Source organism: Salvia hispanica, chromosome 3 (assembly GCF_023119035.1).
Source record: "Salvia hispanica cultivar TCC Black 2014 chromosome 3, UniMelb_Shisp_WGS_1.0, whole genome shotgun sequence".
NCBI classification, from domain to species: Eukaryota; Viridiplantae; Streptophyta; class Magnoliopsida; order Lamiales; family Lamiaceae; genus Salvia; species Salvia hispanica.
The window spans coordinates 9474995-9613934 of NC_062967.1; the positions used below are offsets into that span (position 1 = coordinate 9474995).

Below are 138940 nucleotides of genomic sequence, written 5' to 3' on the forward strand. Positions count from 1 at the left end.
TGAATTTATTTCCATTTTAAAAATTATAAGATCAGTTTTTTTTTTATAAAATATTAGTTTAAATCACTTACAATATTAATTCTCAATTATAATATACTAATACCACACTTAAATATAGTTTAAAGAATAATACAAAGGGAGTTTTAATTACGTTTTGAAATTAATTTTTAGTGTAAAATTAATATATTATAATTGATATTACTATATTTAAATATAAAATGACTTTCAAAATTTGATAAACTTTTACTTGAAATGTAGTATTATACAGTATAATTTATACTCCTGATAACTCCAAAGGCAGCCGGTAAGCTCTAATTATTGTTTACTACAATGATTTTAAACAGTTATTTATTTATATTATATTAATTTATCGTAATGTTAATAGTTAAATAAAATCTAATGACCATGCAATTCAATACAAAATTCTGAAATTTTAAATAGTAAAATAAATAATCCATAAATTAAATGAGTAATACTCTTAATTTGTCGTTATGTAAATAAAATTTATTAATTGTTCAACTTAAATTTACTCCTTAGAATGTGGATTAGTTAGTGCGCTGTATGTTGAATCCATTTGAAAATAGCAAGGCTTGTCAAAGTTGAGGCTGGAAACGACAGCGTATGACTCCACAACAGCCCCTGCTGTGTTTACCACCATAGCAAGGGATCCAAATATTAATTAAATCATTGATCAAATATATCATGAATACTATCCCATCAAGGGTTAGACTTATTGCCAAGAAATAGATGAAGTAATTGAACCAATACGACAGCGTATAACTCCACAGCAGCCCACTTCCTGATATATGATATATCTCCATCCATTTTTAGAGGACTGCTTCGTTACAATGACATTTTCTAGGTTGGATTAGTGGTCCTAGTTTCCGACATTTGTGCTAATCTCATAGTTAATTGTGTTTAATCATTTGAAGGCTGATTAGTATTTACAGCAGCCATCAGAAAGTTGCGTAGAACTTGAATCTGTATCCTCACTTATTTTTAATTTGGATGAAGAAGGTGATTATTTAGTGATATTAGAGTGTATAGAGATTAACCAAGCAAGGCTTCAATGCAAGTCAAGTATCATACGTATGATCAATTATATTTGAACCTTTCAAACCAATGTTTGAAAACTTTTTATGCAACTAATTGATATAACATTTTTTTATCACCATTTATACAATGATCTTCAATGCAACGAAACAAAATCTTGATGATTTTGAGAATTTGTAATCTGCATAAGAATTATGAACTACGATATTGAACATGCGAGGGCATTTGGTCTAGTGGTATGTTTTTCGCTTTGGGTGCGAGAGGCCCTGAGTTTGATTATTGGAATGCCCCTTTTATTTTTCATTTTCTGCTGTAATTCAATTCTCATGTATAGAGGCGTTTTATTTAGGAAAAAGTTTTTAGCTGTTTGTTTTTTAGGAAAAAAATCAATGGACATAATAAAAACATGGATTGTTTGTTTGTTGTTCAAATCTTATCTAGTATAGTACTCCCTCCGTTCCATAGTAATGGAGGCAAAATTTTTAGCACGGAGATTAAGAAAAATTATGTTAGGTGAGTTAAGTAAAGAGAGAATAAAGTGAAAAATGTAAAAAAGTAGAGAGATGAAGATAGAAAAAAGTAAGAAAGAGTAAAGTAGGTATGGAAAAATGTGTTGACTTTTACTGAAAAAGGGAAATGACTCTATTATGGAACGGGCGGAAATGGAAAAACGCTCCTATTACTATGGAACGGAGGGAGTGCTATTAAATATTTTTAGGACTGTTCTGATTAGTAACAAGGTGTTTTAAAAAAACTTAATCAGAAAAAAGAAACTAAACCATCAAAGCAGTTTTTACACAATACTTCCCCTAACCAGTAGTATTATGTGTTATGTACTTTAGATAAACACATCAGACACTAATGTTAAACCGAAAAACTTGTGACGCTTTCTCCGGCACCAAATTGATCGCTTCAACACTAGAAAATCCCTCTCCATTAGGGTGAGTAACCTTAGCCTCATACTCCCCCTGAAACACCGACGCCTCAAAGAATCCCTCCGCATCCGTCATCCCACTCGCCTCCTCCTTGAACTGGCTCATGAACCTATCCACCACCTCACCGGTCGCCAAATTCCTAAAATCATTATCCGTCAAGCACATCCGGTAGCACCCCTGCGGGCCCCACGCCGACCACAGCACGATCCCCTTCACCGCCCAATGCGAGTGCAGCTCCCTCATGACCCATTCCAAATCCCTCGCCTGATCCGGCCCGGGCCCCACGTCCAGCTCCGTCACCCAAATCGGAACCTTGGCAGTCGCCAGGATGTCGAGGGCCGACCTCATGTAGGGCAAATTCGCAGATGTGAAATGCCCCTGCACGCCAATGCCTATGCTCCCCTTGAACCCTCCCTTCCAGATCCCGTGAAGCTTATCCAAATACCTCCGGGGCGAGGAGGCCGCGTCGCTGCACTCCTCGATGGTGTTGTAGTCGTTTAAAAACGGCACCGTTTTACGGTCATGCCTCTGCGCTCGGAGATAGTAACTGAGGGAGGCGCCCTGGCCGAGCCTGCTCTCGAAGAAGTCGAAGTGGAGATTCTCATTCATGACGTCCCAGTGGATCAGCTGCCCTCTGTAGCGCCGCGTCACGGAGTCGACGCGGCGGTCGGCGGCGGCGCGGAGGTCGGCGGGGGAGAGGGTGGGGAGCCAGGAGGGCTGGCGGGAGGGGTCGTCCCAGAGGATGTTGTGGCCCCGGACGGAGATGCCGTGGGACTTGGCAAAACGCATGAGGGCGTCGGAGACGGAGTAGTCCTCGGCGCCCCGGGTGCGCTCGGTGGAGTACCACTTGAGCTCGTTCTCGAAGACGGTGTAGCGGAACCGGGACGTGAACCACTTCTGGTACGCCGCATTTTGGAGGATGTTTTGGTTGATGGCGCAGCCCAGCGGGAAGTGGGATCGGCGGAGGCTCATTGAGACGGTGGCGTTTCGGATGGGGCGGTTGCGTTGGTCCACCGCTTGGAAGTTCACCTTTGTCTTTCGCGCCTACAAAAGTTACAAATGACTCTAATTAACAGACATGGAGTATCAAAATAGGAGTATAAAAAACGGACAATATTGTGGATTTATTTTTCTATTTCGGTTTGAAAAATATATGTAATGAAAAGTGAGTTTGGTTTTGTATATACTTTCTTCGTCAACGATTAAAAGTCCTTTTATAAGTACATTTTTTTAAGAAATGCAAATTGAAAAAATTACTCAAATGTGAGTTGCATTTGAATGTGATTGGCAGATAAAAATAATAAAAAGGAAATCATATAGTCAAACAAACATAATAAACATAATAGTAGAATTTAATGTGCTTTTATGTGTAATGCATGTCTCCACACTCAAAAGCATCATTTTCTTCTTCTTATTTTTTTTTTATATTTTAGGTAAATTGAACAACATTCACTAAATTATTAGATTCATACAAAAATTATAAAAATAATATTCATATTACACTAATTTTTTCAAACACTTTTAAAGTGAAAACAAATTACTATTATATTGCAAAGATATGGAGCAATATTTGCTTTTGGGGATAGAATTTAGACAGTTGAATTAGATGAATATTGCGAAGGTATGGAGTAGTATTTGCTTTTGGCGATAGAATTTAGACAATTGAATTAGATGAATATGCAATAGAAACCTAATTCTAAATTTCAAACATTCTTGTGGTACTATAGTAGATATGAATTGCTAGCTCAATTTTCAAATCCAAACCCTCAATTTCATGATACGAAACCCTAAATCACCTTGATTCTTTTAAAATTTCTTTATATATACCTTCTGTATGTTCAGATCTTGGTGCAATTTCCATTCTTCTTGAGTAAATGGTTGTAGTGACACGCTGTCTGCTCTAATATCTATTGTTGGATTTTCGCTCTGTCATTAAATAAGAAAAATTTGACCATCAACAACTACTCTAGTATATGTAATCCAACCAAATTTTAATTAATTTCATATGTTTAAATTTATATTATTTCCTAAAAAAAAATAACTATCAAGTAAAAAAGAAAATGAATGAACCTGAAAATAGAGTTGGGCAGGGCCAGAAGTATCAACAACCAAGCCACCCTTGAGCATGGACCAGCAGCCCTCTTTCGCAGACACCCAGCCCGCGATTATCGAGCCCTTGGCTGTCTTGAAAACCGCTGCTACATCAGAGCTGCCTTTGCTTACTTGCAGCCAAGCTTCATAAAATATCAACCATTTTAATCACTTTCCATCACAACTTTACAATTATAACATTTTATTTAGAAATCAATTAATCAAAATTACCAGAAAATGTGTAAAGCTTATCCTTGTCAAAATCAAATTGTTGGGAAACACTATGGTGGGCTTGGTTTCTAGCAGTGGCAGCAATATACTTGTTGCCATCGTTGGCTTCTTCATGCCTTATTTTTGCATCACCAAACGACGTCCATCCTTTCAATCCCTCGTTGAATTCCGGATTCACCACTATACCTCCTTTGTAATGAGGGCTCAGAGGCTTCTCCAAACACTGAAAATATAAAGAATCATATTTTTTTAACCATTTATTGTTTTCTATTGTCACACACACACATGTACTATATAATTTATAAAAAAGACTTGCCTCATGTGTGTAACTGTGGTCATAAGGCACAACAGCGTAGACTTGAAGACTTCCCACATGGACTTAGATAGCTTAATTTTGTGTTTTTCAATCATATGAAATTCCACTGCAAAAGGAGAAGATAGAGTTAGATGAGTTTTACCAATGGCCTGAATCAGGATGAACATGGTGGAGAAACAAAAGTGTAAATGATTTGCCATTGTTGAAGTTGATCGAATGTTTATTGGTAAAGCCATGTACATACTGTTTATATAGGGATAATTAATGTTCCAATAAGATTTTCAATAATTGTAGATTACACAATCTAGATCATTTGGTTAATTAGTTTAATATTTTCCATACGCAAAGAATCAAATTCTTGGTGAAAAGAATATAAATTTGGACAAGATTTTTATCAATGGTCTAATTTTGTCACGTTGAGATATTAGCCATTGATGATCTTTTTACTTTTACTAATATTTTCTAATAAATGTATGTTACATTTCACTAAATTATTCTATTCACAGATCTAATATTATCATGTTAAGATATTAACTTTTACTAATTTTAATAAATGAATGTTACATTTTACTTACATATTCTATTCACATTATTATGGGGCTAAAAGCTAATTTGTCACTACTGCGTAAAGTTTTGAATCTGAAATACGATGATAGATGAAAATCATACGCATAGTTTTGAACCTCAGTATTTTGTGACTACTTCAAATAAATCAATTCACGATTTTTAGCGAGAGTTGTTACAACGTCAATCTGATTTTTGATCGCTTTAACTTTTTAAAACTTGAAAATTTTGATTTATAATTCAAAAAGCCATTATCTATTCTATTAATATTTTTATCCATTTTTTAAGCACCAAACATGAAAACACTCTGTATTCTGTCCCAGTTTATCTCGAGGAGGAGTTAACGATTGAACTAAAAAGAATGGACGAGTAATTGGCTCTCATTCCTCTCGAGACACCACATATCTCCCTCAATCACCATGGACTTAGATTCGAGTTGTAATAAAGCATCAATCTTTCACTTCAATTTGATTAACCGATGCCAATCAATTCATTATAGCTCCTCTTCAGATTGGATGACAATGAAGCATATACGAATGAGTAGATTCAATTCTTCCTCAACAAATTGGCTATCCCATTAGCTCACATCAATTCAATAAAAAGTAGTGTCGAAACATTAATAGATCAAAACAAAACAAAAAGTTTCAAAAGAGGGGGGAAATCTAGCATCAAAATTACACATTTTTCCTTCTGATTTTGCCCTTGCCGTGGGACTTCTTCTTGGCAATCTTAATCTTCTTCTTGAGCTTCTTTCCAATAGGCTTGAGGAATTTGGAACTCTGATTATCATCCGCAGCAGTCTCAACTTCCATGGCGGCGAAAGAGACGGAGGCATCGTCGTCGGCGCGAGTGGGCTTAACTGGGAGCTTGGGAGCGGCGAGGGCGGCCTCCTGGATGGCGAGCTTGGCGGCGTCCTTCTTGTCGTAAATCGGCTCAACCATCTCCCTCCTAATCGACCTCAGCCGCTTCTCCCTCTTCGATCTGATCGATTTCCCCATTGCTTCGGCGGCGCCCAAATTTGCTGCTCAATAAAATTAGGGTTCTGGGCTGATTCTTCTGCGTATCAATGTTTATGTCTATATATATACATGGTTTAGTTTTTTTAGACCGGTTGCAGTTGGAGTCGTGGACCGGGTTATCTGACGAACCGCTGTATTCTCTTTTGTTTTTTTTTTGTTTTCTCAATTCCATTGATTAAAATACACCATAAATAATATTTAACCTCTAAGAAAATATGTTTATTACTTACTATATGTATATAATCAATTTGCACTTTTTTTTAGATATTTGAATAAAGAAAAATTAGATTATTTTATAAATGAATTACTTTCATACGAGCAAAGAGAAAGACGCACTATATATGTAGGACGTAATAAAATGACTTATATATCCTTCACGAGTTTATGGACATAATTGTAAGCTCAGATACGTCTGACGTTATTTATTACGCCCTTCGTGCGACTCAAATTTTTTATTTTAGGCCGTAAATTAAGGATCGAGTAATTAGTATAATTAGATTATTGTTTCAAATATAATAAAGGAAACATCTAATTAACTCAAATATTTTACTAATAAATACTCTAATACTTATTATAATGGAAATAATGCAATAGAGTTCGGGACGGATCGAAATAGAAAAGTACAAATAGCATAAGACGGAGGATATCTATTTAGATTCCAAAAATGTGACTTTTTATTTCGCATTTAGAAACCTAAATAGTACTAATCTCATTTTATATTAACTAATATAGTTTCACTCAAATATATTTTATTGAAAATATTCTTGCCAAAGTTGATTAATGTTTCAACATACGTTCACCGATAAAAATGTCACTTTGTCATATTCGTTCTTCTATTAATAAAAATTTTATTTACTTTTTATTATTTTTTATAAGAATTTCAGCTATTCTCTACTCACATTTTACTATAAAACTATTACTAATATTTTAAGACCCACATTCCATTCATCTTTTATATTTAAATTATTTATAATATATAGAGAGAGTATTGATCAATAACTTCAATTTAATTTCATAATTATTTTGCATAGAGATAGAGTTACTCCTACCCCTAAATAAAATGTACTACTATGTACCAATAACACAAAGCAAATTCATAATAACCGGAAAAAAAGTAAATAAACAACAGTTATCTCCTCATTAGCATTAATTTGAACGAATATCACAAGAAAAGAGAACGCTGATATTAATTAGTTACTGGTTAGTAAAAATTGGTGAAACAGATGAATTGGTAAATCAAGATGGCGGCAACGGCAGTTTTAAAACCAAACCGCGCACAATCGGAGCCATTTCTACGGTTCCACCGTCGGAAGAATTCACGCGCCTCTTAAGGCCTCTGTTTCTTCTGACAACGCCGCCGTAATGTTTCCGCTTGTGGCCGCCCAACGCTTGACCGGTGGCGATGATCTCACCGCAGATGGAGCACTGGTGACCCGACGTGCAATTAGAGGTATCGGTGGACGCCGAATTTGACAATTCTTCGCTTCGGCCGAGTGCGATGAGACAATCAGCAAAGTAATCGTCGTCGGATACTCGTTTTCAGGGCTTCGAAATTCATGGTTTCACTCTCACTACGTGTGTCTGTGTGTGAAAGAATCAGAGTTTCTGTGTTTCGCTATTTATAATGAAACAATTTATTTTGATTTTTTTTTAACCTTGAATCTTGATGGCCAAGTATCTTCTGTTGAATGCCAGTAGTAGGAGACTAGGGGAGTACATAATTTCATTTTGTTTGCAAATTTACATGTGCTGAAATTACCAAAAAAAAATCAAATTGTGTATATAAACTTCTAAAACTTCTCTAATTTAATGCGTATGGATATGAATAAGATCAATGTAGGAGTATTAAACAAATCAGACCCAACACGAAACAAACAACAACATTTATAGACTGTAGAATTTCATTAGACGTCACGCGGTATATCAATTCTATGAGCTAATATAATTAATCTTATCTTATTAGTGGTAATATATTTTCAATTCTTGCACTCATAAAACCTACAAGTAAAAGAAAGGGGTTTATAATTGAGGCCAATAGTAGATCCATGAAACAGAACTTGTATAGTCGTATATAAAATAAGACAGTGTTAGAAGTTTATAGATAGTGCAGTAGTCGTCGCTGACAATGAATGATAGATGGAAACTATTAATGAACTCATACCCAATGACGGAGGTATCACTCCACAGAATTCGTGACAACTCCAAATATTGAATTTAATGAAAATTTTAAACTTAGATCTGCCAATAAAGAACATAATAGTTTCAAAGATGATGAATTCGGGCAACATTTATCTTCCATAGTTAAAAGAATCATTCAAAGTATTTAAAAATTAATAATCATTCTCGTATACTAGTGAATTTGAAGGAATGGCTCCCCCCACAAAAGAAAAAGAAAAAGAAAAATGTGTAGTATAAATATATACTATTCCAAACATATTATCAATAAATAAATTAGAAATGCATGAACGAACTTAATACTCCAGCATTCCAGTTTTGGATAGCATGATCATAATTGGGCTGGACTTTACCATTTGAATCGTAGATGTACAATAGCCCGTCACCTAACAATGATGTTTAACAATTTAGGCCTTTTATTCGACATCTTAGGTGGGCTCGAGTAAATTCAATACTTGCATGGCACCTCATATCAATGTACTAAACGATCTTATGACTCATTATCATATTATAATTTATTTGAATTAAGTTGTGAAATTATTTTAATTAAATGGAGTGACTATGACTTATTATCCTCTAGGATGAATATATTTAATTACCAAGATGCCCTGCATGTTTTATTAGTATTCAATTCTATTTTGATTAATATGCCTATAATTGCATGGTCTTACAAATTTTGACATGTGAAACGATCCTTTGGTTTTGAGCAAGTTTCTCGATAACGTGCAATAAGATTGTTCAACTCTGAAATCAACTGCTTCAAATCAATCATCAAATCCCATCCGTCAAAATTTTACACACTAACCTCATATTAACAAACACAAAAATCAGAGACAAATTAAGCAAAATTATTTATGGACAAAAATTCACATTCTAAAAAAAAGCAGAAGTAAATCAAGAAATACTACTTAAACCCGCAATGCACAATCTCATCATTTAATAGTAAAAGTCAACAAAATCATCAGTCAAGAATAAATATTTATTACACATACACGCATTGATACGTAATCAAAAATGCGATTAATGCGTATATATTTATTGGTGAAAAGTGAAAACGCGTTCAGCAGTTAATACCACAATAAAGTACACTAATTTGCCTATTTATCACCAAACAAACATAATTATTCTATAGAATTGGAAGAGCAAAATAGGGTACTTAGTTAAGCATGTTAAAAAAGGATCTCTAGTACTAATAAATAAATTAATAAAATACAATTTTGACAAAAAAAAAAAAAAAAAAAAAAAAAAAAAAAAAAAAAAAAAAAAGAACACCCACACAGTCAATTTCAAGTCAATTATATTTTTTTCAATTATCCCATAATTACATATTTTTGAGGAAATTATATATGAATCGACAAATTGAGTTATACTATCGGACAAAAGCGTTAAGCTATTCAAACAACGTCAATTAATACACCTAGCAAGCCGAAATTTTTTGTCATAGGAGAATTGAGAAAAATATTAAAATTGTGAACTTAACCGTAGTTTTTAAAAGTTAGGAGATTAACTAGAAATGGTCGATATCAATAATATGGACATTAATAAATTAGCATTGCTCCCTCCCTCTGTCTACACTACACTCTCACTTCCGTTTCTGTTTTGCAGCTACTGTCAACGATTCCTTCACTCCCTTCATTTCTCTAACTACCAATTTTTCTCTCATGCGCTCTGTTTGAGCATCGACAAATGGCGGCACATGCGTTTAATCCTCGCTTTTCTATCTAGATACAAAGAGATAAAGCAGGATGGAGAAGAGGCAAGGCTTCTTTTCGGCTCTGAAAGAGGAGGTGGCGCGCGGATTATCTCCGGCGAGGTCTCTGGCCCGGGTCGCTTCGCCAATGTCGGGCATTTTCCGCCGGAAGAAGGTCGGCGCGAGTAATCCTGAGGCGCCGCTGATTGCGAGATCGAGCAGCCTGAGGCCGGCGGGGGAGGCTCTGGCGCCGCTGATGGAGGGTCCGGATCCGAATGGAGCGGACATTGTCGGGTCGAAGCGTGCGGGATCGGGGCTGGGGCAGTGGGTCCGGGGCCAGCTCAGCCGCAATCCTTCGCTTCCCGCCGTTAGTGAGAATAAGGCGTCTGATTTGAGGCTTCTGCTTGGGGTTATGGGTGCGCCGCTCGCGCCGGTGCACGTTAGCGCCATTGATCCTTTGCCTCACCTCAGTGTTAAAGACACTCCAATTGTATGATCTCTCTCTCTCTCTCTCGATAACCATTATTAGCTACTTTTCCTGCTTTCTCTGTGGCCAATTTTGCTTGAGTTGTTGATTCCTTTTTAGTTTCAATAGGGTTTTAGTTTCAATTTGATTTTTAGAATGCGTTTATTATCTCTCTCTCTATTGACTAAATTTATCATATGTGCTAAGAGAATGTACCTTGCAAAACACAGATTTGAGTTGATTTTTTTGATTGAAGAGATGGTGAATGGATTTGTGTAACCAGTTAATTGTAATTTTGCAGGAGACTTGTTCAGCACAGTACATTTTGCAGCAATACACAGCAGCTTCAGGAGGGCACAAGACTCATAGCTTGATCAAGAATGCTTACACGCTAGGGAAGGTAAAGATGATTGCCTCGGAGTTCGAGAGCGCGACGAAGGTGGTGAAGAACAGGAATGCCGGGAGAGCCCCTGAGTCGGGCAGCTTCGTCCTCTGGCAGATGAATCCGGATATGTGGTACGTGGAGCTGGCAGTCGGGGGGAGCAAAGTTCACGCTGGAAGCAACGGGAAGCTCGTGTGGAGGCGCACTCCCTGGCTCGGTGCACACACTGCAAAAGGCCCTGTTAGGCCCCTGCGCCGTGCCCTTCAAGTCTGTGCATTTCACACTTTCGCAATTGATCCTTTGAACTTCACTGTGGTTGGTTGTAGTGATGGTTTTGTTTTTATCTGTGCAGGGCCTTGATCCGTGGACCACGGCTGTTATGTTTGCGAATGCAGTGTGCATTGGGGAGAAGAGTGTGAACGGGGAGGAGTGCTTCATCCTCAAGGTCTCTGCTGATCAGCGCACGCTCAAGGGGATGAGCGAAGGGCCAGCTGAGATCATCAGGCACGTGCTGTTCGGGTACTTCAGCCAGAGGACGGGGCTGCTCGTTCAGATGGAGGACTCCCATCTCACGCGCATCCAGTCCAATGGTGGGGAGGCTGTGTACTGGGAGACCACCACCAACTCGTACATGGATGACTACCGGTCCGTTGAAGGAGTCATGGTTGCTCACTCAGGCCACTCTGTGGTCACCCTTTATAGGTTTGGGGAGAGGGCGATGAGTCACACTAAGACCAGGATGGAGGAGGCGTGGACAATTGAGGAGGTGGCTTTCAATGTTCCGGGGCTCTCGGTGGACTGCTTCATCCCACCGGCTGAGCTCAGGTCGGCCGAGGAAGACATGGGAAGTGTAGTGTGGAAGGTAGAATATTGATGAAGAGTGGAAGCAGCTTGCATCAAATGTCTATATATATATGAGTAGGCTGTTTTTGCTATACTAACACGGCCTAAGTAGTAAACAAGGTTGAGTTTGATAATGGTGAACTGATGTTGTAAGATGGAGGAAAGGAATTAAGGTGTTGTAATTTTATTATATATCAATATTGCAGAATGAATGAAACCCATCTTGAATATTATTGGAGTTTTCTTGGTTTATAAGTTGGTTTGTTTTATTGGATTCTCTTTCAAGCTTCACAAGAACTAATTGGATGTGATGTGAGAGATGAATAGAATGCGAAGAAGATAACTTAATGGACAACACAAAATAAAAATGTGGTAGTTGAGCAAGGTGACAGTAAGTATTATAATTTCTCAAGTGTTTGCTAACATTTCAAAATATTTGAAAAATGAGTAGACTTTTTGAAGATTTGATTTGTTGACCGTTTGGGGTAGGATTGATCCAACATCATTCGATTCAATCTTGAATCAAAATAATGTGGGGCTGTGTTGGATTTAGTAATCACATGGTTTGAGGCAAATAAATAATCTTATTTAAACTATGATATTTTGTATGAATGTTCAATTGATTATATAAGCTCTGCATGTGAGATATTTATTCTTTTTTTGATTTGTAACGTCGCACCCTTCACAGACACAATAAGTACTATACTATGTTATGACTTTTTTAATTATTTTCTAGCTGGGATAATTTTTTAATTATTTTTTGGCTGGGATGATTTTTTAATTATAAGTTTGAAATGATAGTAATTGACAAAATAGATAAAGAATTGGGATAGATTTCATAGGCTCACATGCATAGTAGTTAAATTAAATTTGAATACACTACTATAAACTAATGAGCCATGAAAAGGGATTCAATTAAATATCACCAAAAAAAAAACCTTCATGTGAATGCTCAATCATTCTTCTAATTAGAATTTTCTTGTAATTAGGTGGTTTTGTTAGTTTGTTTCCTTAAAAGATCAATGTCTGCTTTTCTTAATCGAGCGCCCGGAGGGAGTGAAGAAGGCGAAGGGGAGGCGGAAGGGGAAGGGCGCAACGTCGGAAGTCGCGTCGGAATCCGTCATCGACTTAGAAAAAGCCACTTATTCGAGCAATGTCGCCAATCTGACCCAGATGTACACGCTGTACTTCACCGGCGGCGGGACCCCAAGAAAAGGCGGCCCTCTGGAAATGCATCCAACACCCGCAGAGTACGCTGGGGCTCGATCCCGACGCCCCTCCGGCCCCTCCGTCTTAGATTTTTTTTTTTAAATCTTTGTTTATTTGCGTTTTTTATTTGTAGTTTTTTTTTTCTCGTTGTATTATATTTTCCAATGATTAATACAACGATGAATTGTTCATTATTAGTCTATTTATTAAATACATTTGTAGGGAAAATTAAATAATATAAAAAATAATGATGTAAAAATGAAATGTTGAGTTAGGGAGAAATAAGGGAGAAATAAGGGAGAAACCAATGTAGCACTTGGCTAAAAACTGGGGATCAATCATTCTTCTAATTAGAATTTTCTTGTAATTAGGTGGTTTTGTTAGTTTGTTTCCTTAAAAGATCAATGTCTGCTTTTCTTAATCTTCTAAGTTCTAACCCATTGGTCCCATTCTGAACGTGAGGAAGCTTCGTCTTTATTATGGAGTCCCAAAAGGTCAGATTTCCCAATAATTGAGGAAGAATATATTGTACTAAGATTCCACCAGCTAATTTAACTACTTTAATAATTACTAGCTCTATGTTTTATAGGGGCGATTTCCCCATGTTCAAGTAGAGATAGAAGACGGATGGGTCCCATAATATCTTAGAGCAATTAACGGGTGTTCAATCTTTGACAAAAGTATTGTGTTGTCGATTGAGATTACTATATGTTTGTTGAATCTTTTCTACTCCTCGGTTTTGGTGGTGTCGATGGATTGGAGATTATATTGCGGCTCGAGCATTGTTAGTATTTATCAAAAAGATACTATTATAGGCTAGGCAACAAGTACATTTGAGTTTTTAGTAATTTCTCATGGTACGGTGTACTGATAATAATTGTTGATAACTCGATGCCATGTATATATATAAGAAATTCGAGGCAATTTTTGTCTATACAAGTACTTCAATTGATTTTGGTGCTGAGTTCGATTCTTAGGCATGCACTAAAAAAAAGGGATTTCAATTAATTTTCAAGAAGGTCCTTACATACTTCTTATGTCTCAACTAAGTTGAGTCGTGTTCTTTATTTGTGAGGTTTAAATTAAATTGAGTTTTTTTATAATTAAAAAATTAAAAAAATTCTTGATTTATGTGTCCAAAAAAATATTTTAACTTAGTTGGAACGGAGTAAGAGAATCTTTTCATTTTTTTGTCAACAGTTATTCAGCTATCGCAAATTTGCCATCAAAGGATATACTAGCGTGACATGATTATGGTGGTGAGGTTACGTTCGCTTGATGATGATGAGTGACCTCAAAATTGTTTTGTTTTTACACTTCCTTTTATCTCGCGTAGTCGTATTAGAGTCCATTTTTCTCTATAATAATACTTAATCATATTGAAGAGCTTTGTAAATATATTAATTTTATTTATAATATTATTATCATAGTGTCCTCCGTTCTCTAAAACTCGAAACTTTCTATTTTACGAAATTTCTCTATTTAATGAGGTGGGATCCATTTTTCACTAACACACTTTTTTTTCTATCTCTCTTATAATATTAATTTTATATTAGTATTCGTGTCATTTTAAAACTTTCTAAAGAGAATACTCTATTTTACTAGAGATGATCTCCTATACTTAGACAAAAATATTTGACAAACAAATGAATATCCTATCTCCTTTACTTTTTTGTCCTATGTGTGAAAATTGTCGGTAGAGGCAATTAAGTTGGTTAATTGTATCACAATTCAACTTTACTATTTACCCGTTATATTTTGATAGTATGAGCCCATAAGCAAATCTCGATGTGTACAATCGTGAAAACCTTCAACCATGTAAATTATTATTGCGTTACATCACTTAGATGGGTAAATAATATTACATGCTTTAAACTATCTCTAAAATTTAAACCGAGATGTGAACAGTTAAAATACGGAAGAAGACACATGATATTGTCATATTGATGTCAATTGTGAGAATTAAGATACAAAATTCTAGCAATAAATATTTTATCATAAAATAATTGTAAAGTCATGAATTAATATTAGGCCCAATAATAAATTAGAAGTAAATAGACGACAAGCTATTGGACCAGGGCCCACCTATCAACGTAACTGCTAACTACTCATGTACAGATTTATTACTTAGTCCCTCCCCGTCCGAATAATTTGTCTCAATTTTCCATTTCGATTCATCTCACATAATTTATCTCATTTCACAGTGGACCATTTTTGTTAGTAGACCTCATATTTTACTAACTCATTCCTACTCACACTTTGTTAGTAAGACCTGCATTCCACTAACTTTTTCAACTCACTTTTCATTACATTTCTTAAAACTCATACCCAATCAAAGTGAGACGAATTATCCGGGACGGAGGGAGTATTTATTATACTCCTATTTATTTTGCCAAATGCATTCTTTTTTGTAGTTAAGAGAAGTGAAATATGCACATTGGACATTTTTTGATTTTATAAAACAAATAATTAGTCTATAGATCTACTACATCCATGTGAATTTACGTTTAAATATGAATTGAGAAAATTCATTAAAAACAATATAAGCAATAATAAAATCAATGTAAATAATACTGGATGCAATTTTGTTATCGTCATTAATTTGAATTAAATTATACGGATTTTGCTTAAAAAATGATTAAAACAAAACGATTTGAAAAATGGAACCGGATAAGGAAGCTGGACGGGTCGTCCGGGTTCGGGTTCGGGTTCGGGTTCGGGTTCGGGTCCCAAATCAATTTACATCTGTGATAAGCTCCAACCGAAACCCTTTTGCCACACTTTTTTGAAGTCTTATCTTCTTCAGTCGCAGTCGTTTCAAAACTTGCAATTTCGGTAGCTGAATATCGAAATCTACAAAATGGCGGTGTCTTCGGGCGTCTTCTCGAGTTTCTTCGCGGCGCAACCGGCGTCGTTCGTCAAGGCGTCTCCCGGCGCCGTCGTCATGCGCGCGCCGGCTAAGCTTCCTCTGCGCGCGCTTTCTATCACCGCGGCGTCGAAACAGGCGACGGAGACGGAGGCTGAGACGAAGAAGCGGGAGCCGAGGGGAATTATGAAGCCGCGGAGAGTGTCGCCGGAAATGCAGGCGTTCCTCGGCGGCGTGGCTGAGATTCCCCGCACTCAAGCACTTAAAGAGATTTGGGCTTACATCAAGGCGCAAAACCTTCAGGTATATCTATTTGGATTAAGCCGCTACTATTTCTCAATTTTCTCTAATTCTGTTAATCAAACTTTATCTTATCTCTTAGTATTTGGTATTGATGTTGATGTTGATGTTGATGTTGATAGAGTGGAATGTTCTAGAATCGTTAGTACTCTGTTTCTCTGTGTGTGTTTTATAGTGATTTTAAGATATGTATTTGTTGCTAATCTTCATATAATATGCATTTTAGAGTGAAGTATATGTATATGCTAATGTGCTTGTTGAATTAAATTTGGCATGAAGCTTAATGTCTGATTCTAATATATATTTGACATACTTAAGCTTGAAATTTTATGTTGTTGGTTATCTGTTTGAAGGGGCTTCTGTTTTGTTTTGCCTAGTTTGTGCTTAACTATTGATATTATGCACATGATTTGATTCTCTTATCTTGTTCACATATTGTGTGTGGTGTTGCAACTAGTAGTTGTTGTGGTGGTTCTTGGAGAAGTTTCACACACGACTTGCCATTGTAAGGCGTGTTTACCTTTGAAAGTGTGGGCTGAAGCTGGCAGAGAAACTTCTTATGTCGACCTTTGCTTTATTACCAACTTTTGTTGTTCTGTGTTTGTCTGCTAATATAGATGTCAAACTACATCCATTAAAAAAATACTTGATCAGTAGCCGCAGTTAGTGGCTATGCTACTATTTGGCTTTGAGTTTCTGGGGGTGGCTTGGTTATTTTATGCACTTAGTGAGGGGGAGTCTTGTATGAGGCCGTCTTACTTCAAAATCCATCACACAGGTCACAAGTTTTTGCTACTTGGTTGTGTTAGCTATAGGATGTATCTGATGTACAAGGGCAATAGTTAACTCTAGTCAATTTATATGGTAAAAGAACTCAAAAAGTTTGTTGAGCTTAAATTATACTCCTAGCTGTCAAAATTACATTTTTATTGATTATTTTGTGTGACAGCCATAAATTGTGTATTTTGTGGAGTACTAAAGGAGGGGAGACTTGTGTTTGAACTTCTCAAGTCTGATGTGCTTGGTTTGATTTTATATGTAAGTGTGTCTTTGCACCGCATTGGTAGATGTTTAATTGAGGGTTTCCAGAATATGAATTAGATTGTTGAAAATGGAGTGCTAACTGATTGTGAACACCCCTATATTTTTGCTTCCCCATCAAGTGTTTCTTACATATACTAGTCAATAACTGACTTTGTGTTTCTCATGATTTCAGGACCCAGCCAACAAGAAGGTTATCATCTGTGACGAGAACCTGAAAACGATTTTTGCTGGGAAGGATCGCGTCGGGTTCCTTGAGATTGCTGGGTTGATCAGCCCTCACTTTCTCAAGTGAGGAGGCACTCATGCACATCTTAAAAGTAGAGAATCCCTAATGTAAATCAAGTGTTATGTTGGTTGATGTTATCGTACTAGGAAACACTAGCAAACACAAGCTCTTATTTTTCTGTTTATTTACACTAGATCCTTACGCCTAGTGGTGTAATTTTGCCTTTTGGATCATTCAAACGTCTGAATTCTTGATATTTCAAGCTTTTGCCGTTCATCTTTCATTGAATGATTTGTGTTGTTTATGTTTGCTATGGAAAGAAATGGTGAATGGTGAAACTAGCTTGTATAAATAGACATTTTGTTGCAGATTGGAACAAGAAAACATAAACTGAATGCAGCATTTCATATTACATAGGATTTTGATTTCTACTAGAGTGTTAGATCTTGGAGAGCAGCAGTGCCAATTCCTCGTCGGAAACCTTAACGTCAACGCATGTCCGAGTCGAGGCAGCAAGCCTTGCAGCTAGTTGATGCTTACACTAAAAGTAGTAACAATTTGTAAGCTTCTCTGAACTAGTAGTAGAAGTAGTAGAGAAACAACGTAGATACTCACACAGAGCTCTTCCCCTCTGTTGATAACATCATAGAAGAATGAATAGCAACTGCAATAGTGTTCCGGGAAGCAAAGATATTCCTCTTTCTTCCTCGATTCTCCTACAACCTGAAAATAAAACAAATTACCAAAAATTCAAGTGAACTTATACTCCTTGCCATCCGGTAATAAGTGTCTCATTTTCCTTTACAATTTGTCTGCCATTACATGTCCCATTTACTTTTTACTATGTCTCGCATTCTACTAAGTCATGTCGACTAACCTTCAGCTAACTTCGTACATATACAATGTTTTACATTATTTAACCCTGGTGCCGATCCAAAGAGGGACACATATTGTCAGCAGGGGGAAGTATTCAAATATGGGTATTAGTGACAAATAGTATACACTATAAACAAAACAATGCCTAAAATCAGATAGATATAGTTGGACTAATCATCCCCAACTTATTCACACAAGAGAGATAACCTGAAAGATGGATCGGCCACTGGGCTGACCAGAAATCCTCTTAACTCCGGCTTGATCAAAAATCCTGGTAGCTCTCTCAAAATTCTTACCGAATATAAAATGCAATCTGTAGGGGAATCAAATCGAATACCCAAATAAATGAGCCACAAAGAATTAATTGATGAAAGTGAAGCAGCAATACCAATACCCACGTTGATAGCTGATCATCGCTCACTGTTCAACAATTATAACCAAAAATGTCATAAAAACTAGTACTTACGAAGGGACTGACAAATTTGATCGATTCAACTAGTTCTTGAACCTGAGTGAGTTGCTTCAATCTCTTGCCAAATAGATTCCGCTACCAAATTAGAAATGCTCATCTCCTATTTTCGCCAAGAAAACAGTTTTTGAATTGAGATTGCAATGAAAAACAACTGTGGGACGTTTTTTTTATGTTTAAAAAAAAAAAAGTGTTTGGGGCCTTAACTTAATCATATAGGTGCATTGGGCCATTTGGGCCGTAAGAAACAAGTGGTGGTACATATCGATGATATTTTCCACACTCGTTCCAATTTCAAACATTTTATTTGAATTTATATGCGATATTTATCCTTGAAATTATCGACGAGTTTACATTCCTTCAATACCGATTTCTTAATTACTAATGTAGGGATGTGATCAAATCAATAACTTCTTATCTCAGTCATCGGATTTCGTGATGTAACCGTTAGATTAATATCACGTGTCATCTAATAATGTAAATTGTGTAGTCTAATAATGTAGATCGGCTAACAATGTAACGCTTTTAGTGTAATAATATAGCGGATCCAAGGAATTGGATTAATCCTGCTCGATCGGGCTTGCGGATTAAGGCCGAAAGTCTCCGCGCCGCCAACTGTTGATAAAATTCATGATCTTTTAATCAGTGCGATATTTCATATTTTACCCTTCTCTTTATCTCTTTTTTCGTGAAGGAAACGAAGGTTCTTTGCAACTTGTAATTAAAAAAAAAAAAACAAAAAAGTAAATCTGATGTATATAGTAGGAGTATATACTTATTTTAACATGAGTACATGAGATGTACATCAAGTACCAGTTCGTACTCTCAACTTAATAGAAAGAGCATGTCTATTTAGAACTGTGGGGACATCCATTAATTCAAGGAAACAAGATTTATTAGTTGGATGATAACTAGATTAATTGAGTTTGGAGTGAACCGTGGGATCATCCATTAATTAAGTAAACAAGAGTTATTGGTTGGATGATAATTGAGATATTAATTATACGATGATGGATCTTGTTTATGATGATGATCAACATCAACTCCATCAATGGCCCTTAACCAGAAGGTACAATCAAACGAAGCAGCGCCGCTTGGGATACCATCCATCACCCGCTCTTGTCCCCTCGGAAAATATATTCCGGTACGTGGGTCCGGCATCCACCACCCCGTCCTCTGCCCCTCCTCCGCTTGTTTCTCCGCGGTTTTTTCCTTACACGGCCTTGCCAAGCTGCTCATGCACCGCACTCCCGGTCTAGGTTAATAAACACCAAATAAAGGAATTAAAACGCTAATGTATTATTTAAGATTATTAATCCGTTGATAATATTATTTATTGAACTCAAAATAAAGGAAATTCTGCCTAAGCTCAAATGATCTTGTGAATATCTATTTATCTTTGTTTATGAAATGAAATGTGTATAAAATGAAAAATGAAGTTTATGAAATAGTAGTAAAATACTTACAGTGGGAATGGCTTGATTATGAGCATCATGTTGGTGATTCCTGTGGTCACGCCCATGCCTTAATTTATATAAATATAAATTTAGCTCACTCTAATTTGATTATATTATAATGTAAAACAACCTAGCTATGTGAGCTTATATATAAGAGTGTGAGCGTGTGTGGAGGCATTAATCATGCATAAATGCCTTCATACAAATTAAACAGAATAAGTTCTGTTGTCATATTTCTGGTGAAGGTTTCCAAGATGCAAAACCACTTTTTAGTTTTTACATTGTCACTTTCAGTAAGACATGATTCGATATTGATCGACCAATCTATGGTCCTAAACTCACATTTCATTTATCTTCACTCTTTATTTTATTCTTCTTATTTGCATCGTCTGAATCATTTTTTTAAGTTATGAATTTTTTTTAAAAAAATCTATTTTAATTCTAAATTTGTTTTTGTGGTCGAATGATTAATAGTACTATTCATTAAGAAATAAAAAGAACAAATTAGAATTAAGAGATTAATTAAGAAGTAGTACTAGTATTCTAGTCTAAAATTATACTCCGTGTTAGACTGTTAGCTAATTAAGCAACAAACAAGAAAAAAAAAATGCTTTTAACCACCTTTGTATAAAAGGAGAACTTGGTTGATGCTAAAGAAAAATAAGGTTATTTTTAGTACAGTGCCTATATACATATGAATTGTCATATTCCTTTCTTGTACGGTGCATACACAATACAAAGCACATTACTTATACACTTCTACACTTCTACTCATGGTAATATTCTGGTGAATTATTTTGAAGTTGCTTTGGAATAATCTGAAAAGCAAAAGGGAATCCCAAGAGAACTATGTTAATTATGTTAAATTTACTAGTTTTGTAAAAAATTCAAGTTGCATTGATAGTTTTTATTGAAAATATAGCATACTTTCTTCTTCATAAGATTTGTACAACTTCTTATTAATATTACACCAATAGGGTACTTTCTTCATAAACAATGCACCCATGCACTTTGAGCAACACCAAGAGAAGGGTAAATGAGAAGGTAAAGCATGATGACGGCCAAATTTACCTCTCTTTTTTATGGCAAAACATTCTCCAAGGGAGAAGGTAAATGGGAAGGCATTATACCTTTTCCCATTTTGAGGAGGTATCTTTACCTTTCCATGGAAGAGAAGGTAAAATAGAAATAACTGATTTTGAGATTGGCGGGAGAGAGAAGCGGCACAATCTATTTTCATTTGCAGGCATTAGGCATAAATTACTTCATGATTACTTCATTCTTTTAGTTTTCATATAATTGGTAATCTTATTAGTTAAAAATTTAAAAGATTGACTTGCTTTTGTATTTACATAATCTCTTTGTGATGCAATCTGTAAGTCCAACCCGTGTTCTATATTCTTTTTGTAAGCATTTCATCACAAAAGAAAGAACTTACTCTAAATGTTGATTTGCTGTTTGTTTAACACAGATGTTGACTGAAATATTATCGTTGCATTCTTGTAGAATGCAATCTAGCAACTAAAGGTCAAAATTGGTCCTGAACAGATGCCCATTTTATTATTTTGGTCCTAAACTTTATCTTTTGGATTTTTTGGTCTTGAACATATGGAAATTTAATCATTTTGGTCCTCCGTCAACATTTCTGTAAATATTTAACAGTCAACCATTTTAATCACAATTTTGACCAACTTAAGCAATTTTTAATTATTCAATAACTTAATCAAAACTTTAATTATTTTAAGAATATACTATCATTTAAAATAAAAAATAAGACTTTTAAAATAAAGAGGAAGTGTCGCCCTCTCTCACTTCGACAGCGCCGGCGACCGGCGAGCGACGAGCGACGAGGAGCGACCGGAGATGCCACCCTAGTTCACGACTCCCTCTCCTCCTTGAGAACCCACAAATCCATCTGTTTCATCTCATAAACGTAGAGAATGCTAAGACAACCTCCAAGCAACTCCAGAGAGAAATGGTAGTATTTTCTTAAAATAATTAAAGTTTTGATTAAGAGTTATTGAATAATTAAAAATTGCTTAAGTTGGTTAAAATTGTGATTAAAATGGTTGACAGTTAAATATTAACGAAAATATTGACGGATGACCAAAATGATTAAATTTTCATATGTTCAGGAACAAAAAATTCAAAAGATAAAGTTTAGGACCAAAATGATAAAATGAGTATATGTTCACGACCAATTTTGACCTTTACTCTTTTAAAATATAAGCATTTATCTTTTCAATATACCTTCACCTCTTGGAATTGTTTGCTTTTTGAAAAGATCTTTTACACTTTTTAAGAAGATATAAACATGATATACTCTTTCATTTACTTTCTCCCCTTAAATTGCTCTCAGTATTAATTTAAAGTAAATTAATTGAGAGAGAAGTCGGCAAAATAGAAAACAAAAACAAGAAGTTGGCAAATTAGAAAGTAGAGATGAATACATCCACGCCACGTGTTGCATGAGAGTTGGTTGTGGCCAAACTACCAAACTCTCTGTGGCATGCTTCTAGATGTTCAACGTTCACAATGCTTACTTGCCCACTCGCGGCATCCATCTCATATTCACACACCTAAATGGAGTATATTTTTTGTGTAAAAATATTTTTCTAATCATACTGAAAATTTAAATTTATTTTGTATATTTTTACTAATAACATTAAATATGGGTATATAGTGTTGCTATTGCCAAAATATTATGAGATATATACTCAAAATTAGTGTAAAATTTGAATTTAATGTAAATAGTTGAAGTATACTCTCTCGTCCTATAAAAATACTAGAACTTTTGAGATAGTATAGTTTTAATACACAATTGATATAGTATGAGAGAGATAGAATAAAAAAAATTACCAAGAATAAAAGCATGTAATTTTCATAGAACATATTTTATGGGCACAGTTAGTATAATAATAGTAAAATAATATCCTATGCACATGAACGCACTAGTAGTGCATGTCTTTCCTCGTTGCAAACCACCTCTCACACCGCATCCTTTACCCCAGGCTAGCTTCACCCACACTTCATCCCCCTCTCCCCTAGAGGTGACAAAAGCGGTTACTCGCACCCAACACTCGACTGATGACTTTACTGATACACGACTTCTTAGGTGTGGGCATCCCGACCCATTCCACATTTTTTATATCGACTCAATTAACCCTCCTTACACACACATACACATACACATACACCATTTTGTTCTATGCACGCTTGCGAAATTTCCTTTGTAAAATGTCCAATGTGATTATGAAGCATTTAATTTGGCCTTGCAAAACCAACAACCAATTATGGAATTCACTAAAGATTTTCATTTTACTGGGAATGACTGAGAAATTAAAAAAGGACGAACCGATAGTCTTATGTTTATTATACCCAGCTCCGACCTTATTCTCCATATCTTCAGATCAAGTCAGAAAACATCTAATACCCACTACCCGTTTGAACACTCTCCTACCATTTCCCGTTGTCATCAACAATGTATCAGTGTTAGATGTGTTTATCGTATCTCAACAGAAATACGTAATTTTTCAATTTTTTACTAAGATCGGGTGATGTTAAAGAAATAAAATAAGTGAAGGTGAAATCACGCGTCGAGTTAGAGCGTCAAGCCTCACAAAACTTCCCATTTTCTGGGCATTTTAAAACTGCAAAACCTCTCTCAAAAAGTGCAAAACCCCAAACAGACCTCCATTCATATCAATGGCCGCCGCCGCGACTTTCCTCCTCCGCCACCGCCAATCCCTCCTCCGTTCTCCCAAACTCGCTCGCTCGAGCCACTCCCTACCCGATCCCCCGGAGAAAATCAGCAGCCCTCTCTCCCACCAACTCCAGCAATCAAAATGGCTCGCCCGTTTCCCCCATTCCATCTCTCGCAAATGCAAGGACTTCGAATTCTCCTCTCCCACCGCCATATCCTCCAATCGGTCTTCCTCTCCGCCGAGATTCGGGTTTGTCAGCTGGTATTTGGGCATGGTCAAAACCCGACCCGTCGCGACCAAAACCGTCACGGCTGCCCTCATCTACACCGCCGCCGATTTGTCGTCTCAGGTAAATCTGTATGAAATCAAATGAATTTGAGGATTTAGTGATGTTTTTTCCCTTGTTTGTTGCTGATAATTTTGTTGCATTCAGACGATTGTGTCGATTGTGGGGGGAAGTGGAGAGGGTTATGATTTGGCGAGGACTTTGAGAATGGCTGGGTATGGAATGCTGATAGTGGGGCCTTCTTTGCATTTTTGGTTCAATTTCGTGTCCCGAGTGTTTCCAAAGCGTGATCTTTTGTCGACGTTTGCGAAAATGGCGTTGGGGCAGACGGTGTATGGCCCCACTGTCACTGCTTTGTTCTTCTCTGTTAATGCTGCTTTGCAAGGTGCCACCATTTCTCAATCAATCCTCTACTTTTTATACAAATGTCAGTTTAATAATCAATTTTAGGCGTTTTATTTTGGAGTAGGAATTGCTTGTTCCTCAATAGTTGAATTTGATGATAAGTCAATTGAAAATGATAATTATTCATTGCTCAAAAGTTATTAAATGTTAATTGTAAGTGTGATCATGTGCTATCTTGACATTTGATCCTATTTTGCTGAAATTTTGCTTTAGTAAAACTTGTATCCTGGATATGCTTTGGATTCGAAAGTACAGTTATATGATTCCGTCTGCATCATATGTCGATTTGATTCCCATCTGCATCATATGATTACATGATGGGATGAACATACCTGCCTTGCAAGTGATGGCTTACTTGAGCTGATATATAAGGACAGCTTGTAATGAGTTCTTCCACTTTGGTGTTGTGATTCGCAGGTGAGAGTGGATCCGAGATAGTTGCTAGGTTGAAACGCGATATGGCCCCCACGTTACTTAGAGGTGTGATGTACTGGCCGATATGTGATTTTATCACATTCAAATTTGTGCCTGTTCATTTACAGGTGAGCTGTTGCTTTCTCTTTGCTTGAATTCCATCTTTCAAAGTTTGTTAATGCTATGTATCTCCCCTCTCTCTGGCAGCCTCTGGTGACCAACTCATTCTCGTATCTGTGGACAATCTACCTGACCTATAGGGCAGGTTTAGAAAAAGTCGACAAGGTGGGAGTTTGACTACTAGATCCATTTCGATGCCTCATCTCGAATGATTCCCAGACGGCAGCTTGGTTACCTCGGCTCATACATTGCTAGGTATGACCAAAGAAGAAGCGAAAGGGTTTCGTCGTTCAAGCAGTGGAGACTGGAGAATCTGGTGAAGTGATAGTTTTTGCCTTTTTTGGCAGGGACTATTGATGAAGATTTAGTTTCTTCTGTTTGGAAATGGCACTATTTCCTTGCCTCAGTTATTTTTGTTGTCTCAATCATATTATATCATTTTCTTTCACTTAATAGTATATAAAATTTTCAGCAACTGAATTTATTTTAAACAATGTAATTAGTTTGTTAGTACTACTATTATTTCAATTCTAAAAGTTGTAAGATGATTATTCTTTATGTCGAAACACTTCAGTTAAGCCCTTATGATTCTCCAAACACTGTTAAGACTTAAGTCTACCCAAAATAGAATATATTTTCATTAATAAGCATCGAGATCAAGATTCTTTACCCTTATAATTTTCCAAATGTACCCAATATAGAATGAATTTTAAGTAAACATCAAGGTCAAGATTCTGGTTATTGGGAATGTATTTTCAATAAAGAGTAGTATGTCATCAGATATGATGTTAACTGAAACTGAATTTCAGCACAGCATGTATCCAAAAGCAACTTGTGACAGCAAATGACAGTGAGAAGAGAAGATGAGACAAAATAGACATTTATATATACAATAAATGACATGAACAAAGTCAATACATGTCTGCTAGCAACTTTAAACATTTCCAAATTAGGATGAAAAAAATGACGATCTCTCAACTCTTAGAGACTCTATCAGATGTGTAAAATCACTGTATAAACACTCTCCTCTTCCTACAACTAAAGCTGAAAACACCACTAACTTCATTCACAGATCCACAGCTTGTTTTCGTCTCGAGTTATCGTCAAATTTGAGTCAAATAGTATAGAAACTCACTTGATTTGATTTGTCGAATGAGTTGCTCCCGAATCGCAGAGCTTATTGTAAGGCATGGTTGCATAACTTCTCAAGCTGCGTGGACCAATTTTCCCCGAATACGGATGGATTCGACTGCATGGCTACCCGAAAATCCAACACACTTGCAGTATACGGTTGCATTCTCCTCTTTCCATTTGAATGTCTCGCGAGAGTATGAGGATGCACGCCTCGTGATCCAGCAACACCTATACATTGCGAAATCATTTTCTTCAGATACACATCTAGACCCTTATTCAACAGGTTGGCGCCATCTAGTGTAATTCCAACTCCCTCCGATGCCAGCTTCTTCTGCAAACAACGCCCCAAGGATCTTGTATCGGGCAATTCACCATTGGTTTGACAAGACGGGCCAGAATGAGATGCTTTGCGGACACCACCCAAGTCGAGAGAAACACCAAGAGGAGCAGTGATAGAACTCCATCTGTGAGGAACGGGGATCATGGCACGCTGTTCGACCTCCTCCCCATCTTCAACTGATGCAGCGGCTGTCGGAGGCCTGCCAGAGAGAGTCTGCAACTCTGCTGCACTTTGCTGCTCTTGTATCCTCGAAACAGTTTCTTCATATGTGAGACTAGGACTCTTGCCCAACGGGCCAAGAGGGCTAGGGCGATCACGAAACTTGCGATTGATCGGAGACCTGCATTTGCGAGGAGAGTGAGGGAATGCGTCTCCACAAATAGATTGAAGATGATTCTTCGGGTGGCCATTGGCAACTTTGACACCAAGGGCCTCAACTTTTCGAGCTTTTTGAGGCGGGGTTTTAGCCTGACAAGCATTCTGGATGATGGATCGGATGAGGCGATTATGAATCGAGAGATTCTCCCTCCCAATTGTCTCTATGCAGCTCTTATCAAAGTCAGCCTTGCTCAGCTTCGAACACAGAAATCTCTGCAGCTGATCGAAGTAGGTCCGGCCTCTTTGGTGCCCGATCTTTTCAAAAAGAAGCTCTTTCAGCTCTATTGTGTCAATTCGAGAAAAATTACTGTTGGCCACCATTTTCATAACTCTGCTCAACATCCAAGATCCCAGTAAGTACTCTAGTAAATATGTACTAACACTACCAATACTCACCAAATAAGACATTAATCAATCAATAATCACTAATTAAAGCTCTTCTTCTGCTCTACAATCTAAATACTCGGCAAAAAAGACACATGTATACAGATCAGCATAATTGAAGTTCATCAACACTAATTTTTCTATTTGAAACACCATCTCTACCACCCCATAAAAAAGATTCAATTTTTATTAATACCACCACCAAATTGCACTCAATTTTCATAATTATTAGACGATGAACTCAGCAGACTATCAACTTCAGAAATTCAATTACAAAATAAGGGGAAAATAAGTATATGTCCCAAATTGCATAATTAGATCAAACCCATTCGACATAATTGCGAAAAAAACAAAACCCAGAAATTGAATGCGTCAATCAAAGCGAAAAAGGCTACTGAAACCCAAATTGCGAGCGATTCCAATCAAAATCGGAAAGCCCACTTCGCGATTCTCCCAAGAAATAAAATCGCAGTAGCTGAAAATCAAATTCGAGTGAAAACAGAAGTAGAAAGCGAGAAATTACCTGGTTTCGGAATTAGGAGTGTAGAAGTCGACGAGAGTATGAGTTCGCGAGCAGCGTGGAGTTTTTCTTTTCCTTTTTTTGTTAATTTATTTACTTTTCGAAGGGGTTTATTCTTGTCTCCCCCAAATTGATCTGATGGCTTTGAGAGTGTAATTCCTAAAATAAAATAAAATAAAAATTAGTTGCAAAATACAACCGATATTCTTGGAAATTAGTTGGCACGTGCGTCTATGTAGCACTTAGATGTAATATCAGTTAGAGTCAACTTTGTCAACGCACTTAGTTTCATGTAATATGGCTTTTGGAACTAGTACATATACAATAGAAGACTTTCATTCACTTACCTAGTCAAAATATTACTCTCTGCTCAATCTACATTCTACATTCTATAATTGTAAAGTTATTTCTCTTTTAATAAAAATTAATAAATTCTTTTTCACTTACTTTACTCTTTCTTAATGTATTATCTCTTTTATCTTTCTATCTTTTTCATTTCCTTTTGTATTCTTCATTTACTTAACTCACTTAACAAAATTTTTCTTAAATCACGTGCTGAAAAGAAACGCCTCCATTACTATGGAACGAAGGGAGTACTTAGTATCATTTCCAATCATTTACACTAAACTCTAACATTATTTCCAACCATTTACGCTAAACTCAAACTCATTTTAGTATAAATATCACATCAAAGACAAAGTACTATGATTTTACTTTAACCATTTACATTAAACTCAAACTTAAATGAATATTTTCTATATTATAGGTACCTCTTTTAACACAAGCTTCAAAAAAGTTTTTAGTTTTGATTTAGTGTAAACCTAAAAATAAATTCTTTACTCAAAAATATAAAAAAAAATGAGATTGGTTTTGGAGTACCATTGGAGCTAATTACCTATCACGCTATCACGCATTCTTAGTTGTTTGAATTGCCTTAGCTTTGCCCTCACTTAATTTTCTAAACTTCTGGTGTTAAAATTTGGCAACCGTGTATGCAGAAATCTTCATGGTGTAATTAGAAAGTATGGGCTAATGTGCTGCAGACAGTGCTTCCGCAGCAATGCAAAGGAAATCGGGTTCATTAAGGTATTTTAGTTTGTTCTAGTTCACAACATTTTGTTTTTAATTTTCGCTCGTGTGTGTCATCCTGATACTATTCCTTTTGTCTTGTAGTACCGCTAAATCTCGACATGATGCCCCAATCTGGGAATCAACCTAGTCTATTTTAGGTTGTTTTTTGAAATGTTAATAGACAATCATCTTAGAAATGTGTCATGAGACTCATGACAGTGATTATCCAATGTGTAGTCGAATTTGAATTTATTTCTGAACCAACTTGTATTTTGGTTTCATATATAGTATCGACGTTTCTTACTTTTATTTTCTCATTTGTTGTTTTGGTTTTTCTTTGTTACCTCTTCATCAAAATTTGGATGCTCTCATCTCTCTCAGAATTAAACAAAATTGCTCATAAGCCAATCGTTTAATTTCTTTCTTAAACAAAATAATAGAAAAACTATTTAGGTATTGTTTTTTTATTGTTCTTTATCCCAACCTTTTTTTTTTCCGGTGAAGGTGTATGGCCTTTGTATAATCTAAGTCATTAGTTAGACAGCTTACCTTTAATATTTATGGTGTATTATGGTGCAATTGCACAAAAAGATTTAGAGTTCAATATTCACTTGTACATTTTAGCTTTCAAATCCAGCTTGCACCAACACGTATGTTGCCATTGTGTGTGGCCCAGTCGAGTTATACTATGCAGTCTGCAGATGTAGTGATGCGTGTGGTATAACTCTAATACTAACTTGCATTCCTCCTTAATCACACGTTTCCATAGAATTTTCAAGAGGAGCCATTCTTCCCATGCATGAGATGAATGTTATATTACATCTCATATTTAACATTAATGGAGTTCCATACGTGAGATGGAACGTTTATCACTGGCATAGACAACATTTATCGTATCTCTTGAACTTTCCTCGAACATGCAATCTCATACATGAATATTTTCGGAATTCCATTTTTATGGCTTGTTTTGGTTCATCAACATTCTCTTCCACTTTTAAATGTTGGTTGACGAATTGACTATTTTGCCCCCAAAAAAATTCGATGTGTGAAGGTTTTTTGATCAACACACTCAAACAAATAAGAAGTCGTATTTCTAAAATATATGGTCAAAACATGTTCACTGAACACTGAACACACAAAATGAATTCCCTATTGGTGGATCCTACTCTTTTTGTCCACCATTAGAAGTCTCATTTCTTGGTGGCACGAATTTTAAGTGGGTGGAAAAAAGTTAATGGAACGTAAATCTCATTTATATATTAGTTTTGAATGAAATATGAGTTAAATGAGTTAGTGGAATGTGGGACCCTATTACCAATTATGACATAAGTGAATCAGAACTCCTATTCGCTGCCGGACTAAAATAAACTAACGGAACTCCTATTCGCGGACGTAGGGAGTACCTCCTAATTCTGCCCCAGAATTATTTCTTGACCTTAACATAAAGGAGAAGGCAAACAACTTTTAAATAAAAATCTATTTATTATATAATTGAACGAGTCAACTGAACGAGTGACTGTGCATACCTGTTATTGATTTAGATTATAGTATAATTATAAATATATGAGATTAGGGGCGTGTTATAATGCTAATTTTTTTAAAATTGCTAACTCACCAACGCAATGTATTAAAATGGTCAATACAAATTTGTGTTGACATTTTAAATATGAATATCAACACAATGTATTAGGGTTTCTTAAAAAAGTTACCAATAGATTACACCTTTGTGAAATTAAATAATCCTAAATTTCTATACTCAAAATATATTCTAAAAGGGTTAAGCTGTGAGATGACTTATTTAGATAAACTATTTTATTTTTTCTCTTTTGAAAAATAAGATGTACAATACATGAGAATGTTTAGTGTTTTATTTTAATCTTTATTTTATAAATAACTATTAAAAAATATTTAATTAAATTGATAAAATTTGAAAAGATGAAATTGATAATTCAAAAAAATTACGTTAGACTATTAGTATATTGAAAAATTATGAAATTTGAGATATGTTCGATAATTACTATTTACCTTGGATATAATTTTTATTTGAATTAATAAAGTATATCTATAATAAATATATAAAAGGGGAGTTTTGGGAATAATTACCTGAATGCCACTAATAATATAATTTTTTTTAAGTATATTTACTATATTATTAAATTTAAATATTGTGTAACCTAAATGAAATATTAATACTATGACTCTATTTTTTTCATGATTAACTACCCACTAATGACATTCATTGCCACTTACCCACTAACCTATTAGTTTTGAGATTTATGTAGTCGTCAAATTATGAAAAGATCAATTTAAATATGCATGTGGATGTACAAGTCAACAATCTTGAAGATTATGGCCGGGCTTCTTGCTCCAGACAAGGTAATCTTTATTCATCCAAGTTCGTTCCTTTCATTTGGTATTATGTTGTACTTTGTACTGATATTATTATTATTAATAGAAGCTAATTTAGATTGGGATTGAATGTCTTCTTGTGGTCTCTCATTAATTATGAACAACTAGGGTGAGGTATTGATTTGCGGGAGAAGACGACACGGGTTGATCAGTGATGAAGAACTATCTGGCCTAAGAATTGGCTTGGTGAGACAACATTGTTTGCACCTCCTCAATTATTTCAGTGATTCTAATCTAGACAGTTCTTGAATCTACTGTCTAATGTAACATGTTTTTCAGAGTGCAACACTTTTTGATTCTCTCACTGTTTGTGAAAATGTTGGGTTTCTGTTGTAAGATGTTTGTCTTTATAATTAGTTTTTGCTTCATTGTTATCAACTGTATTTCATGTTTAAATTATTGGTACAATAAATTGCTATCGTATAAATTTGTGATTTTAGAACTTGAAATAATATTGTTTCTCATTCAGTATATGTGTTATTTTTTTTCTTTGTCTGATTTTATATTTTTTAATAATTGTTTTTTATTCTATATATTTATGATTTCAGATTTCATACAATGATATTTTTATGAATTTGTAAAATTATTTTACAGTATAAAATAAGTTTAAATAAAAAAAATAGATCGTGCATGGCACCATGAGTGATACTAGTAACTAATACAAACAGTCTTTTCTAACAAAAAAAAAAAAAATAGTTTTTAATTACCACTTAGTATAAAATTATTATTAGTACACTTATTTTATCTTTAAGTAATTCTCTTTTTTTCGGAGTATATATAAGACTTTAGGGTTTAAGAGACTGCTCATTGGCAATCAGCAGCTTTCTCCAAAGCCTCAAGCTTGATCAGCATCTAGGGTTTCCGATCGCCGGCGAAAAGAGAAGACAATGGGGCACTCCAACATCTGGAACTCTCACCCTAAGAACTACGGTCCTGGATCCCGCACTTGGTATCTCCTAATTTTTCTTAATCTCCAATTGATTTTCGCACCACTGTCGTTATTTTTGTTTCTTTTTCTGCTGAGTTATGATTGTGGTGATAAATTGGTTCTGTAATTATGTCAAAGCCAGCTCAGTAAGATATGTAGACCGATTTTTTTATCGTTATTTTGTTATACGCACCTTGTTTCCGTGTTGAAAATTATGCGATTGTTGCTAATGGCTTGATTTCAGGAATTTTATTTGGAATCGTAGCCGGTGATTATCGTTTATTTGTTTAGTCTTATGATGTATTTGTAAACTGAGGAGTGCTTGTATAATTTTTCATCAAAATTTGAGGTTACTAAGAATTTTTTATGGGGCTTTTTTTTCTGTTTGTTTTCATTTACTGTTGTGGCTGGTGGTATCATAGTCTGGTTTTCAACTCTATAGATTTTCATCATGGTAGCTGACATTAGAGTTTTCTACAACGCATTTGATAGTTCTGTTTAACCTGCTCCATTACGATTGCTTTTTTTCAAAATCATTTTCATTGATGATAATGGCCATGTTTATTAGTGATTTTTGCTACCCTGCAACTAATATTATCTTTCGACACATTAGTGCATTATTTTCATGATATCTGCCTACATTTTTTGTAAGATGATTTTCATTTGGTTCTGGAATGAATAAAGTACTAATCCATTAACTTTCCTTCAACTTTTAGTGCTCAATAAAACTCTTGTGTTGTGCACTTGTTTCTGCTTGCATGACAATTTTCCTCATGTTGAGAAGATATGTTGTCATTCAATTTTCTAATTGGTTGTTTGCTTTTAGTTAAAAAATCAAATACATATGTTTTTTCATCTACAAATTAGTGCTCAGTTCTTAACTATGTTATTTCCACCCTGACACTTTGCGCCTGCTGTTTTAGATGCTTTTGATGTTATGTTCTTTCTCAGTCCTTAGTTGTGGAATTGCATCATCTTTGCTTTCTAAGCTTTTTGGTGTTAAATTTTGGCAGCCGTGTGTGCGGAAATCCTCATGGTATAATCAGAAAGTATGGGCTAATGTGCTGCAGACAGTGCTTCCGCAGCAATGCAAAGGAAATTGGCTTCATCAAGGTATCTTATTTTGTTCTAAATCACAACCTTTTTGTTTATAATTTTCACTTGTGTGGTCATCTTGATACTATTGCTTTTGTCTTGCAGTACCGTTAAATCTCGACAAAGGGTGTGCCACAATTTCGGAATTAACCTAGTCTCTGCTAGGTTGTTTTTTGAAATGTTAGCCATAGCCAATCATCTGAGAAATGTGTCAATACAGTGATTTTCCAATCTGTGATCGAATTTGGATTTATATCTGAACGATCAGATTAATTTGGTTTCATAGTATTGACATTTCTTACTTTTATTTTCTCATTTTCTGTTTTGGTTTTCTTCGTTACCTTTCCATCTAAATTTTGGATAATATCATTTGTCTGTGCTGTCATAATAATACTACAAAATTACTCATTAGCTAATTATGTAATATCTTTATGAAATCATCGTTTTCTTTTTGTAGTAGTGCAATTTATTGACTCCCTTTTGATAGTTGAACAAAACTAGCATTTTTTTGATCTATTAAAAACAGATCATACTTTTGATAGTTGAACAAAACTAGCATTTTTTTGATCTATTAAAAACAGATCATATTTTCTGGATGATATTTAACACATTGATTTATTGACTTCTTTTTGCTTGTATTACAAGATAAGTAAATTAAATTATGGCAAAGTATCCAAGATCTTGAATTTGTTTGTTGATATTAGTGCAAAATCAATCTTTCAATTCTCTTTTTAAATCAATTTCGTTGTTGGGGCTATCATTTTGAGTTATATAAGGGGATTGTTTTGTTGGATTTATCTCCCTCCACACCCGAATTTGTTAATTGAAACGCAATAGTGTGCCAAATATTGTATTTTCTCTCTTGTGGAGTACTAAAAAAAGCAAATATTGATAATCACCTCAATTTAGTTAGTTGGGATTATATCATTTTGAGTTATATAAGTGGATCAATTTTGTTGGATTTAATCTCTCTCCATACATAAATTTATTAATTATAACGCAATAATGTGCCATAATTGTATTCTCTCTCTTTTAAGGTACTATCACTATAAGTTATAAGATGACTAATTTTGTTGGGTTTAATCTCTCATCACACCGGAATTTATTGTAACACAATAATGTGCCAAGTATATATTTTTTCTCTCTCTTGTACTACTAAAGAAACAAATACTCCTATTAATATTCACATGAGAGATGGAAACTGCACTTTACCCGTGAACTTGTCCAAATTTTAATTAATTCCATATGTGTGAATATGTGATTTGCTTTTTTCTTAAGAAAAAGGAGACAAGACCTGAAATAGGAGTATAGGACAGTTAACCTACCAACTTTCAATTCAGAACTTGAATCAAATAGTAACATTACTAATATAGCTTCAATTCTGCTTAACAAACATAATAGACAACTGAAATATATAGTGCTATTTTTAATTGCATATAAATAAAATAGAACACTGACTGCTATATGTTAACAAAATAAATTTCACTAGCTTGTTACTTGCACAATCACAAAATTTCAGCCAAACCTCTAATACATCACTGTTTCGAACCTATTTAAATCTTACTATAAACATCAACAATGTGGTCGAACCACAAAATATTGATGCATTGCAAATGCCCTAATCATATATAGCCGTGACTTTCAAGTTTGGATTAGTGAGAGTCACTCTTAAGATGGACATTTAAATGTTAGATATGCAGGTAAGAAGTAACAATAATTGGTAGTTATTAGTCAACAATTGTATGTTTATTTACTTATACATTTGTTTGTTATACTATAAGAGTTCAACTATAGTGTGTGTCCATAGGAAAGTGCTCGACTGAGTTCGTGATGCTTACCTTTCTTAGTGAGCCTGAGCCAACAAGGAATTTGTTTATAATGTTATTTTAAAGTGAATGTGAGCAATATATTGACAAGGAGACCATATATATACAAGGAGTTCGCAATCCAACCAAATGAAAACCAGATCACATACTCTATTTATTCATCAACTAAAGGGGAAAAAGTAGAAGGGTTCAACAAAAACTAATAGGAAAATAGAGAACCATGCCTCAATTGCCAGTTGAGGCGTTTGCTTCCGTACCTTCTGTCTGCACAGGCTCAATTGCTCGGAATGGTGGAGCGCTACCAAACTTCAAAATGTATGCAGTTTCATAAGCAGCGCGCAGTGGCTGCATTACTTGAGCATCGAGATAAGCATCACAGGAGAAACACCAGACCGATAGATCACTGAGTCAACAAAGGCAATCAGTACAGGAAACAAGCAGACCAATAGACGAAAAACAGTTCCCACGTAGACGTAGGGAAGAGAATCTCAGAATAAGTGAAAAACCTGTAGCTCAAAGCCAAGTTATGATTTGTGTGTTGATAGTGCTCTAGCATGTGCTTGTTCACAAATCGGCTACAGAGAACATCCTTGCAACATAAGCATAGCCAGTTCTCATTTGGATGCTGACACCTTTGTATCATTCAATCGAGTCAATTTTTACAGAAGTAGATATTGGCCAAATACTAACACTAAGGAAGAAAATTTGCATCATGGTTAACTCTTAGATCAAAGTAATTACACTGAAACGATCAACGCATATCCAAAAGTAATTACACCGAGAATCCAACAAACTCGGTTCTCTCAACGCCTTGTTTACTTTGGTTGACAAGGATAGAGACACACACACTATGATTAATGAACAAGTACAACTATGGAATATCCAAAAGCAATGTAGTGTCAAAAATTGTTTGATTACTTGCATTCTTAATATTTTTGCCTTTATGGAGTACGAATTTGCAACACCAAATGAAACAATAATATCAGCAACTTGGTAAAATTGGGGGTTTAGGGCTCATAGTTTAGATACATTTAAAAGGAGGCATGATTCAATTCACAATTTAACAAAAAAATTGATTAGGGTTTAAGAGAGTAGACCTGTGGCATGGAGTGTCGGGGGTGGGAATGTGTAGGAGATCGGACGACAAGGAAGCGAGATGGTCACAGTGAATTCGTGCCTCCACCCACCCAGATTCCGAGCCGTCCAATAAGAACCCATCGTCTAATTCAACCATCATCACAGAGGAAGACGATGAAGATGAACTCTGCTGCGCCATCGATTCACTTCACCTTCTGTTTTCCAATACCAATCCTACGGATTAAATCAAACTTATATTCATATATATTTGATGCATTTTTGATTTAAAGGTTGTTTATTTAATTTTTAATATATTAAAAATTAATATTTATATTTTTTTATAAAATTCTTAAAATTTAAATTTCAATTCGTTCATTTTCTTTATAAACTTAGGTAAAAAGCAAATAAGAAATCAACTTGACTTTTATAAATTTTTCTTAATATTTTATTTAAGAAATGTTAAAAAAAGTTAGTGGAACATGATTCTCATTTTACTTCTAGTTTTGAGTGAAATGAACTAGTGAAATGTGAGAACCTATAATAAAAATGAATCGAGATTCACATTCGAGAACGAACTAAATGGAAAAATGAGACTTCTATTCATGAATGGGAGAATACCTTCTAATTCTGCCCGAGAATTTTATCTTGACCTTAGCATAAAGTTAAATAAGAAGGCGAACAACTTTTAAAAAAAAGTTATCGTATTTATTATATAATGACCGAGTGACTGTGCATATTTGTTTCTAGTTTAGATTATAAATATTTTTAAATATAATATGAGATTAGAGATATATTGTAATGTTAATCTTTTTTAAATTGCTAACTTGTTAATTTATTATATTGAAAAATTATTAAATGTGAGATATGTTTGATAATTACTATTTACCCTGCATATAATTCTTATTTGAATCAATAATAGTAGTAATTAATAGAAACCCAGTCTTTTTTTAAAAATATTGTTTTTAATTACCACTTAATATAAATTTATTAGTACTGCTAAGTAAATCCTTTTTTTTTAGTATATATAAGACATTAGGGTTTAACAGACCGCTCATCGGCAATCAGCAGCTTTCTCCAAAGCCTCAAGCTTGATCAGCATCTAGGGTTTCCGATCGCCGGCGAAAAGAGAAGACAATGGGGCACTCCAACATCTGGAACTCTCACCCTAAGAACTACGGTCCTGGATCCCGCACTTGGTATCTCCTAATTTTTCTTAATCTCCAATTGATTTTCGCACCACTGTCGTTATTTTTGTTTCTTTTTCTGCTGAGTTATGATTGTGGTGATAAATTGGTTCTGTAATTATGTCAAAGCCAGCTCAGTAAGATATGTAGACCGATTTTTTTATCGTTATTTTGTTATACGCACCTTGTTTCCGTGTTGAAAATTATGCGATTGTTGCTAATGGCTTGATTTCAGGAATTTTATTTGGAATCGTAGCCGGTGATTATCGTTTATTTGTTTAGTCTTATGATGTATTTGTAAACTGAGGAGTGCTTGTATAATTTTTCATCAAAATTTGAGGTTACTAAGAATTTTTTATGGGGCTTTTTTTTCTGTTTGTTTTCATTTACTGTTGTGGCTGGTGGTATCATAGTCTGGTTTTCAACTCTATAGATTTTTCATCATGGTATGCTGACATTAGATTTTTCTACAATGCATTTGATATACTATATGATTATAGTTCTGTTTAGCCTGCCCCAATACTTTGGCATCCAAGTCCAACGATTTATGATGTGATGATTGCTTGTGTTTTTTTTTATGGAGTAATTTTCCTAGATGATAATGAGCTTGTTTATTAGCTGCAACTAATATTATATGTCAACACATTAATGCATTATTTTCATGATATCTGCCTACATCTTTTGTAATATGATTTTCATTTTGGTTCTGGAACATTTAAAGTACTAATCCATTAACTTTCCTTCAACTTTTAGTGCTCAATAAAACTCTTGTGTTGTGCACTTGTTTCAGCTTACATGACAATTTTCCTCATGTTGAGAAGATATGTTGTCATTCAATTTTCTAACATGTTTGCTTTTAGTTGAAAAATCAAATACGTATATTTTTTTCATATACAAATTAGTACTCAGTTATCTAAACCCTAAAGCCCGTTCCCTTGGCTGTGGTTTCGCTGGATAGTAGACATGGACAGTGGGAATCTCGTTAATCCATTCATGCGCGTCACTAATTAGATGACGAGGCATCTGGCTACCTTAAGAGAGTCATAGTTACTCCCGCCGTTTACCCACTGTTTTAGATACTTTTGATGTTATGTTCTTTCTCAGTCCTTAGTTGTGGAATTGCATTGTCTTTACCCTCCACTTTATTCTCCCATTGCTTTCTTAACTTTTGGTGTTAAATATTGGCAGCCGTGTGTGCGGAAATCCTCACGGTATAATCAGAAAGTATGGGCTAATGTGCTGTAGACAGTGCTTCCGCAGCAATGCCAAGGAAATTGGCTTCATCAAGGTATCTTATAATGTTCTACTAATTCATAACCTTTTGTTTATAATTTTCACTTGCGTGTCATCTTGAAACTATTGCTTTTTTCTTGCAGTATCGTTAAATCTCGACAGAGGGTGTGCCACAATTTCGGAAATGTGTCATGACAGTGATTACACAATCTGTGATCGAATTTGGATTTATTTCTGAACAATCAGATTGTAATTTGGTTTCATAGTATTGACCTTACTTTTATTTACTCATTTTCTGTTTTGTTTTTTCCTTGTTACGTTTCCATCTAAATTTTGGATATTCTCATTTCTCTGTTCTGTCAGTATTAGACAAAATTACTCATTACCTAATCATTTCATTTCTTTATTAAATCGTTTTCTTTTGTTTTGTAGTGCAATTTTTTTGACTCTCTTTTGATAGTTGAACTATCTAGGAGTAGCATTTTTGTGATCTATTCAAAGCACATGTCGTATTTTCTGGAGAATATTATCACATTGATAATATATGCTTCCTTTTTGCTTGTTTAGACAAATTTCTCATCAGATTTTGTAATATTTGAATATTGATTTTGTTATGGCAAAAGATATCCAAGATCTTGAATTTAGTTGTTGATTTTAGTTCAAAATCAATTACTCAATTCTCTTTCTAAACATTCCGAATCATCAACTTTCTCAAAATATTCTTTATTTTCGACTCAATGTTTATGTCGAGTTGATTGCTGTAAAGATACTGCATTCATTAGTAGTAAGTTGATAACAAACTCAATTTAGTAGTTGGGGCTATCATTTTGAGTTATGTAAGAGGATTGTTTTGTTGGATTTAATCTCTCTCCACACCGGAATTTGTTAATTGAAACGCAACAGTGTGCCAAATATTGTATTTTCTCTCTTGTACTAAAGAAACAAATATTGATAGTCACAACAAACTCAATTTAGTAGTTGGGATTATATCATTTTGAGTTATGTAAGAAGATCAATTTTGTTGGATTTAATCTCTCTCCATACATAAATTTATTAATTGTAACGCAATAATGTGCCATAATTGTATTTTCTCTCTTGTACTGTACAATCATTATGAGTTATAAGATGACTAATTTTGTTGGGTTTAATCTCTCATCACACCGGAATTTATTAGTTGTAACACAATAATGTGCCAAGTATATATTTTTTTCTCTCTCTCTCTTGTACTACTAAAATACTCCTATTAATATTCACATGAGAGATGGCAAACTGCACTTTACCCGTGAACTGGTCCAAATTTTAATTAATTCCATTTCCATATATATGATTTTCTTTTTTCTTAAGAAAAAGGAGACAAGACCTGAAATAGGACATTTAACCTAACAACTTTCAATTCACAACTTGAATCAAATAGTAATATTACTAATATAGCGTCAATTCTGCTCAACGAACATAATAGACAACTAAAATATAGTAGTAGTACTATTTTTTTTATTACATATAATAAAATAGAACAATTTGATTGCTATATGTTAACAACACAAATTTCACTAGCTTGTTACTGCACAATCACAAAATTTCAGCCAAATCTCTAATATATCACCGTTTCGAACCTATCTTAAATCTTACCATAAACATCAACAATGCGGTCGAACCACAAAATATTGATGCATTGCAAATGCACTAATCATATATAGCCGTGACTTTCAAGTTTAGATTAGTGAGAGTCACTCTTAAGATGGAAATATAAATGTTAGATATGAAGGTAAGAAGCAACAATAATTGTAGTTATTAGTAAGTGATGACTTTAGATATTGTCTAACTAATTAAATAATTACTTGTATATCAAACATGACCAAATGATGGATGTAGTATTACTTTAGATCTGAATTGCACTTCAAAAAGAGTGTACTTTAAGTCACATGGCTTGATGCATATTCAACTTTTTTCCAACCACCATTATTTTCTTAATCACTCCTAAACTACTTACTAACCAACTAAGCCCTACCTCTTTATTTTCCCTTTAACAACTTCCACTCTTAACTTTTATATACATATATTCCGCTTTCAATGAAAAGGTGACAGGATATTGTAATTAATCACCACATAAGTTGGCTTAAAACTAATTTTAAATAATTAGTTGTGGTTTAGTGTTTTTTTTTGAATTTACATAAAAGATGCCTGCGGTGATACACGTTATGAAAAAATGACCAATTTATTTAGTGCTCCTATGGAATAGCACATGCATGTAGGAGAAAGTTAATTGTTGGCAGCATAATTAGTATGAGTAATTAAATTATTAATCTACAATTAGTACAAAGTGTACAAACTATAAATTTTATGGACCACCTAATCACTAGCTCTCCTTAATTACACACAAAACATAGGCAGTTTTGTTGCAGACACTGATTTATTTTTTAATGCTATTATATTTGTAAATTAATCTGTTTGATTTAATCTCAGGGTATCCAAAGCTGGTCGTCTTCTAGTATAAATTTATTTTATCCACCGTTGAGATTAAAAAAAAAAAACCAGTGTAGCAAAGTTTTTATGAAATGGGAAAAAGAATTTATCAGGTTATCAATGAGTGCTTTTGTTTCTATAATTAATTATAAACATGCAAAAAAAAATTAGCATGAAAATAAAAAATTAAGTTTTGTTGATCGCAAACAAAGAATCAAATTAATATCCATATTTTTGTCAACATTTTTACTGCGGCCTGAATGAACTCTAACTAATTAAAATGACTGATCCTCATGGATAATATTTTCTCTTTAATAAGATTAAAATAAATGTATTAATTGAATTAAGACAAAATGGTGCAAGTTTACAAGCACACGTGCATGGCCATTCTTGGCTGCAGCGATTTGGCGAAACATGTTTGCTAACAGTATGTTTCTGCTCACATAGTAGAGAGACAATATCTTGTGTTATCAATATCATCCTTTGCGACAAAATAATACACATACTTATGCTATAAAAATATAAACTACAGTACTAATATATTTTTACACTATTTTACCACATGCTAAGTTTTCATGTAGTAGTAATTGTTTATTTTGTTTGCATAATATTTGATGATCTCTTTTTGGCACTTTCACAGTTAAAATATTTTCGATAGGTAGATTATGATCATCTAATTCTGGATTTAATACAATTAGTTTATAAATAAGTGCGAAACTAATTTGTAGAATTAGAAAAACTTATTTGTACTATAACCCAACTCTAATAATACCTATATAGTACAACTATGAACTAAGAGGTCATATCTATCTCCATTAAAAAAATTCAATTATTTTGCTTGTTCATTTTAATATAGTAGTACTAAATAATTTTACCTAAATTCCATATCATTTAAGTATGTTGCTATCTTGTGGAGTATGAGAAGAGGGTAGTAAATAGTAGTAATACGCTAGAAAGACAATGCTTTAATAAATCAAATAATCAAATCAAAACTATATGCTTTTAAGTATAATAGCGTTAAGTGGAAAAGGGAATGTATAAAAAGGGGATGACAAAGACTTCCAATACAGTAAAATGCACTCCACATTAAATATGAATCTTGTGAGTTGTCACTATATATACCATTGTACCGCTATATATATTGCCATTTTAGAATAAACTCCAAAATCTATTTTATTAATCCGTGATATAATCATTTGCTACTTCGCTCATTAACCCGTAAATCCGTAATCCTATTTATTTTTCTATTCTAAATAAATGAACCACTCATTGTCTCATTCTACTATATTATTACTAACAATAATCATTTTCATTATAAAAATTTCTTTAAATCAAAATGAGACTACATATTGCAAAAAAAATAATAAAATAAACACCATATATATATATTCATCTGATTGGGTTAGAAGTCCATAATCCATATGGTATGGGGCCGGTGTATTAATTATTATGGGAGAGTTAGGAAAGCTCCATCAATATGTGCGATCACTTAATTCCTACCATAATTCCCCAATTAAGCAAAAAACTTGTTCATCAACACATAAACACAAATCTACTAAACATCATTATTATATCTCTCATTGTGCAATAAATAACTAAATCTTGATTAAGGTTAGTTGCGTAACGTCTCTCCAAAGCTTCACTAAACCCCAAACCCACCCACCCCCCCGTGAATGTACCGAAAAAAACTCTGTGCCCCAAATCACACCTCCCACACCAACTTACTCACTCTCTCACCTCCAATCCAAAATCACATACACTCTCTCTCTCTCTCTCTAACTTCCTTTTGCCGGAGAATCAGAGCTTTTTGTTTCTCAGATTTATATATCTAGCCCAATTTGGTTTCAATTCAGCAATTTTAACTTCCTACATAGTGATCTTGCATCTCATTATGTTTTCTTGAGCTGCATTGGGCAGCCTTTGTGATCTTGCTTGATATCAAAAATGGCTTATGAAAGCTTGGATTTTTCAGCGAAATTCACAATGTGATAGGTGAATTGAGTGCATGCGGTCTTGATTGTGATGATGGTGGCCGCCGTTCACGGAGACCGACAAAGCCCCAAAACACACGAGGAACATTCTAGAAGGCCCCCATTGCTGCCGTCGGAGAAAGATTACAGTAATGGAGTTGCAAATAATCAGAGAAAGCCCAAATCGAGAATTGTTTCTTCTAGGTACATGTCCCCTTCTTCTTCGACTTCTACATCAAATTCGTCCTCGTCTTCTTCCTCTTCGAGGAGGTGCCCTTCCCCTTTAATTTCGAGAAATTCGACGCCGGTTTCGAACGGGCCTTCTGCGAGCCCTAAGAGGTCTGTTTCCGTCGACCGCCGACGGCCGGCGGCGGCCAGACCTGTAGTATCCGATCTCGAATCGAAGAATGGAAATGCTGCTCAGGTGTCAGCTACCGCGAAGCTTCTCGTGACTTCTACCCGGAGTTTGTCGGTTTCGTTTCAGGGAGAAGCCTTTTCTCTGCCTATTAGTAAGACTAAGGCGGCGCCGCCGTCGCCTAATGTGAGAAAAGGGACGCCGGAGAGGAGAAGGGGTGGAACCCCGTTGAAAGGGGGAGGAGATCAGGTGGAGAATTCTAAGCCCTCTGATCACAACCGTTGGCCTGCCAGGAATCGGGTGGTTAATCCGTTGTCCCGGAGTTTGGATTGTCGTGGCAACGGAGGTGATCGGAGTAAGGTGGTGGGATCTGCGAATGGAATCCGTACTCTGCAGCAGTTGATGAATGATGAGAGGAGGCCTTCTCTTGATGGAAGGTTGAGTCTCGATTTGGGGGATTCTGACCTAATTAAGGCAGCTCCTGATGGGAATTCAGTTAACAATGGACTCTCATTTCCTTGTGATCTCACTGCATCTGATTCAGACAGTGTGTCTTCAGATAGTACTTCTGGAGTTCAAGAATTTGGTGGGGCTGTGAATGGCCGAAATGGGCCTCGCGGGATTGCTGTTTCGGCTAGATTTTGGCAAGAAACGAATAGCCGCTTGAGAAGGCTTCAGGATCCAGGCTCACCTCTATCAATGAGTCCTACCTCTAAAGTGATGATGCCACCAAATTTGAAAAGGAGTTCGAGTGATGGTCATGGTCTGTTGATGTCTCCCCCTGCTCGTGGTGGTATTAGACCTGCCTCACCTAGCAAGCTTATGACGCCTCTTGGATCATCTCCATCACGGGGCCATAGTCCATCTCGGATAAGAAATGCTGTTAGCACCATTAATAACAATTTCAACGAGACACCTTCAGTCCTTAGTTTTGCTGTTGATGTTCGGAGGGCTAAAGTTGGGGAGAGCCGGATTTTTGATGCGCACTTAGTGAGACTGTTGTACAACCGGAACCTGCAGTGGCGCTTTGTGAATGCAAGAACTGAGGCAGTTATGTTGGTGCAGAAACAGAGTGCAGAGGTGAGTGAGCATGTTTTGCTGTTACTTATTGTTTGAGTATACAAATTTGATATCTCGGTGTTATGGTGGATGCCAGCCTTTTTTCTGTTTCATTCTGAGTTTTATTTCATATTCACCTTGAGAATATTACCAAGAAAATGAACATGAATCCCCCTACGATATGAGTATTGGAATATGTCAATTTGACATGTTAGGTTGACTTGTCGAAACAAGAGGACATGGTTTACGTTTTCTCATCTATCTTCCCGAGACAATGTCCTGATTAGGTTTTCTGATACTTATTCGGATGCTTTCTAAAAAAGAGAAACTTTATGGAAAGGGAGTCATAGTTTTGGAATGTCGGAAGGAATTCTTCAGGTTTTTATGTACTAGCATTTAATGCAAAATCTAATGCTTTTGCTTTAAATTTTCAACTCATTTTTTATATAAAAATTAAGGGTTATTCGTAGTTTGTGGAGTTCCCCATCTTATCCTTCTGTTGCTGGATTCTGTAATGCAGGATATGAATCAAACCTTTTTCAAAGGTGGGGTTTTGAGCTGGGGAACAAACTATTATTCACCCAAAATATAATGTGCTTGTGAGTCGAATCTATGAAATTTCTTACATCTGACTTGATAAGGCTGAGTTAAAAAGAACATCTCTAGTTATCATTGCTCATTTGCTCTTAAGCATGGCAAGTTCTGTCCATTTCTCTTAAAATTATGTAATCTTCTTTATTTTGATATCAGATTCAAAGGGACATAAATACACTTGTTGTGAGTCTGATCATGATTCATTACTTGTATGGTAGCTTTAGTTATTTACTTTCTTCAGACGTTCTATGTGCTAGACTATTGTTTTCTCTTTTCCTCATATCTTTCGTATATACTTCTACCTTTACTTTTACATACCTCTTCCTTTAAGCAATGCTGCCATAGATTTCGCGTGTTACACACCAAGACGGTTATCATCATTGATGCAGTTTCCGCTATTTTAAAAAGTATTGCTTGTTCATCTCAGACATTTGTAGTGTTTTGATCGAAGGTTTCAGTTCTTTTGCTATTAAGTGAAGTAACATATTGTTCTCAGAAGCCAACTTCTAAAGTATAAAAAAACAAGCTTTTTTGCCACACTATCATCCAGTCAATTCTGCTCCACTCCATCCCTCTTTCGTAGCTGTGTATCTTTCCAGTTAGGTAACGGGAAGCCTTCCTCCACTACATGAATCCAAATTTGAGTTTATCCAAGAAAAAACATCTTAACTTATCAGTGTCTTGGTCTTCTTCCTTTCATAGAATTTTCTGATGCAAACATGGATGATCAGTCCATTTATTTTCAGTTGTGTTCTTCCGCGTCTCAATCTGGTCCTCCATAGTTATTTGTATGGAAACAGCTTGCTTTTTTTTGGCCTAATGTAAGGCCTTGGTTTCTATTTATCTTCATGCATTATTTGTCTGTGTGCGCCTAGCCCAATGCGTTGCTATCTTCTTATGGTATCTATTCCCGTACCATCCTGAATCTTATGGGCGTACCAGTAAGATCACTATAAAATCTTGTCTTGTGAAATTTTGCGATCTTATTCCTCTATTTGTATTTTGTACCAGAAAAATCTGTGGAATGCCTGGATAGCAATCTCCGATCTGCGTGATACTGTCACCAAAAAAAGCCATAGATTGCAGTTGCTGAGGCAAAAGTTGAGACTAGCTTCTATTCTTAAAGGACAAGTAAGCTTTTTTTCCCCTCTCATTTCTTAATTGATAATAGCAGACATTAGTGCTAATTTTCGTATTGGCTTATTTATTTAATTTCTATCTTTAAGCCTGAAATTGTTGGAACAAGCTATAGCATTTATCATATGGTTTCACACAAATCCTAGAAACGGTATCTGTTTGGGACTCTTAGAGATGAGGCATAACACTGGTGAAGCTGAACTATTTTACAGCAAGAAGTCTACGAACTTTGTCTAAACTTTACACCTACCTATCTGTCATGAATATGCCATGCAACAATTTTCTTCGTCTCCCTCTGCTTGATACGATATTTACCTGAAATTCCATTTTATGTGGCTCCTGTGCGTTAGAATCTCATCTGTATTTGCATGAATCCACCTCAATATCATTCTGTTACCAATGCTGAAGTTTGCTTTGGAATTACTTTGGAATTCCCAATAGTGATGAAGTTAGTTTGTAAAATTGGGATTGAATCTAGGCAATAATTTCTTCTATTTGCTTTTGAGAAAAAGCCACACCAATTTTTTTTGGTTTATCATAATTCTTAGTTGTATAAGTTGGCTAATTATAAATGTGTAATTAGATAGTAGTATTACTCTGTTTTTGCACGAACATATGTGCAAGGCAAACATCCTAGTTTCGGTGTCTCTAATGTCCATTGATATCTTATCATTGTAGATGACCTTGTTAGAAAATTGGGCTTCATTGGAAAATGACCACTCAGTTTCTCTGCTTGGAGCTATTGAAGCCTTAAAGGCTAGCACTCTCCGTCTTCCAGTCGTTGGAGGAGCTACTGTACGTGCCTCTATTTTCAATTCAGAAACAATTTCTTTCCATAGTTGAAAAAAAGTTAACCATGTCTTCATCTGTGGCAGGCTAACGTTCTAGGCTTGAAGGATGCTATAGGCTCGGCTGTTGATGTTATGCACGGAATGGCATCATCAATATGTTCGCTTCTGCCAGTGGTAATCTCAGCTGCCCTTTCCCTCTTTACACCATTGACTCGATTTAGCTGTTCATAAGCAAGAAACAGAGAAAAAGAGTAAAGCATCCATGGCTGAAATAGTTGATTGGTTTTCAGGTGGAAGAAGTGAACCTTTTAGTGACCGAACTGGCACAAGTGAGTGCCAAAGAGCGAGCTCTACTCGAACAATGCACCGATTTCATTTCCTTGTTAGCAGCCATGCAGGTACTTTCTACTGCTTCCCAATCCCTCCTTACCTACCCTAAAATTTATCTTCTACAATTGTCTACAATGAACGACCACTCCTATGAATCTGACAGGATCGAGCCACTAGTTTGAGAACGCATGTAATACAACATAACTGTGTACGATCAGCTTAACAAGAGAGTAGGACTGATTGCAGCCACTCGACAATATATGCTAACACCCATACTGAACCTTCAGACCTCGTGGAGGCGGCAGCGATTATGTGATAAGAAACGCAGCGAATCTCAGCCATTTTTTTTTTCAGTGCATCCTGACCTCCAGGTATCCAATTTTATAGGAAAGGGTCTTTTACCCTCTAATTTGCCGTACACATGCCTTTCATTCCCGGTTATTTTTTTCTGGTCTCGACGCTCTACCACATTTTCGGGAAGGAAAGTATGTACATATGTAATATTCTTGCTCTGTTTATTGTTAATCTTAGATCTATCTGAATGTGGTATTATACATGAAGGGAATTGCAGCATCTGAATCTATGAGCTGTTTGTTGAGCATTATTAAACTTCAGTTGCTTGGAATTGGATTCCAGATTCTCATATCTTTGAGGAAAACTAGGAAATGAGAATCTTGGACATCTGGTTACGTAGTTTCGTCAATCCATGTGTTTTGTGAGGGAAAAAAATATATATAGGAGAAAAAAAGCAAAAATCCTCCAAATGAAAAATTCGCGTGCTCCGATCTTATATTTTGAAAGAGGTGCGAATTTAATCCAAAAAATGAAAAGTCAGTCCAATTTACTCCCAAAATTCTGAAATCTCTCGATTCTAACACATTTTTCTAATTTTTTTGCTATTACAACACCTTTTCGTAAAAATATGCGATCTTTAAAATTTCAGAAATCGCAAATTTTCAACTTGACAAATCTAAAACATAAGTATTCAAAAGTATGGAAGTTGTTTTAAAATATGTACTACTATACATTTCACAAGAAGGTAATTTTCTATAAATGCACAAACTATTATCAGATTTTGATTTTTAATTAAGTAAAGAAAATTGATGAGACTTGTATGCATTAAAATGAAATGTAATGTCAATTGAAATTGTGATCGATTGGCCTCCCACGATATCAAACCTCCAAATTAATGTGAAAAGCAGACGTCATATCAAATAAATTGTAATAATGAAATTCCATATGTATGATCTAATCAAATAAAAGTGATGGTTGTAAACATAGACGTAAAAAGAAATTGAAAATTTAATTTCTTGCAGTTCCATAGATAATCATCTTGTCCAATGAAATAAACTGCTATTGAACATATGAATATGCAGCCAAATATTGGAAAGCTATATTCATATCATAAATATCAAAGGATGTTTCAGTTTAATTTTGATTATGCTCCAAAAAAAAATTAAATCTTTATATAAGTCTTGAATTTATTTTCTTCTCCATTTAATTCTCTTATTAAAAACTAAAGGACCCTTCTCAATCTCTCTCTCTCTTCCCATTGTCGTTTCTACATTATGTTCTGCTGAGCTACGGTGGGGAGAAATGGTTCTGCAAAATTCGATTTTTCAATTCACAATGTGATAGGGGAATCCACTCGTTAATGCAGTCTCGATTATGATGATGGTGGCCGCTGTTCTCGAACCAGTTTCAACAGCCAAACCGCAAACCCCCAAAACACAGCAAGAACATTCTAGAAGACCGCCATTGGTGGAGCCGGAGAAAGGTTACGCCAATGGAGTTGCAATTAATCAAAGGAAACCAAAATCAAGAGTCGTTTCATCTAGATACATGTCCCCTTCACCTTCGACTTCCACTTCCGCATCAAATTCATCCTCTTCTTCTTCTTCTTCTTCCAATGCGAGAAGGTACCCTTCCCCTTTAATTTCACGAAGCTCGACGCCGGCGCCGAATGCCCCCAAGAGGTCCGTTTCCGTCGACCGGCGGAGGTCGGCAGCGGCCAGACCCCTAATGTCCGATCTCGATTCAAGGAGTGGAAATGCTGCTGAATTGTCAGCTGCTCGCCTGACTTCTACCCGGAGTTTGTCGGTATCGTTTCAAGGAGAGGCCTTTTCGCTTCCCATTAGTAAAACTAAGGCGGCGCCGCCGTCGCCTAATGTGAGGAAAGTGACGCCGGAGAGGAGAAGGGGTGGCACTCCGTTGAGAGGGGGAGGAGATCAGGTGGAGAATTCTAAGCTTTCTGATCACAATCGTTGGCCTGCCAGGAATCGGGGAGGTAATCTGTTGTCACAGAGTTTGGATTGCCGTGGCGGTGGTGATCGGAGTAAGGTGGTGGGATCTGTGAATGGAATTCGAACTCTGCAGCAATTGATTAATGATGGGACGAGGGCTTCTCTTGATAGAAGGTTGAGTCTTGATTTGGGGAATTCTGACCTAATAAAGGCAGCTCCTGATGGGAATTCAGTTAGTAATGGAGTCTCATTGCCTTGTGATCTCACTGCATCGGATTCAGATAGTGTTTCCTCAGACAGTACTTCAGGAGTTCAAGAATTCGGTGGGGGTGTCAATGGTCGGAATGGGCCGCGCGGGATAGCACGTTCGGCTAGGTTTTGGCAGGAAACGAATAGCCGGTTGAGGAGGCTGCAGGATCCAGGTTCACCTCTGTCAATGAGTCCTACCTCTAAACTGATGGTGCCACCAAATTTGAGGAGTTCTAGTGATGGTCATGGTCTTTCGATGTCATCCCCTGCTCGTGGCGCGTCCCCTGCTCGCGGTGGTATAAGACCTGCCTCTCCGAGCAAGCTCATGACGCCTGTTAGGTCATCTCCATCTCCATCTCGGGGCCACAGTCCGTCTCGGATAAAAAATGCTGTTAGCACCATTAATAACAATTTCACTGAGTCACCTTCAGTCCTTAGTTTTGCTGTAGATGTCCGGAGGGGCAAAGTTGGGGAAAATCGGATTTTTGATGCACACTTGTTGAGACTCTTGTACAACCGGAACCTGCAGTGGCGCTTTGTAAATGCAACAACTGAGGCGGTTATGTCGGCGCAGAAACACAGTGCAGAGGTGAGGATTTTTGGTGTTACTTAATGTTTGAGCATACAAATATGGTTTTTTGTTGTTGCCTTGAATCATGTTTGAAATTGTTGTAAGATATATGTGATGGGTGCTACGCCTCATTCGTATTTCATTTTGATTTATTTCATGTTTATAGTGTACCTTGAGAAATTGACTATTAAGAAATGAACACAGATCTGTTGATGAGTATAAGTACATGACTATTTTGCGATTTGTCAAGCTGACATGCATGTTAGTTGTGTCGAAACTAGAGCATGTTTTCCGTTAATATGGCCATGTCGTCATCTTGGATTTAGCATATTTTCTTCTGATGAAGGTGTAGTGTACAAGTGTAAGATGCTACAAGCTTGGGTATCATGGTCATAAATAACAAACCAATTACTATCCATCTCTGTTGATGCCTTTTACCAAATATGGCATTGCAATGCTAGTTTAGATGTACAGCATATATGGCATAATTTTATGTATCTTAGTATGGTCAGAGACTCAGATAGAATTTATCGACACTTCGATTCATTCAGTTATTCCAATTATCCATATTGAGTTTTGCGAAAATGGGTAGATGATAATTCACTGTACATTTTGGGGAGGCCTTATATGGAATGAGAATCCTTGTTTCAGAATATTGGTTGATCTATATAGTACTCCTAGTATTTATTTCAGTCAGATGTTGTACTTGCTAGATCATCGTTTTTTCTCTTTTATCATATCCTTTGTATACTTTTACCTTCAAGCAATGGCTTCAACAGATTTGTGTATAGATATGAAGATGCTTATCATCTTTGATGCAGACAGTTCAGGAGTTCTCTCCCTTCTCTCTTTTTAAACCTAGTTCTTGCCTAATATTCACACCCTCCATTGTTACATTAGCAAAAGAAATTCGCTTTTTTTGCCAATTGTTAAGCCTTAGTTTGTATTGATGTTCATGCATGAGTTGCTACCCAACCCTTTGTTATCTTCTTATGGTATGATAATCTACTAACATCCAGAACACTTTTGGCATGGCTGTTACACTGCTTTATAATCTTGCCTCGTAAAGTTTCATGATTTTATTCCTTCATTTGTACCAGAAAAATTTGTGGAACGCCTGGATAGCAATCTCTGACCTACGTGATACTGTCACCATAAAAAGTCATAAACTTCAGTTGCTGAGGCAAAAGTTGAGATTAGCTTCTATTCTCAAAGGACAAGTAAGCTTTAATTTCATCATAGTATCTCAATTGATAATAGCTGACTAGATCACTAAGAAATAAATTTCTCAATTAATAAGTTCATTGGTAGCCTGACTACAAATATCTTCTGCAATTATATATCTCGACCTCGATATCATTCTGTCACCAATTCCAAGTTTTACTTTGAACTAACTTCTGAATTCCAAATGTTGATGAAGTTAGTTGTAAATGCTGGGCTTTGAAACTAGGCAATTTTTAGTGTATAGTACTTGTAACCTTTGATTAGCTTATCATTTTTTAATCTCATTTGGATGATGTATTCTCCTGCTTGTGCAAGTAAAACGCCTTAGTTTCGGTGGCTCTAATGTCTCCTGAACGTATTTTCTTTTAGATGACCTTATTAGAGGAATGGGCTTCTATGGAAGGAGACCACTCAGATTCTCTGCTTGGAGCTATCGAATCCTTAAAGGCTAGCACACTTCGTCTTCCAGTCGTTGGAGGAGCTACTGTATGTATCTTGCAATGCTTTCAGTTCAGTAACAATTCTTTCGATAATTTTGAATAAAGTTAACCACGTTTTCGATCATGACAGGCCAATGTTCTAGGCTTGAAGGATGCAATAGGTTCGGCTTTTGATGTTATGCACGGAATGGCATCATCAATATGTTTACTTCTGACAGTGGTAATCTCATTGCTGCTCTCTCCCTCTTCACATCATTGACTAAAAATGCTCAATTTTATGCTCATGAGCAAGAAGCAGACGAAGGAGTCGCCTAATCCATGTGAATTTCGATGAATAATTACACGTTTCATGGCTGAAAGTTAGCTGTTAATTGTTTTCAGGTTGAGGAAGTAAACACTCTAGTAACAGAACTTGCACAAGTGACTGCCAAAGAGCAAGCTTTACTCGAACAATGCACAGATCTGATTTCCTCGTTAGCAGCCATGCAGGTAGTTCCCCTCCTCTCTTGCCTACCCGATAATTTCTTGTCAACGACTATAACAACTCCTCTTCCTACGAATGAATCAGGTACGAGACACTAGTTTGAGAACACATGTAATACAGCATAACTTTGTACGATCAGCTTAACAAAGAGAAGTAGAACTGATTGCACTCGACAATATTCAACTCTAGATGCTAACACCATACACTACCTTCAGACCTCGTGGAGGCAGCCGTGATTATGTGATAAGAAACGGAGAAAATTCCCCTCCAGGTTTCCGATATTACAGGAAACGGGGTCTTTTATCCTCTAATTAGCCTATCTTTTTAGTTTTCATTTACGTACTTTATTCTCTAGAGGAAACTATGTATATATGTAATATTCTTACTGTTTTTTGTTAATCTTAGATTTTGTCTGAGTGCTATTTTACACGAAGGGCATTGCAGAATCTGAACCTAGGAGCTTGTTGTTCAAGTTTATGGCTGTCTTAGTGATTTTCGTGTTATATATGGGAAAATTGTGTAAAAGGGGTGAACCTTTATAATTCATTATATTGCTCTTTTAAAAATTAAATGACACCACAAGAAAGAAATGAAAAATAAATGAACACTTTAATGCGCTACATAAATGTTTGTGTGAGGTCTACTGTTTCAGTCAATCCACTAATATTGGGCCGGGCCCCTGCTGCAGAAAAAAATGTATAGAAAAAGAAAGAATCTTCATGCATATTTTTTCCACTAAAAATGAAATAAAATAGAAATGAATTTTTAAAATAAAATAGAAAAGAATTAGAGATAAAGATTTGAGAAATGGAGGATTTGCAGTGTTAACTTTTGTTTGTTTTTGTAAAGCCTGAATGGATTTCACTAGTTGACAACCACTTCATTGATTATTTTTGCACCACTTTCTTTGGCACAGAAAATTCCACAGTAACTTATTAGGAGTACTTTATTTTGGATCACCATTTTTTATTAATTAATTTCACTTGCTCTATTATCCACGTTCTAGTAGTGATGCTACTTTAGTTTTCTTTTTGGAGTAGAAGATGACGCATAATGTGACTGATGATTGATGAAGATATATATATGCAATATTGGTTCTAGAATTTAATCATTATTCTTACTGAATTTTGTGATTATGTAAATTTATGGATCAAAGTTTGAAAAGAAATTGGATTAATCAAGCCCATATTAAATTATTAATATATGCAGCGACCGAAAGCAGTTGATTTTCATCACAGTGGAGGGCCACCCACTGCCTCAACTTTTGCTCACCAAAACGACGTCATTTGCCACCGAATTCAATGGCAAACAACTTCTATTTCTATTATATAGTACTACTAGTACAACAATTAATTTATTAATATATACATATTCCTTCTGTTCTCATGTGTAAAGCTAAAAAGTTAGAACATAGTGATCATTGTAACAGATTGTGATCATCAAAGGGAAAATACATTGAATTACTGCATTTATTTGGTGTTATATTCATTCGGATTCGTACCGTACATATCATGCTGAAATTAATCTAGCTAATATACATTGGATTATGTTACGGCAATTATTTGGTGTTATATTATGAAAATTGGAACAGATTGTGATTATTAAAGGGAAAAAAAATAAATGCAAGTAGTGACTTCCCAGATAGTTGGCTCTTTGACAATTGAGAAGTCAAGTAAAAACCCTAACCCTAGGGAATTTTGTCTATTGGCTTCCTCTGTTCAAGGGCCACACTTAATTTAGTGCTTCTCAATAAACAACTCCAAGTCCAACTGACATATATGCAATACTATTATTTTGTGGGACACTCAATATATTCATATATTTGACTGGAATATGAATATGAAGCATCTATGTATAAATGAATCATATAGTAAAAAGACGAAAGTTAAAGAAGACCTAGGTAATTTGAATATTTTTTAATTAGTTAATATTGAGTTTTATAGTTAGTGGAAGAAGTCGAAAAAGATTACTTTTAAGGCTTTGATTCCACTATTGAATGTCACAACAATGGAGGTTATTCCCATATTTTTTCTGTCGATTAAAGGGGGCTAAGTGTTTGTTTTGTATGTAATTCATAAATTAATGATGTCAATTACAAATTTTAAGATATTAGAATAAATTAAAGTAATTGTTAAATAATACTAATGTGAATTGAATGAGAATGATGCTTACATATACAATGTACTATAACATAATATTTTGGTCCATTATACATATTATGCAAATTACATATTCTCTAAAAAAGATGTTTGGCAATTATATTAATAATTTTTGGAACACAAGAGATAAGAGTCTCTAGTTATAACTATATTTTGCAGCAACTCATCCTACTTATATTATAACTATACCCTCTCTCTCTCACACACACACACACAAACGAACAAACAACATTATCTAGTTGGAGTGAAGATTCGTTTTTAGTTTGAAGTTGTAGTGGTTGGTGACGGAGGTTGATCACGAAAGTAGAGGTGTAGAGGAAAAGATAGCTACAACTACTATACAAAAATGTTGCACATGAAACAGGTTAATTTCAAAGTGGCATTGCATGTGCCAAATAATTGCCAACCATTTTCAAGTAATATATCAATAATTGTACTATCAATAACTATTGGTAGCATGTAGCTAGGAAGATTCAATTATTTCATTTCAATGAGAAAGTGAAAGGGATTATAATTGGAATGAACAAAAAGATAAGAGCTATCAAGTATCTCTCCCTCAATTTACAATATATATTGCAATAAGATAAGATCTAGGCATCTAGCTAATCAGCTAGTATACATGAATATCAAATATGTAATTCATACTGCTATCTAGCCTTATTGCAATAATTATACGAGCTTAATTTGATGCAATTTAGCATAATTGTTTTTTGACAATTCGTGCAATTTATTAGCATGAAATAGTTAATTGAGGCCAAATTAATATCATGACTTTCAAGGTTACATAATCAAAATAGAAAGCACCACACACTAAATAATGACCCTTATAATAAAGCATGATTATCTTCTAGAAGCAATGTCAATATTATTGTTCTAATAATATTGACACCAAATGCCATATAAATAGTTAATTAACAAGTGGAGTAATTAATTACAATTATGTAATATATGGAATATCACAAATTATTAAACTAAATAAAAAGAAGAAAAGATACTCCAACTCAAGATTTCGTTAAAAAACCGAATGTTAATTAAAAAAAAAACAACTAAGAAAAGAGCCTTAGAAGCTTGGCTTCATCACGTTGTTCATGGCGATTCAGCTGCAAATCATAGCCGCTCTCCAACGTCGTCGTTTCGGACTCATCCGAAGGCGTAGCCGGTCTCTTCCTCCCCCTGCTTCTCGCTTCACCTTCCGATGCTTTGAGCCTCTTGTTCAAATCTCGCGATGCGTAGAGAGAATTATTCTCGTTAGTCTCCGGCGACGATCCCTCCTCGAACTCCGGCAAGGGGCGGATGACTCCGCCGCGGAGGACCGTCTCCACCGCGGACTGGCACACGTGCCAATTGCCCGTCCAGAGCAAGCCCACCGCTCCGTTGACCGGGTTGACCGTCCTCCCGCACGCTTCAAAGAGGAGAGATTGGAAAAGAGCTGCCAAATTAAATCCATAAATATTTGTTAGTGAAAAACAAAAAGAAATTAAAGATTTAAAAAAAGTTGTTGAGAGGAGAGGAAGCGAACCGGGTCGTTGGGAGTGGGGGACGGAGGAGAGGAAGGAGATGAGGCCGGCGCGGCCGAAGAATTTGGCGACGAAGAGGGTGGCGTTGGCTTGAGATTGGGGGCTCTCCATGCATTGTATGCTTTCTCTCAATATGCACTTTTCATTGCATCCTTTTCGAAGTATTCTACATCCGTTGCAACTCATCATGTATGATGATTTTTAAGAGAGAGATGGAGAGATTTAGGGTAGGAATAATAAGGGAGAGGTGAGGGGATATATATGGGGGAGACAAGGTTGGAAAGTTTCAAGAATGTGATGTGGAGAAAATGAGAAATTTACCTAGGGCTATCAATCTACAATATTTTATAACAACCAATATCCATTCAAATGTTTCATAAATTCTAGGTATATAAAATAAACTACTATATTCGTTTTAGCAAGCCTAGGTACTTAAACTAATTACTTAATCAAAAGTCAAGAATCGATGCATAGTATTGACTATTGAAACTCGATATTGTATTTTTACCTTAGTGATGTACTACTAATTGAGAATGAGGACCATGTTCTATTGGTCACTGAAAATACCACTCCCTCCGTCTCATTATAAGTGAGACATATTCCTTTTTAGTTCGTCCTGCTACAAATGGACATTTTCTTTTATGGCAAAAAGCAACACTCTATATTTTTCTTACTTTATCATCTCACCTCCCTTTTCTCTCTATTGGGACGGTATGTTTTATTTTGTTCTATTTGAAGTCATATTTATTTTTGATAGGTAGAATACTTTTCACTAAATCATCACTCGCATTTGTTACAAAACTAAGGAGTGTATAAAAATGAGATTCGCGTTCTGTTAACGCTTTTCAATAATTTTTTTCATATTTTTAAAACATGCACCAAATCATAACGAGACTTTAAATAGTGGACTTAAGGAGTAGTATAATAGTAGAATCTTTGAACCCTAGCCAGGTAATCATCAACCCTTCCTAGTGATTGTTGTAATTATCTACAAATTGTATTAAAGATATAGATCAAGATAAGATGAATTATTCAAGGCTAATTTTTAATCTACAAGTCACCTTCTCCAGATACAACTTGACATATTCAACTAAAAAATACACAACTTGATATAATTAAGTATACTTATTAACTAATGTTTGGCAAGTCCCGTTTGAAAAGTTGTTAAAGTAAGGAGGTTATTTAATTAGATATATAGAAAGAAATATATAAATAAAAATGAAAAGAAAAAGAGGCTCCAAAGGTGTTGGGCCAAACAGAACGGCTCCGTGTCCCCGCCAAGAGCTGTTTATTTTCGGTTTCCGTTTTGTAAAATATTTTACTATATATTCACATTTCATCTTAATAATTAATACTCCTACTTACTAATTTACTATAGTTCTATTCTCCCACATGAAATTTTAATGGGTATGTGTTTGTAAATTAAGCGAAATTATCTTACATAAATCTTGATCTGTGAGATCATGTGACATAAATGATTAATTAAATATTAAGGTATATATATAGATCTAAAATGAGTTTTCACATATAAGTTGTCCTTTCAACACCATTAAGGCCTTGTTAAATTGTAAACAGGGTTTAGGTAAGATTCCTTGTCTATATATGCACTGTTTTAATGTTAGATAACTATGACTCATCTTTCACTCAAAATCAATATCATCATATGATCATATCCACTTATTATTTTTACATTTATTTGGGAACATTTGACATATACAAGGGATAGTGCGTGCAAACGTAAGACCAAAATCTACTAAACTCCAATAACTTTGATGCCCTATTTATAATCTACTAAAAATAATTACTATACTTTGGATATATTTATATGTATGAGATCTGGGGTAACAAGAAAATAGTGTTCTGCCTTGTTAATAACTACATATTAGTAGTATATTTTAGGGCGCTGAGAAACTGTAAAAAAATATAGGATTCATCGACACACAATGTTGGTTTATCTTAACTTGAAAATTATCAAAAATACTTAAACACAGAGAGGAAATAAAAAGATAAAAAAAAAACACTAGTAGTATTATATAAAAGAATGGAATTGCATTGTAAGGCATGACACAAGTGCCAAATTTGGAGGTCAAGGGATGAATAATATGTCCATTTTATTTTGTCTTTCTGCACTTCTATGGAGTCCTCCAATATTCTTATCTTTATTATTTTAGAATAATTAAACTGACCACCAAATTATTTTTATTAAACACAGATCAATAAATAAAGTCACATAAAGTACCCAATACCAAACTATCTAAAAAAGTAGTCAAGATTGATTAATAAGAGTGAAATCTATATATGTACAAAAAATAGAACATCATCAACAACAATGGTGAAGGAAGCTAGGAATGGAGATGAACTGAAGTTCAGTTTCAAGTAGGGGTACATTGCCTCTTGATTAATCCTAATAATTAATCAAATGATTATGGCTCATATAGTGATTTTGTACTACTATTATATAGTAGTCTTTTTTGGCTTTTACTTGGAATATAAAAAAATTTAATCTCCAAATATGTGTGAGTGGACCACTTGTGCATGAACAAGTTCTTGAGCTGCTAATCAATTTCCAGCAATGCATTTGGCAATATTTAGGGAGTGTGGGCCTCTTGCTTGCAAGATTTATTGTTGCCCTTCCATGGTTATAGAGAGACAAGTGTTGTTTTTGGATCTCCAGAGAGCCACTCATTTCTACTTCCCTTTTTTATGGAAATTAAAGCAGGTGCTGTCCAAAGAATATTTTAATCTTGATCTTGATTTATGACTCTCAATAATGAGGATCTATGCCCAAAACTATGGCCATAAGTTTTGTACTATTAAGAATGATGGTTTCCATTTTACATGCATTAAACATGATGTACTGTGTAAATGTATTTAATTGCATTAAACATGCCTTTGCTGGTACAGAAGTCGTCCTTAATTTGATGGCTAACTTGTAATCATCGGCAAATACAACCTCTGAATATATGTAATCAAATACGATTCCCTATGATAATTGGCATGAAGGTGTCAGAAAGATTAATGAAATAATAATAATGAGAACACCAATAAATCAAAATCATGAGAAGATGATTGTGTGTGATCTGATATTTGGATGCAATGGTGGCCGGTGGGTTTAAATTATTTCTCTTTTGGAATCTGGGTTATTTGCAGAGAGAGATGCCTAGTGATTGATTTAAATGGAAATAAGAGGAATTAATCATATCAGTGATTAATGGCCTCTAATTATTTAATGATAAAAAATAGTAGTAATACTACTTGCCGTCACAGCCTATGATGTTGCCTAGTACGGATGTTTTGATCGAAATAGTACTCCCTCCATATAATATAACTATTGGTTTAATTGAAGAGCAAGGTCTTTGGATATGCGGAAAATAGTGGCAACAAAACCCCCAAAATTCAAATCTCACGATTCTTTCAAAGTTTCTCATCTTCTTATAGATAGAGTCTTAGTTACTTCTCTTTTTATTTTATTTTTTTATTTTTATTACTATTATCATTATCATTATGGAGAAGTATATAACAGCTCAGATGTTTTTACTTGTAAAATTTAAGCAGATCTGCGTTGCTTCTTGACTTAGACAAGTGGCAATATTCAAATAGCTCGTCCAACATCTCCACCAATTTGACTACTGCAAATGCTTTCACATAAAATCATCAATAAAATTCTGTAAAATTGATCTCTTTTTGTACTCCCCACTCGAAAAAAGGCCAAACAAAATCGTAAATAGTAGTAGTAGTAGTAGTATTCCTTATTATTCTGTTAGTTCAAGGTAAATTATTAGGATTATAATATTAAAACACACGAAAAAACAATACGTCTCCACTGAAAAGCAAAACTCAATCTAGGTCCAAGAAGAACAAAAATAGAAGTTATCAATCATTGAAGGAATTTAATGCATATAGATACAACATACAAGGCTAAGGCTGTGTAGCAAGCAGTCAAGCCTAACACTCATCATACAACTTGTTAACATAAACCATAGATAATTTCTAACAAGGGAGAATGAATTCAGCTTCACCTGAAAACGAATCGGGGGCTTAAATCAACAGCGCTGTTAGTATCCTGACAGCTGACCGCCATTCCTATATCAGATGGGAAAAACACAACTTTCTCTTGGCAACTAATCAACTGTTCGGTAGAGTATCCCCACATTAACTTGAGCTGGGCCACAAAGAGGCGAGCCTAGCTGCCAGTTTTGCGCTCTTGTAGTCGTCTCTAAGCTGAATAAACCTGATTTTTGCAGCCATTTTAATTAGTTATAACAGGAAACAGTGAAGAGTGAAAATTTAATAGCCATCATATAAACATGTATATTAAAGTTATGGAAGTGTGGCAGAATAAGCCTAGTGAATGAGAATCCTACAGTAGGATTGCAGAATGCTTAGATACTCAACCCAACTTTGGGCGATAAATAATCATCCAATTTGGATGATTAAAGTACATGTCGAGTTATCCAAAACATTTGATTAAATTGGATTATTTTATAAATTTTGCCTCATCCTTGAAGTGATAGGATAGATTAATATAACAAGATTGAGTAATTAAACCATTATAAGATCAATCTATGAAGGAAAATGGTAGATTAGCATGGATTATTTGTATTTCATCATATCACTCAATGTAAACACCCACCAAAAGAATCATGTAAACAAAAAAGACATATACATAATACATGTGCAGATTATGCAATATCCAGTCATTTTGTTTTAGGTATTGCTAAGAATGGTTGTTACCTTTGTGCATCCTTTCTGATGCTTGGAGTTCCCTCGAACAAAGTTGAAAGACTTTCAGGAGCAACAATAAAGACATTGGCCATGCTGGAGAGAATATTTGGCATTTTATAATTAGAAAATGTTGATTCAAATAAATAAATACCGTACTTTCAAGTCTGAACTTGCTTCCTTTTAGGTGTATCAACGAGAAATTTAATTGACAAGAAATCAACAATGAAGTTACTTACATGCCCAGCAACTCAAACTTTTCATCTACTGTGGGAGCATTAAAACTGCGAACAAATTCACCATATTCTGTGATATCACGCTTAAGCCGCAGCCCTCCACTGCATACACGGGAACAGATGAGGCAAGTGATAAGCGCACAGATGATAGATAATTAGAAGAGGGAACAGTAAAGGATATTTAATCAAGTAAAGTAGATCTGTTTGCAAATCCTCCAACTGAATCTACCCATTGCTAATCTGCAAGGTCAAATATCACCACAATATAGCATCCTAGTTCTCTCATTTTGTATCGATGGTATGATTTGGTTGAAACATTGACGGAGATGCTATTAACACTTCAGATGCAGAGATTTAAAAAAGAACGTTATTCCTGTCGACTCAATTTACCCTTTCATGCTCAGGGCCATAATTAACGATTCTTGATCATAAAGTTTCAGGTTTCGTTTCTAATAAGAGATGACTTTTTACAAGTCCAAATTTTTTTCAAGGGATTGGAGCTTGCTCACTGGATAAGCTTAGGCAAAGTGGCAAACCCATCTCAATAAAACTGTCTCCTGAACACAACATTACACAGTGAGTAAAGCAACCATCTTGTAGATACTTATTTAACCTTCAGAACTTATTACTTCCACATCTAATAGATTATAGAACACAACCTCTTCGAATAAGTGTCTGAAACAGGTACTCAGTAGAAGGTTCCTAGATGAAATATCCCACCAATTAATTAAAAGAGCTTCTCTAAAATGGGTAACCGGTTATGAGGGATGAGGCATAAGAATGGTATTGAGGAATGAAAAAAAGGTGGTTTATATATATGCCTATCAGTCAAGAACATGAAACAAAATGTACAAATACAGAAGACAGCTCTGGACATGTGATCCAGGCATAAATCAAGACATACCTTGGGTTAAAAGTGAACTTCAGCCAATGATTCAGCAGCCCCTTGTGCAAGCGATTCCCCTGAAAGCCAACAATTAAGTTACAATTCGAAAACGCCGTTGAATCCGATGACATACATGATGCACAAACAGTACATAAACTTCACATTGAATGAAATTGATTGGTATGGCATGACACTAGTTCAATTGGTACAAGAGTTAAATATTCCATCGCAGCTTATAACACTACCACCGTTCTATGACATAGCTCGGAGAAAATTATAGTTAGAAACCTTCCCATATAAAAGATATTTACTAGTCTATAGCAGTAAGAAGATGATAAATCATGAAAACATTTAAGGAAAATCTCATCTTTGAGATCTAACTACAAGCCAGATCAAGGGAAAATATAATCTCTTAGGCAAATATATATTTTTTGTTACCTAGACATTAACTCCTTGTCTAAGGTCTCAATAGATCCACAATATTATTGCTATATTTAGCGGCCAACCTATAAAGTGACGTCTTAACTTAATATATCTATGCCCATTTTATTTATCATGTTCCCTCTTCATTCACTTTTCTTAGAATTGCTGCCTTGAAAACAATCGGATATATGCTCAAGTACAGTGAACTATGATTACATGCATACATACATAATGTAGAAAGGATGAGGGAAATGAAATCCATGGCATCATCCAAAACCCAGTGTTGCTTAAAGAACATATTCATACCAGCTCTGTCAGGAATGCTTGTTTATTAAGACCTTCAAGAGCAGTGAAAGCAGACTCAAGAACCCGGGATAGATAAGCAACAACCCTGATATAAAAAAGAGATGAGTGAAATGTAATATTATAAAATGGCATAAGTAGTGGCTCCGAACTATGAAAATGCAATAGGAAGATAAACTTGGAAGATAAAGATCCTAACAGATATTAAAGAAATGTTATATCAAGAAATTTACTGCATTAACAAATATGATTATGATTTTAAACCTTGTGCATGCAGTTGTTGGTCGGTGATCAGGAGCAATGCCATCATCAGGTGACCGATAATCTGTTGATTTTTGTTCAGCTGATAGCAGTCTCTCAACCTGCACGAAGGCCAACATCAATTAGTTCAAAACTTCAAAATCAGTTTACTTGGAGAAATCCAGTGAAATACAATGCAATGAAATGAAGTGTAAAGGAACTTAAAGATCAGGAAGAATTAACTACAAACCTCAGCTATCACTGTTTCAATGCACTGCTGGAGCCCCTTGTAAGCAGCACCTTCTGCACTGGACATTGCTGTAGCCATTTCTTCGCAGGAAGCGGCATGAGCACCATCCACAGGCAATAGAAGCCGAGAAATAGTGTTTGCAAAGTACTGCAAACAAGAGTTTAATGTTAATGAAAATTATACCAAATTCTAGGATTAACATCAGCAATGATAAACAAACACACAGCCTACTGACTTGCTGAACAATAGCTACACTACTTCCACAACGCTGTACAGCAACCATAAAAGATCTGAAACTGCTTTCTCCAGCTGCAGCAGCAGCTTCCGCCTGTTAGCATTACAAGATCTCACAATGGTTAAATTGATTAACAGAGCATACCTCAGAAAGCACCACCCCTCCCATCTCTGACAGAGAGAATACAAATAACATATTAAGGTGATAGAGAAAGTGATTACAGCTGAAGCAGCAGCAGCTGCAACTCTTCGACTCATACTAGTTCCTATAACAAACCGCTCCCTCAACGCGGCAGCTTCAGTCAGGCTGTCTCGAGATCTTTCCAAACCTTCGGTAATATATAGGCTGACCTGAAGTAGGTGAAAGGATGACAGATGGAACAAAAAATTAATTATTGGAACTCGTATAAAAGATAAGTAGGGGGAAAAGGAGTGAGACTCCTAATGTCACCTGGTCCAAGAGACAAGTGAACACAGCCCGCACATTAGCAGCAAGTGCAGCAGGCTGCAGAATGACAAGGGAATATTCAATGATCAAGAACCTATTGTAATTAACTACAGAAAGTAATAAGATCAAGATCTACCACCTTAAATTTGAAGAATAGATTATGATGTTAGTAGAGGGCATAAAACTAAAGCTTGTATAACAATTAAGAAATATTGAAACTGAACCTTTAAAACTCAGATGATATGGAAGCTTCAGTATAGAAGATTTATATACCTGTGATGAAAACAAAGTACATCTAGAAACAGCTTCTTCGTTCCAGCGTACGAACTCAGTCACCACAGTGACAGATATCTGCTGCTGTGAAGATGATATGGAAGCTCCTTTTGAACGCCCAATTGTCCCACTTGATTCCAAAGACTGCTGACTTTCAGCTCTCAGTTCCTCCATCTTAATAAACAAAACATAATTATTATTTGAAAGTTAGTGTAGGAATATAGACATCAACCGAAATTGAGTCAATAAAATATTAGAGGCCTAAGAGATGAAGATATGGAATTTTGTAGTCCAGGTATACCTTTGATTTATACATTTGTCTGAGAGAAGACTGCTCATACTCTATGTAAATATCTTTATGTGGAAGAAATAAGGACTCTGTTAAGCCTGAGAAACAGAAAAAAAAAACAAAGATCACATAACTGTATCGATAAATGCTGATAATATCATATCTCTGCAGCTCTAGTGCAGAGCATGCAAAAATATTCCAGAAGATGTTAAACCTCACGATTAATGGAGGGAAATAACAATTAAGATCCAAGAAATGGTTGAAAGTTACTGGTTGTGTTTTTTCAGAAGCAATTTATGCTTGCCTTGTGTGCATTGCTCATGAACACTACGTTAATTTCTCTATCTAAATGTATGTTTGCAGATTCGAATATCAAATTTATAGTTTCTAGAGTGCTTATGGGTTGCAGGGCTTCAATACATATTTCTGAGTAAGGTCTCCTTCCTTAAGCTTTGAGCCAGTGAAACCTAGATGCTCCCAAACATGGAAAGTTGAGGACATTTTACCAGATAAATTTAGATTAGACAATATCAAGCAGCTAAAGTGATGAAGTCACTCCGCTAAACATGGAAAGTTGAGGACCATTCTATGTCTGTTAAATATATTAAGTAAAGCCTAATGTTGTAGTTAACTCAAATGATGAAGTCACTCAGCTAAACAAGTATTATCAGGAAATTTCATATATACCTTCAATATCCAAGTCACCACATCCTACGCCACGTAAATCTCGAGCAAGATCCTGTGTCTTTTCATATGCCACTGCTAGTAGTCTCAGATACTGTTGGTAATTAACTGTACTTGTTAACATTGCTCAAACATTAATTTGTAAGGAGTAATTAGCAGCTAAAAATAGAACTTTACCAATATTAGCCCTCCGTCTTCCATGCGAGGTGGATTAAGAAGGGATGGTTTCACCAATAGCTTCTCAAGGAGTTTAGGAATCCGGTCTTCCAAGACACGCTGGAATTCATAAGAAAGCTCAAAATCAATTTTTAAAAATTTAAAATGTATACAATTTCGCAGTTTGCTGACTAGCCTGACTTAACAAATAAAAATTTCGCAGTTTACATAAATGGAATAATTTAGTCATTCTAGAAACCAGGAATTATTTCTTGAACCAGGATGTATTTCTTGATTGGCTTTATTTTTTCAAGCATTTTGATACTATCTGCCAAAACAGATGGCATTAATAATTTTAGAGCTCTTGGATTGTTCTTTTAGTCAGGTATTATTTTTTTTTCCCGCCAATTGTTTCAATGTATGGCCTATCAGCCCAGCAAGCACAAGGTTATAAGAGATATAGATTATTCTCATGAGAAAAAATTACTGATATGCATTGAACTATCAGGAAAATGGCAAAGAGCGATTCCTAATAGATATAGGTTATTTTAGTCGGGTGTTATTTTAGTCAGGCAAAAAGAGATTCCTAATAGCTGTGTATATAGTAGCATAAATCAAAGTAAAAAAACTCAAACCTATCAAATGCAGAGTGACTGAAAAATACCTGAACCAATATTAGCATGACATCATTTGGTGACGGAAACACTGCAGTTATTGTTGCAGCTTCTTTCCGTACAGTATCTGGTTGTCAATCACGTGAATATGAGAGGAGCATATCATAACCTGAAACTTTCATGAAATAGGGTGGAATTCAAACCTGTAATTTCTTTGTACAGAGAAGAGAGCCCGCGTGCAACATTGCTTGGACTAGGTTGAGAGCCAGGGTCACCAAGAACCAATTTGGCATCTTCATTCATGACCTCCAAATCAAACATTGGGCGTAGACCCACATAGTGTTGCATAGCACTGTTTCCCCGGTTGAACTGAATTCCAAAACTAATATGTGAAGATTGGCATGAAGTCTTGTCCAGAGAGTCAGAGACTACAAGTTCTCTCTATCTCTCTTTTTATTTATCTAAAGTATTTGTATTTTTGGAATCCATTTGTTAAGATACAGTAATAGGAAGAAAGTTTCACAAAGCGCACACATATGGAAGTAATCAAAGATCAAACATAAGTACTAAAAGTTGATCAACACACAACCTAGTGCCTCCCCCAATTCCTGGAGGCCGCCTGGCAAAACAAATGAAAGAAAAACAGAAGAAGACTAGACTGTTTTCCTATTTCAAAATCAAGGTTTGGTTCCTCGACTTGAAAACTGAATAAGTGTATCCAGCATGATCATGGTAAGACAATAACAGGCAAGTGAAATAAAACCAGCTACCTGTGACAAAATCTTAGCGCATTCTGCCATTGTGGACAGTTCCCGCTTTTGTGATGCAGCATCAAATCTGGCCAACAATCTGTTTTCCAGTTCTGGATGTCCATTTTTAAACAGAAGTGTCATGTGTTTAGACATAAGATTACTAGATTGATGCAATAAGTACCCTTCAAGCAACTTATCACTATGCGAAACACATCTCATGCCTTTATACCACATAGAGTAGGCATGTGAATCTAACTTAAATATGTAAAAGTCAATTCAAAATAGCATTCCAGGAAACCAAATAACAAAATGAAATACGAAAACAAGAATCTATGAATAGAAAATCAGAGCATGATTGAATTTGAAGTAAGAAGGAATATATCACTTTGACTTGACCTGAGTCATGTCCTACTGTAGTGTGAAGGATACTAGACACTTTCTTATGCCCAAGGTGACATACAACAAGCCAATGGATTCACCCACTTAAGTAGAATGACTGCACAGAGGGGGAGGGATGCAGCTTATGTTGTAAATGGTTCTCCTTTTTAAATATGAGTATCTGATTCTGATCTGATGTTGAAAATGAAGCTACTGTGAATACCAACATGACTTCCAGTCTACCCTTCTAGAACCCTAATTAATATATGACTGATTTTGCTCTTGGAATGCATATCCTACGACTATGCATAGCTGCTGCTGGAATCATAGAACATGTTTAAACACGCTTTAGTTTGAACAAATTAATAGGTTGTCACCTCATCCTTCTTGCAACATTACATGGCAAAAAATACAATATAGGGGGCGCATGTCCATGAATATTATGGCAGAACCTTCCAGTATACCCTTTACAATTTCTTTGCGTCAGGCTTTTTCAGGAAACTGGTTTGATTTTGTATACAAACATAAACTTAATGCTTCTTCATTCTAGTTCAAGCCTATGATCATTTATCAAGTTGGCAAGTTGCTAATATTGTCCATAGTGTTAGATTAATAAATTAGACAAGATATCACACCGTTGCAATATTCTTGGAGATTAGCAACTGCCACTTCTAATCCTCTGCTTGCTGTCGCATTTCCTGTGACCGATGAGTCAATGCCTTGCCTTCCAATATCTTCCTCCGCAAATGATCCTGAAATGAAACTTGTTGGTGGACTTTTCACAGCATTACAATCAAGATTTGTTATTTCTATTGTCAAAAACCCAGAAGTACTATTTTCCAGGTAGTTCAGATATTTCTAAGCATTTCCGCCTTATGGTGTTCCAGAAAGTATCACAGGGACCAAAATTTGATTCGTCTCTGAAACACAAGTTTGTGTATTTCGTGATAAACATAGCCTAGTTTATAATTCAAGCACTGATGAAAAGGATAATTTGCCAAGAAATGAAGGTCTTACAACTTCAAGAATGGCTAGAGAAAAAAATAGAACAGCCTGCTAAAAAATAGTATTATCTTTTGATGAAATAGGATTACAGATTTTCACTCCCTTTCTCAAATATTATAGATAATCTAACATTATCGAAGTAAGTCATCTCTTCCGCCACCATATCTGGTCTTCGGTCACAAGCTCCCTCACAACCATTAAGCTCAAGGAAGATAGTAGTTCGCATATAAACATCTAAGCTTTCATTAGAGTCAAGAATATACCATTTGCATATAGGTTAAAAGGACAATTACTTTTGTTAAGGTAATTAATTGATGTTACGGCTATGTAATGTAATTAAGATCCATAAGGGTGATATCTTTTGCCATGAAATTAATAAATGTAATAAAAATATGAAGTGTTAAGTTATGGCTTTACCAAATTATAATTAACTTGTTATTTCAATAAGAAGACCTAAGTTTTAGGGTGCAACATCATAACATAGCTCTGTGCATATGTACCACAAGTAAAAAAGAGAACCAAGAATCGTCAAAGTAGATAACAATTATTAAATGGTCCAAATTGAAAATGACATCTTAGTATCTTACTCAATTTCTGTGCAATGGAAGCTGCCTCTGCTACCCGGCTATCATCAGAAAATAGAGGTGATAGCTCCATTAGGTCACCAGGACTGCTATTAAACTCCATCAAGTACTGCATGAATGATCACATGCTACTCAAACGGAATACTGGATAGCCTATTACCTTCTGCAGATAATTAAAAGGAACTTGATCCCAAGCATAAAAAAATACCTTGATGAGATCTATAGTCTGACTGGCAGTTTCTCGCTGAGCATCAGCACTCTGAAAAAAACAAAGAAAACTATAAATATGACACAAGGAAGAACTGAGCAATGCAACGATTTGAAATAGCATCAGTAGAAAAAAAATGATCTAGTATTGGACTAGCTTCAGTATCAGTATATTTAAAAACATTATATGATGAAGAAAATAACATAAATGCTTGGGAAACAGGATTAGAATCTTTATGCAGACTTTACCTGCAGGTGGTCTCCTATCTTAGCAGCAGTTTGGCCAACGCTTGATATACGTGAATCCAACCTTGCAAAACTGTCAAACAAGCCATCGACGCCTTTTTCTAGCTGCATAAAACCACCAGAAATAGTTAGAAGCATGTTGCATCCCTTTGCGATGAAACCAGAGTTACCACAAATAAGTATGTCCCAATCATATGGAAAGCATCAATATGCAAGGCATGCCTTCATGTAAATAGTATAAAAATCTATCAAATCAATCTAACTGACCTCAGAAAGTGTCTTCCGATGCTTAGAGTCTTGAGCAGAAACTTCACTTTTATCATTGTAGAGTTTCTGGTCAATCTGAGAACAAACATCAATATTAGAGAGATCAACCAAGTGATTAACATAACACTGAAAGGAGATTATTAGCTGAAGTTGCACCTGTTTCCTAAGATCAACCAACTGCATACATGAATTCTTGAACAAAGATAATAAAGAATCAACTTCAGGAAAAAACGGGCTCGATGACGCTTGGGTTGCTTTTGCTGCATTCAATTGACCATTGGGAATAGCATCCGTTGCACCATTCCCTTCAGAAGTATCGGTTTCTTCTTCAACATAAGAAGGTAGCAAGTCGTTAACCAAGTTCCCAAAGAGTGCATCGAATGAAAAGTCCCCCTAGTTGTACATATACAGCACACAGTAATTAGCACGCCTGGTAAAATCCCATCCGATGTGCAAACAGACACAAACAGCCGCGCTCTCTATGAGAAACACATGTATAAGTCGTCACCTTAAAGTCATTAATATCTAGAACAAGCGGGTAGGGGTCAGCTGATGGAGATTTTGAAAATCTCCCAGTCCTGGTCGCATTCGTTGTCTCTTTCATCTGAGCCATATCTACACATCAGAAACCATGATGGATAGCGTGGGCACGAAAAATAAATAACAAGCAGCCAATGTGAATTAGCTTAATACAAAACAAATGTAAACAAAAACTGATGCGAACTAAAAGTTGTCCCGTTTAAACCACCAATAACCACAGATCGTAAGCAAAACGACTAAATAAACTTAGAAAGTGGCCAAAAATACATCAATTGAACCAACAGAATCCAGAATTCCGCACTGAATCACAAACCTAATGGCTCGAAATGTGGGAGAGAACGATCGATCAATTAAAAAAGCATGAATTAAACCAAAAAAAATGAGAAAGTCGGCAACAAAATCGATATCCAGAACTTACCTCGGGCCTCGGATGTCCAAGCAGAGCAGAAAATAACTTGTGAGGTTACTGTAGAAGAGAAAGGGAGGCTTTGTGCAGATCGCAGAATGCGATACGTATATGAATTAGGAAAGCCGGAATGATAATCTACAGAACTACTCTACAAAAAAATGTAGAAGCATACAAGGTTGAATAATTTAGACCCAGCTGTGGTTAAAGTAAAAGCCGTGGTTTGGGGGTTAGGTTTTTACTGCCTTGAACTAACCGTCACTGACTCAAACAAGACTTCCATTTCACTGTAGAAGAAAGTAAAAGACTCCAATGAAAATTGGACAATAAAAAGGGAATTTTTTTAATATCTTTATAATTCAACCCATGATCGTATTACAGAAGTAAATATCCCTCGTCCCAATAAATAAATACTTCGCGTATCAAATATTTGGTTTTCAATAAGGAATTTTATGTAATATTGTTTTATGAATTAATGTACGGGAAAAAAAAGTAGAGATAGTGTTGTTTCCATTTTATAAATATTTCATTTTTAATGGGACAATGAAAAAGGAAAACGTTTCATTTTAAATGGTATATGTACATATTATTCTAAAATTGGAAATTAAATTGAATTAAATTATAAATTAGTTTTGGTATTAGTTATGTATTACTCCCCCCGTCCGCCATTAGGAGTCTCACTCCTTAGCCGCACGGGTTTTAAGAATGTTAAGAAAAGTGGGTGAAGAAAAATTAGCGGAATATGGGTATCACTTGTATGTATTAGATTTAAGAGTAAAGACCAAAATTGGTCCTGAACATATGGTCGTTTTACCTTTTTGGTCCTAAACATTATCTTTTGGATTTTCTTGTCCTGAACATATGGAAATTTGATCATTTTGGTCATGGACTAACTATTCCGTTAAAAACTTAACGGTCAACGGATTTAATCCAGATTTTGACCAAATTAGACTTTTAATTCTGATTTTTAACTCCCTAATTAATATCCACCCTCCCCAACACCCTCCATCGTCTCCATCCACGTCGACTCCGACGTCATGTCCCTCGACGGCCGCCACCCCCTCGTGACGGAGGCCGAAGTCAAAGAAGACAGAAACTCCACGTCACCGTCTGAAAATTCAACGCTTCCAACACCTCTCGCCCCTCCAATCTCACCAACGCCGAGATCTGCTCCCTCCAATCCTCCCGAAACCCCACCCCGAGAGGCTCCAGCTTCAACCACACCGTTTCTACTCCATGATGGCACACCACAACTCCAACTTCGGTGCCGGAGAGGCTTTACCTTCCCGTGGCCCCACCCCTCGCCCTTCCAATTTTGACGAGGAGACTGCTAATAATATTATTAATAACAACAATAGCAAAACTAGATTCCATCACGGTGCAGTTGCTGTGCATTATCCAACAATAGCAAACCTAGACTGTTAAATGAATCTACAAATTTTAATTAGGGAATTAATTAGAGAGTTAAAAATCAGAATTAAAAGTCCAATTTGGTCAAAATCTGGATTAAATCCGTTGACCGTTAAGTTTTTAACGGAATAGTTAGTCTAGGACCAAAATGATCAAATTTCCATATGTTCAGGACCAGAAAATCCAAAAGATAATGTTTTAAGACAAAAAAGGTAAAACGACCATATGTTTAGGACCAATTTTGGCTTTTACTCTAGTTTTAAATGAAATGTGAGTGGAAAGAGTTCTTGGAATATGAGACCCTATTACCATTTATGGTAAAAGTGACCGGGACTCCTATTCGCAGATGGACTAAAATGAAAAAACGAGACTTCTATTCGCAGACGGTGCCAATAAATTTTCGCACGGAAAGCTGTTAAAACTTAAAATGTTTACATTCTTTACTACGATATAGTTTTCGCACAATAAGTTATAAACGACTACATCGCTTTTGTAAACTTTTATTTGGAACAACAAAAAATATGATTAAAATGTAGCGCTAATATTTATGGAAAATAATAGTACTCCTAGTAAATTTATGGCAGACTTCGCATTTTATTTTTGTTTACTTTGAATTTGGAGAATTAGTGATAACTGATAACTTACACGCATCAACATATAAATTTCATACAGGAAAATTATGTACTCACTAAACCTGTGCAAAATAATGCTAATAATAAGAACATCAATAAATTTCTAGCCACAAGTGACAAGAAAGAAGGTGCAGAATGCGAAAATTATGAATTCAGTAGCCATCACCAATGATAGCTTAGTAGTGTTAATTTTCCGATGTTCTCCATCGGCTATTAATCTTCTCTCAAATACAAACACGACTTGCCTCTGGAATTTCAAATAACCTCTCCTTTTACTAGCAATACTTTTCTCAAATACTACCAGATCCGCACAGAAACAACAAGCAATCTATCTTTTTTACTGAGTTAGTAACTTTGAGTCGCAGGCGACTATCTTGAGACAATCAACAGTTTCCTGGCCTTCCTCGCTTTTCAGCTGAGCATTTTGTAAAATGAAAGTCCACACATTGTCACAGAATCGATAGGTATGGAGATGTCCCTGTAACAACAAAGTCATACAGAAAATGGAGCAGCTGTATCATGAACCCCTTTGTAGTATAGTACATGGTGACAACGAAAGACAAGAGACACCAAAAATTGGAAACAAGAAATTCATTCAATGAACAACTGGCAACAGATTGTCTTATGTGAACATCGGTTTGTCTTTACAAAGACAACTTCTGTATAGAAAACTCACAAAGACCATAAAGCAGTCGCTCCCTGAGATATACTCTATGTGACATTATTCTAAGAGCTCAAGCAATCTACCTCCATACCACTAGTAGCTCAAGAGAACTCCATGCAACAAAAATATCTCAATCAAATAATAATTTCACATAGATAAAGGAGGAAAGGGGCAAATCCAACAGCAAACGACTGTAAACGGAGTATTATGTTTCTATGGTAGGAAAATTTCACAGATTATAATTGTATGCGCATCCCTATAATCTTGGCAAATTCTACCATATTACTATTATAAAAAAATTGCTTTCAGATTATGACGCTGAAAATCCTAGTAACCTGTAGAATCGTGTTTACATACAATCAAACCACTGATAGCAATCTCACCAAATATCATGACTATGAACATACTCTTCAAACTAATTTAGTGTAAGCCTTTAGTTTCTGTAAAAGTAACAGTACAGTCAACATGACATTTCCATCAAACTAAGTGAAAAAAAAACAAAACAAAACAAAACAATGATCGCCAAGATAACAGTAGCAACCACAACACTCATAATAGCAATGACAGTAATACTATCAGCATAGATTCAACCAATAGATGCACTATTAGCACAACCGAGAAAAAATATAATGTAAATAACAACATAATGACGGAAATTGTAAGTGTCAGCTTTCACTATTAGCCAATTTCATTCAGCAGTCATTTGCAACGCACATGGAGAAACTACATTATAACAAAAATCCATTCACCTTAATAGAAACCTTTGTCTTCACCTCGGTCTCCAGAGCTTCAGTCATGGACTGCAAACCAAGGTGCAACATTAGATATAATTCAAGTGTGGAGCATGCATGCAAGTAACATAACAGTCTAGAGCTAACACCCAGCCATCAACTTACAATCACATTCCCACGAATCAGTATCAACTCCATGAAGAATGTCAAATTCTGAACCAATTCCACCATGCACATACATATTTTACCTAGTCGCAGTAGAATTTTGTGCAACTTAAAAACTTTGATGGAAAGCATTATTTCATTATTTGTACCATGACACTTGCATTGGAAAGGTAAACCGACGAAAGGAGAAATTTTAAACTCAATAAATAATCTTTGGAAATGAAAAAATGTACTAGCATGAATGCTCACTTCAAAATCAATTGAAATTCCTCAATACTAACTAACTCAACGAAACAATCACACCTCTTATATGATGATTGAATTAACAGCCACGACTATGATACCAAATCAGCTCAGAATAGTCAACAATTATCATAAATTATACAATTAAGCAAGAAACTGACAACCTTATCAAATTGAATCAAAACTTGAATGGCGAGTTCGGGGCTCAGAGTTCCACTAGAAACCATCTGATCCAAAGTTTCGGTCAAGCTCATACCAATCGTCGATCTCCTATACAGCTCGAAGGTCGCCATTCTTCTCCAACAACAGCACTACTACACCTACACTAACAGAGTTCAAGTGGTAAAAAACAATCGCAATCGAAATTCAGTCCTCGACAACCTAATAAATCAGAAAGAGAGAAAAAATAAAATACACGAATCAAGGTAACAAATTCACCCGCTTGTCCGAATGATTGATCGTTGCCGATCCAGAAAGTTTTGCAGAGATTCTTCGCGTGCAACGATGGAGAGACTGAGAGGATGGAAAAAAAGAGAGGGAGAGAATTGGGCCTTTTATACCCTAGATTTTAAGATGGGGGATTATATAGCGCCTGGATAGCAAGGAGAAAGCGAAAAGACTAATTTACCATTCACGATTTTTTACAATATAACGAGGTTCAACTGTAATTATAAGCTCCTGCCAGGGTATATCTGGATTTTATGAATTAGTTGATGTTTGTTGATCGATTGGATGAATTAAAGATCATAGTCGTGTTTCCAATAATTTCTCATAAGATTAAGTCTTATGATTGTTATTCAGTTAGATTCAGATTTTTAATAGTTATATACTTTAATTATGTGAAATGAATAGATTAAGTTTTACGGATGCCATTCGATTAGATTCGTTATATTCCCTTTTTAATGAATTATAGTAATTGTTTGTGCAAAAAAATTTGTGTGTTTGGTATTTTAGGAATTATGAGAGTTCCCATAAAAAAAATACTACTACGAGTACCAATTTTGATTTTCTAATTCGATAAATTTATATTTGATCGGCCCACTAATAGGTCTACTAAGAGATAGAGTGGGCTCAATTTGTAATAGTAGTCTAATTTAATGGGAATATATAATATTTTTATTTTATTTTGACATTATTTATTTTATTTACTTATTAGTAGTAAATATATGTCCGCATGTGGAAGTGATCAATTGTTAACTCATCATTTAATTGCTAACTACAACTATTTAGGACCATATGATTTTAGAAATCTTGTGGTCTACAATTTGTCATGTGTAATTTCGTTTTTCATTTTTTAATATTAAAAAGATAATAGCAAATATCAAATTTAGGATTTAAAAGCACGATGTCAATACAGTTTATGAAATACATCAATACAAAGACATGACAATGTTAATACAATTTCATATCGACATTGTGCAAGCGTAGTATTGACATATTATGCGTCGTGTATTGATATAAAGCTGGTAACGAAATATATGAAAATTATCAAAAAAAAAAATCAAATTTTTATATCGAAACATATGCAAGTGAGATCTCATTAGAACCCTTATGAAATTATTTTTAATTTAATATATGTTGTGCCAAAAAAAATCTAAATCAAAAAAATTATGTGTTTTAAAGTTATGGGATATTTTTCAAAATTTAATTACAACTAATTTATTGTAAACTGACCTTAATACCCTTATTGATGTTTTTTTAATTGGATTGACACTCCAGGACTAATGATCTAGATCCTTGATTTGAATATTTAATGACTCTTATTTAATTATAGTTAATAATTAAGTATCGAATCAGCAATATAACACTAATTCTGCAAGCATATAAACTATTATAAATAAACGAACATATTTTTAAAATATACTAAAAATTTAAAAACTTAAAGTAGTCGGGGTGGGCCGAATAGGCTTAACTGTTTTACGTGTCTCTAACTTTAAGGCCCAATCCAGTTATAGGCTAAACAATTTTTCAAACTCTTCTTTCCCTTTTTCTTTTTTTTTTTTCTTTTTCTTCTTCTTCTTTATCTATGTTAACAACATTCTCTCCCTTTACCAAAACAAAAATAATCATTCTATCTCTTCACTAGTCACTACTCGCACGTTTTATAAACATTGTAAATGTAAAGGGGTTATTCATTATTGAGAAACAGCATGGTTTTAATTAATGTTATAATTGCAAAAAAGTGCTATAATTGCAACATTTTAAATATTTGTACAATACTTTTTCCATCCATATAATTCATATGACAATAATATTCAATTTCTTTTCATTATTTTCCCAACGATTTCGCTAATGCGTCACCTAAAAGGCTGCATATCATTCAATTTATCTACAAAATGAGAATCTTTCTTAAATTTACAACGTTAATTCGCTGTCCAAATTATTCTCCAAAATAAGCAACACAAATAATTTTATTTTATTTTTCAACTTTCAATTAAAGAAGGCCAGTTGTATGATCCAGCTAGAACAACCATGCACGTAAGCTTGAGTTCAATTAACGTTTGACCTAAATATCAAATGCATATATAAATGATTTGCACGTTTCCTTTTAGTGGGATTTTCTCGAAATAGGAAAAATGTTCAAATTTTACTCAATGCTCCTATAATTTTAATGTTCTTAGCGAATCTTTTGAAAAAATACAGATTAAATTTCTTGTATCATTATAGGCTGTACAATTTTTTAATAGACCACCACATTTGACAACAATGGATCTGGTCTGTATCCTTGTTTTGAACTATGGAGTAGTATATATAGAGAGAGGATAAAATACTTTACTTTTTCTAGTATGTTAATGTTAATTACAACTTAATTTTGATTATAGATTTAAATAAAATTTTCTATATTAAAGTAACAAAAACTATTTTGAAAATTTTCTGTTATCTACAATTGCTATAAATTAAACCAATATGATTGAATTTCTAACAAAGTATAATCATATATAAGAAGAAACTTTATTGCGAGTCATGAGATTATATCTTCGCATATTAATTTGTTATTACTATTAATATTTAGTTACAGGTCATCAACAAATATGCGAGGACATTTAGAAGTATGAAAAATCAAAAAGGAAAAGAAGCCAATAATTGAAGCACCACCAACTACTTGCCTTTATCATGTTACTACATGATTAATGCAGCTACTTGGAAAAGTCCAATCTCGATATACTCATATACATATATACGACTCTACAAATATCGATATTGAGTAATATGCACACACATGAATACATGATGTCATCATTACAGCACTATTAATCCTAATTAAGTGTATTATTAGGTTGAAACTTCGGATCACCACGTAAACAAATACAATAATTATCGATCATCAGTTTTTTGGAGAAAAATATACCGGTAATCAAATACTAGTATATATGTATATTTGTAATTTAATTAAGACTCTCAAATTTAAGGATTTATAAAAATCACGAACTTGCACTTTGGAATAGTGCATATCACTTTCAAATTTGGTTACTCTAAATTTAAATTGAAATTTTGACACTTAATTAGACTTTATTCATTGGCTCCACTCCAGGGAGAGGAATAAAAATTTAGTGGTATTTAATGGCTAGCTCAATAATTTTATTCTAGAAATATATATCCAATGAATTGAACTCAATTCCTAAACTTACGCACTAAATGGCAAGTTCTATCATTTTATTCTAGAAATATTTTAAACATGCATGATAAATATTTGTTTCATTCAGAGACGCAAAACAATATATACAAACCTCATTTATAATTCAAATCTCATCATTTCTCCATGACTCCATCTCTAAGTCCCTAAAAATCATGATAAACATTTATAAATGCATGATGAATCTTAAATCCTACAATAACTTAAGTAGGAGTAGGACTAACTGGTAAATTATTGACCAATAAAATTAAGTACCCATTTATTGTTTACACGTCATCGAGTTGCTATTAGTTTCGTCCACGTAATAGATTGCTGAGTTTGATGATTTCGCTTGCTCAAAACATTCTGACAACTCAAACCAGATTTCGAGTAAGGATATAGTAGTATACCATAAAATTCACTACCTTTTGCAAGAATTCTGTGGTTCAATCATATATACACCTTTGAATTTATTGAACTCACAAACCATAACTTTTGATCTGTCAGTATTTATTATTTATTTTTAATACTAGTATAAATCTGTCACTTTTTGAGGCACAGAAAATTGTGAAATTAAATTGAGTTCACACTTGTAATTAAATATGAATGTACAATGGGAAAAATCACGATAATTTTGGGTTGGAATAAAACCATGTGCTAAACGCAGTAAAGTCCTAACTATTTATGGAAGTCAAATATATAACTCAAAATTGACAAATAGTGATATTTTCGAATTGGAATAAGATGCCACAATAACATTTAATTATTTTAATAGATAGACATGTGGGGTAACCATATATATAGCTCTTGAGTGCTGAACTTGAAGAAGGCCCAGTACATTTGACTGGCAGGTAGCCGCCTACCCCCACCCCACACACATAAATATTAGTACTACTCCTATCAAAATGCAAAATTTGATTTGGATAATGTCAAAATAGGATTTCCACATATAGCTAGGTTTTCAACTTTGGTCTGGAGATCTTTAATTTTGCAATGTGTTATAAGCAAATGTTTCGTGTCTTGTGTAATACGGAGTACTTAATTATCTACAACATGTAAACTTTTTTCCTCATGTTTTAACTAACCGAAAGCAAATATGATACGATAGTCAATTACGGAGGATATGGAGTAGTAACATTAAGGGTCTAATTAAAGTTGGAATTGTAATACCAAGCATACTAAAATTACTCCATATATATTGAAAATATCACGAGTTTATGTTTTTTGGGAGTAATTTTATTTTGATCTTTTGATTTTGGGGGACGCGTGACGATGTGGGCCCCACCATAAATAGATTAATTCTGGCCCTCCCAGTTGCGCACTGTCATTTTCGAGCTGTTATGCAAAATTCAAGGGAACTAAGTTAGTACTAATCTAATCAATCAATAATTAATTACACCAAATTAACGGTCTGATGCCATGCCAATACTACCGGACACAGTTTTTCTATTTCCATCCATGTCTGTATTTTAATTCTTATAATAGTAGTAGTCGTATCATTTAATAACGGCACTCATAATATTGAAAGAATTGCAACATGATACATGTAATACTAGTTCATTTTAACTAACTTGTTGGTAAAATTTTCTGAGATAGAAGGCATATAAAACCTTCAAATCTCACTAACATCTGCATATTTGTATTTATACGGTATTCATCCTTAGTTATAGAAATAATGCATATCATGATTGATTGGCATAGTGTGATAGAATGATTAATTACATGAAGTTAAAAGATCTCATTTTGAGTCTTCAATTTCATCTCCCAATTTCTGAAGTGTGGACACATTGTAAATAAGCATGTGGCCACTATGATAGATTACATTTGCAAACTTTTGACTAAAGCATCCTTGTCAAGCAAATACAGTAGATAGTAGTAGTAAGATTATCAACTCGGATTCGTTATACTACTATAATTAATCAATTCATTTAACCACGAAATCAGCGCCTCAGCCATTATATATACCCCACACACACACACATACCCCAAGTCAAAAAAACCAAACAAAATGCCTTCACTCAAAAGTATGAGTAAGATGGCTTATCCATACTCTTCTCCACCACCACCTCCACCATCTCCTCCATGCAACCCCCCACCACCACCACCGCCTCCTCCATGCAACCCCCCTCCTCCTCCGCCCCCACCGCCACCGTCTCCTCCATGCAACCCTCCTTCTCCTTCTCCACCTCCGCATTCGCCAGGACACCACAAACCGCCCACCGCCCCTTCTCCGGCCCCATCCCATCGTCACCCACCACACCACCACCACCACCACCATCACCATCACAAGCCCTCATCCCCACCAGCACCCGCACCAGCACCAAAGCCTACAAAACCATCATATCCTCCCAAAACACCACCCAAATCGGAAACACCTCCTCCCCCACCACCACAACCAGCATATCCTCCCAAAACACCACCACATCACCACAACCACCCACCCTCACCCTCACCTAAACCTAGTGTTCCAACAACACCACATTACCCACCAAAATCACCACCACCACCTTCATCAAACTGTCCACCACCACCAAAATCCGAAACACCTCTCCCCCCACCACAACAACCAGCATATCCACCCAAAACACCACCCCACCACCACCACCACCACCATCCACCCTCACCATCACCAAACCCTAGTGTTCCAACAACACCACACCATCCACCAAAATCCGCGCCACCACCAAAGTCCGAAACACCATCATATCCACCGCATCACCACCACCACCCACCCTCACTACCACCAAAACCTAGTGTTCCAACAACACCTCATTACCCACCATCACTACCACCAAAACCCGATGTTCCGGCCAAGCCCCCAACCCCACAAACACCTCATTACCCACCAAATGGCCCGGCAGCACCCCCAAAATCCCCATCCAAGCCGCCGAAACCATCAACTCCTTCTTATCCACCAAACGGCCCGGCAGCACCCCCAAAATCCCCATCCAAACCGCCAAAGCCATCAACTCCTTATCCACCAAAAACACCACCAAACGGTCCAGCTTCACCACCAAAGCCCGGCCGACCGGCTAAGCCACCAAAGCCTTCTCATCCTCTAACACCACCAGGTGGCCCATCATATCCGCCATACTATCAACCAGGTGCTCCATCATATCCACCATACTATCAACCGGGTGCTCCATCATATCCACCAATTTACCCACCAGTTCCAGACTCCCTTACTCCATTTTCGCCGCCCTCAAACACTATCCTCACACCGCCTCCCAACGGTGGAGGCGGAAAAGACCACACCACCGTGATCGCGGTGTGTGTCTCTTTAGGTGGATTGTTCTTCCTCGCATTCGTAGCAGTCGGCCTTTTCTGCTTAGCTAAGAAGAAGAAGAAACCTATCATGGTTCCGGCCGCCGCCGCCGCTGAATGTGAGCCAGAAGCGCCGCCAGCAGGACATGGTCATGGTCATGGTGGGCCACCACACTCCCAGGGTTATTAGCCAAAGTGAATGTGTGTTTGATCAAAAAGAGTGGTAATTGTTTGTTTTTTAATCTTTTGATGCAGTCAAAATATTTGTTATTTGTTGTTCCAAGATTTCAATAAATTGTTGGAAGTGAAAAGCTGTTGAGTTTGTGGGAGTGTTTGCATCAATAATTGTGACCACTGTGTAATCTTCACATTCATAAGATGTTGAATTATATATATTTTGTTGTAATTATTTGATCTAATTTATTTACTATTTCTGCTCTTGTAATATGTAGTATATGTCTTTTGTTATGGAAATAAATGTAAACCGTGATCATTGTTTTATGGAACTTTTTCATAAATTACGAAAAGTAATAGCCACTAAACTTTAAAAATTATGCATATGTATAAATATTTTATGAGAATGTGACAATTTATAATACTCTATCCGATGGCATTGATTGCAGTCGATGGTGACTTTGGATATTTTATTGATATTATTGAAAAATTGTATATAGTACCGGTTTTTGGTCCCAAGTTAAATAATTTATGAATTAATCCAAAAATAACCTATATACATAGTACTGATTGAAATTAAAGAGCATACAAGTAGTGATGAGAAAAGACAAAGGAGGGCGATATTTCTCTACCTCTTTTGACAAACTCTACCGGCTCTTTTGAAAAAGAGTCGAAATCTCTAATAATTCATACAATAAATAATTAGAACCGACAATTCAATTGCAAAAAGAGATTAGATTTATGAAATTATTAATTAAACGCCTGAGCTGTCATCGAATATGAACGGAAAAGTCGTATATTCACCTTATTCTTTTCGATTCATCATGTGCAGATAGGGATTGGCGATATAGCCCGCAATCCGTGGGCCGGCCCGAATAGCCCGCTAAATTTACAGGGTTAGGGCTGAAAATTTCTAGCCTGATAAAATTACAGCCCGATTAGTCTGAACCCGATTAACCCGCAACCCGTTAGGGCCAGGCCCGAAAAATCCGATGGGCTGGCCCGGAAACCCGATAAGATTTCTATCGTTCTATTTGTTTGACTCTAATTCGACAATTCATTGGTTATTTTATAATATAGATTACTAAAAAAATAACTTTCAATTTTATATATTAAATATATAAATTATATATTAAATTTTTATTAACATAATAATAGATATATAAATTAGAAACTTCAAATTCATTAAAAAATATACTTTTAAATTTCTAAAACATGCTTCAAAATTTCTTAATTTTATGTTTTATTTTACATAAATCTCAAATATTAGTATTTGGTCATGTTTATGTTTGAGTTTAAGCATATATCTCAAATTTATCATAATTAAATATTTTACATTTTATAAATATAACTAATTTTCACTATTATTTATTGGATTGAGCGCATGTTAATTTTGTTGTTAGCAACCCGATTAGCCCGCTGGGCTAGCCCGAAACCCGAGCTTTTGGGGTTAGGGTTGAACTTTTATAACCCGAAAAAACCACAGCCCGATTAGCCCGCACCCGATTGACCCGCAACCCGAATAGGGCTGGCCCAAAACCCGATGGGCTGGCCCGATTGACATCCCTATGTGCAGGATTAATTATAATCAGCATATGATGCCCAATTGACATTGATTTTAGTATGTCCTCACTACTCAGCCTTGTTATTTAAATAAAGTAAAATATTGATCAGATCAATTCACAAATATTGCTTTTAATTGTTACACACTCAATAAAATAAAAGAAAAAAAGTAAAAATGAAAGGGACGCTCTTATCAATTACCACTATTATATAAACGACAATAGAGTATTTCTTAATGTTTGGTAGTGGATGATATTGATAGCTTTAAAAAGAACGTTTTTTGACAGCTGCAAAACATAAAATTCTAGTAAGGGCCCCAGACCTCGGCCCGAAAGAGGTAAATAACAATAAATCTCAGTTGATAAACGTCCCACGCCACTGCTGCCGGAGTTTGAACCTGAAAGTTCTCGTCCTCAAAGACTAGTTGAGCTACCCACGCGGGTTATGTCCTACTTACTCTCATTAGACGAAGAATTGTAAAACTATCGTGTCGAATTAAATTCAAACTATAAAATAAAACTTATTATGAAATTAAAATCAAACTTGAAATTAATTTACAAATCAAATCTGTAAGAAAAATATATTTTTATCAAACAGGAAGTAAATCATACTACTAACAAGGAAAGATAATGGATTAGTTAGTATACTAAAATATTCTTAGAAAATTATGAAAAAATTGTTACATGGTTCATGCCCTCTACGATATATGGACTCTTGTAGGCAGCCTATATTTACATTTTTTAATTGGATCAACTCATTGCATCAATGCATATCACCCATCATTTTACGAACTTTAAAATTTTATTATGGCATACTCCACTTAACATTTTAAAAGAAATGAATTATTAAACTTGAAAGTGGAGTACTATATTTTTGGGTAACTTCCTCGAATATTAAACTAATTACATGCACACTTTTTGGATAATATGTACATATCACATGTACTGTTGTTTGGTGATAATAAAATATGAATAGAATTCTAATGTAGTGAGTAACCGTGTCGGATCATAAGAGCATTTAATGAGTCCATCATCAATTCGTGGTCAATGGGCCGGGCCGCAGCCATAAATTTAATGGGTAATTCTATTCTTATGTTTTATTTTTCGCACCTATATATAGCTCTTAATCCTTCAAAATTGTAGTGCAGAATTATATTGGTCATGTCCCCAATTTTAACACTTCATGTACCAGAATATGACTTCATACTCTATAGTACTATTTTATATTTTAATATTCTATATAATTCTAATTATTTACTAAATATCAGATATTTTCTATATAACCGTAATCGGACCTATATCAATACACAACTAGCAACTATTTTATCAAAATCCGTGCAAATCAAATTCGTACATATCCCGAACTAATAGATATCCTGATTTTGAATTTTATATAGAGAAACTCAAGCCCGCGATTGCCAACTTAAACTTTTTTTTTTTGGGATAGATATCCTGATAATTAACAATAAAATTATCAAGTTCATTATCAACTTTTACCGAACGCTAAATTTTCCAACAAACTTGAAATTTAATCATATCAAACTTACACGTACGTACTAGTAATTTGTGTGGAAAGCCGAATTATGCAATACATATTGATCTGCTAGTCCAATTTGGCATGAATATCAAATTTCATCAATAGACCCAAATTAATAGAAACCCTAACAAATTCGCTGCTCCAATAGAATACAAGAAAGAAAAATTAAACAACAGAATGGATATATTAACACCCTAACAAGTCATGATTGACAACAAAATTAGGTTAATTCCGAAGAATAATTAATCCTCTTGGGGAGGCGCCGGCAGGTTCAAGTCGAACATCAAGATTGGCCGAGCAGTAGCGCCGCTGCCAGAAGCGCCTTTTCTGGCGAGTTTGGATTTATCAAAGTGCTTCCTCTTGTGTCCGCCCAACGCCTGGCCGGAGTCAAACGCCTCATGGCAGACCAAGCACACATGGTCCTTTTCCTTGTTGGCACGGTGGAGCGTCATGTGTCCGCCCAGCGCCTGCGAGCACGCGTAGGAGGGAGGCGGCAGCGGCGTGTCGGGGGAGGCTGTTTTTGGCCTTTTGATTTTGATGATCAAAGGGGTGCGAGGAGTTTCTTGATTTGGCTTGGGTGGTTCGGCGGACTCGGAGAGGAGGACAAGGGACAATGCGGCGTCGTATTCGTCGTCGCTCCAGTGGGGCCGTGGCCGCTTCGAGCGCCCCGATTTGTTGATCCAACGGAGAGGAGAATCGTCATCCATGAGTACGCGGCTGTGTGATTGTGTGAGACTGAAGAGCGTTGCTTTTATTTATAGACGTACAAACGGAGAATTCATAATATGGTAAATTAATGTATTGTTTGATCTCACTTTGATTGGATTTCTTTCCTAATTTTACATACCGTTGGCGTTGACTCTAAATATATGGTAATATTGAATAGTTTTCTCTTTGTTCACTACGTTACTTGCCTAAAATATATTCAGATCCGACCTTACGATTTCGAGTACAGGATATATCATAGATTCTTTGAGGACTCCAACCACTCAATTTAATTCGTATGATTGTCTAAGTAAAATTAAAAATATGATCAATTGCTATATTTGCAGACTACTAATTACTAGTACCAATTGTTAACCATGAGATTGAAACGATTTAGTGGTATCAGGTAGTGTCACGTGCATATTCATTTATATTATTTAACTCAAAAATGATTTTTAGACAATTTTTTATATACATGATGCTTTTTATGATTCTCGTGATGTAAAAACGGAACAGTAAAAATGTTAACTCAATGACCTGAATATGTCAATTAAACTTGATTGACAATGTACATGCATTCAGATGACATTAATGTGTTGAGATTAACCTATTATCAAAAACATTGGAAATTCAAACAAAATTATCAAATTTTATTAAATGAGCATATGCAATTACAATTTTATTGGAATCCTTGTAAAATTACCCCTTAGTTGATACTATGTATTTTGTGAAAAATAGTTTACATCAAGATAGTTATATTAGTTCAAAGTTTTGAGATATTTTTAAAAGTTAGTTATTATTTACAACTTAAATTCAATTTTCATTAATATCCTTGATTGACATTATTTACACACCGAGTTAACATTTATACACTTGATTGACATGGAATGTGATCAAATGAAAACTCTAAATATTGTATAAATTCAAAACTATGATCTGAGCATTAAAAATATCAACAGATCACAAAAAAGCATCAACAGGAAAATGTCAATAGAATTTCAACGGTAGTCAATGTTTGATGTTGTGTTGATATTGTGTTGACATTAAAATCTTGAAATTTTACACTGTGTTGATATTGTATTGAAATTGTGTTGAAGCTGTGTTGAGGAGTTTTGAGTTTGTACAATATACGTATAAGTTTGCATTTTATCACTACCTTGATTGACATTGTTACAACTGCTAGTTGACATTGCGTGAAAATTATTCTTAGACCGTTTATTTTCCGATTGTATGAACTAGATTTTGTACCTAGTTACCTATTTAAGTTATAGTTAGCAACCTAATAAGACTCCTAAATATGTTAAAGTGATAAACTATTTATTTGATATTTAATTTTATAACGTAGGGATAATAGTAAATTTAACACTATTATTTTATTTTACATATAGGATAATTCATACGTATCTCAGTACCCGTTTGATTAAATGGATAATTCTCTTACCGAATTAATAGATATCACAATTTTCAATTTTAATTTATCTGCAGAAATTAACTCGGAAGCCAGCGATTGCGTACTTTATTTTTTTTAGAGATTATATAAGAATAACAAAAAGAATTATTACGTTCATTACAAATTATAATCGATTTTTAATATATGAACTTAAAACTTCGTTGTTGTATCTTGGATATCAAATTTCATTACTGGACGACCCTAATTTTCGGAAATAAGAACTAACAAAAATTATCAAGAACAAAAATTACTATTGTACTGTATCTTGAAAAATTAATTAGGCAAACTAAGGATTGTTGTAAACCCTATAACTATCGATTTCATAATTCGGCTCGAATTAAACACCACACAGACAAATTAAAAAACAAAATCAAATTAATAGAAACCCTAATTTTGAGAAATAAGTTAAAAAAAAAACAAAAAAAAAAAACTCAAATAGAAAACAACAGATAATAATGAATGTTGAAACAAAAAAATAATTTGAAAAAATAATCCTATTCCGGAGGGGGCAGCTGGTTCAAGTCGTTTGAGGCTTTTCCGGCGAGTTTGGATTGATCGAAGTGGTTCCGCAATGCCTGCCAGGTGGCGAACGCTGGAGATCCTCTGTATCAACGGCGGCGGCCGCCTTTCCCTTGTTGATCGAGGCTTCTTCATGTGTAGAGATTGTTAGATTACAGAAACCACCGTTGGACTCGGAGAGGAGGAGTAGGGACGATGCGGCGTCGTATTCTTCATCGAGAGGACCACTACTGTTTTCCATGACTATACGGCTGTGGAGATTGTTTGTACTAATAATGATGGAAGAGTGTTTATGTTTTGTAGATTGTCTCCTAACTGGATTAGTGTATGGATTGATTAATATTGTATGTAAATGTTATTCATGTTGGAACATAGTTCAGATATTTATTTCCTGACTTAATTTACGGGTGATTGTAACAATATGTGGTACTAATGTATAGCTGCTAAATCCGAGTTACACATGCATTTGGATTAGAGATATCAATGAAAATAGTTATACATTCATAATAATCCACACTGAATTCATAGTAAATCCGGTTAATCAAGGGGCCATTATTTCAGCTAATTATTCTATAACTATTTACTCCTTATTAATTATCATATCTAATAAAATATACTCCCTCCGTCCCATGTTACTTGCACTCCCTCCGTCCCATGTTACTTGCACTTTTACTTTTCAGCACATCACAAACTCCTTAAATTATTTATAGTTTAAATTAGAATTAATGCAATAATTAATATGTTAGTTTAAGTTAAGAGGTCCTTTATTAAGTGACGTCTCATTACACTTAAAATTTTAACTTAATTACACAAAAAAATCAATCTCAAATTTACAGCCTAAAATGAAAAGTGCGAGTAGCATGGGACGGAGGGAGTACTATATTGATTATTCTGAAACTATGTACTAATGATTATCATATAACTCTATACTGATTATTCTGTAACTACTATATGCTAATTATCATATATACAACATTATATTGATTATTTTGAAACTATATGCTTATTATTCCTTCCGTTATACTGAATATATATATTGGGTTTTTTGGAAAGTCCACACACCCTAGAACTGAATATGGGGAGATTCAGTAGTAATTTGTTGGGCCAAAATTGAAGTGGACGTGCTGCACAAACCTAAGGTGGCCTAAAGGGCCCTGAATTACTCTCCTCGTATTTAAGGTATATAGGAGTATTATTTAGGGAAAAATGTTGTTTCATCAAAATTTTATTTGTATGGGACAATAAATTTTTTTACAAAAGTTATGATTCAATTTGCTACTTTTGAAAGTTGTCCCCTCCATCTGCGAATAGGATTCCCGTTTTTCCATTTTTGTTTGTCCGCGATTAGAGTCCCGGTTTATTTTTACTTTAAATCACATTCCACTAACTTTTTTCCATCAACTTTTCTTAACATTTTTTAAAATCCATGACCCCAAGAAATGAGATCCCTAATTAATGATGGACGAAGGGAGTATAAAACTGATTTGAAGTAAACCGAAAATTATGATTCAAATGAAAATTTTCCATTTTATTAACTATAGACAAATATGACTAATTGATACTAACATGTAATGTAAGAAATCACAATCATAGTATACAATACTCCCTCCGTCCACAAAAAATAGATCATTTTTGCCATTTTGGGACGCCCACAAAAAATAGATCACTTTCTAAAAATGAAAAATTTATCTTTCATACTTTTCCCACTTTTTCTTCCCTCTCTCATACTTTACTCACTTTTTCTCCCTATCTCTCTTACTTTACCTACTTTTTCTCATCTTCTCTCTTACTTTACCAATTCTACATTAAAACCCGCGCCGAACAACAATAAGTAGATCTATTGTTTGTGGACGGAGGAAATATAATTTATTCACAAAACCATTGCATTGTTACTATCTACTGTTAGGCTTAATTGACTTGAAACTCATGGTGAAGCTCTTGCAGCAGCAACATGGGATTGATATTGTTCAAGTACCATATAAAGAATCTCATGCACAGACATGTAATAAAAGTTAAAATAGAGGAAACAGATAGTAGCATTAATGAGACATTCCAACAGGATAAAAAGGCATAGCAATAGATTGATAGGAAATTTCCATCTAGGAACCCCACCATGATAGTATTTCACATTTACACTGGCCTCGAAGCAAATTTTTTAATGATATTTTGTTAACAACCAATTCGTGATCGATCACGAAATTTCCTATCACTCTCGAGTATGGTCAGCTATGTAAGTCAAGTATTGCCCAATTGCTATGCTTTTTTACTTTATAGTTTGGAAAATTCCCCCCAAAAAATGGATAATTAATTTGACATTCTTTAATACAATGAAGTAAATAGTTCAATTTTATAATCCAATAAATCCAGTTTTAACTTTATAGTTTTATCGCTTAAGTCGAAATATTACCCTACATATTAGGATCCTAATGTTAGATAATTAAAGGTGAATTATAGGGATGAATTATTTTTATTTTTAAATTTATTAAAAGAAATTACCTCCGTCCGCTACAAGTGAGGCGCTCCAAATCGGACATTGTTTTGCAAAAATGATACTTAATAAACAGTTAGAGTAGAAATAAAGTAAAGTAAGTAAGATAATAATGTATATACGACTCTCATCTATATTATTCACTCTTTTACTTTATTTTCCATCCACTTTAACTATTTATTATCATCTTCTCACAATAACGGCTAAAATAACAATGTCTCACGGTGTCTCATTAAGAGTGGACAGTGAGTTTTTCCCTTTAAATTCATTCGCTTCATCTATCACATCCTCTTTTACAATGAAAAAGAATTTCATAGTGTATTGGGTCTATCAATTGTTTGGTGCCAGGTGTCACCTCCCAAGTGAGAGTGGAAAAGGAATCAAGATAAATATCACTTTTTATATAACGAAAATGACAATACAAAAATATTTTCATTATACTGTCTTTTAATGTTATTATGAATAAAAATAAATTATCATATGAATGAAAAGCAGTGTTACCTAAATACAAAGTAATATTTTTTTATAAATAAAAGTAATTCTAATAAAATTAATACTTATTCTAAATGAATAAAATTATTTTAATATATAAGGTTTGATTCAATTTTTTAAGCAATACTACCAATGACGGAGCCAGAAATTTCATCATTGGGGGGTCCAAAATTAAATTTTAAAAAAATTACATAAATTAAATTATAAGGTTCAAAATGTAAAGTTAAATGCAATTACATCATAAATTTGTCTTCTATTCTTCATCTTTCTGAAATTGCTGAATAATAGTTTCATCGGTAACTTTAACAAACACATCATTTTCCATATAAGGAACTAAGCAATCATTCAACTGATGAAGAATCAACGGAAGAAAGTTTCTTGAAATAACGATCCATATACCTACAAAAATAGTCAACACTGATTAAATTTGCAAAATATAAATCATACACAAAAAGGATAAAGTTCATCTTATGCTTTACAACTAAAAGAATAAAGAGTAAACAAAATATACAATATGCTCAAATTTAAAATGTTGATGTCACAAAGTATAAAACTATTAATACATACACATCAAATTAAAAATAGGGGTTAAAGAATTCCAACACAGAACCGCCGTAGCCATTGAATTACATAAGCTATCTTCTTTCTTCCCATTTGAATTTTATGTGTACTAATTTAGAGCTTGAATATGATTATTTAGGTCTCAATTTATATAACTGTTGCAGCCAAACAAAAAACAACACATGTAGAAAAATAAATTGAATTATATTTGAGTTTTAAAATATACCTAGTTTTATATTACTAGATTTCATATTACAATAAAGGAGTACAATGGCGGCGGAAGGAGAAAACTAATTAAAAGGAAACAATTTATATAGTACTCCCTCCGTCCGCTATTAGAAGTCTCATTTATGGGCGGCACGAGTTTTAAGAAATGTTAAAAAAAAGTGGGTGGAAAAAAGTTAGTGGAATAATGGTCTCACTTGTATATATTAGTTTTAAATGAAATGTGAGAGAAATGAGTTAGTAGAAGATGAGACCCTATTACCAGGTAAAAGTGAATCGAGACTCCTATTCGTGGACTCTAAATTATAATTAATGTGAAATTACTAAAATACCCCTAGTTTTTTTTAAATATTAGTGGGGGAACTATGGGCCCCCTTGGCCCGCCCACCCACCCACCCTCCGCCCCTGGTATAATACTACTAAATGCTCGAACTATAAATGCAGTTTATAGTATAAACAACAAAAAAAAAAAAAAAAAAAAAAAAAAAAAAAGGTAATGAAAACAATAACACAAATAGTAGTAGTAGACTAGTAGTGGTGAACTAGTGATTTCCATGTAACTCTAAATCAAGAAAGCAGTTCCAAAATAATCTCAAATTAAACACATATGGTGTTCATTGTAAACATAAAATGCGAATCACGTATATTTTGTTCATTGTTTACCGTATACCGTCTACTCAATTACTCCATCCGTCCGCCATTAAATGTTTCATTTTTCTTTTTTTATTCGTTCGCCAATAAATGTCTCATTTCACTTTTATTATATATAGCAAGTGAACCCTACATTCTACTAGCTCATTTACTCACATTTTATTATAAAATTAATATATAAAAGTAAACCCCACATTCCACTAGCTTTTCTATCCACTTTACTATATAAAATTAAACAATTTTTTAAAATTCGTGTCAGTCAAATATGAGACATTTATTCATGGATGGAGGAAGTATAAACAAAATTAAATTAAACAAATTTAAAACTAAAGCTTTAAAGCTTTAAACTGTACCCAGTCAACAGTTATCTAGAACTAGAATTGATAGACCGCGTGAGTCACATTGGCGCAAATCATTGAAATGCAATAATTGCATGTCGTCATCACTAATCGTATACCTACTGACTTCAGCTTCGACGTCATCACCAAGGTAGTCTTCTAACAATAAAACATTTGAATTCAAAAGAGAGCATACAGTTTTTATGGGAGTATAAAACTAATATAGTTACTTTTAGAAATGTGCAAGTAGGAGTGAGATTATACACTTCTCACTTTCTTTGATAGTGTATATGGATTCAAATACTATCAACTATACATTGCTCCAACATCATATTGAAAAATAGTACTCCCTCCGTTTCGCTATAGTTGACGCGAAATTTTTCGGCATGAAGTTTTAGAAATGAAGATTGAATGTGTTAAATAAGATAAAGAAGTAAGAGAGAGGAAAAGATAGAGAGAATAAAGTATAAAGTGAATAAAGTAGAGAGAATAAAGTAAGAGAGAGTACTCTTTGTACTCCCTCCGTCCTTTTATAGTAGAGATACTTTTTTTCATTTCAGTACGGGATTTAAGAACTTTTTTTTAAATGAGTTAAGTAAAAGAAAAATAAAGTAGAAAGATAAAAGATAAAGAAATGAAGAAAGAGTAAAGTAGTAGTAAGAGAAAGTAAAGTAATTTTTGTAAAAAAAAAAGAAATGATTCAATGATACGGACCCGAAACAGCCAGGCGCCGTTGGCAAGGAGTTGAGCGCTCAGCAGGAGATGGGGCGCGAGGAAGTTTCCGATCCGCCGGAGATGCCGCCGTCGATCGAGACAACGAAGGGGAAGAGGAACGTTCGCCCACCCGAAAGATTGGGCGAGTACGTTCCCAGATAGATATCAGATTCTTTTAGTTATTTTGAGTCTTTTTATTATTTTTGCTTTATTTCTTTCCTTTTGAATATTAGTATTTTTGGTATTTATTTTTGGATATGTGTTGAGCAAGTTATAAGCTCCGTTTCGGGTTTTCTTTGTTGATTCTTTCCCGAGCATTTGTACGTATTTCACGATCATGAATAAAATTACTAATTGCCCACAAATCTTGCAATCAATCGACAACCCTAGTTTCTCACACTGCCCGACGGAAAACCGCGCACAGCCTGAATTCTAGCTTACCGCCGACCCTACGCTAGGGCGCCGGAAACGCGTGCGATCGCCGGAGATACTTCTTTTTGGATTCGACGACGAAGACGGCGATTATGGTGATCCTCGTCGCCGAAGGTTGGGAGACAGGGGTCCACGCTATCGAAACCCTAATCTTGGGTTCCGCGAAACCCTACCGGAAGGCAGAGGTCGTCGCGACGGGAGAGGGCGGTACGGTGCAGGTTGGGAACAACCAGGGATCCGCCAGTCTCGTTACCCTACTGGCGGGAATTAACAACAATTCAAGCGGTCGGCTTAGTGTTGGGACCCTCCCCAACGTTATCAATCTCATGTTCCGGGTTACGACAAACCACAGCGCGTAAAAATGAACCCACCACGCTTCGACGGAACAGATGCAACCAATTGGGTATCCAGGGTTCAGTACTACTTTGACCATCTCATGATGCCGGACGCTCAGCGCCTACATTATGCGGTAATGCTATTTGACCCGCCGGCATCAGAATGGGTTTTCAATTACTGTGCGAACACGGAGTTCGTCACATGGCAGGATTTCTTGGTGGATGTACGCCATCGTTTTGACAGACAGAGCTTTAAGAACTATTTTGGGTTAATTGCAAAATTGACTCAATCAGGGACGGTCTTGGAATATCACGATACGTTTGAAAAATACCTCAACAGGGTCCAAGGAATACCGGAGTCAGAGTTATTCACCTTGTTCGTCGCAGGACTTAAATCGGATATGCATGAGTGCCTCCGTCTCCACAGACCGGAGTCACTTGCAGAGGCCATGGCATTGGCCCTAGAACTGGCGGATAGTCAAACACACCAGCCCCAGCAAGCCTCAACATACCCGAGGCGCCAATGGCAGGAGGGAGTCCTTAACATTCAATTACAATGGGATAACCCAAAAAGGAATACAACTCGACTACAGAGGAACGGAGGAAGTAGTACAATATTCGTATTGAAATACTTTCATATTGATGTTTCGGTTGATTGAAGATTGTGGTTAGTGAAGATAAAATTTTTATGTGCATCAATTTTTAGACAAGATCTACTATAAGTTAGTTTCAATACGCGGAATGTGATCAAATGCAAACTCTAAATATTGTACAAATTCCAAATTATGAACTGGGACGCTAGAAAATATCAACAGATGATAAAATAATAGTAACAAAAAATGTCAATACAATGTCAACGGATGATGCTGTGTTGAAATTGTGTTGAAATCTTGAAATTTTACACTGTGTTGACATTGTGTTGATACTGTGTTGAAAAGTTTGGAATTTGTACAATATATGAGTATGCATTTTATTACTACCCTTCGATGAGCTATATAGTATCGGCCCATCCCTATGTACAAAACATGGCGGAGCCTTGCACGTGACAAAAAAACAGGGAGAAGTATTATTCTCCCTTCAAAATATGTGTTTATGCATGTTTTGTTTAATGAGGGATCACATAATATAACACAAAATTTTAATCTGACTCATAAAACATAACAAAAGTAGCTACTTTTAGAACGAAAATGAAGCTACCCATAGAGAATTTAGTATATATAAAGTTATTATGAGTCCAGTCCACTTCAAAATTGCTACTGAAAATGCCTTCTTTTAGAAGTATCAAACTCTCATCACATTCATACTCCTCGCCGCCTTGCCCTGAGGAGCCAAGTGCCCCTCCTCCTCCACCCCCACCTCCCCGCGCACCTTGTTCACCTTGCCAACACAAAAATCACACTCATCCACCACCCGGCTCGGCCCCTCCACCCCCACCACCACCAACAACCACTACTCCTCCACCTCCAACACCACCACCACCAGCCACTACTCCTGCACCTCCACCAACAACTGCTACTCCTCCAGCTTCACCCCCACCACCAAGGGCAAGTCCACTTCCATTTTATAATCCAGCAGCAGCCATAGCTCCGCCGCCATATTTTCTACAATCCCCAACTTCACAACAGTCCATAGCTCCTTTGTCGGCTGCAGGGAACCAACACCAACCCCAATTGGTTGGTATCTCTTTAGGTGGCTTGTTCTTTCTCTCCTTCTTGGCACTTGGCATCAATTACATCTTCGGCAAGAAATTCTTTGTCTCCGCAACCGCTGGCACCACCAGCGCTCTACCACCCCCCATAAATGACGCCGCCACTGTTGCCACCATGACCGCCACCCAACCACTCATGCCAACTACTGTCACTCACCCACCTTCTAACGGTATGCTCATTTTTCAACTTCCTCTACAATTATTACTCTCTTTTTGTCCCTTTTGTTCGCTCCAAATAAATTACTAACTCGTGATATTATTCTTAAAAACAAATACACTTTGCCCAAGATACTAGTATAGTAGAAGAATATTTTCAATGATCTTAAAAATCATAAATTTTTTAATGTGTTTGGACCATAAATTCTACGTGACTTGGTCTAAATTATACATGAAGCAATATCTTTTCGATGCAACAATTCTTAAATTCAACATTGAACAATAGGACACCCCTTACTCTCTTCCACTTTCTATATCTCGCCTATTTATTCATCTTCAGTGAATAATACTTCAGAAATTTTCACATCCTATTATTTTACCGATTCTTTATATTAAAAAGGGATATTGGCATCTAATATCACGAAACTTTCAAAAAGTTGGGTTTTTCCCACGAACTTTAAAATTAGCAAATAATATCACGAACTTTACTTTGGGTTTGTTTTTTCCCACAAATGAAAAAATTCATGTTATTTTAATAGATTGAAGAACGATTTTTGAAGGTGTGCTTCAAGAAAAACTATCTTCAAATATTGAAAAACTTGAAATTTTCAAAATTGTTGTCGAGAAATTACGCAAAAAAAACTAATATCATAGTATTATTTGTGAGAATTTTTTCATTCGTGGGAAAAAACAAACAAGTGGTAAAGTTCGTGATATTATTTGCCAATTTTAAAGTTCGTGGGAAAAATCCAACTTTTTGAAAATTTCGTGATATTAGATGCCAATATCTATATTAAAAATAGTATTTCTTTGTTAAAAAATATAGTCTCATTTTTTCATCATCATCTGTCAATTAAAATTTAATTTATTAGAAATATAAAGTTATTTTTTTTATATTTACTAGTTAAGCGTTAAAATTTTGACATCCACTATATAATTAGACTATTTATTTTGAACGGATAGGGTATAAGATGGATTATCTATCAACAGCTTGAAGTCTCATGTTATTCAAAGTAATTATTGATTCTCCTGTAAAATGCTACACCTTTCATTTTCTTATTCAGATAACATTTATGCGGACTTGCTATGGGCATGGGCCTACATGTTTTATCAATAAAGTAACCTTTTACCTCCATATTTGTTGAAATTTTTCCATATCCATTTTACAAGTGATTAGTTTGTATAAACCAGATTTTCGATAACCTTTCTGTTTTACTAGCTAGTTGATGGGTCATGCACGTGTAGTTAAAGAATATTAGATACACTCCAAACAAAATTTTCATAGAGTATGATTTTTTAAAAATTATGACTCTAAAAATTGCTAGTAGCCTAGCAAGTGATTAATGAAAATTTGTAAGAAAACAAATTTACTACTTAGTACTAGGTACTCACGTAGTCACATACCAAGTCTTTTCCTATTTATAATACTCCATTAAATTTACTAATGTTGAAATAAGTAAAGGATACTATAGGTGATTGATGAACAATTATAAGAAAACACAAATTAATATACTGGTACGTACTCACGCAGTCACAAGCCAATATGAAACTAAATTCACATTAACTGAGTCACTTTTTTTTACACTCTTTTTGGATAAATAATAATTAACAACTTATTTTATACTCTTTTTAGAAAAATAATAATTAATAATTAAAATGGAGAGAGTAAAGTAAGAAAGAGAGTACGAACGAGGAGACTCTTCTCTACATTATTCTCTCTCCAACTTGACTACCTTTCCACTTTAAGTATTTATTACTATTTTTTTTCTAAACGAGTGCGAAAAAGAAATTACTCAAGTAACGTAAGATGGATATAATATAATGGTAGGTACTCTTGCTATCACGTGTCAAGTCGATCTTTCCCAAAACCAATAAATTGCTCGGATATAATCACATTTTTCTTAAATTGTTAACTTGTTAACTTATCAATGCAGTGCATTAAAAATGTCAACACAAATTTGGATTGACATTTTAAATATCAATGTCAGCACAGTGTATTAAAATACTATCAACTAAGTTAAATGTTGACATCAATGTCATCGTGTTGTCATTTTTAATACACTGCATCGATAAATTAACAGAATTAACAACTTAAGAAAGTTAGCAACAGATCACACATCTTTACCCATATATCTAAATTAGTCTCCATTTATTATAAATCTCATTTTTTATTTACAAATACTTCAACTATTTTATCTCATATTTATCTCTTTTGTTTAGCTACTAATATTACGAAGACTAATCTAAAATACGAATGCAGTGACGGATGCACATGCACCTGAACAGAGGCCGACCCAGCAAGAAGATCATCGGAAAGCAGAGCAAGAAGATGAGCAGTCGGAGAAGAAGAAGAGGAAGAAGGTTAAGGCCGACACGGTGGTACAGAGCCTAAAAGAGACGGGGATGCTTCTAACTGCTTTGTTGGCAGCATCTCCATCTCATAAGGATAAAGGAGAGACCTCCTATGCTGTCAACAACACTGATAATGATCAGTTGAAGGAAAATGCCGATGGTGGTAACCCAGACGAAGACGATGGCGATGAAGATGCGGTAGCTAATGATACTCCTGAAATAGAGCATGACAAGACCGTTTCCGGCGACGCCCTGATAGCGGCTGAGAAGCTTGCGCCGTCGACAAAACCACCACGTGGTGGCCGTGGCGCGCAGTCTTCTTCATCGAGATATCCCAAAGATGTCGAGAAATTTCAGACAGATTCATCTCAACAGTATTTTGATGAGAATGATGAAAATGCGGATCAAGGTGGTGGTGAAGAAGAAGGTGATGATAATCTCTCTCAACAACATTTTGTTGAGAATGAGGACAAAGTGGATCAGGAAGGTGGTGTAGAAGAAGGTGATGACAATCTAGATAAACCAAAGGATGATGTTGGCGTCGGTGGTGATGATGATGTTAATAATGGACGGAGGGTTGGCGCGGTTGGGGGCCGAGGAAGAGGTCAAGGACGGGGACAGGGACGAGGAAGGGGAAGGGGAAATTCTAGGAATCGGAAAATAAGTTCCACTCTCAACTTAGTGAACAAAAGTGAGAAGCAAATTTATGAGAAATCGGCGGAGAAGAATGGTGAAGAGACCAAATTGGAAGAGGGGGAGAGACAAGGAACCAGTGGTAATGATATGAACAAGAAGAGTGACGAGGAAGATGACGAGGAGAGTGAAGGTGATGATGAGAAAGACGATAGTTTGGTAGAGGAGTTGGGAGATTTAGACATTTTGGGGTTGGCAAATCTGGGGCCGGGCTTGTTTAAGAGGTGGAGCAGTGTGGTGGAGAAGCTTGTCAAGAGGAACACTCGTTTGGTGTATCAATTGCAAAAAATGATTAATGAGCGTGAAAATAATTCGCCGGCAGATGAGATGCGTCAGGAGCCTTCAGTGAAGAGGAGCGATGTGGCTCCGAGTGGTAAACAGGGGAAAACTATGAGTGGTGCATTGAATGGGAATGATGGGCGTAAGGGAAAGAGGGTGATGACTAGGGTGGCTGATAAGGATATTTCCCGATTCGAAGGTGAGGGTGGGGGTGAGGAAGATGATGCGGAACGTGGTGATGTTGAAGATGTTGAGAAAGAAGAGTACCCAACCGAATGTGGCGAGGTTGAAACGGTGAGCCCCATCCCTGATGATGAAGAAGAGGTAGAAAAGACGAATGATGAAGATGTAGCCAAGGAAAGGATGCGTGATGAAGATGAAGGCAAGGCAACTATAAAAGAGATGCGTCCGGTGGATCATGAGTCATTCGTGAAGAAGAATAAGAAGCCGGGGCAGCGTGGAGTGAAAGCAGTGAGTGGGAAGGAGCAAGAAATGAAGTTGGGGAAGGATGATAATGTATTATCATTACTTGGGGGGAGTGATGAGGCTAATAGTAGAGAGCGTGATCAACTCAATGTTGCCGGTGTGTTTGATGGTGATGATGAAACAAATGAGCAGGAAGAAATGATGAATGATGAAGAGGGTGGAGAAGGAGAAGGAGAAGAAGAAGGTGGTGGTGGTGGTGCTGCTGCTGATGAAAAAGGAGTCGAGCAAGGAATGGAGAAAATGCCTCCGGTGAATTATGATTTGTTGAGCAAAAATAGGAAGGCCAAAAAGAAAAAGGCGAAAAAAATGAGTGGGAAGGAGCAAGAAATGAGATTGGTCAATGAGAATGATCCATTATCGTTACTAAAGGGGAGAGATGAGCCAAATAATAGAAAGCGTGATCAACTCAATGTTGCAGGTGTGTTTGATAATGATGAGGGTACAAATGAGCAAGTAGAAGAAGATTATGCCATGGGGGATCATGAGGAGGAGGAACTGCCTAATTATGAGTCTTTAATCGATCCTAAGAATATAAAGGCAATGAGTAGTGTGTATCCGAAGAGTGATATGCCTCAGAATATAAAGCTAGGAAGAAAGCAACAGGCGAAAACAACGAGCTCTGCACTTAGTACTGTTAGTCATGGAATGGCCGCCTTGAAAGAAACGGGTGATTATAGTCATGGCCAAGTAACGTTGAGCTCAATTATTGGAACTTATGAGCACAAGACAGGGGAGAATGCCCGCCATAGTCCTAAAACCGTGCGCAGGAGCAACATCACTTCCAAAAGAGGCGCAGATGTTGCTAGGCATGAGACCGTGGATGCAGCTGATGAGGATGTCGAGCAGGAGAAGAACACGGTTGATGATACAGGTATGTCTAGATTCGCAGATCCTGGTGAGGGTGAAGAAGATGATGAATCAAGAAAGGTGGAAAGTGGTGACGTTGAAGAGGACGGGAAAGATGAAAACCTAACAGAGGCAAAGAATATGGTGGCTGGAAGGCATGCTCCACTTGGTCCGGTAGATGAGAGGTTGTCGGATGAGTATAGCAATAAGGAGAATAAGGGAGTTGGAAAACTTTATCCTAAAACTCGGTCTCAAGGAGATATCAGTGCCGTTGGTGCGTTGGTGAAGATGGGAGTTGATGATTATGATTTGTTAGAGAAGGGGATTGAAGAAGAGGTAAATGAAGATGAAGCCGACGAAGAAAAGCTGAATTTGGCAGCAGGCCTACAAGTGATTCCTGCGGTGGATCATGTGTCGTTGGAAAAGAAGAAAATGATGCCCGGGGTAAAAGCAATTAGTGGTATGTTTGATGAAGCCACTAAAAAGAAAAATCTAAGTAAAAGTAGAAGAGGTCAAGGCGAGCAGGCTAAGGAAGGGATGGGTGGTGCTTTAGTCAACAAGGTAGTTGATAACAAGAATATGATCATATCCATGGCTGAGGAGAACCAGACAGGGAATGAGAAAAGTTGTGATCTGGTAGAAAGGTTGAATGATGAAGAGAACGAAGAAACCGAGCATGGAATGGGGGAGATGCCTTTTGATTCGTTGAGTGCTTTGGCGAAGAATATAGAGGACGGAAAGCAGCAACACTTACAAGAGAGGTGCAACAAGACTGTGAAGAATGGCCGCAAGCACGCTAAAGATGGGCGAGGGAGCAGCATCAGTAACAAGAAAGGGGCAGCTCAGCCTCAGTGTGAAGATCATATTGGTGACAAATTACAACCACCGAATACCGAAGGTGATTCTGCTAAGGATGAGCAGGATGTTGGTGCTGATGCTGCTGCTGAATATGACACAACGGAAGCTGCGGCCGATGATGATGATGGTGCTGGGCAGTGTGGTACTACTACCCAAGAGGATTCCCTATATAGTGTGCAAGCCTAGTTTACTTATGTTGATTGCACTTTTTTCTCATGTATTGTGTGGTTTTAAATAGTGTGCTATGTATTGGATTGCAGGTCTTATGTTTATTTTCCCACTACTTAGGTGGTGTGGGACTTTTGTTTAACAAAAATAAAGAGTTGGCATTTTAATACTTAAAGATACAGAGCCGGCTCCATCAACGTATAGAGTATACAAAAGTATGATCCACATTCTACTAACTTTTTCAACTCACTTTTCATTATATTTTTTAAGACTCATGTCGGGTCAAAGTGTTTCTTATAATGGAAAATGGAGGGAGTACATTGTAAACCATCAGTATATACATACATAAATAAAATGGTAATTAATCTTGAAAAACCATGAATTTTGGTCGAATTTTGGCATGTCCTATAACTTTCAAAATCAATTGTAAAAATCACGAAGTTTAACATTTTTCTTAATTTTTCCAAATATTTCGGTCACCTATTGTTGATGTAGTGCACTTGTGTGTTGAGACAATAATAAAAGTGATCGGCGCATCTGAAGTTCTTGTCCAAGAAGAATATTTTGATATCACATTATATACAATTTCATCTGAATTAGACAATTTCATCTGAATTAACGTAATGGGAAAATTGAGAATAAAGTTACTACTACTAAAATTCATGACTTTTAAAGTAATTTCAAAAGTTGCCGAATTTGTGATTATTTCGGCATTAGAGCATCTCCAAGAGGGAAAGGTATATTGAGAATGTATATTTCTCATTTACCTTTTCAAAAAGGTTATTATACCTACTTAAAAAGTATTTCCTCCGTCCCCAATTAAGAGTCACACTTTTTCATTTTGATTCGTTCCCAATTAAGAGTCACACTTCATTTTTACCATAAATAGTAAGTAGGTCTCACATTTCACTAACTCAATTCACTCACATTTTATTATAAAATCAATATAAAAAATGGGTCTCTCCATCCCACTAACTTTTTTAACCAACTTTTCTTTACATTTCTAAAAACTCGTGCCCGGTCAAAGTGTGACTCTTAATCGGAGACGGAGGGAGTAATAGACTCCAAGGAAAGAAGGTAAATTGAAAAGACAAAATAATAACTAATTTTTTTTTATCTTTTCTATCAATAAGAGGTAACGAAACATTCTCAAAATGAAAGAAGGTATAATACCTCCTCAAATACTCTTTTCATTGAAGCATGAAATTTTATGAAGAAAAGATAAATATAATAGTTATTTCTCTTTAGCACTCCATTTACCATTTCCCTCGGAGACGCTCTTACATAAAATATGTATTTTTTCTTTTTCAATATGTTCAAATATATCTTTGCATTTCTACGTCTTGCTATTTGCTTCTAGTTTATACATAAGATAGATGTAAGTAGAACACGCATACATATGAGAGGATCTATTGGAAACGTAATTGGTCTAAAATTAGAGATTGGAGATAGAAATTCAGTATACTCCTTTTTCTTCAAAATCATTAAATAACATTATTTAATACAACATACGAAAAGGTCAAATCAAAAACTTTGACGCAAGTGTAAGCTTGGGTAATTAAGGAAAGCGTGTACGCACTTGTATAGTGTGTAGAGGGAATAAATGCTCATCCATACGTGCAAAGTAAACACCTACACTTCCAGAAAATCACTACTTCCCCCCACCGCCATTGCCACGTCACCACCCCCTCCCTTTCCTTATATAAACCCCCATCCCTCCCCCAAAAGTTCAAACTCAAACTTGACACGCACGCTCATCACGCACTTTTCCTTCTCACAAATTCACTTTTCTCTCTCTCTCTCTAATTTCACTGTTTCACACACACACACACACAAATTCGATCGACGATGCCTCCCGAAGCTCAGAATCCAGCGGGGCCGCCGCATCGCCGCCGCCTCAACGAATACAGCTACGATTCATCTACGAAAGCGAAGCGCTCCAAGCGCGTCTCCGACGACGAGTACCTCGCCGGCTGTCTCGTCGCGCTCCGGAGCGGCGGCGAGGCCTCTTCCTCCCCCGCCGCGGCGGCGAAATCGCCTCGGATCTACAATTGCAGCGTCTGCGGCAAGGGATTCTCCTCGCACCAGGCTCTCGGCGGCCACAAAGCGAGCCACCGCAACAAGCCGGCGGAGAAGAAACCGTCGAATTCGACGTCCACCGCCACCACCGCCGACGACGATTCAATCGCTGGTCCCCACAGGCTTCACAACTGCTCCACGTGCGGGAGGAGCTTCCCCAGCGGCCAAGCCCTGGGCGGCCACATGCGGAAGCATTACGGCGGCGTAATCGGCGGATCTAAAAGCGGCGTGAACTCTTCTGACGGTGGTAACGGTGACGGATTCAGCGTTGTCACGTCATCCTCCGGCGGTGGCGGGACCAACTCCTCCTACGGCGACGGCGACGTCACTCGGAATTGGGAATTGAATTGGATATCCGAAGAAGGACTTGATTTAACGCTTAGGTTGTAGAGTTCCTTTTTTTAGGGATTTTTTCGCCCCTCACAATTTAATCTCTTTGTAGCACTATAGAGATTGGTATAGTTATGTTGTTTATAATTAAATATTTCCTAATTGTGGTTTATTTTCTAGATTATGTTGCCTTTTTAAACATATTGATATATACATAAAATTTTCCTACTATCGAATCCATATCTACGGCTACAATAGGTTCAGATTTTCGCAATCTAGGGGATTAAAGTAGATTTCAATTTTGTTATTATTACAAACAAACCCTCGCGCCCTAGTTTAAAACGGTTGAGACAGAATCTTCAATAAATAATTTTTGTAATATCTACTACTAAGTATCAACTAATTTGACTTAACCAGTCGATTTTATATATACAAAATAAAGAATTTTTGGCATTCTTCTTTAGTTCCATATTTCTCAAAGTGACTCGTGACATTACTCTTTTTGTCTAGTTTAAGGAATAATAACAAACACCCACAATTATAAATGTTCCCTTTACATACGTGATTTTATAATTCAATTGATTTCTTATGTGCAAGGATTCAAGAATCGGTTTTCCCGGCGCACGTAATTTGCATTTCCTTCAAAACGATCGAGGTTTGTGAGATTCTGTTAAAATTCAACTGCGACAAGAAAAAATCGAAATCAATCTCTAATATTAAATGTAACTTATGATATTGCTTTGCTTAGTTGGTTGACTTCAATACAGTTGGATTGATTAATGAACAAAATTTTTACTCTAAACCAATATCAATGGCATTGATTATAGGGCGCTGTTAAATAGGTTGCGCCTGCAAAAGTCTCAAATGATTAATTCTTATAAAATACTCCAAAAGAATTTGTTAATACATCTATTAAAAAGGTAATCAACTTATAGTATAGAGTCAAGTAATTTTTTATTTAAATTTTGAACTTTACATTGAACTCATAAAATAACAACATTTAACGTATAACTTATAAAATAACAGCACTCAACGTATAAAGTAATCGTTGTTTTGCAAATATGTAAATTTTGTGTTTTCTTTAATATGCAAATCAAATACTATACGATTCAATATAGAGGTACCTATCCTTTTAAACTATGAAACAGAGGTACGCGTATATTATATTAAAGTAATTTAATATTGTCCAGCTTTATACACACCACAAATGAAGGTACAAATGAAGGTGTAGATGAATATAAACGCATGTTTTATGGGTTGAAATATATTTTGAAATTTTAATTAAATATTGACTAAAAACGATGAGAACCTCTCCAAATTAAAAAAGAGTAATTTAATAGAGTTGATACAATGAAAAGCTGTGCCTTATCCAGAAAGACACCTAAGTTTCATGAACGGGAATGCGTAGCCACGTGTGTAATGATTGGTCATAAATATCCTTCCACTCGTTTTCTAGAACTTTACGGAACTGTGTTATTCCACTACACTTAAATTACCATAAATGCCCCTCTTAATTCAAACTAGGAGTAAAATATAACGATATGTGACTGACTGACTATTATTATCAAACACATATTCCCTCCGTTATTTCTAAAAAAATTAATTGCTAGTACTGTTAAATGGTACTCCATATTTGGTAGTAGTAGTAGTAGTATGATAGCTACTAAAAATGGAACAAGACCATTAGTATTTTTTTGTATTTTGAGCTAGACTGCTCATACAATTAAAAATAATAGTACTAATGTTAGAAAGATCTGAGTTCATGAATATTAAAATTCTTTATACCACAGAAAATATTTTCTCATGAAGTACGCGACTTAAGAGTTTCTACTCTTTTTTCAAACCATTAATTAAGTTTATATTTCTAAATTAAAAAATGAGTGTAAGTTTTAAAAATAGTGGAGTAGTGTACGACGGGGGTGATTTGGTAATTTAGAAGTGAGCAAGAGTGAAGAAGTGGGTGATAACTAGAAGAAAAGCTCGCCGTAGTTGTGGACACGGCACGTAACGACACGTGTGAGTAGCGATAAAATGAGCGGACACGTGTAGGTTGCATATGCAGTCGGCCGTTTGTTGAGTATCTGGGACACGTCAATGTGGAGTGGAGTGTAACCGGCTACTTACTGACTAACCGACTCGCCACGTATCAGGAAGTGTGTCTTAACCAAACTAAATTTAGCTACCTAATTAATACGAACCGCCACATGTTATTTCTTCACGGACAATCGGATTTATACTAGTATTAATTTGGATATGCTATAGTTTATATAAAATAGTTTGGTCATTTTTGTGATATACTTTGATTCTTTTGACAGATCTTCAGGTTTATGATATGCGTTTTATATTATATCTCGAAGAAAAGCAACACCACACTATTTTTTTTTATTACTGTTGAATCTATATTAATATTGTGTTGATAAGTATTGTGTTTGCGTAGTTTCATGTGATTAATGATCAGTATTAGTATGTTATTGGCATTTAAGGCTATTATTCTTTTTTTCCTATCAATTATAGTTGAGAGGAATAAAATATAAAAATTAAAATTGTATTTTATATGAATACTTAATCAAATCACAATTAATAGTTATGTTATTCTATTTTGGTCTGTAAATAAAAATGAGTGGTTGTCTTTTGTTTTAATAAGTTCCTCTTTTTAATAAGGTCACTACAAAAAACAATAAAATTACCGACGGAATATGTTAATAAGTTTCTCTTTTTAACAAGGTCACTACAAAAAACATAAAAATTACCGACGGAATTTTCCGTCGGTAAATATCTATTTTCCGTCGGTTATTTGCTCACCGACGAAAATTTTCCGGGCGTAAACTTCACGTCGATAATATTTACCGACATAGCACATTCCGTCGGTAATTTTTTCCATCGGATTGCCCAACCGATTTCTACCGTCGGTAAATTTAGTGCAAAATCCGTCGGTAAATACCGATTTCTTTTTCCCACTATTTCCGTCGGTAACTACACCAATTCCGTCGGTAATTAATAAGTATTGTTCACAAATTAATTCAGTAATTTACAGTGTGTCACCTATTTTCATTTATACAGTCAAATCACCTATAATAGCCAAAATAATCCAATAATAGCAACAAACCAATAATAACAGCCAAAATAATGAAGATATGATAGATAAAAGGTATATTAGTTAAACATCACCAAAGTACGGATAAAAAAGGACACATAATAGGGAGTTTATATTAAATATGTATTAAGTCTGTGAAGCATCATCATCAATGAGTCGTGAGAGATGGGATTGTTGGGACATCATGATCCGGTTCATCTTCTCCTCCATTAATATTTATCAAGTCTATGAAGCATCATCATCAATGAGTCGTGAGAAATTGGATTGTTGAGACATCAAGATCCGGTTCATCTTTTCCTCCATCGCTGAATTTTTCACACTTTGCGCATCTAAATATTGTCGAAATTCCCCCCTAATTTCCTCTCTTATTTCTCCTTTTAATTCACCCCTTAAATTTTTTTTTTGAAGAAAAAACAGTAGATTGATTAAAAGTATTCAACGATACAATCCGGAATAAAAGACCACAACATAAAGGGAGGGTACATAAAGGAGTTACGAGCTGAATATGTGCTAACATATTGTTTGATCGACGAACCCAAACAACTACCACATCAGGTCTCTGTAGTAGTAATTGTTGACATTCTGATATGACGACTCCATATTCGGATCAATCGGGTGATGTGTTCATGATGGAGAAGACTACACCTTGTGCATTTGTGTATATGATACCTGGCCCTGGACAGTGTTGAGAAACATACTGAAGCGTAGTACGAATGGCTATCGCTTCAGATACACGGGGAGGCACAATCCCATATTGGCAAGATGAAAACGCATTAAGAAATAAACTGTCGTGCGATAGCAATAAAGAACCTGTGCCGATCATATTGGACTCTGAGAATGTAGCGGCATCCGTGTAACATCGCCAGCTTTCGGATGGTGTTGTTCTAGTGTTGAACTGTGGAGGTTCGCGAGCAGCTATGGGGTCTGCGTGAAGGCATGTTTGTTTTCCACCTTGTGCCATTTGCCATTCTACAAGTGTTTCTCGAGCTTGATCAACAATTACACCGGGTGGAAAATAATTCCCACTCCATACCGCTTGGTTGCGTGCCCACCAAATCCGCCAAGAAATCATAATAAACTCCTCTAACACATGTTTGTTGTTTAACTCCTTGATAGTTTGATAACATTCTACAAATGGAAGTGATAAGCTTGTTCACATTTTCCCCAATGTTGCCACACGGCTCTTGCTTTAAAACAAGTCAATAGGGCATGGTTGAGATCTTCATTCGAGGAGCCGCAACCGCAAATAGTATCAATAGATATGCAGCGTTCTTGTAAGCGACATTTTGTTGGTAACACATTGCGTAACACACGCCATAGAAATTCATGAACTTTTGGGGGAATGTGGAGTTGCCATATCTTCTTCCAGTCAATAACATGGAGTGGTCATAATAACCGGACTTTACCGTGTAAGTGCCACATTTATCGAAGTGTCAAATACATCTATCTGGGATGGTCGGGGAGACAGGGATAGATAGAATGGTAGTGATGTCGCGTTCGCTGAACACATTACAAACTTTATCCAAATCCCATTGTGTTTGAGACTGATCAAGTAAGTCGATGACGCGAAGTATAAAGTTGTTCGCCTGATCAACCTTGAAATCATACTCTCTTGGTAGCCATGGGTCGTGCCAAACACGAATCCTTTCACCATTACCAACTCTCCATCTAAGTCCCGCTTTCAACATAGCAGTAGCCTGATGAATACCTCTTCAGGTGAAACTTGGGTTGTGCCTCAGATTCGCAGATAAAAAATCACCATTGGGAAAATATCTAGCCTTGTAAATGCGGTAAATAAGAGAATTTTCAGAATTTAGTAGCCTCCATCCTTGTTTAGCTAGCATAGCCAAATTAAAGCATCGCAAATTCCTAAAGCCTAAACCACCGTTAGACTTTTTCTCACACATCCTGTCCCATTTCAATCAATTCACTTTTTTACCACCATCATCTTTCGAACCCCACCAAAAGGAATTCATCATCTTCTGTAATTCGTCACAGAGAGAACTTAGAAGCATGAAAACACTCATCACATATGTGGGAATGGCTTGTGCTACAGCTTTTAATAAAATCTCTTTACCAGCTCTTGACAAAAATCTATTTTTCCAATTTTGAATGCGTGCCCACAGTCTATTTCTAATGTGTGCAAAGATAGATCTTTTATTACTTCCGACAAGGGATGGCAATCCTAGATATCGACTATGATCAAGAGGAGTGAATACCTGGAGAATACTTGATAAAATCTCTTTCTGAATCTCGAACACATTTGAACTATAGAAGATGCCAGATTTTGTAAGGTTCACTGCCTGTCCTGAAGCACGTTCATAGGTCTTCAAGATATTCTTGATGGCGAGACATTGTGGTTCTGTAGCCTTGAAGAATAAAAAGGAATCATCTGCAAATAGCAAGTGTGAGACGAAAGGGCTGCCTTGACATATGGAGATTCCCTGGATGATTCCGCGTTGCTCAGCCTCATTTAGCAAGGTAGTTAATCCCTCCGCGCATAGGACATACAGGTATTGCGAAAGTGGATTGCCCTGTCGAACACCTCGTAATGAGAGAACTGGCCCTATCTCATTTCCATTGATAGAGATTGAGTAACGAACATGTCGAACACACATCATAATCATGGTGGTCCATCTACGATCAAATCCGAGGGCTGCCATCATAGCTTCAAGGAAACCCCAATCAATGCGATCATAAGCTTTGCTTATATCAAGTTTTAAAGCAACATTCTCTCCTGCTCTGCTTGAACGATTTTTCATGTGATGGATTAGTTCGAAAGCAACCAGGATATTATCGGTAATCAATCTACCTTTGATGAAAGCGGACTAATTTTCAGAAACTACTTTGGGGAGTAATCTCTTAAGGCGGTTAGCAAGAACTTTTGCAATAATCTTATATACTCCCTCCGTCAATAAAAAATAGATCACTTTTGCCATTTTGGGACGTCCAAAAAAAATAGATCACTTTCTAAATATGGAAAGTTTATCTTTCATACTTTTCCACTTTTTCTTCCCTCTCTCATACTTTACTCAATTTTTCTCCCTATCTCTCTCTTACTTTACCTACCTTTTCTCCTCCTCTCTCTTACTTTACTAATTCTACATTAAAACCTGTGCCATACACAAAGTGATCTATTTTTTGTGGACGGAGGGAGTAAGACCCTGCAGCAACAACCTCATCACCTATCAAATGCCAAAATTTCTGATAGAAAGCAGGATTAAGACCATCAGGACCTGGTGCTTTATCGGGATGCATAGAAAACACAGCTCTTCGAAATTCCTCATGTGTAAACGGGGCAAGTAATTCAGCATTATCATTTGAAGAAACTCGTGGATTAACTAAAGACGTTATGGGCTCAAAATCTGTAACTTCAGCAGTATATAATAGCTGAAAATAATTATTAATAATAGAATGAATACCATCTTTGTTGCGGATTGTTACACCTGAGTCATTTCGCAGCTCTGTAATAGTGTTTCGTCATTTGCGATTATTTGCTGCAAGATGAAAATATTCCGTATTCGCATCTCCTTCTTGAAGCCAAAATTCTTTAGCTCTTTGTTTCCACTGAATTCTTTCTATGTCAAGGATTGTACTCAACTCAGCTCGTAAGTTAGTGTGCTCATCTGTGTTATTGTCTCGACAAACTTCAAGTCTGATCTTTAAATGTTTCTTCTTGATGTTGAGTTTCTTGTTCAGATTGCGTCCCCACTTCTGTAAGGTACTACCCATATGCTGAATTTTGTGAGTAAGTCTGTGATTTGCCTGATTCCACAGTGATACAACCAATTGCCGAAACTCAGGTTGTTTAAACCCAACTATTCTCAAAACGAAAACGCCTCATATGCCATTGTACTGCAACAATATCGGTAGATAGTATGATAGGTGAATGATCAGAAACTGAAGAAACCCCTGTTTTGATTATTGCGTTTTCAAATTTCTCAAACCATTTAGTGTTAGCTACCGCTCTATCAAGTTTCTCACGAACCCAATTAGGTGATCCTCTACTCCTCTCCCATGTATAAGAGTAACCAAGCCATTCTATTTCATGTAAATCACAGTGCTGGAGTGCAGAACGGAATCCATTTAGTAAATAGGTTGGGTGATCATTACCACCGATTTTCTCTGAACTACATGCAAGATCATTGAAATCACCAATTACTAGCCAAGGTACATCAAGACCAGGGTCAAGAGACTTCAATAGTTCCCAAGAAGCATGCCTACGAAATTTTTCTGGGTAGCCATAAAAACATGTCATTAACCACTCAAAACCATCATCCATATAAATTTTCACATTTACATAGTTATGAGAACTTGTAGTTACAACTATCTTGCTTGATAATCTACTCAAAACTGCAAGACCACCACTTCTACCTGTTCGGCTGACCCCGTACCCAAAATCAAAATGCAACTTCTTCCGTAGCTCTTCAATTTTCTTACTATCAACTAAAGTTTCAATAAGAAAAACCACATCCGGCTTGTACTGGCGTAGGAGATCGTCCAACGCTTGAACTGCCCGGAGGTTCCCGAGACTCCGACAGTTCCAACTTAGTATTTTCATGATGACTGGTCGGGTTGCACAAAGGCGCCCGCCAATGTAATTGTTGAACGAGTAAGTAACTCGCTAGAGACGGCTGTCGAGTCGATCTCAGTCGAAACTTCAGCGGTCGGTGAAACAGTTGTCCTTTGTCGTTTGAAGTTAGACAGAGGAGTGTTCTCACACGTAATCATATCATTCATATTGTGAGTTGTTGTTTTCTGAGAAGTTGTATTAGTACCTGGTTTACTGAATGATCATTCGAGTGGGCTTCCATCATTGTTGCGCAACCAGCTGCTCCTAGGTTGTTGTATTCGACGTGGTGTTGCCCTAAGGGAGCTGTCCCATTCGAACTCTCTGTTGTTACCATTCTCTTGAAGGCGTTCGGGGCACAGTTTTTCTCCGTGTCCAATGATACCACATAGGAAGCAAAAAAGAGGAAGGCGTTCATATCGGAATTTTGCAAACAAAGATGTGGTAGCAGTCACACGGATTTAATTCACCCCTTAATAAAGCCTTAATTTATCACGCAATTCAATTCGCAAGGAAGGATCCAAGGTTGTTGCTCTTGCAGACTCTGTCGAGGTGTAAACCACGAGGTTAGGTGCCAAGTTTCCTGTCCCGAACATCCTCTTCTTCTTATCGAGCTTTCCTCCACAAACATCCTTGATGAAGGATGAAGATGTCACTCAAATTTGGATTTTCTCCCTTTGTTGCTGCAATCGCTTGCACCATTGCCTAGATAATAACAAAATTATACGCATAACTAAAAACATTGAACTGCACCTCAAAAAACATATTACTTGAATAATTGATAACAAAGAACCAATATGACAAATTGTTCATGAAAACTTCTTCATTCCTATGCCTCTGACCTCTCATACCCCTTAAACCAGACCCCCCACCACTTCCCTGACCTCTCTTACCCCTGAATTGCAACAGTTGTTGGGACACCAATGGCTTTCCTGATTGTGCCCATGCAGTCCCTTGGTCAGGATAACTGGAAAATAGCTTGCTCTGATGGGCAGTTATATTGGTGGAGGCAAGTAATTTAAACCTTACATTGCAATCTTACAACCTTCGTGAATAGCACTAAGTCTCAAATACACATTTATCTTGATAGCTTTTGTTTATGATTTCTGGAAATTGTACTATTGTAGAATGTACTCTGGCTAATCCTATGTGGTCGATATGCTGAGCTGGAAAAAATGTAGTGTTCGGTGACATGTTGTTAAAATCTTATTATGTGGTAGTATATTTAGTATACTATCAATACTGTTTTTTTTTCTTGTGTTTTCACATGCAAATAGAACTTATGCTCCCCATATTCATTTTTGTTGCTGAATAAAGCAGACATCCTAAAAAACTTGATCTAATCAAACAAACAGCTTGCTTTACACATAACATTCCTATTACCAAAAAAGTTGAAATCATTCTAATCTCTTCTTCGCATTCAATCCCAATTCCTCTAATCCTCCTATTCACCTCCACTCACCACTAAAACTTGAAGTTGTAATAACCTTGGAGTTGTGTTCAACGGTAATTCCGTCAGTAAATAGCGCATTTTTTTAGTGGGTTATAGTAGGTTTCAATTAATAATATCTCAACCACTTATATTCAAATTTATATTCGTTCCATTTCTTTTTGAAAATGATATGAATTTTAATATAACGTCAATAACATAGAAAATAGATAAATATATCATAAATAAATAAATAAATTTGACTAAATTTTATGGAAAGGAAGAAAGTGTATGATCTTAATATGAATTTAACAATAATGCATGATAGTATGATGTTTAAGAAAAAGAAAAAGAAAAATAGTGAAGGTAGAAAATTAGTAATGGTCAATGGTAAAAGCATAAAATTAAGAAGATAAAATAAGAAATGGAACCAGATAATAGGATCAATCTAATTATACGATCAAATATAGAAGATTAACACTAAAAGTGAATAATCTTCAATTCCAACGTCACTACAATAAAATCGCTAGTTAGTGGCAGATTAATGTTATATAAAGTCGTAATTCAATAGCTTGTCACTAAAAATGTTTAGTGGCAGATTTGCGTCATTAAAATTACTAACCTGCCATGGTGGAAAATATAGGGTTGGTATATTCATATTAGTGACGGATAAATGTGTCACTAGTTAATGACTAAAGCTTTCCCATCACGTAACCGTCACTAGTTACTAAGTGATCAATCGTTGTTATTAATTTCGTCACTATTTTGGTACAATATACTGTATCGACCCAACCCAAGGCAGAAGGGTTTGTCCAGCCTAAAGGAGCTGAAATGTTGGAAGTGGAAGATTTAGCTGAAGGCTATTTCAATGATCTACCATCCAAGTTCTTCTTCAAGCAATGTGAAACTGCATCAGATCAACAAGTAAGATATAAAATGCACAGTTTCATTCATGGTATGGCCCGACTGATTTCCAGGGATATATGCTTCCACTTGAAACATGATGCGTCGAGTTGTTATCCTTTATTTGGGACTTCCTGTCATTTTTCATTGCTTAATGACAGCCAACAAACATTACTGTTGAAGGGGTCGATTCAGAATACAAGGTTGTTGACATTCATACTAATGAGTATTGATCATGTTTCAACAGAGATCGATTCCAAGTTATTCTCACATTTGAAGTGTTTGAAAGTCTTGGGATTGAGTGGTGCTAAACTAACTGTGCTTGTGGAGTCGATAAGCAAATTGGAGTATCTTCGCTACCTTAACCTCTCTGACAACCCGATTTCTCAACTTCCGCTCTCCATATGTAGCCTTTCTGCTTTTACAGATACCAAAGTTAAGAAATTGCCCCAACCTTACTAAGTTGCCGAAGCATATGAGTCGTTTTACAAATTTGCGACATGTTTTTCTGGATGAGGAAAAGATTCAACGCATGCCACCAGAATTTGGTAAAATAACTCAACTCCAGCATCTCTTAGTTTATGTCATTAGTAAGGACAGTGGTTGTGGCATTGTAGGGCTGAAGGACCTGAACTGCCTTAGGCGCTCGCTTCACATAAGAAATATTGAAGTTGTAAGTGCAAGCGAAGTCAGTGACGCGCCGTTAGGCATGAAGACACTCTTAGAGAAACTGGAACTTGAATGGACATCAGGTGAAGAAAACTCAGCACATGGTCAAGTGCTTGCAAATCTTCGGCCTTATGTAAATTTGAATGAGTTGTTCATCCGGAACTATTCTGGCACAGATTTATCCTTCTTGGTTAAGTGATTCTTCCTATCACTTTACAAGTGTTCGACTGGAAGGATTGCAATATTGTGACCGTCTTCCGTGTTTGGGAGAACTTCCTCCCCTCACATACTTTTCTGTGTCAGACATGCCTCGTTTGGAGTTGATAGACGATGAATTTTACGGTAAAAATGTTGTGCATGTGGTGAAGTTCCCTTCATTGAAGTGCTTTGTGATTGAAAATGTGTCAAAATTGACATAGTGGCAGAACAACCGCAGCGCAATGATATGTCATGTCTTGACACATTTACAGTTGTTGAGGGTCCACTGCTATCCAGTCTACCTAAAAAGCTTCAATCCTTTTTCCCACCTCACATGTTAGAAACTGCCCATCCCTTCAGCCTTGATGTTACGGGTAATCTCATCTTTCGTTATTAAAATATACTATTACTATATTTGAGAGGCTACAATGATTAATGTATATGCATGCAGGTATATTATGGGATTGTGCAAACATCTGGATTCGCACTTGTCTTTCTGTACACCCTTGTCACCTACTCTGGTCTCTCTGTGGACCATATTCAACACCTTAGTAACCTATTATTGTAATGTTTGTTAGTATATTTTATATGTTCAAACAACTCTTTCTTATGCACAATCGTGTTTAAAATCGACAGGGTGTTTAATAGTTGTAGGGTTATTCCTCTTTTTCGATTAGATTACAGATAAAGCATGGCACTGTGTATATTAATAATCACCCAAATTCAAATAAATTGCACAAGCGATATTGTAACCAACTAACCAAGAATATGAGATATATATACTCTCAGCTACACACGAGCTTCTACGCTTCCTCCAACCGTTTCAACTACCTTTCATAGCGAACTATAAAACTTTGTTCAATAGCTCCCAATATATCCAACACATAAAACTCAGGCAAGGAATTGAACCATAAATCATTCCTCGTAGCCGCATAATCGCAAATGAAGGGGGAAAAATGATGTCAATAAGCTCAGGCGATGGGGATTTGTGTGGCTGCTAACCTTCCACATAAAGGGCAAAGTGGTTTATTACACCAACCAAAGTATAATTTGGATTATATATTAGTAGTATGTTTATGTACAAATGAAATCAATCATAAGCATGAACTAATTATCTCAAGCGTTCGCATCCACTTTGGAAAATAAAAAATCACCTATGTTTGAAATCAAATATATTTGGTTCACACTCGTTCAGAAATCAAATATATCAGCCATTATTAATATTAAAGTGAATTACTAGTAACATATTTGAAATTGTATTCATGTCCATTTTAAATACTATCAAATATACAAGGCTTTATTTTTTAAATGGGTGCCATGCATAAATTTGCTTTCCTAAATAGAGAGTTCTTGTTTAAAATTTTGAAATTGTGACAAGCACATCCCATAATACATCACATAAAAGACGTATATATTGGTCAAATGGTGGTTCATGACCCCTAAACATATGTGAATAGCCTAATTTTAAAAAAATAATTAAATTACATATAACATAAAATATAAATTTAGTATTGGGGAAAATTACCCAAAAAGTCATAAACTTTGGGTAAAGTTTGGTTTTTCCCACAAATTATAAAAGTTGCGCCTAAAATCACGAACTTTATCGAATCGTGCAAATTTCCCAAACTATCAACCTGACGACATATTTCCGTTAAAAACTTATCCCACGTGGCATGGCGGAGGCGTGACTTGGCAAAAATTTTTACTGGGCATAAAACGACGTCGTTTTATGGTTTTTTTTTTATGTTAAATCTTCTTTATACGTAGCCGATTTCATCCCTAAACTGTTTGACGACGATTTCACTCTTGTCGATTACGTTTTCCATCAATTGAATTGGGGTTGCGCTTTCGAAATCAGCCAAAAAGAGGTTATATTACTTGAGTTTAGGGTTAAGCCAGAAATTTTGCCAAGTCATGCCTTCGGCATGCCACGTGGGATAAGTTTTTAACGGAAATATGCCACTAGGTCTGGTAGTTTGGAAATTTGCACGATCCGATAAAGTTCGTGACTTTAGGTGCAACTTTTATAGTTTGTGGGAAAAATCAAACTTTCCCCAAAGTTCGTGACTTTTTAGGCAATTTACCTAAAAACAAATTAAACTTATGAATATAATAATCGTAATGCTTATAGCACCATAATCCAAAACTAAGACTAAATCTACACCCTTGGATTTTGAAATGAGTGGATGAGATTAAAGCTCACAAATTTCAATAAATAGTAGACAAAATATCAATAAAAGGGTAATATCGTCATTATGTTATCATATGATAATTTTCGTGGGTGTTTTTTGTTATCAACATAGTGTATTACAAATATCAACAATATGACATAAGAATATCAACACAAGGAAAAGAAAATATAAACACATTTTTATTGATGTTTTACCTACATTATATTGAGATTTTGCATATACTATATTGAGATTTTTTTTGCATTTTTTGATAAAATCTGCTTATCAACATATATTATAATATAATTTATCAAATTTCATCACTCGAACATCGTTGGAACATATGCAATTGAAATCTCGTTGAAATCCTTATAAAATTATCTTTAATTTAATATATTTTTTATGTAAAAATAATTTAAATCAAGAGAATTGCATTAATTTAAAGTTTTGAGATGATTTTGATGAGAGAGAATTGACATTAATATCCTTTAAGTTTATTTAATAATTTTTTTAAATTAAAAAAATCTAATCTATGGTATTATTTCAACTGTCAAATCTCCTAATCTAATGATTAAATTTTTATCTTAATTTATAATTGCTAATTAATTACAGTAGTAATTAATCCTTCTAATCTAATAAGTAAAATTTGATCTTAATATAATATGTAATTACTAATTAATTAGCGATTGATTACTCCCTAGATGTAGGTAAAGTTGCGAGTAAAAAAAAAAATATACTACAAAGTTGGGCAGATAAAATGAGGAGAATAATTAAGCCCAAACCAAAGGGTAAATTAAGCCCAATAACTAGGATTCATAATATAGTTTCAATTTGGTTGGCTTCATTTCATTTCGCAATTTCAATGGCGTCTTCTTCTCTCCTACTCTCGCCTCTCTCATCCACTACTTCCTTAGACAACCGTGAGCAGGCCGCGACCTCTGCTTTTCTGCACAATCCCAAGCTACTATTCGCAGCTAAGACCCGTAAAACCGCGATTCGGAGATGCGGATTCAAGTCTCCGGAAGCTCGCAAATCTCTCGACCATATACCCAAACAGTTTCGCCAGGAAAATCTCAAAGATGGCTGTATGTGATGCTCTTCTCTCACCTCCTTTTCCATATTTTTTGTTTTTATTTTTATTTCTGGCGTATTGTCTTGCTTGGTAGCTTTTGTGGGAGCTTCATTGGTAATCCTTGTTCGTTGGAGATTTTTGGGGATTTTTTGAATTCGGAGGCGTGTCTTTGTGTGTGTGTGTGTGGAGAAGAAAGAACTAGCGTATGTTATGAAGATTTTATATGTATGAAGTAGCTGATTCTTACAGATTTTCCCCCTTTTGCTTTCCTCGTGCATCGTGCTCTAATCTTTTTTCGAAATTGCAACCGCTAATGAAGCTAAGTGTGAAAGAGAAGATGATGTTTACATATCAATAAACGTAATCCAACCTTAGTTAAATGTATTAGCTTTCCAATTGGATAATGGCAAGTTATTCACATATTAATTTACTGCTAACAGTGTCAATGCTATCTGGTTGCTGCGTAAGCCTACTCTGAGGAAGGACGTTATTTATAGCTAGGTCTTCTGAGCAGCAAACGCGCTATTTGATGAGATCATCTGTGGTTATTTTCATTTGAGATAGAATAAATTTAGGATAAGTTTGATTTCTATTCCCTAAGTGTAAAGACTGATCCATAGAGTTCAGACCTTGACATATTAGAGCAGAGTGTGCCCTCAGAATCAGTTACTAACATTTCCAATACTGGTTAGTTTTGGTTTGAATTTAGCATTTAGGTAGTAACTTGTGATTAATCGATTAGTTAAATGAAGCTTTTAGATGTTAAGACTTAAGACAATAATGATCAGACACATGAGGTCATGTTTTTCTTTTTGTCTATGTGTAGTATTACAGTACTGTACACTCTTTTTGGTTGAGTTCTTTATTTTTGAAATTTGAATTACTTCATCATACTATGCTTTGTTGAACAAGCTTTTATATTGCATCAAAATGCCTCAAGAATTTTGCAGCCTGTAACTGAGGTACCATCTCTTTTGTAGTGATGGAAAATTACAAGAATGCGCCTCAGTATCTATATGGCCTTTCACCATCGCAGATGGATATGTTCATGACAGAAGATAACCCTGTCCGTCGACAGTCAGAAAAAGTCACAGAGGTACAAATCTCTGTGTTTTCGCAACACCATATATGTGATACCTCTTTCCTTTCCTTGTTCTTTTCGCTGTATTGCATCATATGGCTGCAATTTGCAAGTATCATAGTTATACGGTATGAGGAAACAATTTTTGCTGCTTGAGGAATCTTTCCCCAAGAGAATACTGATTAGTTTTTGCTTATTTAGGAAAGCATTTCATCAGCCTGCAATTACTTGAATAATGGTGGAATGTGGAGCACAACTGGCATGAATGAAAGAGGACCCTCTAAGTATAGCATGAGTGTAAGCATGTACCGCGGAGGGGCCAGAGGAGCTGGAAGGCCTAGAACAGCTCCTCCTGATTTGCCATCTTTGCTATTGGATGCCCGGATCGTCTATCTGGGGATGCCGGTAGTGGAGCTCTTGCTTTACTGACCTTGTACACAATACTTGATTCTTTCAAAGTCACATTTCTTTATTCTTACTGTTTGATTCTGTTTGATGCAGATAGTACCAGCTGTTACCGAGCTTCTTGTTGCTCAATTTATGTGGTTGGATTATGACAGCTCAACAAAGCCAATATATCTATATATCAACTCTTCTGGCACCCAGGTAATCAATAATCACCTGATATAATTTGTTTTTCTGTACATGTGCACAAACCCAATTGTCTCGCATGCACTAGTACTCCATATATATATTTTATAATCTTACATTTTTCTCTTCTGGCCTTGTTTGTTTTCCCAGAATGAGAAGATGGAGACTGTTGGATCTGAAACTGAGGCCTATGCAATTGCTGACACTATGGCTGTAAGCTCCTGATTATAAATAATGACTTAAGTTTATCAGTTGACAGTAAGCTTCATGATCCAACTGTGGAGAGACTGCCTCTTATAATTGTTTTGTTGGAGTCTGGTGTTTGACATTTTCGTCCAACTGTTCTGTCATTAGTATTGCAAAGCAGATGTCTACACTGTGAATTGTGGAATGGCATACGGACAAGCAGCAATGCTTCTTTCTCTTGGAGCAGAAGGCTATCGCGGATTACAGCCAAACTCATCCAGTAAGATATGACCTGTATATATCACTCTGCTTTTTGTTGAGATATTTAGATCTCATATTATGATAGTAATGGTGCATTGTGCTTCAGAGAACCTTTTTCTTATTAGTACTACTTTTCTGGGGTAGTTCGTCATAAGCTTATCTCTCATTCTCTAGGATATCATGGACTAACACAATATATAATGCGAGTTGATAGATTAATGAAGTGAATGATATATCGTTGGTGTATTTTGAAGTCCCTAATGATTGATTATCTATGAAGCTAGCTCCTTTTCTGCTCGAGAAAAATATTTTATATGGCTTGCTTTTTATCTTTGCCTGGGGCCAACCTTATTACCCTCAACCACTAAGAGGAAGAACATGCTACTCTCTGTTGCTACTGATTAAACACATGAGTTTTCCAGCTTTTTGAGTTTGTTTCTTGGTTGTTTGGATCCTGCTGGTTTTTGGGAAACATTTTCAATTTTTCTACTATCATTTAAGGCACAATGGCAATGCCATAGGAAACTGCTTGTGCTTTGCCTACTGAATTGGCTTTGATAGTTGATTTGTTTGGTGCTTTGGTGACTTGTAGATTCCATGCTCATCGTAAACTTGTGGGTTTTTGGTTTTTACGGTTTTGCTTCTTGCTGCAGCAAAACTGTACCTTCCAAAAGTAAATAGATCGAGTGGAGCTGTCATTGACATGTGGATTAAGGTATCTCTCTCTCTCTCTCTCTCTCTCTGTGTGATAGCTTGTTGCATCCTTAAGGTTATGTCTTCTATGTCTCCTCAGGCAAAAGAACTAGAGGCAAACACGGAATATTACCTCGAACTCTTAGCCAAAGGAATAGGAAAACCAAAGGAGGAGATTGAGAAAGACATCCAACGCCCAAAATATTTCCAAGCACAAGAGGCCATTGACTATGGCATTGCTGACAAGATCATTACTTCTCAGGATTCCGCCTTTGAGAAACGGGTAACATATTCATAACTTTATGTTTTGGTGTGCATAGTTTTTAACTGCCTCTAGAAAACACACCATTTTGTTCTAACAATGAGTTCCCTTGTCAGAACTATGAAGAATTGTTGGCACAATCGAAAGCAATGAGAAGAGCTGGAGCTGGTCCTCAAGCAGCTCCATCAGGGTTTAGATAAACTTGTGAGATTTTTGTGGCAAGGTTGGCATGCCCTTGCTATTCTGAATCAATGTCTCATGATGTGCTGCTAGCCATTTATATATTGCGTGGTACTTCAGGAAAAGCATACACTATGCACAAGTGAGGTGCTTCAATGCTCATCCACTTCATGGCTATGCACAAGACAAGTGTAGTGTGATTTAATGCTCATCCTTTTCAACTGTTGTATACTGGGACGAAGAAAAAAAATACAGAAACTTGAAGTATAGAAAGAAATGTTTTGGTCTGACTCTGAACAACGTGTGTTTCAATTTTGCCAATTCATTTGCAATACTTGAAGCGGGGAACACATTTTCGCTGGTTTTCTGTTAACAAAAAATCTACTATTACATTTGTATTTGAATTTTAAAGTGATGATCGTTAATTAGAATGTCTAAATTTACTCCTGCTCGTACTAAATCTTTTTAGCAACATGGGGTCTGGGTTGGGATGTAGGGGCTGGATCGAATCTTGCTGCAACAGCAGCAGCCTACTTTCGTTTTTACTAAAATCATCTGTTCAATTGTATTTCGAGTATGCTACAAAACAAATACTATCAGACATAGTCATCCCATAAAAACTAGTCATCATTGAGTAAATGATTTCAAATAAGGTCCTCGATCTCAGCTAAAATTTGAACACAGTACAAGCAACTTCAGTCTTGCCCAACTCATGTGATCATTTGGGAAGCATTTTCGGCTTTGGCTTGACTTCTACTTCGTTTACGCTGCGGACAAAGATGGCATCTGGCTCGTGGCTACAAATGTGATCAAAGTAAGAAATTAAGATGCATTAGAACAGAGAGACAGTGGTAGAGGGAGAGAGGATTCTCACACTTTATCTCCTTCATATGTGTAACTAGAAGCAACAGCCAGCAGTCTACCGTCTCTGCTAAAGGACAATGCTGCAATACTTGTCGGGTACTTCGTATACTTCACAATGTGACCAAATAGTAGCAGATAAGAGGAACTTAGCAATCATGTATTTTGAAACATGGCAACCGAAGTTAAAAATTAGAATTAGCATCTTCTACCTGATAAAGCCTTTTCTTGTTGTTTCCATCCCACATGTTAACATAACCATCACAACCTCCAGTAGCAAAGGTACCATAGCTACATGCAGCATTATTAAGTAAGAAATACTATGAACAGAAGTTAGATACCACCAACAATGACCTTAATTCATCACTAATCAAGCTTCTTTTCAGGTGGACATATCTGAAATCTACAGAAATTCACAGATTGGCCAATACAACATGCTTTAATTTAAAAGCACCACAAAACATTATTGGTTTAACTTCAATATTGTTCCTCTCATAAGTTTACCCTTCTCCTAATATATAGTGCATGATGACAGCAGTTTATACTCTTATGCTCTAAACTTTCAAGATATTAACTTTATCGACAGCCTCAGCCTTATTAAGATTAAGATGAAGTCAGATGTACTGATCCAGGACCACAAATAAAAATAAAAAAACTTACATAGGGTGAAATGCAATGGCATTCACAGGGTATACAATATCTCTTCCTGCTTCAGACTTCCTATGGCACTTGAATGCATACCTGCAGATGAGAAAATTAACTAGAGAATTATGAAACAGTTAAAATTCTGCAGTTAGGTTACACTTCAATTAAGTTTACACACTTCCAGGATAAAACATTGTCACAAAAGACTGATTCATAATTGGTTAACATTTTATAAAGAAAATGGAAAATTGATACAAAGTAGACATCGAAAGAAAGTTAACATAGAAATTTTCACCCAAAGTTATATTATCATCATGTCATGTAGTTTTTCAGGAAGTTTTTTCCTACTTCCACATCGTCAAGTATGGGGTGGTTAATAATACATACTTTTTAGATTGGCCAGTCTCTGACAGGTCAAAAAATTCCATGGCTACTCGTCCTTCAACACTACTAAGAGCATAACCTGGAAAACATAAACTTAGAATCAAATGAACAGATATGGGATGACAATTTCCAGAATGGAGTATTATCTACAAACTTAATGTAGAAAATCTTAGCTGAACCAAGTATCTTTTCCCTGTGGGATTTAAACTAACAAGGTAGCATAATTTCATCATTCAAAAAGCAGCACCTGTCCCATTAGGATAACATCGGACACATCTCGTTTGGTATTTCAAAGAAGATTCCCTCCGTTGCTCAGGTTGAGACATGTTTCGAAGATCATACACATTTACATGCCTTCCAGCAGTAGCAACCACTAAGCGATTTCCAACAACAGACATAGAATAAACACGCTCAGGTTGAGTATATGTTCCAACAGAGCGATCCTGGCCACTGGAACTTCTTGGATCCCAGCACTTCAAGGTTTTGTCCCAGCTACCCGTAATAACTTGACCTAAAACAAGATAATGTAAAAATAGTAGACCAATTCAGAAAAAAATGACCATAAAATGTTGTCTACAAGGATAACAATGTGGATCAGAATAAAAGTGGAAATAACCTTCTAACGGTATGATCGGCAGAAGCACTAAACCCTGAGGTATCGTCATGGAAGCAACAATCCAGTACAGCGCCGCCGTGCATAAACTCCCCTCTGAGAGCATTGGCACTAGCATCATACAACCGAACACTCTGATAACCAACCATAACGATAAGGAAAAATAAATTAAATCGAGAAATCAGAACGGAGATGTTCAAAATTAGAGTTAGCATTCTAAGACTAAAAACTAAAATAAAACTAAAAACCTTATCCCATGAGGAAACAAGGAGGTGGTCACTGTGGTTGGAGAATCGGAGGTTAGAAATTCCGTCGGTCGGAGGGCTCAATAGCTCCCTTCCCGTCGACGGTGGTGGCGCCGAGGCCATGATTACCGCAATTCAGCTCCTTGTGGGTTCGGCGGAGAGAAATGCGAAGGTGATCTGATGAATGATAATTTTAGGGGGGAGGAGGGAGAGGAAAGAAAGGCGGAGGAATGAGGTATTCAAATTCAAATCTACAAGAGCGAAGCCGTGAATCCGTTTACGATTTTGGGTTGGGCGATTTTCTTTGGATTACGATATTCAAATTCGTCCAACTTTTTTTCATGTTATTTTGAAGATTTTGATTTATAATATTATGTTTACTAGCTTTGGGTTCTTAATTTTATGAATTGGTTCAAATTTTTTCTGTAAAATGATGGTATCGTTTAATTTAACAGTTAAACTGATTTTAATTTAAATATTAGGCTAAAGTTATTTTTAGTTCTAAATATATGAAATTTTTATGGTTTTTTTCCTACGCATTGAACAAATAACTATTTTGGTGCAAGCAATATGTACGCGGTTCAGGTTTGAATTTCATATCTTGCCAAAAATTGATGAAGTTGTAAAATTTGTAGTACTCCAATGTTGGAGTTTTTCATCGCGATATACAACTAATGACTTCAACCCAGAGTTTAGCTTATACTGATGGTGAAGGGCGGTGAAATATAAGAGGTTTTAAAATCCATCATTCAAGCTTCAAAACTCAAAAGCTCTCACAATGTCGGGCCATGAGATCATGCGTCGACAACGAATTTCAAAGGTGAAGCTAAGCTAATGTTGACAACCTTCAATCAATGGATGCCAGCAAGCAATGCCTTCTATTCTCATAATTGGTAATTCCAATAGCATCCGATCAACGAATGTTGCAACCGACTAAGTCGAAAACGGTGGTCGGGGTTATCGAAGACGGTGGTGGCAAATTATGAAGAGTTAAGGTATGAGGGCATAAACCTTAATTTTGAAAAATATTAGAATTTCAAATTTATTTTGATTTTTTTTATAAATTTAAAAATTAGCTAACAAGATTAATTGTTTATTACTAATGTCCTAAAATTTGAAGAGAAACGATATCGTATGTGTGAAATTATTCTCTGTCTTTGCCTCCAAAGTGTATCTCACTTGACGTACAATTTCATCGTACAATTATTCTCTGTCACTTGACGTACAATTTTAAAGTGTGTGAAATTATTCTTTGTTTGGTTGTCATTCCACTGCATCTCCGACTAAGTTGATCGATTAGTCAATCAGAAATCACCCTATTAGACATATTCATTAGAGCGTCTCCGGTGGCGCCCCTCCCACTAGGACTTCCACTAGGACTTCCCACAAAAACTTTCTGTCACATCATCACTAGGACTTTCCATTTACTGCCACATCACTAGGACTTCCCATGCACTAGGACTTCCCACTAGGACATCCACTAGGACTTCCCGCAATTATTCAATTTACGGACTTTTTTATTTACGGAATTAAAATGTCGACGAGGAATACGCGAAAATTCAACAAGCCCTATTTATAAAGTTTTAAAATATATATATATATAAAAAAATAAAAAAAATCCGGACGTCCGACCTTGCCACTGTGGCGGACATCCGCCCGCCCATAGGTCGGACGTCCGAGCTCATCCGACAGGCGTGGGCGCCCTTCTTCTTCACTACGGCGGACGTCCGATCGGACGTCGGCGACGTCCTACCGCGACGTCCGCCATTGGAGACACTCTAAATATAAGCACTTATGTACATATTTTAGGATGCTTTGTTAACAATAATGAAAATTTGATTTCTTACTAATTGTTTAAATGTTTAGAATGCTATAGGTATCTAATGTTTTGTTATAAAATTTACTTCATTCAATTTACGCTACATTAGTTTTTATAAATACAATATAGTTAATTCAAACTCTATTTGAAAAAATATTGACATAAATCATTTTAGGATGCTTTGTTAACAATAATGAAAATTTGATTTCTTACTTATTGTTTAAATGTTTAGAATGCTATAGGTATCTAATGTTTTGTTATAAAATTTACTTCATTCAAGTTATGTTACATTAGTTTTTTTAAATACAATATAGTTAATTCAAACTCTATTTGAAAAAATATCGACATAAAACAACACTATATTAATATTATTTGTTAACTTGTAACACGAACACGATACTATACTAATACTAAGTGCTCCATTAGATTATATCTCAACGTGTAACACGAACACGACACGAAATTTTCGTGTCGTTATCATGTCGACATGATAAGGACACGAATCCAATAAGCTTTGACACATACCTATTAATTTCGTGTGGGTTCGTGTCGTGCCAAAAATTGTCAGCCGTAGTTTCCAATCCTATATTGACAAAAGAGGGGAAAATTTTCTGTATTAAAATTTCTGTTATAAAAATGCGTAATCTCTTGTTGAATATTATAAAATCAAATCAAATGTTGAAGCCTACTTTAATGTGATTATTTATTGAAATTTTTAGGAAAATGAATTAAAGTATTTAAGCATAAAAGCGAAAAATAAAAAAATAAATACGTAATGGGAAGTAAATTAATTGAGTGTCGTCGACGATTCCTAACCAAAATAAATCAAGAATTCTCCGACACGGCGAAGCACTGAATTTCATTTCATAACCTTGCTAATACTGTCACTGCAATTTCACAACATAATTTTCGCTTAAACCCAGTAATCTCAATTTCGATCTGGTTTTGTATCCGTTTCACAGCTGCACTACCCAGCATGGTCGTCTGCAAATGCCGCAAGGTATGTGGGATGAATCACTGGTTTACGTTATATGTAATTGATTGAATTCTTCGTATATTCCAATTTGCAATCTGTGGTAGTTTTAGATCCGATCATGCTCGCCACCCCCGAAACTGGAGATCGTTTGATTTTTAATTTAGATTGTGGTTTGCGATCCAGTATAGCTTAGTGGTGCCTTTTTTCCGTTACTGATTTAGTGATTGGCGGTGGAATTGAGTACAACCATTATTTTTGTGCGATATAGAAAAGGCTGATTGTATTGTGGATAGCTGATGAATATGATCTCTTTGATTTTAGGCGACTAAATTGTATTGCTTCGTCCACAAAGTGCCGGTCTGTGGGGAATGTATATGCTTTCCGGAACACCAAATCTGTGTGGTATGATTATATCAATTCTTCATTCTTGAACAAGTGTGGCCTGTATAGCTGTTGAACAATTATGTTATTGCATTTAGGTGCGTACATATTCAGAGTGGGTAATTGATGGGGAGTATGATTGGCCTCCTAAATGCTGCCATTGTCAAAATGAGCTTGCAGAAGGGACAGACCCTCAAACTGCTCGATTGGGCTGTTTGCGTATGTCTTCATGCTTGTGTATATCCGTATTCAGATTAATCTGAAGAGAAAATTGTTGTGGCGACTTATGAATCCCTAACTCAATGCTTGAAATATGCAGATGTAATACATTCAAATTGTTTAGTGTCGCATGTTAAAAGCTTTCCTCCGCAAACAGCTCCTGCTGGATATGTCTGCCCAGCCTGCTCCACGCCGGTATGTTCTGCTCATGGAAATCCTTGCCTTTTGCTTTTCTGTGGACAATGGTACGGTGTAACAAAAATTGGCAACAATAACGATATATTCGCCAGGGATTGGGAGGTTTAAGTTTCAAGGATGAGAATGTTGAGTTTAGAAATCCTAGTGGAGTATTAAATAAGTAGTATAGTAAGAGTTTTTTTTTTTTATTATTAAACTTTTACCATAAGATCTGTTGGGAAACAGGAATCAAAGAGCCTATTGTTCTGGGACCTATTAAGTTAAGATTTCTCTACCAACATCTGATCATGACCATATATTTAGCACATCCCACTATAAAAACCTTGGATGAAGTATTTCATATTACTGGATTTATGTTGGAATCTCAGGTTTTTCTATGCTAGCTATGATTATTTCTGGTGGATGTGTGTTCCTGAACTTAGTGATCACCCCTTAGATTGTTAGCAATCATCTCTCGTTATACCATGTTACGGTTCCTTGATTAATGCTCTATTTATTTTTGCAGATATGGTCTCCGAAAAGTGTGAAAGATTCAGGATCACGTCTCCATTCAAAGTTGAAAGAAGCAATTATGCAGGTTGTATTATCATTGTTCTGTTCGGTTTGGTGCATAATTATTTATCTGTAAACTGCTAAAACTATCTGTTTTTGAGAAGTTTTTTTTCCACTTTGACAATGTCTGTCTCCCTTGACAAAAGCCATGAGTCATGGATTCTATTGATCACATTTTGGATATAGATGATGTATTTTTTTAATAAGAAAAGCTCATGTGTCACTAAGTGCTTCTTGGATTAGTTGACACTTTATGCTCTGATCTTTTGTGCTGCATTGTGTGACACAGCAATGGGTTGCAAAACTCTTTTTTGCAGCCTCTTTTACTTTGTGAAATTATGAGTCTTTTCGTTGACAATTTAATTACTAGTTATTTACATTTTGGTTCAATTTTCTATGTACATGTTCTCTTCTTTCTTGTAAATTTTCTTTTGCATATGGGTTTTACTGAACTTTGTGCATATAAATCAGTTAGGAATTTTCATTCTTCTTTTTCAATGCATGATCTTCTCAGATCTAATATACACATGATGCTTTTGCAGACTGGTTTGGAGAAGAATGTCTTTGGGAATCACCCAGTACCGTTGCAGGGACCAGAATCCCGTAGTCCTCCACCTGCATTTGCTTCCGAACCCTTGGTACACACCTCTGGTACAGTTGATAAAACTGCAGCTTCTTCTGCAAGACCTGCAAATTTGGATATTTTGGAGATAGATGGATATAACTCTGGGACGTCATCTTTACCCATTCATGAGCCTGATTTTATGAAAAACACAAGTCCTACTGGTGTAAGAAATTTTTATATCTCAATTCTTTTGTAGCTTACGCTCTTCAGTTACATGGCTTGCTTGGTTTGCATCAGTGCTGGTTTATGGTTTCTCATACATTTTTCTGCCCCAGCCTGGTGCAACCACTCGAAAGAGTGCTATGCAAGCGGACAGACAAAACTCTGAGGTTCCATACTACGCCGACGATGAAGATGCAAATACGAAAAAGTACTCTCGAAGAGGTGTGTTAAAGTTGTCTTTTTTCAGTATTATTGATCTGACTACATGGAAATCCAAGTGAACTCCTGCACTTTTTGATGGTCAGTTTTGTAATCCAGGCTCTAGGGTTTTCTTGATCTACTGGATTTAATGAATCATATTGTAGTGTGGCCCAAATCTGAAAGGCTTGAACGAGGCTACTGATAATTTTGGCTCTTATCCTTGTAAACGTGCATATGTATCAATACACCTTAGGTGCAGTGGTGCGAACCCTTGATTCTGTCCTGCAGAACTGAAGATGTTTGTTTGTAACCTCAACAATAGGTGAAAGGTGTCTTGTTGTTTATTAAGAAAAAACAAATGATGCGTTCGCTGGGGACTAAACAAGCCCTAACTTCAAAGCTATTTAATGCGCTAAGATATTCGACTAAAATACGAAGCAATAGAATGGGAAATAACTAAATAGGAGATCCTTCTGCCAGCCCTAAGGCCATGCACAACCTGCTCATCCTTGCAACTCGGACCAGCCCCAGAGACCGGCTGCAAAACATTCTCAGTGCTTATCAATACCTTCGTTGTCAACCTCAATCTCCAGTGTCCTGCTTTCACAAATGAAGCCATGCATAACCTTCCTTGTGCCTTTACAAACAGTTATTTTTATGTTAATTTTTTCAGTTTCATTCTAGTATAACTAGAACTGGAAGCCACAATTAAGCATGCTACCTGGTTTGGTTACTATGATTTTTTGTACCCCGGGGCTTTCGGACATGGATTACTACAATTCGTAAATCAAGGGTTTTAATCAGGTTCAGTGAAATGAAACAATAAGAAAGTTTGCTTAGGTTCTCTGACTTTTACATAAAGCCTAGTTTTCACCTCACCTCGAGATTGACTGCCCATGTTTGATAAATTTGATGATATAATTTTTATCCTTGAATTTATACTCAGGTTAGTTTCTGCCAGGTGTGGCTTATGATATTCTGTATTGCACACTGCTAAACCAGGCGTGTTGAATTATGAAATGTAGGTTCATTTCGCCACAAGTTCCTCAGGTCATTGCTGCCTTTCTGGTCTAGTGCATTGCCGACTCTACCAGTAACTGCACCACCAAAGAAAGATACGTCTCATGGGGATGATGCCTCAGAACGCCGTGCAAGGCACCACAAGACTTCACGAATGGACCCAAGGAAGTTGCTCTTAATTATAGCCATCATGTAAGATATCATTACCTGTAGTTGTTTCTTTTGGTTCTGAAAATTATGTGGAAAAATGTACTATCTATTATTCTTTGCATATTTTACTTCACACATGTGGTTGAGCTTTTTCTAGGAATGGTAGTTTGGTACCTAGTCAATAAGTGATTGGCAGATTGCTATCAAATTTTAGGTGATTAGGTTTTTCGACTCAAATTTTATGGTATCTTGATTGCTTCGGTGATGAGCATGATTTATTTACCAGATCTTTTTTCTTGTTTTGTAGGGCTTGCATGGCAACAATGGGTATTCTATATTACAGAATTGCACGCGGTCTGGGTGAAGAATTGGGTGATGATGAGCCACAATGATCAACCTAGGATCGGAGTGAGTGATACGGTTAAAACAGCCGATGGACAAACCTCTATTAATTTTTTTGTTTTTAGCAGACAACACAAAATCTTCAACGTGTATTTTTTTTTTTTTTTTCGGTCTTAGCAATATTCGATACTTGTCCATAACCCCCTCTCTGTTCTAGCTGAGATGTATTGCCTTCTTCCTCGTTTCCACCCAAAAAATTATTGTGCAGCCAAAGCAGTATTGAGCGATTAATCATATTGTTTGTACTTTTAGTGATTTTTCTCCACCACCAACAACAAATTAAGCGGCAGACATGATGTAAAAGGCAAAGGAATTGATGGACATAAAGCAATTTTCAGTTTTGGCGAGAGAGGTGCAACTGTTGGAGTTTTAATCTCTAACGAAGTGAGCTTTATTTTCCAGAATAATAGCACTACACTGTTTTAATTCTTTTTGCTCCATCTCTTTTACTTTATCAATACTGTATTAAAACTCATGTTATTTTTAAATACTCGTATATTCACCGAGGTAGTATCAAAGCCTTTAAAATGCTGACAAAAGAATCAAAGACTCCTCTCAAGTGATGAACACAGAGAAATTATGCCGCTTTCATTTTTATCGTGCATTCAATTTCGGGTTCTTAGAGTAGACTGAGAATACTTACTGTAGCTGTAGTAAATTATGAGGTGAAAAGATTTGAAGCGTGTCCGAATGTCAAAGAGAGAGAAACCTAAACAAAAATAAAATGCTACTACAAAATTTGGTACTATCTCTAGTGATCGTTTAATTTGCCACATATATGGCATTTTAAATGGAATCATACAAATCTCTTAAGGACAATTCTTAAGAAAAGAGGGTTGATGAAGATTACTGACAAAAAAATTCTTGCTTGTCAATTACTCCCTCCGTCCTCCATTAGAAGTCACACTTCTGTTTCTGCACTAGTTTTATAAAAATGATAATAAATAGTTAAAGTGAAGAAATGGTAAAGTAAGTAGAGAATAATGCAGAGAAAACTACATCGTAAATTTAATATAACTACATCGTAAATTTAATTTGGAGGACCCTAAATTTTATGAGTATGGCAAAACATGTTTAACCATCGAAGAGGTAAACAAGATCAAAAAGACGATCGACAATAGTTCTGACAGATACAGTACAACAAAAAAATCTGTAGTACAATGTTGTTAAAATAAGATCTCCATGATAAAACTAAAAGAACAACAGAGAACAGACAAGAGTCTAGATTAAGATATCATTTAAAGCTAACAACAACAAACAAATAGAGAAACACCGCGCGAGAAGCATCTACTAGAGCAAGAAAAAAAAAACCCGGAGCCAAGAGCAAACCACGATCACAAGCAAAGGAGAAGGCACCCTCAATGCACGAGATGGATAAACCAAACCGCACCGGCCTACTTGAAACAACGAGCTGAATATGAACAAAGGTCTACATGACTTCATGCTCCCGACTATCCTCTGACTTCAAAAATTAATTAAAGGTTCAAATCTAAATTACTTTATTGTGTAAATACTAAATGCAGTTTTACTAGTAGAAGCATTTCACCTTGATAATGGTAATAAGTCTTAACGTTGTAAAGGAACACTTGTTTTCCTTCATATATTAACCTTTTGTAATAAACATTGGGTCTCTCAAAACTTTGATACTGAATGCTATGCACCAAACTCGAACGTGCACACTGCACTCAATCTAGAATCTTCAACAATCAATAATATCATTATTCAAATCTCACTCAGGTTTTCCTTAACATATTTATATGAAAACCAAAATCTAACGTTCTAAAATATTTCCATCTATAGTATTGCATTATTACTCCCAAATAATTGCCATCGTGCTAGTAAGCTATTTTGAAATAAATGAACAAATGAACAATACAAAACAAGATGCAATGGAGTAGTATTATTTTCCCAATAATATGTGATCTAAGATGGAATAAGATGAAATGTTCAAACAATGAGTTTTTTCTTTTCCTTTTCCTTTTAACTACTTGTCAAAAAAAACTTTCAATTTATTTCCCTCTGAAAAAGTTCTATATATTTTAAAAGCAAAATGCATGATATTCTTTTTCTTGAAAAAGCTTCATAATTTTAGAATAATACAATAACAGTTTTGGTGGGAGGATAGATTATTCAAAATTAAATACTATGTTAAATATTTTAGTGTAATTATTTAATAAAAAATGGTCTTAGCACCTATTTTAAAGAGGTTATATTGTTGATGGCGACTGGACGCGCGTTTGACAGAAAATCGGATGAATCTTAGGAGGGCTTTGGCCCCTCCACAAATGATTTAATATCGCTAATTAATTTATTTATATACTCCTATTTAATAGTAGTATAAGTTAATTGCTTATAAAATCACAAAATATGCTCATTTTGGTTTGTCATTAACTTTTCATCTTCTTATTTTAATTAATTAGAAAAGCAAATACTCTATTTAGGAAACTCTATTTTCTTGTGAAATCAAAGTTAAATAATTTCAACCATGTGTGCATGGTGCACCAATTAAGCATGGAACTTGCATTCAATAAAATTAAGAAGTTATTATAGGACAATTAAGAATTTTTTAAAATTTCTGATTTATCATTCAACTTTTAAAAATTGTGGAACAAATAAGAATTCAATAAAAACTTCGTGATTTTGTAGGCGATTATCTTATTGAATATTTAAAATTTGAACATACATACATGATCATATATCTATAGTTTTCTAAGATGCTTACCAGAGAAGAAAATAGTGAAAAAAGAAAAAGATCTCGCTCTCCTGTCATTTGAACGTTGATGAAAATATTTTATTGTACATTAGTCAAATGAACTAAGTACTTTTATTTTTCAACGTCTTAATGAATTTCTCCCCTGTAGCAGTAATAGAAATAAACAAAAAAAATATAAATGTATCTCTACCTCTAATTTTCCAGCTCAGGCCAGTCTGTTTAGATTTAATTGTTACAATCTTTACAAGAGATGTAATTTACTAATAGTTACGACCATGATCCAATGTGGCTCCGACAAATCAATGCATTATGCAAATCCATGTATCACAGTACTGTTATAGAGCTACTGCCCACTGAGCTACATATCTTACTTATTTCACAAATTCTTAATTTGAATAATCTTCTTCCTTCGTTAATATTAATTTGCCTAGCTGTTGAACTATTATGTAATCTTGACCTAATGTGGTATCCATTATAAGCATATATTATACCCATTTACGCGTGTTTGAAGCGTACGCCTCTAATAATTTTTAAAAAAAGGTACTCTTTCTCTCTCTCTCTCTCTCCGCATCCGAAATGCAGAGTTGAGGAATTTATGTTAGGGACACTTTTTTTTTTGGATTAGAAAGAGGCATCCGACAATAGCCAAGCTGGAAGATATTATGTCCTGTTTGGTAGTTCAAGATATACTCCCACGATCGTTAACTGTCATTCCACTTATTTAGGCATTAATTTAATGCTTCGAAAACGACACCCACGTTGTCCAGATGCCATTCCCTCTCTACTTACCAAATCTAAACTCAAAGATCTGATGTCAGTTAATCATAATTGCTCAAATGATTGGTTTATGATATTGGTTAAATCTGTTTATCAAGTTGTCTCAATTTTGAACTAAGTCTTCTCTTAGCTGTCTAATTTTAATTAGTAGAAAATACTCCACTTAGCTAAGAGTATAAATATGTCGCCTTGATTCATTTTCTATAGCAAGAAAACAAAAGACACAAGGCTTAATTCTGATTGAGTATATATGGAAACTGTGGGAGCAATCTGTGAAGGGGAATGGAACTCTAGCTTTAGCGGGATCTGCTCAGACGAGGCGGACTTCATGGCGCAGCTGCTCGGGAACTGCTCTGTCCCGAGTGCTGCTTTCTGGGCTGCAAATGACGGAGATTTTGCTGCCAAGGACACCAATGCCACCACCATCTTTTCCTTTTCACTTGGAAATAATAACAGCATCACTTTGAGTTACCCTTATGTGAGCAACAACACCTCTTTGATGGCAATGGACTACTCTGTGCTTGATGCCAAGAACAGTGTTTTGGAAGGCGATTGCTTCCTAAACGACGGAAGCTCAGAGGACAAACTGCCCGGAGAAGTTCTTCAAGAATCATCACATATCACCACCCATTCTCATCATATATCCAAGAAAAGGCCTCAAATCCCTACAGGAGTAAGTAGACTAACTAGGTCTCTTTCTCTCTCTCTTTTAATTTCTTGCAGTGAATTAATATCTTGTAATTGCAATGCAGTGTCAAAGAAACAAGAGGCTCAAGAAATGTGCTAAGGCTGAAGATGAAAATGACACCAACAATACTACTAGCACTAATCTGGTGCTTCACAGACAGAGCTCATCGAGTGGCTGCTGCTCAGAGGACGAATCAAATGCTTCCAAGTCGAGCTCGAGCTCGAGGAGAAGTGGAGCTCAGGACATGAAGGGAAAGGCTAGAGCGAGTAGGGGATCGGCTACTGATCCACAGAGCTTATATGCAAGGGTAAATTTCAATCTTTGCATGACCACCATTTTCATCTTTTTGACCATTTGTTGTTTCTCACTCTTTTACACAATCTTATAGAAAAGAAGAGAGAGAATCAATGAGAGATTGAGAATCCTGCAGAACTTAGTGCCAAATGGAACTAAGGTGAGCATAGCTCAGAAAAGAATTGACTGCATTGAATGATGTTTGATGATTTATACATGTTCCTAAGTAGACAACCTTTGTTATCACAGGTTGATATTAGTACAATGCTTGAAGAGGCTGTCCAATATGTCAAATTCTTGCAGCTGCAGATTAAGGTAAAAAAAATACTAGTATTGGTTAATTAATGTTTTGGTTTTGGGATTAGCCAATCTTGACACTGAGCACCATTTGTATTGTTGATATATGCAGCTATTGAGCTCAGATGATCTATGGATGTATTCTCCTATTGCCTACAATGGAATGGATTTAGGACTTGACTTGAAGATTCCCTCTCCAAAACCACAATCATGATGCAGATTGCAGATGATGATGACAAAGAGCTTTTCTGTGAATAAATACCACATCATAGACCTAATGGAAGCCATTTCTGCAATGGATTCTTGATTTTATTTTATTTTATTTTTTGGAATACATGTACACTAAAATATAACCGAGGCAAAGACAACATCTTCTCATTGATGAGGACTGATAAACCATTATTTTTTAGGTTCTCTTATATAAAGTTCACTATTCTCATGGAATAAGCCATGAAGGATGAGTAATATTCAAATCATAAGAGTTTCTGTGTATTTCTTTTGTTGGAGGGAGAGTGTCTCAAGGCATTGTTTTAGCAATCAAACGCTCTAGTTTTTAATGTTTGATATACTAAATACTAATAAGAAATTAATTATAAATTTTCAGCTAGCTAGTAATAAGTAATCACAATAACCAATACTATTTGACTAGAGTCGAAATATCAGCATTCTTAACGCATTCAAATAATTGTTTCAATCATCATTCATCCTAAATCTCCATTTACATACCCTCAAAAAAATCATTTATAAAAGTTCCATAAAACACCCTAGTTTTTCACCACATTTAATTAATACAAAATTCACTTTTGTGATAACAAGGGTATCTCTCCTTACATCAAGAAAAAGGCAATCGGCATTTTGATGCATTATCTATTCTACGCAAACTGCTATCTGCTAAAATGTACTCCCTCCGTAGTCCGTTCCATAGTAATAGAGTCATTTTGTCATTTTGGTACGTTCCATAGTAATAGAGTCATTTCTCTTTTTAGTAAAAGTCAACACATTTTTCCACACCTACTTTACTCTCTCTTACCTACTTTTTTCATTTTCTACATTATTCTCTCTTTACTTAAACTCACCTAACACAATTTTTCTTAATCTACGTGACGAAAAAAAACGCCTCCATTACTATGGAACGGAGGGAGTACACAGTTAAAACCTATCACCTTTCAAATACATTTGAGGGTCGATTTCATTGACCCAACAAAGTTTTACTAATATATTTAACTCTTATCTTCACAACCTCGTTAGAGCCCCCTACATCACCCTTGCATGCCAACACATATTTGCCATCTTCAAGCATGTTCTTCGTTTACATGATTTACGACTCCGTTTTGGCTGTCTAGGGGCATGTATTGTGCCATTATAGCCCGTATCTCCGAGTCCATATACGGCTGAGAAACATTCATGCTAAGAGACTTTAAAGTAGCCTAACTAGGAAACAACATGTTCTCACTGAGTAATATCGTGGATCCATGAATGATATGAAACAAGGTTAAATCATGACATACTAGATGTTTAGAATACATACCCTCAACCTATATCTGTACAGCAGATATGCTCCACAGGTAGCCATAGCCAATCCGAGAAAAATGACCCAAACAGCAGTCCAGGCAGACCTGACCTCGGTAGCCCTCTTACCTGCACAAGAAGCATATCAGAATAAAAATGGAAGAATCAAAGTGAACCAGTGATTCACAAAAAGAATGAACATGAACTGACTTATGCAGGTATCATGGTCCCTGATGTACAACAGGTCTGCACTACATGAGCACTCATAATTGCCCCATGTATTCTTGCAACTGCATTCAGGGCACTGACATGCCTTTTTTTCGCTACATTAATCAACATCTGTATGCAGAAAAGAAACCTTTAAATCCTGGAGGGCATGTGCATTTCCCATCATCATTATCCTGTTAAAAAGGAATGCCAAAAATTTTATATCGGACCAAATAATTAATTTTGGAAATAATAACTAAACATCATAAGAAAGTAAGAAACCAACCACACAAGCAGAGAAAGTGATCCCATTTTTGGTGTCGTGCCAGCATCCACCATTAGTGATTTTGCAGCGCCCAGGTCCACTTGCTGCATTAAATATGGGAAAAAATTATGACAACTAGACAATTATCTCCAAACAGCTTAAGATATTTTTGCAAGGAAATAAGAGTTTTGTCTCCTAATTCTAGCGGATAAATAAAGATTTGAAGTGGTCTACCAAATATAATTCCTACAAACAAGAACTATGGTTAAAAAATATACAGAACTAATTGTTCTATTTTTGCACTAGCCCATTGATTTACAAGATGATGTGAGTGAGCATCTAGGAGAGAATTATATGCCTTCAACACTAGTATCAGAATCCACATGGAAAGCACTGTCATAATTTATGATTTTAATAAAAAATTAGAAGTACTGGCATGCAGTTCTATGTGGCTTTAAATATGGGACAAAACCTCCACTTTTCACCCTTCATGTTAGTTGCTGAAATTTTGTCCACATATTACCGAGTATGTTACTATGTAAGGTTGAAAGAAACAATCATTGGTGAGGTTGCATATATCATCATATTATGGAAGCCATGCGCCTACTCCAGTTCATGATAATAATGTGAATAACTACACAACCAAGACCCCTCACAGCAATGTTGACACATGATTCATTTGATTAGCACTTCACATATAATTCCGTGATGTATTACAAAGTTTGTGCGATCTTGTTTAAATGCATGGCACAAAAAACTAGATCCAAGCGATCAAAAGATGCTTGTGTATATTTATTTCTAAAATGAAAAATGACCGCATAAGATAAACTTTATACATGCTTACATTGCTTACTACTCTCAATTGTTAAAAAAAAAACAACTTTCAAACACCGGTTTTATGTCGTTAGAGGCATTACAGCTATAAAGAAATAATGAGGATCATAAAAACAACCAGCTTCTTCCAGTTTACTTACCAACGCAAGAGCTATAACCATCTCCCTTAAACTGCACGCCATTAACTACTGGGCATTCACACACTCTTCCTCTAAATGTATCCTGGATGTGCGTAGAATAGATGTTAGAAATTAGCAACCTCTGCAATGATAAAAATAATTTTGGTCAAGCACCTTGCAAGCAGTAATATTGTTTGGTTTGTCTTCCCAACAGCCACCATTGTTATCCAAGCACTCATTTGTTTCTACATCTGCAGTTACCAGATCAATTAATCCAAGTTGTAGATGTGAATGGACGCTTTCATTATGGCACGATTTACTCTCAAAATATCTTACCACCACTTAAACAAACAGATGGCTCTGTTGTTTCCTCAAAACCAGCACATAAAGCCTTCAATACTGCCCCTTTCTCCAATTTTCCTGTACAGCAGGCACATTAGATAATTATAATATGAGAGGTAATTATATTAAGCAGTGAGCATACCCCGATATTGCCGATTATTCACCACAAGGGTAGGCAATATGGTTACGTCACCGCGTGAGCCTTTGCCAACCTGCAGGACTTGTACTTCTCAGAAATTTTACACAATCATCTTCAAGACAAAAAGGTGGTGCAAACAAAATTTCTGTTTTACTTCAAAACTGTTTCCAAACTTTGTTGTAATACTAACCTGAGCATCCTGCTCTTCCTTCAGAACCTGATTGTCCGAATCAGCCTCAGGATCACCCATGCATTTTTCAATTTTTTTCAGATCAAGCCCTGATTTGCAAGAAACATCAGTACATGAGTATTCCACAACAAAGGCATGTGTGTTAATGAGAAAGACATAAGCAACCACCTAATGATTTGATGACACCCTCAGCACATTCCTTATTGTATTTCTTCTCTTTCATGGGGCATCTAATTTGGAAATCTGTAACATAATCCCACCATATCCAAGGCTTTTTAGTTTCATTGGCTACCCTGAACACACATAGCTGCCTCAAGTTTTCAATGACAACGTCTTTTCCCTCGTAACCTGTGCTGAAATCTTGCTCAGGGTCTGGAGCACAATATCTTCCATGGTTTATGCATTGAGACCTGCACTGCTTGCTAATGGTAAATGCCTGAGGGC

At 35.7% G+C, this 138940-nt stretch overlaps 23 protein-coding genes and 2 pseudogenes across 29 annotated transcripts; 13 read left to right on the forward strand and 12 right to left on the reverse strand.

The window, feature by feature from the left end:
• Window positions 1-1796: 1796 nt before the first annotated feature.
• LOC125209222 (endo-1,4-beta-xylanase 5-like) lies at window positions 1797-4685 on the reverse strand. The gene is made up of 5 exons (XM_048108825.1): window positions 4623-4685; window positions 4311-4533; window positions 4059-4222; window positions 3816-3914; window positions 1797-3032 (listed from the first exon to the last, which is right to left on the reverse strand). Exons 1-5 carry the CDS (start codon window positions 4683-4685, stop codon window positions 1905-1907), a joined length of 1677 nt encoding a protein of 558 aa, XP_047964782.1. The 3' UTR covers window positions 1797-1904.
• Window positions 4686-5781: 1096 nt separating this feature from the next.
• Window positions 5782-6243, reverse strand: LOC125215386. Its single transcript, XM_048116790.1, has one exon. The coding sequence runs from the start codon at window positions 6186-6188 to the stop codon at window positions 5865-5867; it is 324 nt and encodes a 107-aa protein (XP_047972747.1). The 5' UTR covers window positions 6189-6243; the 3' UTR covers window positions 5782-5864.
• Window positions 6244-9994: 3751 nt separating this feature from the next.
• On the forward strand, window positions 9995-11998 carry LOC125216542. Its single transcript, XM_048118283.1, has 3 exons — window positions 9995-10564; window positions 10842-11189; window positions 11275-11998. Exons 1-3 carry the CDS (start codon window positions 10130-10132, stop codon window positions 11794-11796), a joined length of 1305 nt encoding a protein of 434 aa, XP_047974240.1. The 5' UTR covers window positions 9995-10129; the 3' UTR covers window positions 11797-11998.
• A 3738-nt stretch (window positions 11999-15736) lies between these two features.
• On the forward strand, window positions 15737-17693 carry LOC125215076 (protein TRI1-like). Its single transcript, XM_048116384.1, has 2 exons — window positions 15737-16143; window positions 17357-17693. Exons 1-2 carry the CDS (start codon window positions 15835-15837, stop codon window positions 17474-17476), a joined length of 429 nt encoding a protein of 142 aa, XP_047972341.1. The 5' UTR covers window positions 15737-15834; the 3' UTR covers window positions 17477-17693.
• A 43-nt stretch (window positions 17694-17736) lies between these two features.
• LOC125215077 (zinc finger SWIM domain-containing protein 7) lies at window positions 17737-19150 on the reverse strand. Its single transcript, XM_048116385.1, has 5 exons — window positions 18795-19150; window positions 18685-18706; window positions 18494-18599; window positions 18026-18133; window positions 17737-17951 (listed from the first exon to the last, which is right to left on the reverse strand). The coding sequence occupies exons 1-5, from the start codon at window positions 18853-18855 to the stop codon at window positions 17850-17852; spliced, it is 399 nt and encodes a 132-aa protein (XP_047972342.1). The 5' UTR covers window positions 18856-19150; the 3' UTR covers window positions 17737-17849.
• A 343-nt stretch (window positions 19151-19493) lies between these two features.
• On the reverse strand, window positions 19494-20332 carry LOC125215078. The gene is made up of 2 exons (XM_048116386.1): window positions 20222-20332; window positions 19494-20010 (listed from the first exon to the last, which is right to left on the reverse strand). The coding sequence occupies exons 1-2, from the start codon at window positions 20275-20277 to the stop codon at window positions 19752-19754; spliced, it is 315 nt and encodes a 104-aa protein (XP_047972343.1). The 5' UTR covers window positions 20278-20332; the 3' UTR covers window positions 19494-19751.
• Window positions 20333-23873: 3541 nt separating this feature from the next.
• On the forward strand, window positions 23874-25722 carry LOC125212380 (PXMP2/4 family protein 4-like). The gene is made up of 4 exons (XM_048112536.1): window positions 23874-24265; window positions 24350-24587; window positions 25025-25149; window positions 25229-25722. The coding sequence occupies exons 1-4, from the start codon at window positions 23918-23920 to the stop codon at window positions 25316-25318; spliced, it is 801 nt and encodes a 266-aa protein (XP_047968493.1). The 5' UTR covers window positions 23874-23917; the 3' UTR covers window positions 25319-25722.
• A 283-nt stretch (window positions 25723-26005) lies between these two features.
• Window positions 26006-28036, reverse strand: LOC125211624. The gene is made up of 2 exons (XM_048111500.1): window positions 27901-28036; window positions 26006-27324 (listed from the first exon to the last, which is right to left on the reverse strand). The coding sequence occupies exon 2, from the start codon at window positions 27318-27320 to the stop codon at window positions 26319-26321; it is 1002 nt and encodes a 333-aa protein (XP_047967457.1). The 5' UTR covers window positions 27321-27324; window positions 27901-28036; the 3' UTR covers window positions 26006-26318.
• Window positions 28037-32164: 4128 nt separating this feature from the next.
• Window positions 32165-33715, forward strand: LOC125211903 (40S ribosomal protein S29). Its single transcript, XM_048111865.1, has 3 exons — window positions 32165-32326; window positions 33319-33418; window positions 33506-33715. Exons 1-3 carry the CDS (start codon window positions 32265-32267, stop codon window positions 33512-33514), a joined length of 171 nt encoding a protein of 56 aa, XP_047967822.1. The 5' UTR covers window positions 32165-32264; the 3' UTR covers window positions 33515-33715.
• A 1538-nt stretch (window positions 33716-35253) lies between these two features.
• LOC125215725 (histone deacetylase 6) lies at window positions 35254-36535 on the reverse strand. Its single transcript, XM_048117251.1, has 3 exons — window positions 36324-36535; window positions 35733-35858; window positions 35254-35629 (listed from the first exon to the last, which is right to left on the reverse strand). The coding sequence occupies exons 1-3, from the start codon at window positions 36500-36502 to the stop codon at window positions 35452-35454; spliced, it is 483 nt and encodes a 160-aa protein (XP_047973208.1). The 5' UTR covers window positions 36503-36535; the 3' UTR covers window positions 35254-35451.
• Window positions 36536-37336: 801 nt separating this feature from the next.
• On the forward strand, window positions 37337-39131 carry LOC125211304 (40S ribosomal protein S29). Its single transcript, XM_048111036.1, has 3 exons — window positions 37337-37499; window positions 38676-38775; window positions 38864-39131. Exons 1-3 carry the CDS (start codon window positions 37438-37440, stop codon window positions 38870-38872), a joined length of 171 nt encoding a protein of 56 aa, XP_047966993.1. The 5' UTR covers window positions 37337-37437; the 3' UTR covers window positions 38873-39131.
• A 3772-nt stretch (window positions 39132-42903) lies between these two features.
• Window positions 42904-48023, forward strand: LOC125211258 (QWRF motif-containing protein 2-like). Its single transcript, XM_048110987.1, has 6 exons — window positions 42904-44588; window positions 46173-46292; window positions 46977-47093; window positions 47174-47263; window positions 47380-47487; window positions 47583-48023. Exons 1-6 carry the CDS (start codon window positions 43206-43208, stop codon window positions 47640-47642), a joined length of 1878 nt encoding a protein of 625 aa, XP_047966944.1. The 5' UTR covers window positions 42904-43205; the 3' UTR covers window positions 47643-48023.
• A 921-nt stretch (window positions 48024-48944) lies between these two features.
• Window positions 48945-53046, forward strand: LOC125211028 (QWRF motif-containing protein 2-like). Of its 2 annotated transcripts, XM_048110702.1 has the most exons (7): window positions 48945-50250; window positions 50350-50500; window positions 51583-51702; window positions 52076-52192; window positions 52277-52366; window positions 52528-52635; window positions 52715-53046. In XM_048110702.1, the coding sequence occupies exons 1-7, from the start codon at window positions 49088-49090 to the stop codon at window positions 52772-52774; spliced, it is 1809 nt and encodes a 602-aa protein (XP_047966659.1). In that variant the 5' UTR covers window positions 48945-49087; the 3' UTR covers window positions 52775-53046. The 2 variants fall into 2 exon arrangements, with proteins under 2 accessions (XP_047966659.1, XP_047966658.1); XM_048110701.1 differs by having other exon boundaries at window positions 48945-50500.
• A 2697-nt stretch (window positions 53047-55743) lies between these two features.
• On the reverse strand, window positions 55744-56546 carry LOC125212366 (LOB domain-containing protein 38-like). Its single transcript, XM_048112512.1, has 2 exons — window positions 56309-56546; window positions 55744-56218 (listed from the first exon to the last, which is right to left on the reverse strand). Exons 1-2 carry the CDS (start codon window positions 56493-56495, stop codon window positions 55836-55838), a joined length of 570 nt encoding a protein of 189 aa, XP_047968469.1. The 5' UTR covers window positions 56496-56546; the 3' UTR covers window positions 55744-55835.
• Window positions 56547-60161: 3615 nt separating this feature from the next.
• On the reverse strand, window positions 60162-70620 carry LOC125214441 (exocyst complex component SEC10b). 2 transcript variants are annotated; one of them, XM_048115463.1, is made up of 25 exons: window positions 70462-70620; window positions 70012-70118; window positions 69660-69896; window positions 69504-69578; window positions 69240-69341; window positions 68992-69042; window positions 68787-68892; window positions 67830-67946; window positions 66835-66926; window positions 66268-66433; window positions 66115-66191; window positions 65472-65570; window positions 65298-65388; window positions 64623-64708; window positions 64322-64495; window positions 64052-64105; window positions 63823-63951; window positions 63602-63694; window positions 63367-63513; window positions 63141-63238; window positions 62880-62964; window positions 62169-62227; window positions 61268-61366; window positions 61041-61124; window positions 60162-60537 (listed from the first exon to the last, which is right to left on the reverse strand). In XM_048115463.1, the coding sequence occupies exons 2-25, from the start codon at window positions 70114-70116 to the stop codon at window positions 60459-60461; spliced, it is 2505 nt and encodes an 834-aa protein (XP_047971420.1). In that variant the 5' UTR covers window positions 70117-70118; window positions 70462-70620; the 3' UTR covers window positions 60162-60458. The 2 variants fall into 2 exon arrangements, with proteins under 2 accessions (XP_047971420.1, XP_047971421.1); XM_048115464.1 differs by having other exon boundaries at window positions 70012-70107; window positions 70462-70611.
• A 2000-nt stretch (window positions 70621-72620) lies between these two features.
• Window positions 72621-74845, reverse strand: LOC125210935 (transcription initiation factor IIA subunit 2). 4 transcript variants are annotated; one of them, XM_048110582.1, is made up of 4 exons: window positions 74733-74845; window positions 74459-74619; window positions 73905-73955; window positions 72621-72969 (listed from the first exon to the last, which is right to left on the reverse strand). In XM_048110582.1, exons 2-4 carry the CDS (start codon window positions 74585-74587, stop codon window positions 72829-72831), a joined length of 321 nt encoding a protein of 106 aa, XP_047966539.1. In that variant the 5' UTR covers window positions 74588-74619; window positions 74733-74845; the 3' UTR covers window positions 72621-72828. The 4 variants fall into 4 exon arrangements, with proteins under 4 accessions (XP_047966539.1, XP_047966537.1, XP_047966540.1 ...); XM_048110580.1 differs by having other exon boundaries at window positions 74459-74614; window positions 74733-74839; XM_048110583.1 differs by having other exon boundaries at window positions 74459-74614; window positions 74710-74839.
• Window positions 74846-79942: 5097 nt separating this feature from the next.
• Window positions 79943-81361, forward strand: LOC125209224 (leucine-rich repeat extensin-like protein 3). The gene has a single exon (XM_048108826.1). The coding sequence runs from the start codon at window positions 79943-79945 to the stop codon at window positions 81359-81361; it is 1419 nt and encodes a 472-aa protein (XP_047964783.1).
• Window positions 81362-84686: 3325 nt separating this feature from the next.
• On the reverse strand, window positions 84687-85151 carry LOC125209225 (zinc finger protein ZAT10-like). The gene has a single exon (XM_048108827.1). The coding sequence runs from the start codon at window positions 85149-85151 to the stop codon at window positions 84687-84689; it is 465 nt and encodes a 154-aa protein (XP_047964784.1).
• Window positions 85152-94616: 9465 nt separating this feature from the next.
• On the forward strand, window positions 94617-101069 carry LOC125209227. Its single transcript, XM_048108830.1, has 2 exons — window positions 94617-95232; window positions 97479-101069. Exons 1-2 carry the CDS (start codon window positions 94617-94619, stop codon window positions 100916-100918), a joined length of 4056 nt encoding a protein of 1351 aa, XP_047964787.1. The 3' UTR covers window positions 100919-101069.
• A 1559-nt stretch (window positions 101070-102628) lies between these two features.
• On the forward strand, window positions 102629-103488 carry LOC125212386 (zinc finger protein ZAT10). Its single transcript, XM_048112545.1, has one exon. It carries the CDS (start codon window positions 102749-102751, stop codon window positions 103367-103369), a length of 621 nt encoding a protein of 206 aa, XP_047968502.1. The 5' UTR covers window positions 102629-102748; the 3' UTR covers window positions 103370-103488.
• Window positions 103489-117172: 13684 nt separating this feature from the next.
• Window positions 117173-120966, forward strand: LOC125214089 (ATP-dependent Clp protease proteolytic subunit-related protein 1, chloroplastic). 2 transcript variants are annotated; one of them, XM_048114968.1, is made up of 10 exons: window positions 117173-117428; window positions 118396-118511; window positions 118698-118901; window positions 118998-119102; window positions 119238-119300; window positions 119442-119553; window positions 120188-120249; window positions 120328-120510; window positions 120606-120712; window positions 120790-120966. In XM_048114968.1, exons 1-9 carry the CDS (start codon window positions 117206-117208, stop codon window positions 120687-120689), a joined length of 1152 nt encoding a protein of 383 aa, XP_047970925.1. In that variant the 5' UTR covers window positions 117173-117205; the 3' UTR covers window positions 120690-120712; window positions 120790-120966. The 2 variants fall into 2 exon arrangements, with proteins under 2 accessions (XP_047970925.1, XP_047970924.1); XM_048114967.1 differs by having other exon boundaries at window positions 120606-120966.
• Window positions 120967-121208: 242 nt separating this feature from the next.
• On the reverse strand, window positions 121209-123765 carry LOC125214090 (annotated as a pseudogene).
• Window positions 123766-126039: 2274 nt separating this feature from the next.
• On the forward strand, window positions 126040-130377 carry LOC125211787 (zinc finger protein-like 1 homolog). The gene is made up of 9 exons (XM_048111721.1): window positions 126040-126236; window positions 126534-126614; window positions 126692-126812; window positions 126913-127007; window positions 127516-127587; window positions 128105-128350; window positions 128463-128571; window positions 129576-129762; window positions 130028-130377. Exons 1-9 carry the CDS (start codon window positions 126213-126215, stop codon window positions 130110-130112), a joined length of 1020 nt encoding a protein of 339 aa, XP_047967678.1. The 5' UTR covers window positions 126040-126212; the 3' UTR covers window positions 130113-130377.
• Window positions 130378-133806: 3429 nt separating this feature from the next.
• Window positions 133807-135383, forward strand: LOC125216837 (transcription factor bHLH84-like). The gene is made up of 5 exons (XM_048118614.1): window positions 133807-134285; window positions 134365-134607; window positions 134689-134754; window positions 134844-134909; window positions 135004-135383. The coding sequence occupies exons 1-5, from the start codon at window positions 133863-133865 to the stop codon at window positions 135103-135105; spliced, it is 900 nt and encodes a 299-aa protein (XP_047974571.1). The 5' UTR covers window positions 133807-133862; the 3' UTR covers window positions 135106-135383.
• Window positions 135384-135925: 542 nt separating this feature from the next.
• LOC125215510 overlaps window positions 135926-138940 on the reverse strand; it is a 4344-nt pseudogene continuing 1329 nt past the window's right edge.

Excerpts from the sequence above, each read along its gene's own strand:
- LOC125209222 (XM_048108825.1), bottom strand. The coding sequence starts at position 4,685 with ATGTGGGAAGTCTTCAAGTCTACGCTGTTGTGCCTTATGACCACAGTT. Across the intron at positions 4,534-4,622 it reads CAGTTACACACATGAGGCAA|TGTTTGGAGAAGCCTCTGAG; the intron begins GTCTTTTTTATA and ends TTATATTTTCAG. Across the intron at positions 4,223-4,310 it reads TAAGCTTTACACATTTTCTG|CTTGGCTGCAAGTAAGCAAA; the intron begins GTAATTTTGATT and ends TATTTTATGAAG.
- LOC125215386 (XM_048116790.1), bottom strand. The coding sequence starts at position 6,188 with ATGGGGAAATCGATCAGATCGAAGAGGGAGAAGCGGCTGAGGTCGATT.
- LOC125216542 (XM_048118283.1), top strand. The coding sequence starts at position 10,130 with ATGGAGAAGAGGCAAGGCTTCTTTTCGGCTCTGAAAGAGGAGGTGGCG. Across the intron at positions 10,565-10,841 it reads GTGTTAAAGACACTCCAATT|GAGACTTGTTCAGCACAGTA; the intron begins GTATGATCTCTC and ends GTAATTTTGCAG. Across the intron at positions 11,190-11,274 it reads CCCTGCGCCGTGCCCTTCAA|GGCCTTGATCCGTGGACCAC; the intron begins GTCTGTGCATTT and ends TTATCTGTGCAG.
- LOC125215076 (XM_048116384.1), top strand. The coding sequence starts at position 15,835 with ATGGCGGTGTCTTCGGGCGTCTTCTCGAGTTTCTTCGCGGCGCAACCG. Across the intron at positions 16,144-17,356 it reads TCAAGGCGCAAAACCTTCAG|GACCCAGCCAACAAGAAGGT; the intron begins GTATATCTATTT and ends TCATGATTTCAG.
- LOC125215077 (XM_048116385.1), bottom strand. The coding sequence starts at position 18,855 with ATGAGCATTTCTAATTTGGTAGCGGAATCTATTTGGCAAGAGATTGAA. Across the intron at positions 18,707-18,794 it reads GATTGAAGCAACTCACTCAG|TGAGCGATGATCAGCTATCA; the intron begins GTTCAAGAACTA and ends ATTGTTGAACAG. Across the intron at positions 18,600-18,684 it reads AGCGATGATCAGCTATCAAC|ATTGCATTTTATATTCGGTA; the intron begins GTGGGTATTGGT and ends ATTCCCCTACAG.
- LOC125215078 (XM_048116386.1), bottom strand. The coding sequence starts at position 20,277 with ATGGGCGTGACCACAGGAATCACCAACATGATGCTCATAATCAAGCCA. Across the intron at positions 20,011-20,221 it reads ATAATCAAGCCATTCCCACT|ACCGGGAGTGCGGTGCATGA; the intron begins GTAAGTATTTTA and ends TTATTAACCTAG.
- LOC125212380 (XM_048112536.1), top strand. The coding sequence starts at position 23,918 with ATGGCCGCCGCCGCGACTTTCCTCCTCCGCCACCGCCAATCCCTCCTC. Across the intron at positions 24,266-24,349 it reads CCGCCGATTTGTCGTCTCAG|ACGATTGTGTCGATTGTGGG; the intron begins GTAAATCTGTAT and ends TGTTGCATTCAG. Across the intron at positions 24,588-25,024 it reads TGTTAATGCTGCTTTGCAAG|GTGAGAGTGGATCCGAGATA; the intron begins GTGCCACCATTT and ends TGTGATTCGCAG.
- LOC125211624 (XM_048111500.1), bottom strand. The coding sequence starts at position 27,320 with ATGAAAATGGTGGCCAACAGTAATTTTTCTCGAATTGACACAATAGAG.
- LOC125211903 (XM_048111865.1), top strand. The coding sequence starts at position 32,265 with ATGGGGCACTCCAACATCTGGAACTCTCACCCTAAGAACTACGGTCCT. Across the intron at positions 32,327-33,318 it reads GGTCCTGGATCCCGCACTTG|CCGTGTGTGCGGAAATCCTC; the intron begins GTATCTCCTAAT and ends AAATTTTGGCAG.
- LOC125215725 (XM_048117251.1), bottom strand. The coding sequence starts at position 36,502 with ATGGCGCAGCAGAGTTCATCTTCATCGTCTTCCTCTGTGATGATGGTT. Across the intron at positions 35,859-36,323 it reads CCCGACACTCCATGCCACAG|GTGTCAGCATCCAAATGAGA; the intron begins GTCTACTCTCTT and ends AATGATACAAAG. Across the intron at positions 35,630-35,732 it reads AACTTGGCTTTGAGCTACAG|TGATCTATCGGTCTGGTGTT; the intron begins GTTTTTCACTTA and ends TTGTTGACTCAG.
- LOC125211304 (XM_048111036.1), top strand. The coding sequence starts at position 37,438 with ATGGGGCACTCCAACATCTGGAACTCTCACCCTAAGAACTACGGTCCT. Across the intron at positions 37,500-38,675 it reads GGTCCTGGATCCCGCACTTG|CCGTGTGTGCGGAAATCCTC; the intron begins GTATCTCCTAAT and ends AAATATTGGCAG.
- LOC125211258 (XM_048110987.1), top strand. The coding sequence starts at position 43,206 with ATGATGGTGGCCGCCGTTCACGGAGACCGACAAAGCCCCAAAACACAC. Across the intron at positions 47,094-47,173 it reads CAGTCGTTGGAGGAGCTACT|GCTAACGTTCTAGGCTTGAA; the intron begins GTACGTGCCTCT and ends CATCTGTGGCAG. Across the intron at positions 47,264-47,379 it reads TATGTTCGCTTCTGCCAGTG|GTGGAAGAAGTGAACCTTTT; the intron begins GTAATCTCAGCT and ends ATTGGTTTTCAG.
- LOC125211028 (XM_048110701.1), top strand. The coding sequence starts at position 49,088 with ATGATGATGGTGGCCGCTGTTCTCGAACCAGTTTCAACAGCCAAACCG. Across the intron at positions 52,193-52,276 it reads CAGTCGTTGGAGGAGCTACT|GCCAATGTTCTAGGCTTGAA; the intron begins GTATGTATCTTG and ends CGATCATGACAG. Across the intron at positions 52,367-52,527 it reads TATGTTTACTTCTGACAGTG|GTTGAGGAAGTAAACACTCT; the intron begins GTAATCTCATTG and ends AATTGTTTTCAG.
- LOC125212366 (XM_048112512.1), bottom strand. The coding sequence starts at position 56,495 with ATGATGAGTTGCAACGGATGTAGAATACTTCGAAAAGGATGCAATGAA. Across the intron at positions 56,219-56,308 it reads CCCCCACTCCCAACGACCCG|CTCTTTTCCAATCTCTCCTC; the intron begins GTTCGCTTCCTC and ends TTAATTTGGCAG.
- LOC125214441 (XM_048115463.1), bottom strand. The coding sequence starts at position 70,116 with ATGGCTCAGATGAAAGAGACAACGAATGCGACCAGGACTGGGAGATTT. Across the intron at positions 62,965-63,140 it reads CCAACAACTGCATGCACAAG|GGTTGTTGCTTATCTATCCC; the intron begins GTTTAAAATCAT and ends TTTTTATATCAG. Across the intron at positions 61,125-61,267 it reads AAGTTTGAGTTGCTGGGCAT|CATGGCCAATGTCTTTATTG; the intron begins GTAAGTAACTTC and ends TATTCTCTCCAG.
- LOC125210935 (XM_048110582.1), bottom strand. The coding sequence starts at position 74,587 with ATGGCGACCTTCGAGCTGTATAGGAGATCGACGATTGGTATGAGCTTG. Across the intron at positions 73,956-74,458 it reads TTTTGATTCAATTTGATAAG|TCCATGACTGAAGCTCTGGA; the intron begins GTTGTCAGTTTC and ends CTTGGTTTGCAG. Across the intron at positions 72,970-73,904 it reads AGACAAAGGTTTCTATTAAG|GGACATCTCCATACCTATCG; the intron begins GTGAATGGATTT and ends TTGTTGTTACAG.
- LOC125209224 (XM_048108826.1), top strand. The coding sequence starts at position 79,943 with ATGGCTTATCCATACTCTTCTCCACCACCACCTCCACCATCTCCTCCA.
- LOC125209225 (XM_048108827.1), bottom strand. The coding sequence starts at position 85,151 with ATGGATGACGATTCTCCTCTCCGTTGGATCAACAAATCGGGGCGCTCG.
- LOC125209227 (XM_048108830.1), top strand. The coding sequence starts at position 94,617 with ATGCCTTCTTTTAGAAGTATCAAACTCTCATCACATTCATACTCCTCG. Across the intron at positions 95,233-97,478 it reads CACTCACCCACCTTCTAACG|TGACGGATGCACATGCACCT; the intron begins GTATGCTCATTT and ends ATACGAATGCAG.
- LOC125212386 (XM_048112545.1), top strand. The coding sequence starts at position 102,749 with ATGCCTCCCGAAGCTCAGAATCCAGCGGGGCCGCCGCATCGCCGCCGC.
- LOC125214089 (XM_048114967.1), top strand. The coding sequence starts at position 117,206 with ATGGCGTCTTCTTCTCTCCTACTCTCGCCTCTCTCATCCACTACTTCC. Across the intron at positions 117,429-118,395 it reads GGAAAATCTCAAAGATGGCT|TGATGGAAAATTACAAGAAT; the intron begins GTATGTGATGCT and ends TCTCTTTTGTAG. Across the intron at positions 119,301-119,441 it reads CAATTGCTGACACTATGGCT|TATTGCAAAGCAGATGTCTA; the intron begins GTAAGCTCCTGA and ends TTCTGTCATTAG.
- LOC125211787 (XM_048111721.1), top strand. The coding sequence starts at position 126,213 with ATGGTCGTCTGCAAATGCCGCAAG. Across the intron at positions 126,237-126,533 it reads TCGTCTGCAAATGCCGCAAG|GCGACTAAATTGTATTGCTT; the intron begins GTATGTGGGATG and ends CTTTGATTTTAG. Across the intron at positions 127,588-128,104 it reads TGAAAGAAGCAATTATGCAG|ACTGGTTTGGAGAAGAATGT; the intron begins GTTGTATTATCA and ends ATGCTTTTGCAG.
- LOC125216837 (XM_048118614.1), top strand. The coding sequence starts at position 133,863 with ATGGAAACTGTGGGAGCAATCTGTGAAGGGGAATGGAACTCTAGCTTT. Across the intron at positions 134,608-134,688 it reads CACAGAGCTTATATGCAAGG|AAAAGAAGAGAGAGAATCAA; the intron begins GTAAATTTCAAT and ends ACAATCTTATAG. Across the intron at positions 134,910-135,003 it reads TCTTGCAGCTGCAGATTAAG|CTATTGAGCTCAGATGATCT; the intron begins GTAAAAAAAATA and ends TGATATATGCAG.